Raw genomic sequence first — 144,179 nt, 5'->3', positions numbered from 1 at the left:
TTAGCTCCTTTTTAAATGGTATTTTTGAAAAGTCACGTGAAGACCAAATAACGCCTAAGATCTCTCTAGAAGACAACTCATAAATATGAATGTTGTGACAAAATTATACCCTACAAATTTAATAGTTATCAATTTAATTAAATTGTCTGATGCAAACATGACTATGTGACATGAATTAGATTACATTTATCTAATGTGATAATGATATGTTAGTAATTAGTTTTTTCCATTGAGGGAATTAATAGTAGATGATTATAAAGTGAATAACAAATATGAATGTTGTGACAAAATTACACCTACAAATTTAATAACTATCAATTTAATTAAATTATGATGCAGACATGACAATGTGACATGAATTAGATTACATTTATCTAATGTGATAATGATGTGTTAGTTATTAGTTTGTTCCATTGTGGGAATTAATAGTATATGATTATAAAGTGAATAACCTAATGTAATAGTAGGGGACAACCATCCACTCAGATGTTTTGAATTCATTTTTTTATACAATCATCAAATTTATAATTTGTTAGCACCGAAAGATTATATGAGTTAGCTCGATACACGTGAGTGGGTACCAACTTGATTCAAAAGTTTAAGTCTATTGGATTTTGGACCCAACCATGTATATAAGCACTCATCATTCACTCAATTTTTTCAATGTGAGAAACTCACAAGTGAAATTCTCAACATAATTTTGATAGAAGATATATTGTTGTGCTACATGTCCCAAAATTAATTAGTTAGCTTACAGCGTGTCAATTCCTTACTTCATTATAAAAAGAAAAAAAAATCAAAAAGTTAAAATGCATCCTTTCAAAAAAAAAAAAAAAAAAGTCCAAATATTAAAATGCAAGTACTGTTAGAAAAAATAATGAAAATGAAAGAAAAAAATTATGGATATATATAATTATAAAATGAATTTGCTAGAACAACTTTTGCTAATTCTTAAATAAATTGAGTAAAATGCACAAACCTACTAAACCTACGATCAATTATAATCATCAATCGATATACGCACTCCAAGATTATATTTTGTTTGTAAAATGTTTATTACTACTGAGAAGCCAATTCATCAAAATTAAATAACTTGTAATAAAACATGTATTGTCATCATAAAGGTTTTTTTTTTGGTGAACTCACAATAGCAAGGAATAAAAAAGCATTGATGATATTTCTAAATTTTATCGTAAGAATTTTATTTTTACTTTATTTCATTTTGGACGGAAGAATTACATAATTTTTATCAACAATGACTGTTTTCTAAATTATTAATCATAATACATTTTTTATTATATATATTTTTTTCTATATTCTATTTTTTTAGACGTATACATTTTATAAGCTAAACATAATATTTGAGAGTTTGGAGTTTAAATTTTGGATTTGAATAAATGTGATATAAAAAGTTAATATAAATCTAAATCCTAATCTTAAAATGCATGTTCTCAAATACAACATAAGAAGACTTTAATCTAATACTATATAAATAATTTTAGAAGCTAATATAAATATGAACTTTTTCACATGCGTACCATGTACATACATAAAGGGTAGCTCGTTGCACAAAACTCCTGTGTGTGCGGGGTCTGGAGAAGGAGCGGACCATGATGGGTTTATAGTATGCAACCTTACCTCACATTTTTACAAGAGACTGTTTGCACGCCTCGAACCCATGACCTTCAAGTCACACGACAACAACCTTACCGTTGCGCCTGAGCTGCCCTTCACCACATATATACATCTTTTAATTAATATTTTTACACATAAAAAATTGTATCTGTGTACTTCTTGGAAGCATGGATTTTAAGTCTTGCGCATTGCAGACTTTCTCAACTAATTAATTAATTAGAAATTCATATAATAGAGGTCATCTGTGCTTAGTGACGACCATAGTTTGCGAGAATTACACATTCATTTTTGTTTTTTTGAACAAGAAAAGTCATTTAGGGTCGATGCATGCACTTCCGAAAAATTTTATAATCTTAATGTACAACTTTGGTATAGATATTGTGAATAAGAGTCATGATCACCCTAAGCAACTTTTTTTCAATTTACTGGAATGAAAAAAGAATTCATAACTTTACGACTAATTTTATAAAAAATACAAATTTATACTTATAATTAATTATAGTTTAGAAATAAAATATAGTTAATTCTCGGTATCAAAAGTTTGACTCACCCAAAAGATCGCTAAAGAATGATTAACATGCCACTCGAGTGAATGTTCATTGATCCCAAGAAACATATAAAGTACAAAATACTTAAAATTTGGCTATTCATTTTTAAAAAATTATTTATTTATTTATTTCATAAATGATGTGACAATAGTCTTAATTAAGATTTTTCACAAATAATTAAAATTCAATGCATAGATCATGATTTTTTGTGGTGTCTTTTTTTCTTTCACAAATTTATGATGAATAGAGTTCCTTCAAAAACTAATGTACTTTTTCTTGACCAGCCCAAAAAAAAAAAAAAAAACTAGCTCTCAAATTTAGTAATTTTTTTTTGCTTACACTATTAAATTTTAGCAAATAGTGGTATTGGAAATTAATATCCTTAAAACTCAAAAATGCAAAACATTTTAATTTTAATAAAAATAAATAAATATGAAATTCATTTATACAAATTAACTAAAGCAAAGCAATAACCCAAATTACAGAAGCACCAATAGGCTGTCAATTAGCTTACCTGGCATGCAGAGCTGCTGGCACGTCTTCTCTACAGTGGATCTGTACGCGATGGATCAAATTACTGAGACGGGTGCATCGGACGGACGAGATTCATTCAATCACCATGTAATATATACAAAATGGGTGACCGGATGAGCTAGGTAGCCAGCTAGCTGGATCCACGTTAAAAGATGGAGTGGGCGGGCGGGCGAGCGAGCAAGCGGGCACGGTTTGCATGCACGCAGTAGCAAACAAAAACCCATAACTGAAATCAATTGAAAGCAATCACAGAGCAGCTAGCTAGCTAGCCTGTCTACCTCTAAAAGTGATAAAACAGCCTGAACCCCCTTTGAAAGTCCACCCACAAACTAACCCATTTTAGCCATTTCCCGATTTAATTGAACCATTTCATTTCATCATAAGAATTAATTAATTTAAAAAGCTAGCCGCAGTACAAGAGAGAGAGAGAGAGAGAGAGAGGAGCACACTGCACACCACATGGCGCAACTTAGCAGCAAATGATCCAATTACATTGCACAACAGGCAAGGGTACGCGTTGTGCTGTGTAATTAAATTTTGGTCTGATAATATATTATGGATATGTGTAGTTGTATATATAAGCTGGGGGGCGGAGGCTATCGTGCGCCTTAGGGGTCACGGACCTCGAAGAAGGACCGGTTCTTGACGACGATGTCGTACATGTGGAGGGGCTTGAAGTGGGCGAAGGTCTTGGGCAGGGAGATTAGGTGGGCCGACTGGTCGGACCTGTGGAACTGGATCAGCTCCGTTGACGGCGAATGCGGGCACGCCTGGCTGCGGTATCTGGTCCATCCCAGCTCGTTCAGCCGCTGCTCCAGCTCCGCGTAGGACCGGATCACCTGGTTCGCCGGCAGGTACACCAGCACGCGGGGCCTGGCTCCAGGCGCCGTCGCCGTGCCGGGCCGCCGCCTCCTCCTCGCAGACTCCCGATCACTCTGCTCGAAGGATTCCCGGGTCGGGTTGCTCACCAGCCGGACCACCCCATTCTTGTCGAATACCCACACACCAGACATTACGAGAGAGAGAGAGAGAGAGAGAGAGAGAGGGAGAGAGAGAGAGAGAGAGAAGGCGAGTGGGTAAGTGGCTAAGGGATTGCTGTGTTATTTATAGGAAGATGACAACCTGTGAAAGGGTTTAAACCCACAAAAACCAGATACACGTGTCGCGATCTCGTAATTATTGAAAAATAATGAAATCACTGATGATTCCAGTTTAAAGAATTTTCTGTACAGTAATTAATTAATTATCGAAAATTCATTTCCTTCTTCTTTCGGAAATAGATTAACTATTCTGTGGAGGAATTGTGCTTTTTAAATTATGAGCCTCCTATTGGACCAAATTAGGATTTCTTGTTAAAGTATAATTTAGTTCTATTTAAAATCAAAGTTTAAAATAACAAAGTAAAGCCTAAGATTAATTAAAGCCACTGTTGAATTATGGAATTACTACTACGATTATTAATTAAGCTCAAATCGTGTGTGTTGTATATACATAGCTAAAGTTCTTTTGACCGTTCCCTCCATTTTTGTGCATTATAGATTTTTAACTTCGTATATGTTGGTCATCTTGTTGTTATATTATCTGTCATATCAAAAAATTACTATATTATTAAGATTAAAAATTTTAAGAAACTTTTTATATATTATTCGATAGAATGGACTAGAAGAATGATGGGATATTGGATCTCATTCATTCAACACAACATGTGATCATGATTAAAAATTAGTCAACATAATTTAATTATTAATGAACTATAGCTAGTATTTGTTTGATTTAGTAAACAGTCAATGAATTCCATAGAGTTGAAAATTAATTTTTGACATATATAAATCTAGTAGTAGTAATACTAGCTAATCAAAATGATTTTTTCTCATACACTTACACACTTAAAAGAAGACCCATTAAGTGATAAGTTGTTAATTAAAGATCAACCAAACTCGAAACGAAATTAGGACTTTTCTTTTCAATGACTTTTTGCTCAAATATGTATATTGAATTATATAGTGAAGCAATATATAATTTTAATTGTACGGAAGTATATTTTTCGGAAAGAAACAAGTTAATATAACTACTTAAGAATATAACATAACATGCAAATGGTATTTTAGTGAAGTTAGACAAAGATTGAGAAGTGTTCTTCTCTTTTACATCATCTCATTGCTCTACATGCAATATTCATGATATTTTTCACTTTTCTTTGTCAATTGCATGTGTTTTGTAGCCTCTCTTCTACTTCAATTTACGTGCAATTCTCATTTTAATGAGTTTGATTCCAAGTGCAAATGTTTTATGTCTTTTTTGAAAATTTTTCAATGAAATTAAACATCAATTAATTTTTTTAACGTTTTTTCTCCCATCTAGCTAGTTTATTAATTGTAAATTAATTAAGGAAACATTTATTTTTTTCAAATTATCTACAGATAGATGCATCCCGATTTGACGTAGGTGTTTTCTTGGGCCCACATAATTTGAATTCGTCTAATAAACCTTTTGTTTAATTTGGGCTCCATATAAATTGAAAATATACAAACCACATATAATTGAGATACGAGGGGTACTTGTAAACAACCCAATAAAACTAGCAAAAAACTTATTAATTAAGTATATCTTGAACTAAAATGCTATAGTCTTCTCAAAGTAGTATCCTCAAAAGCTTCTCGAACAGGACATAGGGTTTAAGATCAAGTGGATGTCAGACCTAGTGTGAACCCCATGTCTAGATTGTGTCTTACTGAAACACCTCATGATCAGGTACCAATTGAACAACATAATAGTGTTTTATCTTATGATGTTTTTTCTCACTTTGATTGTTTATTATTTGATTTAGAGTTAGATTATTTGTGGTTTGATCATAACATAAGCAGTTTATTTTGTAATCATATAAAACTGCATATTTGAAAACTAATTAATTTGTTGCAGTTTTAATCAAGATAATCAAATATATATTACATTAATTAAGGTGTTTATGGATCATTAGACAAGTTGAAAGAAACCTAGATAAAAAATTAACAATGTATGAAAGGAATTCTCATTAGTTGGTAAATATCTTTCTGATGTATTTTTCCCCTAATTTGAATAGATTGATTTTGAAAGAAGTGGAAATCAAGCTCCATTTAATTAAATTATTTCTCTCCATTCGTCTTTTTTCCACCTTTTCAAACACATTGTTGTGACTAGTTGCTCTTCGTACGTCTAGTCACTTCTTTCGTCAGCCTTTTTCTCTTGATTTACTAACCAAAAAAAAAAACAGATCAAACAATAGAGAACATCTTACTTACAATGCTACCAAAAGAATAAAACAACTCATATAATAAATATATAAGAACTCCTCAAAAGCTGCCTAAATCTTTGAAAAGACTCGATCGGGACTAAGTACTTTTCGTGTTTCCTTTCCCTTCCTTCTTTTCTCTTAACATAGATTTCATACCTTAGTATTAGAATGAATTTGAATAAATTTTAATACATCTTATTCGAATTCAATACAAATCCATATCCATCCCAACATAAGATTACTTAATTTAGTAACCTAAAACCTCACAAACACAAAATTAGTTAACTATTTAATTAACAAAAGTTAGATTGACCCGTGGGGCCTTTGGGTGATTAATTGATGGGGTGAATCGATCAAAGGCCATACCCTAGGGCTCCCCGGGGAAGTCCTATTATATAGATATAAAAACCCTTTTGTGGGTCACTTGAACTTCCTCAAATTCAACAAAGAGGGTGACGTGGGTCCTTCATGCTCTCAGGGCAGAGGGTCATTCCCCAAGCTCCTAGGGTGGATCATACCATCGATGTCAGGGAAAAGCACCACTCCTCTCCTCTGGAACTGCCGGATCTTCAACTCTAAAGGCACTTTAGCCCACCTGGTTGACACAAATCTCAACCATACAATGCACTGCTTTCACTTTTTGTTGCCAGCAAATTAAAAATCCCCATGGAGGATAAAAAGAAAGCCATTGGTTAGAGCCTAGAGGACAGAAAGCTAGGGTTTTCTCCTTTTTTTATTTTTTACTATATTAAAATATTAAATAATAATTGGGTGGAAACTTTATTTCTCACTTTCATGCATGGGTAAAAATCACTGAATGATCTAGCGAATTTTGCATGGTGGACGAAAGAGAGGCAAAAGGTGATTGGGCAAAACTGGCTCGATGGTCCAATGAGTTTTGCATGGTGGAAGAGAGAGAGGTAAAAGGTGATTGGACATTTGTACATCTGAAAAATAAAAATAAAAATAATAATTACATTAATAACAATTACTGTTATGAAAATAAAAAAAAAATAGAACAAAAGAATCAAAAAATAAAAATAATAATTTTTATTATAAAAATAATAAAACTGATAGTAATTACAATAATCATAATAACAACTAATAATAATATTTATTTCTATCAAAATGATAATAACAACTATAAAAATAATACTAAAACTAATAAATGATATTCTAGATTACTTTTCTTTTTTTTTGTTGATAAAATACACTCATCTCCTCAAAGTTTGACAAAAATACAGAGACCTCCCTTAAGTTTCAAAAATCTTAGAAACTTCCCTTGAATTTTGTCAAAAATGATATAGACCTTTCCTTAGGTATCAAATTGTCATAAACTTTCCCTAAAAAAATTATCTTCTTGCAATACAATGAGATGCTTGTGTCTTTTTGATAAATTTCAAAAAATATTTTTGAAAATTTTGAAATCTTAGGAGAGGTTTTTAGAATTTTTGAAACCTTAAGGGAAATCATTGTCTTTTTTGTCAAATCTCATGAGAGGTTAATGTCTTTTGCCTCACTCTTTTTTTCAGTTACATCCTAGAAGTGAGTGATAGATACACTCGGTTATGGGTGAGCATAATTCGGTTTTAACTGAATAAACCGAATTAACTGACCAAATTTGATCGGTTCAGTTTGGTTAATTTTCAATTCGATTCAATTTTATAATTTGATAAATTCAGTTATTCGGTTTTCGATTCGACTGTGGAGATAGTGAATTTTGGTTAACCGATTTAACTGAATTATATAATTAATTAATAATTAAATATAAATTATTAAATTGAATTTTGAAATCATATAAATTATATAATCATATTTTTTTCCATAATTAATAATTTGATTTAGTTAAATTTGGTTCGATCAGGTACTATTTGGTTAAGGAGTGTAATTTGAACAATTTGATTATAATGGAGAGTTAACCAAAAAAGTTCGATTAATTGGTCAAACCGACTGATTACACACCCTAGACTCGCTTGTAATCTAAAAATTTGGCTTGCTTTTATATATGTGTTATCCACTAAATTACTATATAAAGGTTGCCTACATTTTGTTCACGGAAAATCAATTTTTTTTTAAAAATAAAATATATATAATTATAAAAATAAAGGTTGTCATACGAAATTACATCAAATCTTAAACCTTTAAATACAATATTAACTTGCACAATTGAACAAGCCGTCTTAGCTCAGCCGGTAGAGCGCGTGGCTTTTAACCACGTGGTCGTGGGTTCGATTCCCACAGACGGCGCTTTTTATTTTCAAAAACGCATATTGCCTGCTGTAGTCAGGTCTCTAATTTTGCAGCACGCACACGGCCATCTACGCGTAAGGCCCAATGAAGTAGGGGCCAATCACGTCTCCTGGGCCCGAATAGGACTCAAAATTATTCTATTCAAACTCTGGCCCAGCTCCTTTGTCACCTTCGCGCTAAGGAGATTTTGGGGATGACATGGGTTAATTTTTATGAGTTATTCTTATGGAAAAAAATTGCAAGGCATAATTAATTAACCTACCTTTAAAAGCCTAAATAAAAAAATTCGCTAGTTTTTCCTCAAATATGAATTATAATCAAAATCATCATTTTCAAATACCTAATCGTTAAAAAAATCATACATAAATATACAGGCTTATGTACTCCAATCTAACCGGTTCAAAATTAATAAAAAATTGATATAATTTATTCCTCTTATCTATTCCTAAAAATGTGCCTAAGATGAGTAGAAGGTGAAAACCCTAACTTTATGAACTCGCTGCCGAAATTGATCCGGCAACCTGAGAGAGAAGAAAAAGATGATCGGAGAACGAGAGTAGTTTCGAGTGAGCGTATAAGTGAGAGAAAATCACATGAGGGATGAGAGAGAGTGAAGTTCGGAGCTGAGAGAGAGAACTGATTTTTCTAAATAAAAAAAAATGAGCTATTGTTTGTTTATAGGTTCTCAGCCCTCGCAAGAAACCATTGACGGTTTTCCCAAAGTGACAAAAAATAAAATTTCAAATTTACCCTTCAACTTCATTCATGCAAAATGAAAATTTCTTTCATATCCCAAAACCTATACTTAAACTATCATTTGATTGTCTTCAACCTCTCTATCTTCATATTCTACACCTCTTCACTCCCTCGTGGTACTATTAATCTCCTTAATTTCTCTATTTTGTTATAAAAATCAAGCAGTCGAAGGAAAAGAACCTCAGTAGCACTCAAATTTCTCATTGGTATCCTCATCAAGAAGGGCAAAATATTTGACAAATTTAACATCCTCACCTTCACCCACAAGAATCCCCTTCTATTTCCAATGCCACAATTTCACTCGTTCCATCTACGTGCCCTTGTAAAAAGGCATCACTAGCCTTGAATGGACTCAATCAATGATGTCTTCCTAAAGGATCTCTACTGGTAATCCAATCATAACTTTGGGAATTGAATTTTGTCATAGTAAAGCAAATTCCGTTAGTGGAAATTTTGTCGCCTAACTAAATACGTCTTCAAGAACTAAAAATATTATTATAAAGACCAATTTTGGTAGTCCTTTAGGTACAAAATTTAAAATACCAAACTTACCCCTAATGAATTATCCATTCAAAAATAAAATCACTCTTATGTCCAAAATGCAAACAGGAACAATCAATTTTGTCGTTTGACCCAAGTATTATCTCTCACAATTCTTTATGTTGAATTACGAACACCATCTTCAGTTGTGTCAAGACCCTTCAATTGCAGTTGTTGGTTATGCACAATGTTTCTAAAAGTCAAACCTTCAGTCATGGAATGTCAAACATCTCCAACGATAAACAGATTCCTATAAAAGTATAGATGAATTCCTTTCAACCGAAGATCCACAACAAGCAACAATTTGTCTCAGTAATCCAAGTATATTAGGTAAGTTTAATGTGCAACAATTTAAATTATATCTTTGTTATCGTGGAATTCTTTACTGTTTGTTTTTTTTTTTAACGAATAAAGGCTTAAATTTTGTCATTGGTTGTTTTTCTTCACTGTTTTGTTGTTGTTTTGATGCTTTTATTTATTATATTGTTATATTTCTTTTGGCTATTGTCAATGTTTCACTTTTAGAAAAAAAAAAAAATTCCTATTCACTTGTAATGCAAATGTCATCCTCTATATAACAATCTTTGGTTCAGCTGCATCTCATGCTAATTAACCTGAAATTAACCTGAAAGAAAGATATATGTAATTCTATCAAATCAGTTTTTCTTCTTGCTTTTATATTTGAGTTTGGAAGATTATATATGTGACTCAATAAAATATGTGCAAGTCTATGGTGGGGACTAGGGATTTTAAATTATATCTAGCACCTGCAACATCAAACATTATTGTAAAATATAAAAATGCAAGTGACATGAGTTTTGTGCTATTTAATTTTCATAAATAATAATATATTGTGACAGACCAAATATGTGAATAGAGCTATTCATTTTTGGTAGATTTATATATCAATAATAGAAATATTGCTAGCTTCTTGATTTTTTAATTTTTGTTCACTTTATATGGATGGTTATCTAATATAACAAATTTAGAACATCCATTTGATACATTATTGGGTTTATGGTTGTACAAAACATCATAAAGATTATTGTTCTTTGATTATTACAAGTTTATCTTCTATTAGAAATAAGTTCCATTAAACTAAATATTTATTTTTACTTTTCAAATTGTAATGAGACAACTCATAATTAATCCAATGGCATGTCAAGTTGAAAAAATATGATTTTGATTTTCGCTACTTTTTATTTCTTTGGAGTCTAGAAAATAGTTAGTGTTGTGGGATAAAAATGGTGATGACCTGCAACATTGCTCTCCGACCTCCGATGACCTGAAAAAGGTGAAAACAAAGCAGACTTGGAAGACTTGGGGTGTACTATGGGGAATCATTCCGATACCTAAGTAAGGTAACACTTCAATGAGATTGAATGCAACAGTAAAGTGGGTTAAGAATGATTTACCTTGGCCTCTTGCCTAAGTCCCTACTTATAGTGGCCAAAGTTGACCCGAGGGTCTATGGCCATTTATTGGTCAGTTATGGTGCAGACGTGAATTGCTTTGGCTTTTAAAGAGCCAATAACAGCTGTCGGTGGTGTGGGCATGGATTGCTCTGACCTGTATGGGTTTGACCCCTTCAAAGCAACTATCTTTGAGCGATAATGGCCATGATTGTTGTTGCACCTTAATGCTCCTTTATGATAGATGGACTATTTTGACTGTGATATATATATTTAGGGTACATTAGTTGTCCCCCCTTAGTTTTGAATTTTCCCTCGAATTCGGCTTGGCATCAGCTCAGATAAGCCTTCTCCCCCCAATCTGGCTCGGCGAAGCCAAAAGCATCCTTATATCAACTCGGATCCACTGAATCCGGCTTGAATCAGTTGTTTCCCTCCAATTCGGCTCGGCATCGACTCGGATCAGTCGTATTCCTCCATTCCGGCTTGTCAAAGCTGAGTGCATCTTAATATCAGCTTGGATCAGCCGAACTTAGGTCGACATTGACTCGGATCAGCTATCTTCCTCCACTCCGGCTCAGTAAAAAAAAATAACTCTTAAACTTTTAAGAACAAGTTCTGAAAATTTGAAATTAAGGAGGGGACAACTGATATACCCTAAACATATATCAGGGTCAAAACAGTCCATCTTCCATAAATGGGCATTAAGGTGCAACAGCAATCAGGGCCATTATCGCTCAAAGATAACTGCTCTGAAGGGGTCAACCCCATGCAGGCCAGAACAATCCATGCCCGCACCACCGACAGTTGTTATTGGCTCCTTAAAAGCCAGAGCAATTCACGCCCTCGCCATAATTGACCAATAAATGGTCATACACCCTCGAGTCAACTTCAACCACTATAAGTAGGGACTCGGGCAAGAGGCCAAGGTAAGTCATTCTTTGTAACGCCCCAAACCCAAAAACCTGGTTTGGTGCGTTATACCTAAATAAATCATGTTTCGTGGTGCCCCAAACCCGCCTGGTGGGACCTGGGTGCCACATCATCCATTCATTTACCTAGTACCTAACATTCTATTATCATTTATGCAGCGAAAAACATAAATATAATCCTCCAAAAATATAATATCAAAGTTTCTAACTATAACATCCCAAATAATCCATCCATTAACCTACATCAACATATATATACATATCTCCAAAAACATAATCTACAACTTCCAATATTCACAACTCAGAAAACTTAAAACATAAAATATAAAACATAAAAACTTAATACAACTCAAAAATATCATCAAGCTTATACCCTTTCTTTCTAACTCAAAAATACTATAATAACCCCGAGCTCTCTAAACTCAATCATGTGGAGGTTCTAAAAAAAATGAATTTGTATTCAGGTGAGACACATCTCAGTAAGGGAAGAAACAATATATTAAATCAACGTGTGGCGAACATGAGGTTTGTAAATAACATATAAAATCATCATTTGCATTTAAACATAATGTCGAAGTCATTATCTGTTCCTAATCAAACACATGTAAAACATTTTACCAACGAGATTTCCTAAGGATTGTGATGATTACCCGCCCATACAAGTAGCACCCCTCTGCTCTGATACTTTAGGCAACCAATGGTCACAGTTGAAGCATACCAAGGCATTTACCTTACTCAGTATGTCCTCAGGTGAAAAAGTAATCTTGTACTCACACTGTTCATACAAAGGTTTACTAACAAAGGCTCCCCAGAATAAGAAAATTTACCCCTCCATACAAGTAATTTCCTCTACCCTAATACGTTATGCAGCCTACTGCTACATCTGATACCTATTAGGGTACTCGCCTTTCTCAGCATGCCCTCAGGCGAAGAGTTTGCCCCGCCTATATAAATACATATCATACTAGCATGAATACTAATACTATAATAATACATTACTCTGTCTGTCATTTATTCTATTTTTCTCATTTGTTCATGTTCTGAGCTTTGACATTTCGTAACATTTCACTTTACGTGATTCTTTCTCATTTTACATTGTTCACATTTCACATTTCATTTCCATTTCATTCATATTTCATTTCATTCTCATTTCTATTTCATTTCCTGCATTAGTACTACAACTCCTTTTAGTTGTACATCAGTTAGTTCACATAGATATGCGCTATTCTGCTACTACAACTCCTTTTAGCTATTCATCAGTTAGTCCCATAGATATGCGCTAATCTGCTACTACAACTCTTTTTAGCTGTTCATCAGTTAGTCCACATAGATAAGTGCTAATCTGCTACTATAGCTCCTTTTAGCTGTTCACCAGTTAGTCTACAGCTCCTTTCAGTTGTTCATCATTTACATGGTTACATTAACAATCACATGTAGCATAATTCATATAACATTTTCATTCTCATTGCATTCCTTGTATAACCTGTATCTCATACATATAACATAATTCAATACAAAATTTCCATTTTACTCATGCCACACAATTTAGCAATATATTTCAAACATTTTCTGTAAAATAAGTCAACCCTCATTTATCATTCATAATCTAAAAGTATACCTTTAATTTCTTACATAATTATTCTGAAAAAAAATATTTCACTTTCATCAATCCATTTTCACAAATACATAACTAATAAAATAGCCCTAGGCTCAAAATTTATAATTTAAATGGTTGACATTTTAAACTCATACAGAAACATATACATATATACATAACATAATCCATTTATCCATTTAATTCATAAAACCTGGTTCAATATATATTCCCCCTTACCTGGTTTCTTGAATTATGCCAATAGGGACTCCGAAAAGATGTCTGTAGCGCTTACCCAAACCCTGAATCATAAATCCTAGCTCCACTAAATTAACCCTAAATAAAATACGATTTCAACATTTCCTAGGCTTATAAATTCCAAATAAATAATTAAACTCTCAAATATAACTAATTTACTTATTTTCCCAAATCACACTCTTGCTTTGGAGTGGTGCCTAGGAAACCCAAATTGAAAATTTACTTCGACCAAAATGATGACAATTGAGACTAGGACCCTATGGTGGTGCCTGATCGTCGATTTAGCTAAAGATTTAAGGAGAAATTAAGGAAAAAGTGAGGCTTTACCTTTCCCCCTAAGAATAGTGCCTATGTCGCTCCCGCGACAAATATGCTCCAGTTGAAATGTCAATGATGGAGATAGGAATCTCGCAGTACCTTCCGTTTTTCGATCGGTCGAATATTCGTCGAGAAATTTTTAGACAGAGAGAAGTGGTGTGAGAAGAGAGAGAAAAAATAAGAACACAAAAAAAGACAGAGAGAGGCAGAAAGGGTGCGCTGGGAGGGGAGAGCAAATTCCCAATTGCAAAGCATGCAAAACAATTGGATTTCAATTTGAAATCCAATCCACCTAATAGCCATTACATCCATTATTATTATTATTATTATTATTATTATTATTATTATTATTAATTTAATAATATTTAATTAATTATTTGATTAATAATTTGTTTTTTTATTTTTAATTTTTTCGGGTTACTACATTCTTAACCCACTTTATTATTACATTCAACCTCATTGAAACGTTCCCTTACTTAGGCATCAAAGTGATCCCTCGGAGTACACCCCGGATATTCCAAGCTTACTTTGTTTTCACCCTTTTCAGGTCATCGGAGGTCGGAGAGCAATGTCGCAGGTCATTACCATTTTTATCCCGCAACAGTTAGTATAAAAGAAAAATGGAATCTTGGTATATTTCCAAACAAGTAAGATAGGTTTCAAACAGACATGTAAGGATTTCATAAATTATAGTGATAAGGTAAGAAAGCAAAATCTCATGGAAGAATAATAAAGAAAATTGAGATGTGAGGAAAAGTGCGTTATGATTTTAGCTAATGTTATATCTTTGAATTGTTGACAAAATTTTGTGTGTTTATCATCTTATATTGTATAAGGTACATATCAAATGAGGAAATATTCCTCATTATTTATTAAGGATTTATGTTGACTTTTTAAGTCTGATCTCTATTTTGATACTGATAAAACACTTATATCTTATGTGTGCATTTAGCGTTTTTGAACAAGTTCATAATTCAGCACACACATGAGATAATGGACATAGAAGTCATAAGGAACATAAAGATCACACACTCAGGTGTTTTCCATGACACTAGAAGAGCAAAAGAAGAAGACACTTAATTTAAGTTGTATATGCATTTAATTTTTATTATTTTGGTTTATAATAATGCATGTATCTGTATGATATGGATTGACTGCTCAGACAACCGTAGACTGACCTTAGGGTACCTACACTTTATACAAAACCTTTTTCATAAAAAAATAAAATCTTACAAAGGTTTTAATATAACTTTAGGATCAATTTAGGGCTTACAAAGACTTTAATCGGCCTTCGGTCGACCAACGTTAGATTTTTGGGTTAATTTAATAGCCCCAGTCGACCGACCGTTTTATGTGTTATAGCCCTCGATCGACTGAACACACTATAGGCCAAAAGTCAACTTGTTGACCATACCTCGGGCTACCGACAATAAAATGAACATATCTTTCTCGATCGACCAAACCATGGAACTTGATTTTTCTATTGTCCCCGGGTAACCGAACTTGTAGTTCAAAAACTACTCAGTCGATCGAACCTAAAAGATCGACAAAATGGACCCCTTACTAGGCGACCGAAACCTCGAAGGCCTAGGAAATCGCCTGGTTCAACCGACCGACCATTAGCCACGGTTGATTGAACGGTAAATTTGCCTGTCTGCCATTGTGAGTGTTCGAGCAACCAACCCTATGCATCGGGCGACCGAACTTCTCGGGTTGCCATGCTTTGACGATGATAATTGGGGGTTAAAATTTAATTAAACTTTTAAAAAATTCTCAATGTGTCCCTAACGGTCATATTTTCTTGAAAATCTATATATACTCCCTCATTACTCCAAATTAGCAACTTTGATTAATTCCAAATTCTCTCTAAACCCTTTGTTAATCAAAGTTCTCCCAAACCAATTTTTATTGATAAAATAATTTCTTTAAGGCAATTTTTTTTTCAAACAAATCTCTCTCAACTCTCTTTTGCTTGTTTATTTCAAAATCATTTTTGAAGAGAGAATTTTATTTTTGAGTGTTTTATTTGCATATACTCTCACTTGTTATTTATTTTCTGAAAATCATTTTTGAGAGTATTGCTTAGTTTTCTCCCAATTATTTTCATGATAAATATTATTGGGAGAAATTATCTATTGCACAAATATTTTTCTTGAGCTTAAACTCCAAATTCTCCAAACGTTTTTATCAGAAAAAATCTTTGATTGGAGATTATATATTTTATACACATACATATATTTTATTTGTGCAAAAATTATTTGATAAGCACCCTTACTCTATTGAGAATAACTCATATCATTAGAGAGTGTATTTTGAGTTTAAACGTGTACATTTTTACTTGTATTTTCAAAAGCTTTTTATATGTACAAAAATAGTTTTTATTGTACCAGTTGGGTTCATCCTAGAAATTGAACTAGGGAGTCTAAGCATCGTAAGTGAGACCAGTTGGGTTCAGCCCATAAATTGAACTGGGGAGTCTTAGCCCCGTAAGTGAGACCGGTTCGGTTCAACCCGGAAATTGAACTGGGGAGTCTTCGCCCCGTAAAGGAGATAAGTTGGGGCTCAGCCTTGTAATTGAGTTAGGGTTTACCTCGCCCCGTAAGAAGAGGTTGTAACAGCTTCTGCTCCGCTCGTTTAAGTAAGCAGGGATAATGGAATCCTTAGAGGGTATGCCCAAGGCGGGGACATAAATGTTTAATTTAGGAAAAAGTTTTTAAAACTCAATTCACCCCTCTTTTGAGATCACACCAATGTCAACAATTTATTTTGATAAAAGTTACACACTCATCTAATCTATTGCAGTTTCCTGCTTTTAAGTTGTTAATTTCTTCTAAAATATATTCTTCAAATTTTCTAAGCAATCTCCATACAACATTTACAAATTTCAGAAAATACCATTTTAAAGCTAATATTTAGATAATGTGCAATATAAAAAGTTATTTTTAATCAAATTATATGGTTTAAAGTTTTTATTCCCTATTTCATCATTTAATAATTTGATATGCTAATTTTAACTATTATGCTGCAACATTTTGTCTAAAATTGGATGTTTTAATGTGACTGTATAAAAGCAATAGTAGATCATATTTTAGTCATTTTGGTTGTGGAGTGTAAAAACTAAGCATGCTGCGCTATCTCCATGGTTCCTCTCCCTCCCCTATAAAATGGGTTGTGTGTTATAGAGTAAAATGTACAAGTGTAATCGGTGGTGTAAGCAAGTGAGTTGTGTGTTATAAATTGTGATTGAGAGGCAGAGAGGTTGAGCCGAGAGTTGAGTTTAAGTGTGTTACTCCTCCGTCACTGCATTTCCTATTGATATAGTGAAACTCCTTCTCTCCCGTTGACGTAGATCAAGTTTGGCCGAATAACGTAACTTCGGTGTTCCTTGTGATTGGTTGTTTGTGTTTGTATTTTTTACCTTCCCTAATCCCCAACATGATGATCATACAAAATTGTTTTTAAAGAAAATAAAACAAAATTAGTTTTAAAGCAATGAGAAAATGTGTAGCTTAATGGGCAATATACATACTCTCTCTCTCTCTCTCTCTCTCTCTCTCTCTCTCTCTCTCTCTCTCTCTCTCTCTCTCTCTCACACACACACACACACACACACAATATTAGTTAATTTAATTAATGGCCTTAATAGGAGTTATTGGTTTCCATTAAATTTGTCTTTTAATTAATTTTATGTCCTTAAAAGGAATAACAATTGTTGGTTAAAATTTATTTGTCATTGTAGGTTAAGTCACATGTTGGTTTTTGTGTTTTTGTAGCTCATATACTTGATAGAGTGCATAAACAAGGAAGGAAACATAGTTGAAAGTCACTTGTGCTGAGGAGCAACAGTGATTACGCGTCAAAGTTGCGTAATTAGGTGTTTAAAAGCATTAATTAGGGATTGCAATTTCACTTAAATGTCTAATTATGTCCAGTATTTCAACATTGAGTTCAATTGATAATATTAAGACAATTATCCTATACTTGCCGTAAATTTACGAATATTCTTGTTTTATTATTGTAGGACAATTTTCAGGAATTAAAGGAGAAACATAAAGACAAATTAAAGAAAGATGGTCGTGAATCCCATGTAAATGCATGGGCTATGCATAGGTACCTTTTGAAGGATAAAAACAAAAGAAAAACAACCTTGAAGAGTAAGTGGTTCGGCCACATTGAAGAGGCCACAAAGAGGGCAGCCATGCAGGAAATTAAGTAGCTTAGGGCAACAATTTTTTGGGGAAATTCGTGGGCCATTCAGCCATTCAAAGGCTGGGACCAATTCAGAAAAAAAAAAAAAACACACACACACACACACACACACACACACATGCATGCATGAAAATGGGACTCAATTAGGTTTTCTTGAGGCAAAAATAAATAGAGAACAACAACAAGTAAAAAAAGGGTCGTAAGGTAGGAGGGTCATACGACCATGCGGAGTAGTGAGATGAAAAGCGGGTAGGAGCAGATTGAATTAAAGGAGGTCAGGGGCAGCATTGAAAATATGGCTAGGGTAGCCATGCACTATGGTCTTTTAGTTTGATAAATAAAAGAGAATAGGGTTTGTGCTTTGGGGGGGGGGGGGGGAAGAGGAGGAGAAAAGGGGTTTTGGCCATGGAAAAGCAAAGAACACAACAACTTAAAAGTTGTTGTGTGTGCAGGGTAGCAAGGAATTTCGGCCACACTCTCCTTACTCTCTCTCTTCCCTTTCCTTTGTTTATTTATTTCTTTACTTTAAATATTTTTCAATATCTTGTTTGAATTTATTATTGAATTGAATTTGTTTTATTTAAGTTATTGTTGGGTTAAGTTTATTTTATTATTGCATGGTTTTTATTAGACTAATGAAGTCCTCATTTTTGTTCATTATTTGAATGTTGAAGGTTTGGTTATTTTATTCGTTTACTTTCTTTATTATTTATTTGATTGTTTGAATGAGACGTTGAATGAATTATAATGTTGCATTATTTTGGCATAGTTTTTTAAATTTAATTTGTGTTTTAAGGGATGTTTTAAAACACAAGGAGACTAGGATTTGGTTAAGCAACAAGGTCGCACACAAGGTGTTTGATTAATTGTCCGTTAGAGCATGAACACCAATTTTGGTCATTTATTGTTAGAAATAGTGGATTAGATGATGTTGTTGAATGTGATTTAGCTCCTCGAAACAAGGATAATCATTATGCATTCAACACACATCTTCGATTTCTTATAATTTAGGGACAAAAATAGTGTTGGTGACACAAAAACATCGACGCGTGAATTTTTTTACTTGTTACATAACTAGGTTTTTTGTCTTACTAGGGTTATTTAAGTATGATGCGTGTTTAATTTCAATTAGTCCATTGATTAAATTACTTACCATCTCACACAAAATCAAGAAAAGAATCATCTTCGGATCATGTCCAGAACCCCATTCCATTGTACATAACATGTTAGCTAGTTATAGATTTTAATTTCTTTTATTTTTGGGTAATATTAAAATTTGGAATAACATACACCGTTCCAGTGAAAATGACTTAAGGACTTCCTTAATTACTGCTTGTCAGCACTCTTATACTTGGGAGTTAATATCTAAAGTGTTTCTAGAGTTAAGTCAAGTTTTTGGCGCCGTTGCCGGGGAACGGTTTGCTTAGTTTTGAATTTTCCTATTATCTTTTTTTTGTTATTTCTTTCTTTAATTTTCTTTGTTTAGATTTTATACAGCTTATTTGCATCATTAGTGTTCTTACTTCTTGTTTTTTTTTTTACATTTTATCATGCTTTAGTTGTTTTAAGGCATTTCATCTTTGTAGCACTCATGTTTGATGTCGTGGGCTAGGGACGAATCAAATAGATTATATCACGTGCATCATAGTCCTAGTAGTAGTTTTTCAAATGTTGAATTGGCTTCTAGCTTTGATCATGGTTCTGAGACTCATTTAGAAAATCCTCTTCCTGCTGATAACATAAATCAACAAATTCATAAGACTCTTAAGGACTATATGCAGCCTACATGAACCACACAACTATCTTGCATTGTACTGCCTGAGAATGCACAAAAACTTTAACATTAAGCATGACATGATATTTGTGATACCTCAGTTTCATGGGATGGAGTCTAAAAATCCATATTAGCATTTAACTGATTTTGAGCTTGCAAGTACTACATTCATGAATAGGACTGTGACTAATGAGACAATTAGATTGCGTTTGTTTCCTTTTTCATTAAAAGACAAGACTAAGACATGGTTTAATTTTTTTAGGCCTAACTCTATTACTAGTTGGGCTGATATGTAAAAAGAATTTCTGTATAAATTTTTCCCCTTACAGAGAACTCAATTTTTGCAGGAACAGACCAATCAATTCATGTAGAGAGTTGATGAGACATTTCATGCAAGCTGGAAGAGATTTAAAGAGTTGGTTTACATGTGTCCTCATCATGGATTTAATTCATGGCGACTATTCAACTATTTATACACTGCATTGACTCCTGAATAGAAGCAATTCGTCCATACTATGTGTTTAGGAGATTTCTTCAACAAAGAGCTTGATGACGCATTGGGTTTTCTAGATTATTTAGCTAAAAATTCTTAGCAGTGGAATACCAAGATAGATAGAAAGTCAATTTGTAGAGACCTGAAGAATTATAATAATTAAATAATAAAAGAAATGAGAGAAAAGGAATTTTATAAGAGGGTGCAGCAGGGCCTCGTCGACGAGTGCAGAAGTGCTTGTCGATGAGCAGACTCTTGGGATCGTCGACGGGGATGTGTGTCTCGTCGACGAGAACTTACCAAGAGGCCTATTCCAAAACTTGAAACTCGTCGACGAGGAGAATGTGTTCGTCGACGAGCTCCCTTCGTTGTCTCGTCGACGAGCTCCCTTCGTTGTCTCGTCAACGAGCGTTGTCTCGTTGATGAGGAGACATGTCTTGTCGATGAGTCCATGTGGACAAGCTTTCTATATAAAGCTCAAAACGAATTTTCAACGAAAGAATTTTTCGCTCTCTCTCTCTCTCTCTCTCTCTCTCATTTTCTCTCTCTAGAAACGGGTTTCTCTCACTTTTCTTTAAGTTTCTAGCTTCGTCTTTCCCTGGTTCGATGATCAGAAGCTACCACAGTGATCCTGGGGAGATTCTCTACAACCTAACCAGAGTGAAATGTTGATTTGAGAAGTTTGGAAATCATCCCAAAACCAGGATAAGTAGAATATTTGGATATTGTTAGTATTATCAAGTTCATTTAAGCCCCATATTTTGTATTATATAAGAATATACTGGAGTTTTGTGAAGTAAAATCAGGGTATTATATTTTTAGGAATAGGGTGTTTTGGGACCCTATAGGAATGAGTTGAGGACCGTAGTGGATATCTTTTTAGTAGCCCAGGTAAATAATAAATAGTTTATAATTTAGAAGATGGAAAAATGAAGAATATTCTGGGTATTTGGTTGATTGATAGGATATATATGTATAATATTTTCAGGGTTATGGAATTATAAATGCTAGAAGTGTTATTTAGAACGTTAGTAGGTGAGCCTAAATTTTCAGGTAAAAGAAATATGCTATGCTAGGAAATTTTAGTATAGATATTAGTAAAAATTTATATGTTTTACCTAATTATTATTCAGAACATAAAATATTAGTATATTAGGAAATACAGATTTCAGAACATGTGAATTTAATTATTTAATTGTGTGGCATAAGCTCGTAACATATTAGTACAGAATTTATATAGTTTACAAATACCATGTTTATAGTATATTAGCAGAAAATAATATGGAATATGCATATTCTATAGAATGATGAATTTTTAGTATACATACAGATAGAAATTTTACAGAATATTCAGAAATATGATTTATAGTATTTTCAAGATACCATGATTTATAATATATGTACAGAAATATATATTTTCAACATTTTCACAATACCATGATTTCAGAACCATTATGCCTAGATACTCATATATTCAGACAGATATTCAGATATTAAATATTCAATTAGTTATTCAGATTTTTAGATTTATTCAGATTAGTTTTACAGTGTTATGGTTATTTTAAAATCATGGTAAAATAGGCATATAGAAATATCAGCTATATATATAGTATCAGACCCTGATGGACCAGATTCTATCAGCAGAGCACGGTACCGTAGCTATTATCAATTCAGAGTGCAGCCACATAACTCAGATAGTATGTGAATTTTTAGCAGTCGATTGTGCCTATGTTATGGACAGGCTCCCCGTCAGTTAGGATTGAGGAGGCCGACGTGACTTTCGGAGTTCATTTGACTTATCCTGGTTGGCCAGCCAGTGATAGGTCTCGCCTACGGGCCGCATAACCCTATCATAAGGGGTTAAATCATGACTTTCAGTTATTTGCAGTACTTCTAAATCAGATTTTACAATTATGTAATTTCATCTACCGCACAATAAAAATAGCATATTTTGTCTTACTGAGCATTATCTCATCCTAGTGATTTAACATTTTTCAAGTGATCCGGTTAGGCGAGCAGATCAGGCTCGCAGATAGAGGGGACTACTGTACTGCCCTATCTGTAGGGTGAGTGTTTTTGGGAAGTCATTTTTGAGTAGTCCCTAGGTTCAGGTGAGGGTATTTTGGGAATGGTTGTATATGCATATTTTGGGGAAAATTCTAACCCTTTGGTATTGTATATGTTGACATGGTTGTATGTATTATGCTTTTTGCTGCATAGGTAGTTTATTGGGCCTTAGAATCCACGGTTCCTATTTGGTCCGTGATGATAGTTTGATTTATATTAAAAGGTATTAGAGTAGTGAGATTTTACAGTTATATATAGATATAAAAAAAATATGGCATGAAAAATGAGGTTGTTACACAATTGCAACTTAGCCATCGAAAGCAATCCTTGGTAGAGGACGATATAAATTGAAAGAGGAAGTTGATGTTCGGGGACGTCTAGCTACAATCACTAGAAGATTGGATGCTATGGAGATGGAAAAGGAGAATAGTACAGAACAACCTCAGAATGTAAGCTGGGTGGGATAACCTCAGAATCCCCCAGTCTCAAACACTTACACTCCAGCATGGCAGAATCACCCAAATTTTTCATGGATAAATGATCAAGGGCAATCAAGCCAGCCAGCTACACCTACTCAGGCAAATTTTCATCAGTACCCAGTTCCACGCCCCTAAACCCGCCAGGTGGGGCCCAGGGTGTGATGAGACCATTCATATGCCTCTGATACCATTCACACAGCAGAAATAATTAAACAACCTCAAAAGAAATACCAAAGTACTATATATTTACAACCCAAAAAGAGTATAATAAATTCTCCATATTACATCACCCAAGAAAGATAAAAACATAAACTATACATATAACTGATCTTCCCACCACCCAAAATTACCGAAAACTAACCCTGCCCTGGAGCCTTCCAAGCTCGATTATCTAAAGGACCTGAAAATGATAATAATATGCCAGGGTGAGACACCTCTCAGTAAGGAAGAAGTAAACTATAACAGTGTGTGGTAAAAGGGTTTTTAGTAGATACAAAATATATTCATTAATTAATCAACAACAACTAGCAAGGTGCATACAGACTATAGTCATACAAACATATCCAATATTTATAGCGAAAGTTCCCAAGGATAGGGAAGATTACATGTCCATACATACACCTTCCCTCTGCTCTGATATCGTTTGCAACCATACCCTTTAATTTGGGTGCGACTACAACTAATACTGATAATGGCACTGACCTTACTTGGTAAGCCCTCGGGTGGAGAGTTTTTCTTTGCCATAAATATTCATGCAATTAAGTTCACATTCCAGTATTCACACACATTCCAATATCCATCACATTCCACATAATGATCCACACAGGATTCACACACTTCATTCACACTCACACAGGGTCCATTCTACACAGGATACCACACACTTCATTCACACCCACACAGGACCATATCCACCCAGGATACCACAACCACACAGGTTACCATTCCACACACACCACACAGTCCATAGTAAATCGGTAAAACGGAATCCTCATTCCACTACCAACGTTTTACCCCCTTATATAAATGATCATATAACAACCTCCTCGTGCCACTGCCAACGTTATATGGGGATTTATATCAGGTACGATATAACGACCTCCTCATACGACTACCAATGCTATATCACAATTTACATGAACCACAATACACAACAATATCATAACCAATCATCCAGGCACATTAACACTTTCATCACAGTATTCACAACCAACCATGCATTGTTCTTAATCAAGCAGTATCCACAAACAAGCATTATTCACAAACAAGCAGTATTCCCAACTGAACAGTATTCACAACCATTTAATTATAAAGGGTTATTCTTATGTCACATGGTTTTTCCCAAATATAAATTATATTAAAAATCATCATTTTTCAAATGCCTAAATTGTTCAGAAATTCATACTATAATTATACGGCCTTTATACTCGAAACTAACCGATTCAAAATAAATAAAAACTGGTATAACTTACTCCCCTTACTAGTTCCTCAAAGTTCTGCCTAAAACTTTCCAAAATCCAAAAATCTAGCTGTTCAAATTCGCCGAGGATCGACAACTTACAAGCCGGGAGGAGGAAGAATGGATCGTAGAGCACCCGGAAGTGTTATAGGAGGCTTAAAGTAGAGAGAGAGAGAGAGAGAGAGAGAGAGAGAGAGAGAGAGAGAAACAGTTTTCCCAAAAAAAAAAAAACCTAAGATATATTTATAGGCAAACTGTCCCCGCTGAAAACTATCGATGATTTTTCTAGCCACCCTGAGATCTTCGACGGAAAACCTAAACTTAGAGATACCGAGAGCCTTTCTGGAGAAAATCGGCAACGGTTTTGTTTGGGGTTCCCCAAATCGGCGATGGTTTTGTCCTGTCCTTCCCAAATTTCTTATTTTTCCTTTCCTTTATTTATTTCCCTTTTTTTAATTTATTTTTATTTTATTTTCTAGGTTCGGGTTACTACATCCAGTGGCTTAACATCAGCAATTTTTTCAACCTCCTAAGAAGTCACTAGATGATATAGTTGCTCAGATGGCTGCCACCTTTTAGATTTTCATGGCAAGCCAAAATATGATCAACACTCAGACTTCTCAAGCCATCAACGAGATAAGGATCAATTTGACTAGGCTAAATGTTGGCCTAACAAGGCTTAAGAATCTTATTTTGATGATAACAAATCAAAAGAATTTAACATATTTGGCTAAGTGATAATGTTTCAGGACGAAAGTGTTTTTGGATAAAAAATCAAGTGACTCAAGTAATCAATGTCAAAGTGTTTGACAAGTCTGATGACAACACGAACTTAATGCTAAAAAGATTTTATGAAGGTTGTTGAAGCTTGAAAACAAGTTATGTGATGACCCAAAAATTCCACTACTCTAATACCACCCGTAATAATATTTTCATACAGCGGAAGACCTAAAATACAAATTACCAGAATACTAATTAACTTAATATAACAATATCATTTCCAATATCACAATTAACACCCCTAAAATTCTAAATACATCAAAAACATAATTTAATGAAGATCTATTCTAAATAAAACCTTCTATCCCACCCACGCTTCACTGCACTACTCTAATCACTGTTATACTCCGTATGACATCTGAAAATATTGGATAATCATGGGGTGAGACACCTCTCAGTAAAAAAAAGGGATTATTATCAGTGTGTGGCAACATGAGTTCTTTGTAGCATAAACATATACTTTAAATAGTAAACTTTAACTGATAAATCTGGTAAATCTATACTCACACTTATATATATATATATATATATATATATATGGAAAATACATACTGTATCATAGTAAGTTTCTCTAAGTACGTAAATCATCTGATATACATATACATAACTAAGTTTTCCCCTAGATGGATTTCATATAATATCATGTAATAACCCCACATGATCGAGTTGTGCAGCCCATAGGCGGGACTTAGCAATGACTGGCCTTCTACACTAAGCCAAACATAATGCGTGTGTAAGTACGATTGGCCACCCCTACCCTGGTCCGAACCCAGGTGGGTATCATACTCTTCAATGCCCCAATCGACTATCCAATCACCTACACTCTATCTAATAAGTGTGGTGGCACTGACTATATCATAACAACAACAATACTATGCTCTGAACATAATTGATCCATTAAGGTTCTGATACCATATAATACAATTCATATAATATAACTATAACATAAATCTCATTTTTTCATAATTTTGCATAAAAATGTCATATCATATTTCTTTATAAAATCATCATTTCATAACTGATCACTGCATTAAACCGGCTAAACTGTCATAATATACTCATCACGACACTAAGTCGGCTAAACTATCATAATATACTAATCACAACATTAAGCCGGCTGAACTATCATAATATAGTAATCATGATATTAACCTTGCTAAATTGTCATATCATATTGAACACAACATTAAGCCGGCTGAACTGCTATATCATAATTCCATGGTATTTATTACATTTTATGAAAATCATTATCATATTGTACTTGCTCTGAATAGACATAAAATATTCTAACAAGCTTATTTTTGTGATAAAAATAATTATACTCATGTCACACAGTTTGAGTGATAATCCATAATATAATAACTACCTGGGAAAAAAATATTTTTGCTGAAAACAAGGGTAGGATTAATTTCACCTATTTAATTCAATTCCAAAATATTCCCAAAAAATCTGATATAATCAATTCCTTACAGTTTAACTTAACTCAAGTATATTTTTAAAATAAAATATGAATATAAATATAATTAATTTCACATACTCAATTTAAATCGGGCATATTTTAAATATCATAAATCTAATGAAATTCACGTTCTTCAGTTTAATTGGGTAAATTTTCTAAAATACCTTACATAATCTATTCCTTTTCCCTTAACTCTGGAGTGGTGCCTACGATGTCCCAACGACGAATCCGCTCCGGTTAAAATGTTCAGGAGCGAAACTGGGACCCAAATATGATGTTCGTTTTTCGATTTGGTTGGGAAATGACTGAGAATCTGAGAGAGAGAGAGAGAGAGAGAGAGAGAGAGAGGGGGGGGGGGGAGAGAGAGAGAGAGCCATTGCATGGCCAGTGGAAGAAAATGTGAGGGGGCAAATTCCAGAAGAAGAAATGGGATTCAATTGCCATCAGATTGCATTTAATGTAATCCATATATAATCATATTATATGATTATATTAGTATTATATATATATATATATATATATATATATATACATCCTATCATTTAATTCACATATATGAATTATACTATTTATTTCATTATCTTATTTAATTAATCACCTAATTAATTAATTAATTAATTAATATATTTATTTTATTTTTTTTACACTTCCATGCATATTATTTTCTAGGGCGTTACAAGTTATACATGAAGAAAAGAAGCTATACATGAAGACTTAGTGAAAAAGAAGTGTCATGGTTGTTTAATGATCTCATGAATAAAATAAATGAAATGTCTCAAGACCTAGTAAAGTTGCAAGTAAATAATGAAAGCAAGAAGGATTTAGAAATAAGCAACCTTAAAAGTAAAATTGAGAATAAAGACAAAATCATTTATAATTTTACAAAAGGAAAGGAAAACTTGGAAAAGCTGATTGGTACTCAAAGAATGTCACTAGATAAAGAAGGAATTGGATACAATGGAGTTGAAAACAAAAGGAAAAAGAATTTTACCATGGGGTACTTTGTAAAAGAATCAAAATACTATGCTAGCACATCCTTCACTAATGCTTATGAACACACTACTTGCTTCTTGTGCAAGAAAAAAAGACACATAAAGTTTGATTGTTCATTTAAAAGAAAAATATTAAAATTAAGGAAGTATGGAGAATAAAAACTGAAACTAAACCTAAAACTAAAAGACCTAAGATGGTTTGGATACCAAAAAACAACACCTTGAAATCTTCTTGTAGGTATGCTTTAGGATCACTCCATCAAAATACAAATGGTACTTGGATAGTGGGTGTTCAAGACACATGACCGGAGACAAGTTGAGGATGGTGGATATGTCACCTTCGGAGACAATGTCAAAGAAAAAATAATCGGTATCGGTAAGGTAGGTAAAGAACCGTACTTAACCATTGATGATGTTTTACTAGTAAATGGGTTAAAGCATAATTTACTTAGCATTAGTCAACTAAGTGACAAAGGCTTTGATGTAATCTTTAAATAAAACAAATGCATAGCTGAAAATAGAGAAAATCATGATATCATATTCACAACAAATAGAGTTGATAACGTGTACTGTATAAACCTTGAAAATCTAATATCTCAAGAAATCACATGCTTAATAACTATGAATGAAGCAAGCTAGTTGTGGCATAGAAGATGTTGGCTTTTTGAGTCTGATATTTGTTTTGATGCTGACAAAATACCAGTATTTTATGTGTGTATTTAGTATGTGAACATGCTTAAATTTCAGCACACATAAGGAAAGGAAAAATGGAAGTCAGAATAGAACTTAAAAGCTCACATCATCTAGCATATTCCAAAAAGGTAGTAGAGCAAAGATGAAGAAGAAGACTTATGTTCTTAATTTGTAATGCATTTTGTTTTATATTTGATCTGTAATAATGCATGGCATGCGATGTGAATGATAAGCTCAGATGACCATAAATTGATCGTAGGGAATCGAACAAAGGCCATAGACTGACCCTAGGACACAATACCCTTAATCTAAAATACTATAACTTAAGGTTTCAAAAATAATTTAGGGTCAAAATTGGGGCAAGAATGACTTTAGTCGACTATAGGTTGACCGACGCCAGGTTTTTGGGCTTAATTAAAAGCCTTGGTAGATCAAACTGAGAAAGTTGACCAAAGTCAAAGCTTTGGTCAACCAAACCCTTGGCAGTATAAATGCCTCGATCGACCAAACCAACCAAAAGTCAACAAATTGACTTGGCTCGGTCAACCGTTCTAAAATGAACGTGCCCTCCACGGTCGATTAAACTGACACGTGTCTGACCTCCAACTACTTGTCGACCAAACTCATAGTTCAAAGTGGCCACGGTCGACCGAACCTCATGAACGGTCAACCAAACCTCAGCCATGGTTGACCGAACCTACAAAGGGTTCGAAATTGCCTTTGGAAAGTCGACCAAAACCTTAGTTCAAAAATGCCACGGTCGACCAAACTTAGTGATATGGTTGACCGAACCTTGAATATGGTCGACTGAACCTCTCGGGTTGGCAAAATTTTTACCGCAGTTAAATAGGGTTATTTTTCATTAAACCTAATTAAATATTTTTAAAAATACCCTTTGTGTCCCCAACGGTCATATTTTCTCCCAACTCAATATATACCCTTTCATTTGTCTTAATTAGCACAGGATTAGTAAAATTCATTAAGAAAAATTCTCCCAAATTTTTATACTCATTTTTTATCCTCTCTTTATTATTACATTGAAAAATCTATTTTCAAGAGAGCATTATATTTATCTTGGGCATTTGTTTTTACAAATCATATTGTTTTACTCTCATCTTGCATTCATTTTTCAAATCATATCTTTTGAGAGTAAATCCATAGTTTTCTCCCACATACTTCATTTGATAAATATTCTTGGGAGTTAATGTTGTTTGCTTGTGAATCTTGCAAATCTATTGTAAGATTCAAAGGCTCATTTGCTTGTACTTGCGAAAAATTTTTTAAGCCATAAACCCTAGATTCTCCAGCACCTTATTGAGAAATATATTTTTGGAGAAATTTCTTGTTTGGGCATAAAATCTTTGAGCACTCATCATTTACATTTTTTACTCAAAAATTATATTGAGAAAAACACCATACTCATACTAAACTTATATTCTCATCATATGTGAGTGCATTAATTGATTGTGCGTAATGGTACATATCTGCTTAGTGTAAGAAATATTTGTTTGTACAAAAAAATTATTTGAATATCTGTTGTATTCCCGATGTGTGGTCGGAAGAGGGAGACTAGCCCTGTGAATAGTCCCGGACTGGTTCAAAGTTGATTAAGAGAAGTAGGTGCACCAGCCTGTAAGGTGTTGTACACGATGTCGCTCCACCAGTGAAGTAAGCAACTAGTGGAATCCTCTTACTTGTGATCTTGAGGTGGGGAAGTAGGTAGTACTGGTCAAACCCCAATAACATATCGTGTGTTTACTTTTAATTTCCAGCACTTTATATTCCTACATATACATGTTATATTTGATATGTTATGAATGCTGCGCATGATTTAATTTCCACATATTATTTTTATCTGTGCAATTGGTATATGCTTAAAAAGACCCTAGGTTGTAAATTACTGATATCTGATTTAACCTAAGAAGAAGTTTTAAAATTCTAATTCACCCCCTTCTTGGGAATACACCAATTCCAACAGAAGACTAGGACATGCAAGTATGGAATTACTTTCTAAACTAGCTAAAAAGAACTTAGTCAAAGGACTACCCAGTACTAAGTTTGTAAAAGACAAAATCTGTGATGCATGCCAACTTGGAAAGCAAACTAAAACTAGCTTCAAAAGAAAGAAACATATTTCCACTAGTAGGCCCTTAGAACTCATCCACTTAGATTTATTTGGCCCTACTATAACACAAAGTTTAAGAGGAAAGAAGAACTTAGTCAAAGGACTACCCAGTACTAAGTTTGTAAAAGACAAAATCTGCGATGCATGCCAGCTTGGAAAGCAAACTAAAACTAGCTTCAAAAGAAAGAAACATATTTCCACTAGTAGGCCCTTAGAACTCATCCACTTAGATTTATTTGGCCCTACTGTAACACAAAGTCTAGGAGGAAAGCAATATGCTTTCTTCATTGTTGATGACTACTCCAGGTTTACTTCGGTACTCTTCTTAGCCTCCAATGATGAAGCTTGCAAGATGCTAATTAACTAGTGTAAGAGACTCCAAAATGAAAAAAGGGTACAAAGTTTTAAATATTAGGAGTGATCAAGGAAGAGAATTTAACAATAAAGAAGTAGATAAATTCTGTAATGAACATGGAATAAATCACAATTTATCAGCACCTCAAACTCCTCAACAAAATGGAGTTGTTGAGAGAAAGAATAGATTTCTTCAAGAAATGGCTAGACCGTGCTAAATGAGCATAAACTACCTAAGTATTTTTGGGATGAAGTGGTAAATACCGCATGCTATGTGATGAATAGAGTTTCCATAAGATCAAGCCTAGACAAGACCCAATATGAATTGTGGAAAGGAAAACGGCCTAATATATCTTCTTGTCATGTATTTGGATGCAAGTATTTTGTGTTGAATGATAAAGATGACTTAGGAAAATTTGATGCAAAATAAGATGAAGGAATATTCTTAGGATATGCATTAAATAGTAAGGCATTCAGAATCTACAACAAAAGAATACTCACAATTATAGAATCATTTCAAGTAACCTTTGATGAGGAAAATCCTTTCACTAAAGCATCTAAAATTGAGGAAGCTGAAACAACAATTAAAAGATTTTAATTTATAGAATTCAGTGATACCTATAAAGTGTGATAATATCAGTGCGATAAATATCTCTAAAAATCTCATATCACCCTCAAGAACCAAGCATATAGACATAAGACATCATTTTTTAAAGAGATTATGTGCAAAAAGAAGATATCATACTTGAATTTGTGAATACAAGTGACCAATGGGCAGATATTTTTACCAAACCTCTTCCAAAAGATAGATTTATATCAATAAGAAGAGAACTAGGATTGTTACATAGCAGAGAAGTTGTTTAGCAAAGTAAAATTTGAAACAGGTGATTGAACTACATATATCTGTCAACTGAATCCTTACTGACTTTGTTAATATTTCAGGATAAGCAAGGTCAGAAGACTGACTCGTTCAGCCTCAGTTGATTGACATGCTAATGTCTAGGAAAATTTAATTACACTAAAATGTCAGGCAACTGACACTCGACATTAATCAATTGACTGACGACAATTTAAATACTAACAGTGTGCGAAACCCTAACTTTTCATATTCCCATTCAAATGACCCTCGTTCGTTCCTCTTCTACTCTCATCCTCCTTCAAACCCAAGCATTTCTACACTCAAAAGTCTCTGATTAAATCACGAATCTCATATTCCTACATTATTTTCTCATGATTTCTAGGGCTTTTATTGGTTGATTTTTCTTGAAATCAAAATGTCACAAACGAAAAAACACTGGCCACAAAGGTTCTACTTCTGGGAAAGACAACATCGAGAACATCGAGCAATGGCTTGTAGCTCCTAACGCCAAGTGGTTATACAAGGAGCATATTCGTTCCTCTGATCCTATTCTTAGTAAGGTTCTAGATACTACATTTTTCGAAGAAGAATTTCCTAACATATTACCTATGTTTAAGAATTTAGGATGGAATATTTTTTGTTACTTATCAAGCTAAAGGACTCTATCTGAATCTGATTAAGATCTTCTATGCGAATATTGTTAAAGGAGAGTTGAGAATCTCTACTGAAGTTATGGGAAAACTCATTACTCTTACTCTTACTCCACAGATTTGGCAACTATCCTTAATATTAGACCAAGAGAGTTTGAATGTCCAGTGTTCGGACAATCATGGATCATGGAACAAGGTTTCACCCTTGAAGAGTTTTTTCCACTGATAATGATTGAAGAACCAGTTTATTTTGGACATCCCCCACTATACAAACAACTAAATCTTCATGTAGTAACCCGAACCTAGAAAATAAAGAAATAAATAAAAGAAAAGAGAAAGGAAACGAAAAAGAAGTAATTGGTTTGGCCAGGAGAAAACCAACGAAGGTTTTGTGAGGATCAGAAAAATCGTCGATGGTTTTCCTGCATGTAAACAACCAAGAGCTGGTTTAAGGCCAAACTGTCGCCTGTTTTGTGAGGCCAAAAAAATCGGCGACGATTTTCCTGTGGGCCTGTTTACTTAAGGGCTTAGTTATTCATTTTTCTTTCATATTTCACATTTGCTCTCTCTCTCTCTCTCTCTTAAAATTAGGGTTTTGGTTCTTTCTCTCTCTCTAGCTTGGGAACTCTCTGCTAGTGCTCTCCAATCTTCTCTCCCTTCTCCCAGCACGTAGGCCGTCGATTTTTGGCGGATTCATGCGGTTATATTTTTGTGGTTTTGAAGGTTTTAGGCATTTTCTTCAGGATCAGGTAAGGGGATTATATTATGTCAATTGTTTTTGAATTATGGACAGATTAAATTCCAATTTATGTTTACAGAAATGATATATATATATATATATGATTTTTTGAATGAATCGGTTATATGAAAATGGTCATTTGGAATTTTATACATTTTTAGGGAAAACTAATGTTATTGGTTTGAAATCTCCTATTTTCAATAAAATTTGTAGTTTGTGTTAAATAAAACCCTAGAGATGCTCAGACCCTGTTTTCAGTAACTTGTATGTTTCTCCATCAGTTTATTTATTTATGGTTATCAGATGAAAATTGTGTGACATGAGAATAGTTTTTAAATGGCATATCTGAGCAAAATGTTTTTACTGATATTATACAGTATGATATGACGGCTATATGTCGAGATATGATGCGACGGCTATAAGCTGAGTTTTGATATAACGGTCGGAGCTGAGTTTTGATATAATGGTCATGGGCCAAGTTTTACTTAACGGCCAGGGGCCGGGTTTATTGAATGTTAGGTTTTATACGAAATGAGTTATAATACAGTTTTTATTGTGTAAATTGCCATATATGATTCTAAAACCTTGTGGATATGTGATATGTGATATTGTGAGCACGGTACTGTAGCTATATGCTGGCAGTGAGTGCAATCACACGGAGATGGAAGTGTGATACGGGATAGTCAATTGGAGACCTAGGCACAGTACTCCCCCGAGGTCAGTGTCGTGGGGCCCCATTTGATGTAGTTCCGGGTGACCATAGGTAGGCACAATTGTACTTACAACCTTTTTCTGACTCAGCTATGGTTGGTCGGCCATATGCTGAGTCCCGCCTTTAGGCCACACAACCCGTCATGGGGGAAGCATGTCGTATGAGTATGTGATAGTTTGACGAAACTAATTCAACAGTTCAGGTTGTGTTTTTTATGCATATATGGGCAAATTTATTATAAAATGGACTATATTGAGCCAACAGTTTATTATTATGAAATTATGTATTTTCAAATATATAATGCAGTACAGTTTTAAAATGTCATTTTTATATACAATGAAATAATGGAAGTTTTATATTCACACGGGAACTCATGCTAGCCACACACTAATAATAATATAATTCGTCTTACTGAAAAGTGTCTCACCCCATTATACATATCATTTTCAGGTCCTTCGGGGAACTGTACCTAGCTTACTACAGGGCAGGGATTAGCCTTTTGAGGGTGATAGACAAAGCTGGTGAGTCACCAATGATTTCATTTTGTTGTTTGGATGGGTTGTATAATATAGACAGGTTGTTGTATGTATGTATTTGGGAACAGTTAGAACTCTGGTATAGTGTTTTGGTATTTTAGTATCTTCCGTTGTATGGTTTTAATTCCAGTGATGACAAGTGCAACCGAGATTCCCTGGTTAGGGCGGGTTGCAGTATATTTTACAGGTGGTGTCAGAGCATTTCTATATTTATAGCAGTTTAAATTTTTGAGTCGCTACACTTCAAGCTCAGATTCTCCAAAAGATCATCACATACGACGTCCTACCTCAAGTTGGTTCTCATGACCACATGTCATATTTGGATTGTTTTGTAATGTGGTGTTTGCTAAAAGAAAAGAAGCTTGATTTACCAAGCTTAATTGTCCAATGGATGATTTCTAGGTTAGAAGCCCGCTGTGTAATTTTACCATATGGAGGAGCTCTGAATCTTATCTTTAAAAAACTAAACATCACTTATCCAAATGATTTGTTCATCAAGAGCACCCATTATGATGTTTTCTCCTCTACTACTCTTAAGCAAATGGGTTATGAGAAACATGAGTAAAGCTAGTTTCTTAAAGGCGGAAGGCGCCAAATGCAAGTTCCTGAACCACAATCACGACAACCAGCACCACAACCTGCTCCTCAAGCTAGCGATGCACCATCATGGTTTCTAGCTTATCACCAACAATTTACTGACTTTAGTAGAAAAAAAAGGTATGGACTTAGCTCACTTTAGGATAATTTTGCATCTCTGCAAGTTAACAACTCTTCACTGGATCAACGACTTGGTCGGATTGAACAACATATGGGCGGTTCATCCTCTTCACATGGCAAAGCTCCAATGGATATAAGCTCCGTTGATGCTGGAGATGAAGATGAAGAAGAGGAAGAAGAAGATGAAGAAGATGAAGAAGAAGAAGAAGGGGAAGATGAAGATGAAGATGATGATGATGATGCAGAAGTTGGAACTTCATAAATCTTTGAACACTTTATGGTTGTATTAAAAACAACTTTATGATTGCTTTTGCTTTTTGGATTTTATTGCTTATCTGGATTAGTATGTTCTATCATATTTATCATATGCTTATGATTGCTCTTTGCCTTAGTATGTGTCTATATTTCTTGATATCTTACTCTTTTTGATTGATGTCAAAAGGGGGAGAATTTTTGGGGCAAATTTTTTTTAAAAAAGTATGGCTTAAAAAGTATGGCTCACTACACTTTGAATATTTGAGCATGATATATATTCTGATATGTTATTAAATATGGCTCACTACACATTGAATATTTGCGCATAATATATATTCTGATATGATATGACATTATGTATGATATTAATACATGAGAATGACATTGATTTTTGAAACATGCACTGCTTTGGTACATTCATGATATATATGTTACAAATATTGTTGAGTTGATGCTTATTGTAAAGGGGAGTCTTCTTAAGGCTTACTCATTTTTGCTCCTAATTTGTCATCATCAAAAAGGGAGAGATTGTTAGCCTAACAAAGCATAAGAATCTTATTTTGATGATAACAAATCAAAGGAACTTAACATATTTGGTTAAGTGATAATGTTTTAGGACGAAAGTCTTTTTGGAACAAAAATCAAGTGACTCAAGTAATCAATGTCAAAGTGCTTGACAAGTCTGACGACAGCTCAAACTTAATGCTACAAAGATTTTATGAAGGCTGTTGAAGCTTGAATACAAACTATACATGAAGAAAGAAGCTATACATGAAGACTTAGTGAAAAGAAGTGTCATAGTTGTTTAATAGTCTCATGTAAATACTTCGCATGTTTTCAATATAAGTGTATGAAGCTCTTAGGATTTAATAACGACTTAGAGTCCTGATTTTGAAAACCCTGGAAAATATATTTTCAAAATCTCAATCAATATTCTAAGTTTAAAAGCTAACAAGTTTTTGAAAACGCATTTCTCAAATTCATAAAAATTGTAAGCTCAAGCATTTGACTGTGTATGCTTAGCCGACTAATCTTTTATATGCTTTTTTAAGAAAACAAACAGAATAGCATTAGGCGACTGACTCCATAAGGCTTAGGCAACCAACCCTATTATAAGTTTGAAAATTCGCTGTGATTTAAAGACACAGGCGACTGACCCTTCGGGATCAGATGATTAACCTTCAAGAATTCAAATTTAAAACAGCAAGGAAATGTTTCCAAAATTGATTGTTTGAACCCCAAACAATGAGAAAACTTGGGAAACACACCAAGTAACTTGGGGAATACAAAAATTACTTTCTAAACTCTATAAATATAATTTGATTTCAAGAATTACACACCCAACAATCAATAGCAACCTGCATCCAAGCTTACACTCATACTCTCAAAACTCTCTTATTGAATACACTTTGCTAAAAGTTCATTGTTGAGTTATTGCTGATCAATTCTCACCATACTCTAAGTTTTCTACTAAAATGTTAATCTAAGAATAAATTCATGGTGATATATATCTGAGCTTCAAAATCTTTATATTGATTATTGATTACGCGTCAAAATTGCGTAATTTTATTGTACATTCGAGATTATATTTTTAATAAAATGCTTAAGTATGTTCAATATTTTAACATTGCACCCAATTTGTAATATTTAATCTTATTTCAAATAATTTATGGATTTTTTGTATTTTATTATTGTAGGAAAAAATTTGAAAATTAAATCCAAGATTAGAATGTACGCGGGTCATAAGCATGAAGAGGTGTCGTGTATGTGAGGCGAAGTCCAAATCAAAAGCGTGAGCATTCGGGATTTTCACGGACATTTAAAGGAGAATTTTTGGAAGCCGAGCCACACACGCAAAGAGAGGATGTTTTCGACACTACTTTGTAATATGTACGTAAATCTCTCACCCGACCTCCGATTCAGATGATTCAAAATGCTATAAAAATATAAGAGAACCCTCTACAACTTTCATGTTTTGCATTTTGAGAAATACTAGCTGCATCAAGGTCTAAATTGGACGTGAATTTACCATATGCTGTTTTTATGGACTATTTCAAGATTACTTCGTAATATGGGCATAACTTTCTCATCTGAACTCTGATCGAGATAATTCAAAATTTTATGGAAATCCAAGAGAATTCTCTACAAATTTTGTTTTTTGAGTTTTGAGAGTTACGGGATATAGGAACGTCAAAATTGGGCTTGAAGTGCAGAACCGACCATGTGTTAACAAAAGAAAGAAAAAAAAATGAATAAATTCCTCTTTGATGTGACCACGTTAATGGGTCACATGCATGGCCCATGCGCTGGCATGCACTTCTCTTTCTGTGAGGCCAAATTGGAGCTGTGCCTTTTTTTTTTCTAGAGGTTTTTTTTTTGGAGGCAACACAACAGGGGGGTGCATGGAGAGGAGGCTAAACAGAAGGGGGCTGGGAGGTATTCAATAGAAGGGCTTCTTGGTGGGAGATAAAGGGAGAGGATTTTATTTTGGGGGGCACACGGATAGGAGGCCGAAAGGCAGCAGCTATAGCAGGTTTCTTTTGACTTTGAGGTAGGTTGCGCAGACTCAACACACGAACAGTAAAGGTGGTTGGCAGTACGTTGAAAGATTAGTATCTTTTCGGGAATTGAAAAGCAATGAACAACGGCGGTGTTCAGGCTGTTCATGGCGAGCGATGACGGTGCTGTGGGTGTTGTTTTGTCTCCTACTCTCCAACTAAAAGAAAGCATAGTGAAATCGTTTATGTTTGATTTAATTTTCGGCATGAACTAATTTTTGTATTCTAGGAAAACGATGTAACCTGATTTTTAAACTATGCTTGCTCTTAAATGCTAATCTGAAGTAGTTTTCGTCAATGTTTGTCTAAGTTATTCTGCACTTAATGCTTGTAATTAACTAGTCATTAATTAGATGATGTTGGTCTTGTGATTTGCTCAGCGTAAGTGAATATAGAGATCGAAAGACTTGTACGAACTTACGTAGAATAAAAAAATTGAGGGTCTATTTTGATTATATTGCTAAAGTATATTGTTTTTATTGTGTACAAATCTGCTCTAACTGAGAGTGTTCTTGTTTTTTTTTTTTACGATTCAGGGTTGTTGAATCGTTGCCTAGCGAGAGGGGGATTCTCATTAGAGAGGGAACTCCACCTGAGAAAGAGAGAGGTTGAAACTTGGCCTAATAAAAAGATGGAATCGTAACAGTGGTTGCTTGGGGCAAGGACATAGGCCTTCGGCCGAACCTTGTAAAAATCTAGTGTTTCTCTCTCTTCCCTACTCTCTTTAATTTTCTGCATATATAAATTGCATGGATGCTTACTTAATTGCTAGAAATTAATTTGTTATTAGGAATTGTGGAAACCTTAATTAAAGGAAGTACATTGATTGATAACTATCAAAGCTCATTGACTTATTGATTAGTTACATACTTAAATTAAAGTAACTTATTTGATATCAAAGTCTAAATTTTGGAAACTTGCTGAAATTTCTATTTTGTTTCATATTGTGAAATTAAGCTTACCTTGTTAATTGGATTGACATATTCAAAAGCTAAATTGAGTTTTGATTTTGAATTAAATTACTGAAAGGAATATTGATAAAGTTGCAAAGCGTTGTAAAATAAAATCTTTGAAATTTTATTCAAGTTGATATTTTCATTCATAAAGATTTAATCTTAAATTGGTTCTTAGCTGTTGTAAGAACCCAACCCCAGATAGGTGTGTTAAATAAATAAGAAAAAGAAGGAAAATTAAAAAGGTAAAAATTTGCAGGACTCGTCGACGAGGCTTCTTTTCTCATCAACAAAGTCTTTTGTGCAGCTCAGCGACGAGATTCAGTAGCCTGTCGACAAGGAGATATCGAGGGATTTTGGGAAATCCTGAAATCTCAGGCTCATCAACGAGTCCACCTTGGCATCGACGAACTTCCTTCTGCGGCCCATCGACAAGGACACTGTCTCATCGACGATTTTGGCCGGGTTAACCAAGTTATAAATATCATTTGGCTTGCTTAGTTGACAAGAAAACCAAAACTCTCTCTCTCTCTAGAACTCGAACACCCTCTCTCTCTCTCTTTAAGATTTCGGGTCGTCTGTTGTCGGAATCAACGATTTGACGTTACTACTTGGATCAAGAGGAGAATCTCTACGTTTATAGTGGATCGAAATTTCATTTCGAAGATTTTCAGGTTTTGACCCAAAACCGAGGTAAGGCTCCGAATCCATTTTCGTTTCGATAGATCTGTAGAGAATAGTATTGTAAGGAAGTATTGTTCTTTGTTGTTTAGGTTTTGGGAACTCAGTTCGTAGTTTTGGAGCCGTAGACTTTGTGTTTTGGTATTCAAGAAAAGGTAATTAGTTTTGAAATCAGAATTGGTAAACATGTAGTTTACGATTGTATGTATGATTTGGCTACTTATTTGAGAAAATCTATTAGGTAAAAATGCAGGATTTTCGAGTTACTATTTTGGGAAAATTTAGGGGTTTTGGGTATCATCTCTATTTCTGTTGGAAAATCGTATGTTGTATAAAACTATGATATTGAGATGACCGTACCTATTTTTGTATTAAATTGTATTCTCAAACTGAAAACGATATTTGTTGTATAGTAAATAAGTGTGGAATGAACTGTTGTATGTAAAATGTTCCAGGTGTGTGAAAACAGTCATGACGGCTAATTACCGTAAGTTGAGAGGTATAGGAACATGAGTTCCAAAATTGTTTCAGGTTTTCTGAAATTTGCCACGTCTCGGCTAATTACTGTGGGCAAACGCCATGTCTCGGCTAAATACCGTGGGTGAGAGTGTCCGACTCTATATCCGAGGGTGTGAAATATCGCCTATTTGTTCTGGTTGGTCACCGATGGGTGTGAGTGGACACCGTATTAGCAACGATATCTCTATGGGGCTTCGGATAATGCCAAGTTATTGGGTGCTCCGTGTAATGCGGCCGATTTCGGCCGAAGAGTGTGATGACACTGACTGTATGTTTTGTATCGTATGTTGTAACGACCCGAAAAATATTGCTATTTAAATATTAAAGAGAGAGAAAAATGGAAACAGGAACAAAAGAGGCAGTGGTGAATTGGGAAAGGCCGGGAAATGTTCAGGAAGTCAGGAGTTTTTTGAAATTGACAGGTATTGAGGGAAAGGAAATTATATGCAAAATTCAAGAAATGTGAGTTCTGGTTAAGGCAAGTTACTTTTCTCGGCCATGTGATTTCTGAAGCAGGTGTATCTGTTGATCCAAGCAAGATAGAGGCAGTGGTGAATTGGGAAAGGCCGGGAAATGTTCAGGAAGTCAGGAGTTTTCTGGGATTGGCAGGTTATTACCGACGCTTTGTGGATGGTTTCTCCAGGCTATCAGGTCCATTAACACGACTGACAAGGAAAAATGTAAAATTTGAATGGACTGATGACTGTGAGCAAAGCTTTCAAGAGTTGAAGCAGCGACTAGTTTCAGCTCCAGTACTGGCTATTCCATCAAGGGAGGACGGTTTTGTAATATACAGTGATGCTTCTTTGAAAAGGCTTGGATGTGTGTTGATGCAGGGTCATTGCTTATGCGTCCAGGCAGCTTAAAGAATATGAGAAGAATTATCCTATCCATGATTTAAAGCTTGCTGCAGTGGTGTATGCTCTCAAGATTTGGAGGCATTACTTATATGGTGGGAAGTGTGAGATTTACATGGATCATAAGAGTTTGAAATATTTCTTTACTCAGAAAGAATTAAATATGACGCAAAGAAGGTGGCTAGAACTTATCAAAGACTATGATTGCACGATTAGTTACCACCCAGGAAAAACAAATGTAGTGGCAGATGCTCTGAGCAGGAAATCAGGGGGATCCGTACTGGCAGCTATGGAGATTCAGCACTCGATTCTGGTGGTCTTGGAGAAGCTCAGTATAGAATTGGTGGAGGAGAGGTCTCAGGCAGTTATTACCAGCCTAGTGGTTCAGCCTACACTTTATAAGAGGATTAAGGCAGCTCAAGGTGATGACGTAGAGTTGGCAGCAGTGATGGCTAGAGTACGTAATGGTCAGGGTGAGGAGTTCAGTATATCAGATGATGGAGCTTTGCAATTTCGTACTAGGCTATGTATTCCTGTAGATGCTGAGATTAGGAGAACTATACTGGAGGAGGCTCACAGATCCCTGTATATGATCCATCCCGGCAGTACTAAAATGTATAGGGACCTGCGAGAGTATTTTTGGTGGAGTGGAATGAAGAGGGAGATAGCCGAATTTGTTCAGCAATGCTTGAAGTGTCAGCAAGTTAAAGCTGAGCACCAGAGACCTGTAGGACAGTTGCAGCCATTGTTTATCCCAGAGTGGAAGTGGGACCACGTTTCTATGGATTTTGTTACGGGGTTACCACTAGTTCGACAAGGAATGAATGCGATTTGGGTGGTTGTAGATCGTCTGACGAAAACTGCTCATTTTATCCTTATTAAATTTGGTTAATCCATGGACAGATTGGTAGAGATATATGTTCAGGAAATAATTCGAGTTCATGGAGTACCAGTATCCATAGTCTCATACCAAGATCCTCGGTTTACTTCACGATTCTAGAAAAGTTTTCAAGAGGCTATGGGTACGCAGCTAGCTTTTAGCACTGCTTTTCATCCCTAGATAGATGGTCAGACGGAGAGGACAATTCAGATATTAGAGGATATGCTTCGTGCCTGTGTGCTTGATTTTGGGGGCAGTTGGATTCAGTATATGCCGTTAGTGGAGTTTGCTTACAATAATAGCTATCAGGCTAGTATCGGCATGGCTCCATACGAAGCATTATATGGCAGGAGATGTCGTTCTCCTCTTTTCTGGGATGAAGTAGGTGAAAGGCGAGTTTTGAGTCCAGATATAGTACAACAGGCGTCCGACAAAGTCCGGTTAATTAGAGAAAGAATCAATACAGCACAGAGTCGGCAGAAAAGTTATACAGACACTCGCCGCCGAGAGTTGGAATTTGATGTGGGAGATCGAGTATTTTTGAAGATAGCTCCACTGAAAGGGATTATGAGGTTTGGAAAGAAGGGCAAGTTGAGCCCTAGGTTTATTAGCCCTTTTGAGATACTTGAAAAAATATGGTCAGTTGCCTATAGGCTAGCTTTGCCACCAGCTTTGGCTCGTATTCATGATGTGTTTCATGTTGCTATGTTACGGAAATATGTCCCAGACCCATCCTATATCATTAGCTATGCAGAGATAGAGCTTAAAGATTCATTAGCATATGAAGAAGTAGCAGTACAGATTTTGGATAGGAAAGTTCAGACTTTACGTACTAAAGAAATACAGTTAGTAAAAGTTTTATGGAGGAATCACTCTATAGAGGAAGCTTCTTGGGAGCTTGAGGAGCAGATTAGACAGAAATACCCACAGTTGTTCCAAGAGGTATAGAGGTACTCAGGTAAAGCATAATAGTTAGATAGGTTTCCTTTTGCAAGTACATGTATAAGATTTTAGCTAGTAGATAGTTTTTAGTTTTATATGTGTAATCTCCCAGAACATAATATGTAACCATGGTATTCCTCCGCCACAAGTGAGGGCAGATAATAAAATAAGTAGACCCCTTTTTCTTCTATACAATGATGAAGTGTATTGATGGGATCCAGCTAGTAAATTTCGAGGACGAAATTTTATAAGGAGGGGAGAATGTAACGACCCGGAAAATACTGATATTTAAATATTAAAGAGAGAGGAAAATGGAAACAGGAACAAAAGAGGCAGTAGTCTGTGTTCGTCGATGACATCGCATTTTGGGGATAATAATAATAAATTTCAAGGAATTACCAGGGCTTCGTCGACGAGTACATAAGGAATTTCGTCGACGAATATAGGGTTTTGTCGACAAGTACATAAGAAAATTCATCGACGAAAATAGGGTCTCGTCGACGAGAAAATACCGAGAGAGGGTCTAGTGCAGTCTGAATTTCGTTGACGAATACAAGGCTTCGTCGATGAATTTACTGAAGGATTCGTCGACGAATCTGGCAGTATAAATATCTAAAACTGGGATTTTTATCCATTTACCAGCGCCTCACTCTCTCTCCTTTCTCTCTCTCTCTACGACTTCTCTTCGATTTCAACCCCACCAGTCACCGGATCAACGATCCAAAGCTACCACGACGCTCTTGGCGGAATTCTCTACAAGTTTGCCGGAGCGGATCGTCAGGAAAACAAAGTTGGATTTCATCCCAAATCCAGGGTAAGGTTTTTTATTCAGTTTTTGACTTCCTGACAGTTATAGGAAATGATGTAGGTTAAGAAATATTGATGTTTTGTTCTGGGAGATTGTATTTTCAGGATGTTGAGTTAGGAATCCTGCGGGTATAGAGCCATAATTTTTAAGGGGTTTTCCAAAGTTAAAGTAAGGGAAATATGCTATGCTAGGAATTTTCATAATGCTATTAGAGATTTTCTCGATGCATATTTATTCCAGTTTATTATACAGTATTTACAGAATATGAATTTAAATGTTGTGTGGCCTGAGTGGATTTTCATGTGATGAAGAAATTTATATAGCTTTTATAATGTATCATACTATACTGAATACACAGTTATTGACAGTATATACAGTTTATATAGTTTTTCTAGTATATGAGATTATACAGAATATACAGATATAGATATAGATATATATATATATATATATATATATTCACAGAGATTACACAGAGAATGTACATGCATATACAGTTTTTATATGCATAGTTTTATGAAACAGATAAATACATATATAGATATACATGCATACAGTTTTACTCAGATCAGTATTTATATTACAGCTTTATACAGAACAGTATATACGGAGTTATAGTATACCATGTTTCCTATTACCATAACGTACAAAGTATATAGACAGAGTATACAAATAGATATACAGAGGTAGCATCAAGATGCTACGGATACAGTATACAAAGATTACAACATTTACAGTATAGAAAGATAGAGTTATGGTAATTTTGGAAACATGATGAAGAAAACAATAAAAGAATATATATGTATATATGTATATAGTATCAGATCCCTGTGGAAAGATTATAGACAGATACAGTACAGATATAAAATATAGAGTACGGTACCATTGCTAGATACAGATAGAGTGCAACCACATATCTCAGATAGTATGTGGGTATCGTCAACCGTGCTCGAAGAGTTTGCAGCTCCCCAGTTCACTGGATTGAGGGGGCCGGTTAGACAAGGTAGCAGCCAATCTCGCGCCTAAGAGAGGATGCAGTTTGGCCGAGCTGAGGTAGTGTAAAGTATATTGACTTATCTGGAGAGGGCCGACCAGATAGAGTCGTGCCTACGAGCCGCACAACCCTGTCATGAGGGGTCAAATCATGAGGTACAAAATCCTAGGGATAAAGCACAGTTATGTATATGTATACAATATTACAGTATATGATAAGTATAGTATGATATTATTAGTATGAAAAGTAGAAAATACAAACAATACAGTATATTTTAAATTGAGAAAGATAGACATGCTTGAAAGATGTATTTTACAGATTGTTGCATTATAGTTCAGTTGCTATTTTTAAAAAGTATTCTTAACTTAGCTGCCACACACTAGTAATAGCATATTTCCACTTACTGAGCGTCGATTCACCCCATTACTTTAACATTTTTCAGGTGAGCTAGTTAGGCGAGCGGATCAGGCTCACAGATAGAGAATAGTTTGACTACCCTGGTTATAGGGTGAGTTTTTGACTGAGTTATGTATATTTTTGAGTAGATGATGCTAGAGGGCTATTTTTGTGTGGTTAAAGTCTATATATATTGGATTCTGGTATTGAATAGTATATATGTGAATGATTGTATGATATGTGTTTCCGCTGCTTAAGTATGGATGTAAATACACACACACACACACACACACACACACACACACACACACACACACATATATATATATATATATATATATATAAATGGTATGAATTTTGAGGTTGTCACATATGTACTGGAATTGGATTGTGAAAATACTGGAACTATATCATGTATGTTTTATGTCGAAATAAAACTTGTATGTCGTACACTGATATAACTTATTTTCTTCTTTACTGAGAGGTGTCTCACCCCGATTATACAAATATTTTTCAGGTCCTTTGAATAGCCGTCTATTAGCTTTACCGTGATCCCAAGAGGGAAGGTGAATTGGTATTTTTAAAATTAATGCTCAAGGTCAGTATCCTAACAGTAGTATTTTCACAACCCTAAAGTCAATCTAGTGTAAGTAAAATAGATCAATTGCAATACACAGCAGAAATTAAATAGCGCAGTTTAATCAACTAAGCATGCACCAGAAAGCAGTAAAAAGAAGTGACACCAAGAAGTGTTATCGAGGTTCAACAAATTGCTTACGTCCCCACCTTGGCTAAAAAGCACAAGGATTAGCACTATAAGGCTCACTTAAACGGGTGGAGCGGCACCTGAACAACCAGGTCAATTAGCACAAGGCTGACCTCAACCTTTACACAATCCTTATCGGGTTGGATTACCGCCCCATCAGGCTACGCCTAGAATACAACAGTATTTTCTCAATCAACTGGTACAGTGATTATGCTTTAATGTAAAGCAAATATATACGCAATACGCGCAGTCACATACACATCAATAATTGTTTATAGTGTAAGCTCAGTGATGCAAATAGTTGTGCTAATCAACACTTAATATGGTGCTATCAATGAAATGCTCAAGAGTGTTCAATACAAGCAATATCTTGGAATTTAAGCAAAACACAGTTTAATAGCAAATCAATATTCCAAAGATATCAATTAGATATTCAAACTAGTTCAAGAAGAGTTTTTTTAATGAAATAAGCACACTACTAGTTTGAAAGTATTTTTGCTTGCTGAAAATATTTTTGCACAACAAAAATCAAAGCTATGGAAGCCCTGCAATGATTATGCAAAGAATCCCAAAGCTTGCTAGTCTATCCGAACAATGATTTATAATGTGAAATCAGTGGGATAAAACTATGTCAAACTCCCCAAAAATAATATCACAATCAACAATCAGATGAGAGTTTTTAGCAAAACCTAGCAATCACAAGCACTCTAAATATGCTCTCACAATCTCAAAATGTATCAAGGGAATGGAAATTTGAGAGTATTTGGACAAAGAGAGTGTTTTGAAAAGAGAGGATTTTTGGCTAATGAAATTACTAATTAATTACTGATCCTTACAAATGAGCCTATATTTATAAGTAAGGTAAAAATCATAACCGTTTGGGACTTGTTGGAATTCTTAGAAAAGTTCCAAAATGTTTAAATGTAATTAACCCAAAGTAACCCGTATTTACCGCAGTTAAATTATTTTTAACCCAGCGAGGTTCAGGTGGTTGAACCGTGGTTCGGTCACCCGAACAAACGCAGTTCTAAATGTCCTTTAAATTAGTTTGGCAGCCCGAGTTACAGTTCGGTGGCTCGAATCAAAGTCAAAAACATTTCTTCGGACTTTTGGGTGCCCAATTATAGGTTTGGTAGCCCGAACTCATGTGTTCGGTCGCCTGGGGCTTAATTTGAACTAAAACACTCGGTAGCCTGAGTTGGTGAAATGTCCTTTTTAGGTGGTTTGGGCACCTGTAGACGATATGCACAATTTTGGTCGGTCACTTGAGAGCCTAAGTCAACTGTTGACTTGTCAACAGTTCAGGCGCCCAAGGAGTTTTGAACTCCTGGGGTTCGGTCACTTGAGGTCTCTTAAATTCCTTAAAAGTATTCAATTAAGTGCATTTTTAACACTCCAGTATTTTGTATGATGTAAGTGCATGAGTGTTGGGACCTAGAGTCATACTAGGGTCTTACTGAGCTTACCATATATCATACATGCATGATATGTAGGTAATTAATACAGACCATATACCTAGTTACTATTACAGACCCATATTACATTAATTGAATTTACAATATGAATTAAAGTCTTCGGGGTCTTCATGTCTTGCTTCAAGTGGCATTCCTTAAGATGTTTATCTAAGCCTGCACAAACACTTGAAAGTCATCAAATACCTAAGTATTTGTCATTATCAAAACCGGGTGTGACCTATAAGGTCAACATTCTCCCCCTTTTTGATGATGACAAATACATCATGCAAAAAATGGGTATAGCCTTAGAAGGCTCCCCCTAATAATGTGCATTATGTAAAACTTTATATAATTTTTCATTTAAGTTCAGTTCAATCCAATTTTCAAGTTAACCCAATTTTTGTTTTCTCTTATCCATCTCCCCCTTTTGACAACAGAAAAAAGAGCCATGAAACTAGTAGCCTTAGGCATTGGGTAAGAATCATTAGTACACAAGAGAAGTTTGAGAATTTTAAAAATTTCGACAGCATGCCGTTTGAAAATAAGACATTTTCCAAAAATTATTGTATAAAAATGACTTGTTTTGAGTTTTTAAGATCTAACAGTTTATCCACAACTACTTAACTTAAACAGTTCCAATATGATCAAGATATAAAACATAAGTGCAATCATCATCATGGAGTAGATATGAGAAATATGCACTGCAAAACATAATCAATTTCATAAAGTTCGAGCCAATAAAAGATATCAATAGTTATATTAGTTGTTAGACTTTTAAAATTATTTGAAAGCTCCCCCTGAATTTATGCAAACTATGACATATCTAGGAGGCATCTCTACTATGCATGAAACCTAATTCACGTTTAATTTGTATGAACCTATCTTCTGGAAGTGGTTTAGTGAAAATGTACACCCACTGCTCATTAGTGCACATAAACTCAAGAGCGACATCCCCTTTGTGCACATGATCATGAAGGAAGTGATGTCTAATTTCAATGTGTTTAGTTTGTGAATGTGAGATAGGATTTTTAGAGATGTTGATTGTGCTAGCTAGTATTATCACATTTAATCGGTACTATATCATAGTGTAATCCAAAATCCATTAGTTGTTGTTTTATATAAAGGGTTTGAGCACAACAACTTCCAGCCACAATATATTCTACTTTGGCTGTGGATAAGGCAACTGAGTTTTGTTTCTTGGAGAACCAAGAAATGAGAGATTGTCCTAACTAGTGACAAGTGCCACTGGTACTCTTTCTATCAACCTTACTACCAGCAAAGTCAGCATCAATATAACTTACAATCTCAAAGGTAGTATGCTTAGGGTACCATAGTCCTAACTCTACAGTTCCAACTAGATACCTAAGGATTCGTTTAACTACTATTAGATGAGATTCCTTAGGAGCAACCTGAAACCTAGCACACATACACACACTAAACATAATATCAGACCTACTAGCAGTGAGATATAGAAGACTCCCAATCACGCCACAATACAATTTCACATCAACAGGGATCCCTTGCTCATCTTTATTAAGTTTAATGGAAGAACTCATAGGGGTACCAAGAATTTTACAATCTTCCATATTAAATTTCTTTAGCAAGTTCCTGACATATTTAGATTGGCATATGAAAGTTCCATATTAAACTCGATTTTTCTGTAGAAAATTTCATGAAAAATCACTCACTCTCTCTCTCTCTCTCTCTCTCTCTCTCTCTCTCTCTCTCTCTCTCTCTCTCTCTCTCTCTCTCTCTCTCTCTCTCTCTCTCTCTCTCTCCTATTCGTCCCTTACCCTTTCTCTTTAAGATTTCGGGTCGTATTCTTGCCGGTTTGACGATCCGAGGCCACCACAACACTCCTGGGAAAGTTCTCTTTAAGTGTACTGGAGTAGATCGTTGGTGGGGTTAACTTGGATTTCATTCAAAATTCAAGATAAGGCTTTTTATTCAATATTTGGCTTTCCTACAGTAGTAGGAATTGTAATACTTGAAGAAATATTGAAGTTTTGTTCAGGGGAATATTATTTTCAGGGTATCGAACGGGGAACCCTGCGGGTGTAGGACCAGTCATTGTAGGGACTTTTCAGTAGTCAGGTAAGGGAGTAAACTAAAGTAGTCATTTTCCATTAAAATTATTATTATTTAATAGCAGATTAATTTTCAGAAAGTATGTGTTATATATGAGTATATTGGTGAAAATGTATATTTGGGAAAATACTGCTGTTACACAAGAAAATATATTTTTAGTATGAAATGTCAGGAAATGTGATTTCAGAACATAATACATAATTTTATTCAGTTTACGTGGCATGAATATTATTTTACGTATAATATATTATGTTAATTTAGATTTACAGAAAAACATGTTTATAGTTATTTTCAAGAATAACATGATAAATACAGGAAATTATGATTTCAGAATATATGGTAAACAGTACATATTTTTAGTTCAGTATTTATGATATGTTCGGCGCAGGCCGTGATTGATAGCCAGCACAAGGCCGCAGTTATTTACGATATTCGGTGCAAGGCCACAGTTATTCATGTATTCGGCAGAAGGCCATAATTATTTATGTTATTACAGAATTCAGAAATGCTATCAATCTATTTATGTTAAAACAGTATATTATCATGTACTATATGTTATCAGAACCCGGATGATAGTTCAGATCAGTTATTAGGAGCACGGTACCGTAATTATACAGTTCAATTTAGTTCAGACTTGTGCTAACTACCCCTGCTAGTAGAGGGGGTGGGAGATGGATAGTCGATGTGGCTTTTAGTGTAAAGTTGTAGACAACTTGGCAGTTCGGACCAGGGTGGGGCGAGCTCATCATATTTACAGAAATTTTTAACTCGGTAATGGTCGGCCAGCCATTGTCGGGTCTCGCTTTTGGGCTATACAACCTATCATGGGGGGTAATACATGACATCAACTAGCTATTCATCCTAGGTAAATTTCAGAATTACTAGTTATATCAGATGATTTTACGAACAATGGAATACGGTATGATTTAGTAAAACTATGAAATGGTATATTTATTCAATTATGATATTGTCAATGTTTTTAGGTATGTAAGATGTACTGTATATTTATTATAGCACGCAAATATTTATGTTACCACATAACTGTATTTAGTTTATTTTTCTTACTGAGAGATGTCTCACCCCAGCTTAAACCATTTCAGGGTACCCAGAAAGACAGGTGGACCGAGTCCTGCGCCGTTAAAGCAGCTGTACTACCCCGCTAGGAGGGTGAGTTTTGAGCTAGGATCAGTTGGTTTTTGGTATTAGATCCTAGTTTCATCTTCTGATGTTTTGAGGATTATATATATATACAATGTATGGTGGAATGTAAGTAACTCTGGTATATTGTATTCTATGGTTGGATGAATGGAATTTGTGCTTACTGCTGCTTAGGTTTCCGCTGTGTATGACAGGTGTGTCACCGTTACCCACGGGTTCGGGTTGACTTTGTTATGTTTTAAGTTATTGATAATTTATTGGTGGAATATGTAGTAAATTAGGCAAGTCGTTACAGTTTTTGCCCCGATCTTGACCCTAAAGGTATTCAAAAAACTTTGTATGATTTTAGTCCTTTTAGAAAAAAGGTTTTTGGTGAAATGTGCTTGTAGTAACCGAGAAAAAAATAATAATAATAATAAATTTTAATTTAAAAAATAATATAATAATATTAAAATAATAAAATAAAATTAATTAATTAAATTAACAAGTAAAATGAATAGTATGATAAGGAACAAATATATATATATATATATATATAAATATTAAAGCATGTATATATATATATATATGTGTGTGTGTGTGTGTGTGTGTGTGTGTGTGTGTATATAAAGTATAAAAGCTTCTTCAAGAAGCTACACTTTAATAAATGTTTACTATTATATATATATATAGAAAGTGGAAAGCTTCTTCAAGAAGCTTACTTGGATATTTTTGGAAGTGCTCTCTCTCTCTCTCTCTCTCTCTCTCTCTCTCTCTCTTCTCCCTCTCTCCTACGACTCTCTCTCTCTTCGATTCCGGGCTAGTTTTACGCCGAATCGACAAACCGAAGCCACCACAACGCTCCTGGCAAAGTTTTCTACATGTCTGCCGGAGTGGATCGTCAAGGAAACGAAGTTGGATTTCATCCCAAATCCAAGGTAAGGCTTTATATTCAATATTTGAATTTTTGGCAGTTGAAGAAAGTGATATACGAGTAAAAATACTGAACTTTAATACTGAAAATTTTCAGTTCCAAGGTGTTGATTGGGAACATTGGGAATCATCCCTAAGTTGAGGTAAGACTTTTTAAGTCGAATTTGACTTAGTGGTAGTTATAGAAAATGTTGTACGTACGAAAATACTAAACTTTAATTCTGCGAGTTTTCATTTTCAGGGTATTGAGTTGAGAACCTTGTGGGTACGGGGAAGATTTTCTTAGGGGCTTTTCAGGAATCAGGTAAGGGGATAAATTAAGCTAATTTTGTTTTGAGAAAATGTATGTATATATATATAGCATCTGGTTTCAGGAAAAATAAATATATTTATATATATGATTTATATTTGAAAAATACTGTTTAAATGATGATATGTTGAATACGTAGAAAATTTGTTTAGTGTGGCATGAGTATAAAAATGTTGTGAAATACTGTTTTTTTTTTGGAATGAGGACGATATGAATTTCTATGATGGAAAACCGGCGTACGGGCCGAGATATTTTTATATGTATATGCGATTTGCCGGCGTATGGGCCGTGCTATGTGATTTGCCAGCATACGGGCTGTGCTATGTGATTTGCCGGCGTACGGGCCGTGCTATGTGGTTTGCCAGCGTACGGGCTGTGCTATGTGATTTGCCGGCGTACGAGCCGATGATTTTCATGATACACGTATATATGTGAAATGATATGATTGATGTGAAAATAAATGATATGAGATATTTATGTATCACGGTTTTAGTATATGTATATGATATCAGAACCTGGTTGGCTTGGTCTAGGCTAGCACTTGCACGGTACCGTTGCTATGTGTCCATGGTCCTCGTGATCATGATATCTGTGTTAACGCCGCTGTACGGAGTGGTGTGAGATTGGATGGTCGATGTGGTTATTTTCAAGAAGTGTGCTGTTATCGCCCCTGGTGTACGGACCAGTCTGGGTAGACCCATCGGACCTACAGACTACTGTTTGACTTGGCAGTGGTCGGCCAACCATTGTCAGGTCCCGCCTTCGGGCCACACAACCCAGTCATGTGGGGGTAATACATGACAACAGCCAACTAACCTACCAGGATTGTTTTTATGTTATTATTATTATGATATGAGATGAGAAATGTTTATGAAAATGCAGTATGTTCTGCCATGTTTTGATATGCATATGTTTTCACAGATTTGATAAACAGTATTGAATATGTTATGTATGGTATATGTAGAACACAGAATACTCATGTTGCCACACACTAGTATTAGTTTATTTCCCTTACTGAGAGGTGTCTCACCCCTAAATCTTATACATTTTTCAGGAGCCCCTAATAGGAGAGCGGGAAAAGCCCCGCTGATCTAGATCAATTGTTGCCCTCTTTGGAAGGGTAAGTTTTTGGTAGGGACAGTTAGGTTTTGTGGGGATTGTCCCTAGATTTCATTTTTGAGATGTATATACTGTGAGATAGTAATTGTAGTGACTCTGGTATGTGTTATGCACATTATGATGAGATGTATATGATTTTATACTTTCTGCTGCGTAGGCTTCTGCTGTATATTTTGTTATATCCCTGGTGCCCACGGGCTTAGGTGGATTGTGACCTGCTGAGTTGGAATGTATGATGTGATGATAATTTATTTATATATAAAAAAAATATATGTGAAAAAGGAGCAGGTCGTTACAGTTGGTATCAGAGCCTAGGTTGCTAGGTTCTGTAGACTTTAGAGTGCAGCAGGAACAATACCAGAGTTTAGGAAATGATTTGAGGTTTTGTTCTACAGTCTAGAAGCAAGACTTCCGTGGTAGTTTCTGTGTTTTTCCTGGGTTGACGATTTCAGGAAAACCATAGTAAGCTATTGTCGGGTTGTGTTCCTAGAATGTAGGACTGGGGATTAACAATGAGTTGGAAATGTTGAGATGAGTGGTGAGGATAGGTGGGTAAATTATGAGGATAGGATTACTGAATTGTAACTGCTATTTTCCAGGATGGATCCAGAAGGAAATAGTGCCCATGCGAGTGGCAGTGATGGAGCAGGACCATCAGGTATAGTTAGGACCGACTCTGATGCGGTATTACGTAGCGTGGCTCAGCAGGTTATGGCTAAGATTGCTAGGAGCTCGAGGGAGCAGAGTGGTCCATCTACAGGCCATGGGTGCACTATAGAGAAATTTACAAAGATGAATCCTCCGGCGTTCACAGGTGGAGTTGATCCAGTAGCCGCTGAGAATTGGATGCAGGAGATTGAGAAAATCTTGGCTGTGCTGCACTGTACTGAGGAACAGAGGATCCTCTTTGCCACCTATAAATTGAGAGGAGAGGCTGAGAGGTGGTGGACTACGGTGAGACTATTAGAGCAGCAGAGGGTGACTCCAATAGCTATGACATGGGACCGGTTTAAAGATTTGTTCTTTGACAGATATTTTTCAGCTACTGTGAGGGAGGCTAAGGTAGAAGAGTTCCTGAGTCTGAAGTAGGGACAGCTATCCGTCCAGCAGTATGCAGCACGTTTTATCGAGCTCTCTCGATTCGCCCCATACATTGTTCCTGATGAGGTGAAGAAGGCGAGGCAGTTTGAGAGAGGCTTAAGGCGGAGTATATTTAGGCAGGTAGTGGTGCTGCAGATCCAGGACTTCGCTGAGTTGGTCGACAGGGCGGCTTTGGCAGAGATTGGTGAGCGTTTTGATGCGGATGAGCAGGGACAGAGGAAGAGATCTGCATCTACGAGCTACCAGCAGGGTCACAGGCCAGGTCAGTGGAGGAGAGGTAATCATGATAGAGGGCGGAGACAGGAGACGGGAGGACGCCAGGTGCAGACAGGGCAAGGTCCTCCAGTTTGTCAGACTTGTGGTAGAAGACACTGGGGAGAGTGTCGAGCTGGTGGTGTAGTATGCTACCGCTGCGGTAGATCGGGACATATAGTGCGAGATTGTCTTACCCCGCCAGATGCAGCTCCAGTGTGCTATCGCTGTGGTAGATCGGGGCACATGGTACGAGACTGCCCTACTCCACCAGATGCAGTTCCAGCTCCTAGACCATACCGGGGAGGTTATCAGGCACCACGGGGGGGCCAGCAGAGGAATACGGCTCCAGCCAGGGTGTTTACTCTGACGCCGGGTGAGGCTGAGGCGTCAGGTGACGTGGTGACAGGTATGGTCATTATGCTTTCTTTTAAAGTTATTACATTATTTGATTCAGGAGCTACACACTCGTTTGTGTCCTTGGGGTGTATTAAATTATGTGAGGCTGAAACACAATCATTAGATGTTGAACTGTTGGTATCTACACCGACTGGGTCGGTAGTGAGGTGCAGTAGGGTACTCCGCGACTGCCTAGTAGAGATTCAGGGGAAAACATTGTCTGCTAATTTGATAGTGTTAGACATGCATGGGTTTGACGTTATATTTGGCATGGATTGGCTAGCAGCTAATTTTGCCAGCATAGATTGTCGTGCATGAGAGGTGATATTTAGACCCCCGGGGGAAGCAGAATTCAAGTTTGTAGGGTCGCATGTACAATCCCCGCCTCAGCTAGTTTCAGCTATTCAGTCCAGGAGACTACTGCTGAGTGGTTGTTAGGGGTTTGTGGCGGTTGTGAAAGAGATGTCAGAGAATGAGTCGAAACTTGCTAGCACGCTTGTAGTGAAGGAGTTTGTGGATGTTTTTCCAGATGAGTTACCGGGCTTGCCACCCGACCGTGAGGTGGATTTCTCTATTGATCTACCTCCCGGTACAGCGCCGATTTCTAAAGTACCTTATCGAATGGCACCAGTGGAGTTAGCAGAATTGAAAAATCAGTTGCAAGATCTGCTAGATAAGGGCTTCATACGGCCCAGTGTATCTCCGTGGGGAGCTCCAATTTTATTTGTGAAAAAGAAAGACGGGACTATAAGGATGTGTATAGACTATAGGGAGATAAATAAAGTGACAATCAAGAATAGGTATCCTCTACCCCGTATCGATGATTTGTTTGACTAGCTCCAGGGTACACGGGTGTATTCGAAGATTGACCTCAGATCTGGCTACCATCAGGTGAAGGTGAAAGCAGAAGACGTCTCAAAGACGGCCTTCAGGACTAGGTATGGGCATTACGAGTTTCTAGTGATGCCGTTTGGTTTGACGAATGCTCCTGTGGTATTTATGGACTTGATGAATAGAGTCTTCCACCAATACCTAAACCAGTTTGTTGTTGTTTTTATTGATGATGTACTGGTCTATTCTAGGAACTATGAGGAGCATGAGATACACTTGAGGCAAGTTTTGCAGACACTTCGGGAAAAGAAGTTGTACGCCAAGTTCAGTAAATGTGAATTTTGGCTGGAGAAGGTCGTGTTCTTGGGGCATGTTGTATCTGGAGGCGGTATTTCTGTGGATCCTAGCAAGATTGAGGTTGTAGTGAATTGGGCTAGATCGAGAAATGTCCAGGAGATCAGGAGTTTCTTGGGGCTAGTAAGCTATTACCGTCGTTTTGTTGAGGGATTCTCAGCTTTGTCAGGACCCTTGACATGACTGATGAGGAAGAATGTTAGATTTGAGTGGGACGATAGTTGTGAGCAGAGTTTTCAGGAGCTGAAGCAGAGACTAGTCACAGCACCAGTGTTGATCATCCAATGTGGGGGTGAAGGGTATACCATTTACAGTGATGCGTCCTTGAAAGGACTTGGCTGTGTATTAATGCAGCATGGCAGGGTAGTGGCATATGCATCCAGGCAATTGAAAGAATATGAGAAAAACTACCCTACCCATGATCTTGAGTTGGCTGCAGTGGTACACGCACTGAAGATTTGGAGGCATTACCTGTACGATGAGCAGTGTGAGATCTTCTCTGACCATAAAAGTTTGAAGTATTTCTTTACGCAGAAAGAACTGAATATGAGGCAGAGAAGGTGGTTGGAGCTGATTAAGGATTTTGATTGTACCATTAGTTATCACCCAGGGAAAGCAAACGTGGTAGCTGATGCGTTGAGCAGGAAATCCAGGGAGCCAGTGTTGGCGGCTATGGGGATCCAGCATCCGATCATAATGGATCTGGAGAGACTCGACATAGAGTTGGTGGAGAGTGATCTCCCAGTATGTATTGCCAGCCTAGTGGTACAGCCTACCCTGCAAGAGAGAATTAAAGCTGCCTAGAAGGAAGATCCAGAGCTAGTGGAGGTGATAGACAGAGTACAGAGTGGGCAGGGGGAGGAGTTCAGTATCGCAGATGATGGAACTTTGCAGTTCCGTTCCAGATTATGTGTTCCTGTCGATACTGAGATCAGGAAGACTATTCTAGAGGAGGCTCATAGATCTTTGTATACAGTTCATCCCGGTAGTATGAAGATGTACAGAGATCTGCGAGAGTCATACTAGTGGAGTGGTATGAAGAGAGAGATTGCTGAGTGTGTAGCGCAGTGTTTGACGTGCCAGCAGGTAAAGGCTGAGCACCAGAGACCGGCAGGGCAGTTGCAGCCGTTATTCATCCCGGAGTGGAAGTGGGATCATATATCGATGGACTTTGTGTCAGGACTGCCGACGGCGTTACATGGTCATAATGCCATCTGAGTGATTGTTGATCGATTGACGAAGACCTCCCACTTTATTCCCATCAAGATCAGCTACTCCCTCAGCCGTTTAGCGGAGATTTACATTCAGGAGATTGTACGTTCTCATGGGGTGCCTGTATCTATTGTATCAGATCAAGACCCACGATTCACATCACGATTTTGGAGGAGTTTGCAGGAGGCTCTGGGGTCTCAGTTATCGTTTAGTACGGCATTCCATCCTCAGTCAGATGGGTAGACTGAGAGGACGATACAGATATTAGAGGACATGCTCAGAGCGTGTGTACTAGACTTTGGGGGTAGTTGGACTCAGTTCATGCCATTAGTAGAATTTGCGTATAATAACAGTTATCAGTCTAGCATTGGCATGGCACCATTTGAGGCTCTGTACGGTAGGAGATGTCGTTCTCCTTTGTTCTGGGATGAAGTGGGTGAGCAGCGAGTAGTGGGGCCAGAGCTGGTTCAGCAGGCATGTGATAAAGTTCGTTTTATCAGGGACAGAATCAATGCAGCTCAGAGTCGACAGAAGAGTTATGCTGACCATCGCCGCAGGAATTTAGAGTTTGACGTAGGTGATCACGTATTTTTGAAGATAGCTCCGATGAAAGGAGTTATGCGATTTGGGAGGAAGGGTAAACTTAGTCCTAGGTTTATCGGTCCATTTGAGATTCTAGATAAAGTGGGACCGGTAGCCTACAGGCTAGCTTTGCCACCTGTATTGTCCAGGATTCACAACGTATTTCATGTTGCTATGTTGAGGAAATACGTCCCAGACCCTTCTCATGTCATCAATTATGATGAGTTGGAGCTTAGTGATTCACTGGGATATGAGGAGGTACATGTACAGATTCTGGATAGGAAAGTGCAAGAGCTACGTAACAGGACGATTCCTCAAGTAAAAGTATTGTGGAGGAATCATGCAGTAGAAGAGGCTTCTTGGGAGTCTGAGGAGCAGATGAAGCAGAGGTATCCGCATTTATTTCAAGAAATCTGAGTGAATAAATGTAAATAGTTAAGTAATTTTCTGTTGCACGTACATGTAATGGTTGAATAATGTAGTACTTTAGTTTTGGGAGAATGGTTTTCTTTTATATATGTAATCTTCCAAGACTCGAAATGTAACCATGGTATTCCTCCACCATAAGTGAGGGTAGGTAATAAAATGAGTAGACCCTTTTTCCTGATTAAAGGATGGCGAGTTACGGAAACAGTAAATTTCGAGGACGAAATTCTTTTAAGGGGGGAGGAATGTAGTAACCGAGAAAAAAATAATAATAATAATAAATTTTAATTTAAAAAATAATATAATAATATTAAAATAATAAAATAAAATTAATTAATTAAATTAACAAGTAAAATGAATAGTATGATAAGGAACAAATATATATATATATAAATATTAAAGCATGTATATATATATATATATGTGTGTGTGTGTGTGTGTGTGTGTGTGTGTGTATATAAAGTATAAAAGCTTCTTCAAGAAGCTACACTTTAATAAATGTTTACTATTATATATATATATAGAAAGTGGAAAGCTTCTTCAAGAAGCTTACTTGGATATTTTTGGAAGTGCTCTCTCTCTCTCTCTCTCTCTCTCTTCTCCCTCTCTCCTACGACTCTCTCTCTCTTCGATTCTGGGCTAGTTTTACGCCGGATCGACAAACCGAAGCCACCACAACGCTCCTGGCAAAGTTTTCTACATGTCTGCCGGAGTGGATCGTCAAGGAAACGAAGTTGGATTTCATCCCAAATCCAAGGTAAGGCTTTATATTCAATATTTGAATTTTTGGCAGTTGAAGAAAGTGATATACGAGTAAAAATACTGAACTTTAATACTGAAAATTTTCAGTTCCAAGGTGTTGATTGGGAACATTGGGAATCATCCCTAAGTTGAGGTAAGACTTTTTAAGTCGAATTTGACTTAGTGGTAGTTATAGAAAATGTTGTACGTACTAAAATACTAAACTTTAATTCTGCGAGTTTTCATTTTCAGGGTATTGAGTTGAGAACCTTGTGGGTACGGGGAAGATTTTCTTAGGGGCTTTTCAGGAATCAGGTAAGGGGATAAATAAAGCTAATTTTGTTTTGAGAAAATGTATGTATATATATATAGCATCTGGTTCCAGGAAAAATAAATATATTTATATATATGATTTATATTTGAAAAATACTGTTTAAATGATGATATGTTGAATACGTAGAAAATTTGTTTAGTGTGGCATGAGTATAAAAATGTTGTGAAATACTGTTTTTTTTTTGGAATGAGGACGATATGAATTTCTATGATGGAAAACCGGCGTACGGGCCGAGATATTTTTATATGTATATGCGATTTGCCGGCGTATGGGCCGTGCTATGTGATTTGCCAGCATACGGGCTGTGCTATGTGATTTGCCAGCGTACGGGCCGTGCTATGTGGTTTGCCAGCGTACGGGCTGTGCTATGTGATTTGCCGGCGTACGGGCCGATGATTTTCATGATACACGTATATATGTGAAATGATATGATTGATGTGAAAATAAATGATATGAGATATTTATGTATCACGGTTTTAGTATATGTATATGATATCAGAACCTGGTTGGCTTGGTCTAGGCTAGCACTTGCACGGTACCGTTGCTATGTGTCCATGGTCCTCGTGATCATGATATCTGTGTTAACGCCGCTGTACGGAGTGGTGTGAGATTGGATGGTCGATGTGGTTATTTTCAAGAAGTGTGCTGTTATCGCCCCTGGTGTACGGACCAGTCTGGGTAGACCCATCGAACCTACAGACTACTGTTTGACTTGGCAGTGGTCGGCCAACCATTGTCAGGTCCCGCCTTTGGGCCACACAACCCAGTCATGTGGGGGTAATACATGACAACAGCCAGCTAACCTACCAGGATTGTTTTTATGTTATTATTATTATGATATGAGATGAGAAATGTTTATGAAAATGCAGTATGTTCTGCCATGTTTTGATATGCATATGTTTTCACAGATTTGATAAACAGTATTGAATATGTTATGTATGGTATATGTAGAACACAGAATACTCATATTGCCACACACTAGTATTAGTTTATTTCCCTTACTGAGAGGTGTCTCACCCCTAAATCTTATACATTTTTCAGGAGCCCCTAATAGGAGAGCGGGAAAAGCCCCGCTGATCTAGATCAATTGTTGCCCTCTTTGGAAGGGTAAGTTTTTGGTAGGGACAGTTAGGTTTTGTGGGGATTGTCCCTAGATTTCATTTTTGAGATGTATATACTGTGAGATAGTAATTGTAGTGACTCTGGTATGTGTTATGCACATTATGATGAGATGTATATGATTTTATACTTTCTGCTGCGTAGGCTTCTGCTGTATGTTTTGTTATATCCCTGGTGCCCACGGGCCTAGGTGGATTGTGACCTGCTGAGTTGGAATGTATGATGTGATGATAATTTATTTATATATAAAAAAAATATATGTGAAAAAGGAGCAGGTCGTTACAGTGCTGGTCCCTAGGGTATATCTACGGTCATTCTGAGCAATCATCCATATCATGCAAATGCATGCATTATTACAAACCAAAGATAAAAAAAAAATTAAATGCAATACAAATATAATAAATGTATTTGTCTTTTGCTCTTTCTTCATGAGATACGGCAAGCTATGTGTACGCTTTAAGTCTCGTCTTGGCTTCCATTTTTCGGTATTTTATGTTCTTGCTGAAATGAAAATTTGTTCACACACTAAATGCACACATAAGATACTAGTGGTTCCTTAGCATCAAAATAGGGATTAGACTCAAAAAGCCAACAGGTACAAAATGTGTAGAGACTCGGTGAATTATATTAATTAAATAATAAGGGAAATGAGAGAGAAAGGTAAATTGAATTTGTAATTCAATAGGGGTCTCATTGACGAACGCAGCACGTTCGTCGACGAACACGCTTGATGGGATCATCGACGGGGACACATGTCTCGTTGACGAGAAGTTACTAAGAGGCTATTTCAGTTTTAAATTTTGTCGATGAGGAATAAGCGTTCGTCGACGAATTCCCTTTGTGGCCTCATCGATGATGTGACGTGTCTCGTCGATGAGTGCAGGTGTATAAATAGCTTAAACTCGGTTTTTGTAGCAGAAATCATGCAAACAACTTCTCTCTCTCACTCCTCTTTGGTTTTCCTCCCTTCTCTCTAAGATTCTGAGTCCATTCTTTGTCGGATCGACGATCCGAAGCTGCCACGCTACTCCTGGGAAAGTTCTCTTCAAGTCTGCTAGAGTAGATCGTTGGTGGGGCTAACTTGGACTCCATCCCAAGTTCAGGGTAAGGCTTTTTATCTAGTATTTGGCTTTCCTACAGTTGTAAAAAAGGTAGTATTTGAGGAAATACTGAAGTTTTGTTTGGGGCAATGTTATTTTCAGGGTGTTGAACGGGGAACCCTGTGGATGTAGGACTAGTGATTTTAGGGGCTTTCCAATAGTCAGGTAAGGGAGTAAACTAAAGTAGTAATTCTCCATAAAAATTATTATTATTTAGTAGCAGATTAATTTTCAGAAGGCATGTATTATATATGAGTATATTTGAGAAAATGTATGTTTGGGAAAATACTGCTGTTACACAGGAATATATATTTTTAGCATGAAATATCATGTGATTTCATAACAGAATTCATGTTTTTTTTTAGTATGTGTGGCATGAATATTATTTTACATATATTACATTATGTTAATTTAGATTTACAGAAAAAACATGTTTAGAATTATTTTCAGGAATAACATAATAAAAAAAGAAATTATGATTTCAGAATCTATGATAAATTGTACATACGTTTAGTTCAGTATTTATGAAATGTTCGGCGTAAGACCGTGATTGATAGCCAGCGCAATGCTGTTGTTATATATATGTTATTCAGCGTAAGGTTGTTGTTATGTATGTATTCAGCACAAGGCTGTAATTATTCATATTATGACAGAAATTAGAAAATGCTATCAATCTATTTATGTTAAAACAGTATACTATCATGTACTATATATTACCAGAACCCGGATGAAAGTTCAGATCAGTCATTAAGAGCTCGGTACCGTAGCTATATAGTTCAGTTCAGTTTATACTTGTGCTAACTGCCCCTGCCAGTAGAGGGGGTGGAAGATGGATAGTCGATGTGGCTTTCAGTGTAGAGTTATAGACGTCCACCTGGTAGTCCGGACCAGAGTGTGGCGGGCCCATCGTACTTACAGATATTTTTGACTCAACAGTGGTTGGCCAGCCATTGTTGGGTCCCGCCTTCGAACTGCACAACCCGTCATGGGAGGTAATACATGACATCAGCTAGTTATTCATCTTGGGTAAATTTCAGATTTACTAATTATATTAGATGATTTTATGAATAGTGATATTCGGTATGATTTGGTATAATTATGAAATGGTATATGTATTCAATTACGATATTATCAGTGTTTTCAGGCATGTAACATGTATTGTATATTTATTATAGCACGCAAATATTCATGTTGTCACACAACTGTATTTAGTTTATTTCCCTTACTGAGAGGTGTCTCACCTTAACTTAAACCATTTCAGGGAACCCAAAAAGACAGGTGGACTGAGCCCCGCGCCGTTGAGGCGATTGTACTACCCCGCTAGGAGGGTGTGTCTTTTGAACTATGGTCAGTAGGTTTTTGATGTAAGATCCTAGTTTTATTATTTTTGTATTTTGAAGATTGTGTATATACAGTATATGGTGGAATGAAGTTAACTATGGTATATTGTATTCTATGGTTGGGTGAATGAAATTTATAATTACTGCTGCTTAGGTTTCCGTTGTGTATGACAAGTGTGTCCCCGTTACCCACGGGTTCAGGTTGACTTTGTTATGTTTTAAGCTAATGGTATCAGGGCATTTAATGTGTTGATTATGTAGTAGTTAAGCAGGTCGTTACAAAATGCCTTAATCATGGTAAATGTTTGTATGAATGGCTGATTAAGGGATAGCGGCACGAAACTCCTCGATCATACATTAAATGTTTGATATGTGTGTAGAATATGTAACTTGTGGTTTATATATATAGAGAGCTTTTGAGCCGAACTGTGAACTGAATATTAATGGTTGATTAGGGGATAGCCGTACAAAACGCCTCAATCTCAACAAATGATTTATATGTGTACATATCATGTATCTGGTAATTTATATGTATGGGGCTTTTAAGTCGAGTTATGAACTGAAAAATACTATGTGATATGAAATTGTATGGGTATGAGTATAGTTTAAATTGCTATTTCATTTAAGTAATTAAGAGATGGTTTGTACGTATATGTAAACCCATTGCCACACACTGGCACTAATTTATTCCTTCTTATAGAGAGGTGTCTCACCCCATGATTATCCAATATTTTTTAGAGGGCATATGGAGTATAACAGTGATCAGAATAGCACAGTGAAGCGTAGGAGGGATATAATATTTTATTTAGAATAGATCTTTATTAAATTATGCTTTGATGTATTTAGAATTTTAGGGGTGTTAATTGTGGTATTGAAAATGATATAGTTATATTGGGTTAACTAGTATTCTGGTAATTATTATGGAGGTCTTCTGCTGTATGAAAATATTATTATAGGTAGTATCAGAGATTTTTTGAGTGAAATTTTTCGGGTCGTCACAATATGACTCCAAACAAGGAGTGGTTCAACAATTACTGGTTAGTAAATTCAGGTTCAATTCTTATGGGCAATGATGTCTCTTGTAAAATCATTGGCATTGGAAGTGTTAACACTAATATGAAAGTGTGCAAAGGTAATCTGACGGTGATGAAAGGGCAAAACTTATATGGAAATATTTATACTATAACGCCCTGAAAATTCTGACGGTGATGGATATTTGTTTTTTTATTTTATTTAATAAATTCTGATACCACTAACTGTAAACAAAGTCAACCCGGACCCAAAGTGGGGCACCAGAGATACTCATGTCCATATTCACGTCTTATCTATGCAGCGGAAAACATAGCACATCAAACTTTATATACAATACCAGAGTGCTAGAGTCTCTAAAATATACATACAAACTTCCCAAAAATCCATCAAAAATTCCAGGGATTTTCGAACATAACCCTAGACCCCAAAATAAACACATACCCTGTATTCTTGAAACTATACCTCCATTATCTCGGAGCTCGCTCCGTGTGGCTACCTAGATTACTTGAAATGTTTAAGATTCCTAGGGTGAGACACCTCTCAGTAAGACAGAATAAGTTATACCAGTGTGTGGCAGATGAGTTTTACACAAATAGCATAACTGTTAATTTAATTCGAAACTAAAATAGCAATTCAATACAAACACGTAGTATAACTCACACCCACGCCATTTAAAATACACATTTTCTATTTGAACATACTTTTAGTTGTACTTCATAGTTTCTGCTTATATAAATCTATGTATACATATATATAACTGTGAAAACTTCCCTGGATGGATAACTGTAATCATGAATTAACCCCGCATGATCGGGTTATGCGCTCGTGGGCTGGACTTAACCATGGTTGGCCTATCAGGTTAAGTCAAACTATAACTCGTCTGTAGTACGATTGGCCTGCTCAACCTGGTTTGGACTACCAGGGAGCTCCTTTACTCTTCACTGAGGCACAATTGACTGCCATCACCACACTCTATCTGAGATGTATGGTTGCACTATCTATATTGTATTAGCTACGGTACCGTGCTCTATGTTCTGTTATGGTCCATCAGGGTTCTGATACTGTATAATACTATTTCTATATATTACTATTTTACCATGATTTTGTATAAACTGAAATACTATGATTCTGTAATAACTGTAATACCATGATTCTATAATAACTGTAATATCATGGTTCTGTAATATCATGATTCTATAAAAGTTATATAATATTCTGTAGCAAAATTCTATACTAATTCTAGTATATCTCATGCCACACAATTTGAATAATGCTTATAATACTATATTCTATATGTGAAAACAGTATTTTATTACTGTATGGGAAAATTATATTTCCTGCTGTAGGGGTTTTTCACGCAACCCAAATTTCTAAATTTTCCCCGAATATGCATATCATTTGAAAAATCATAAATTTCCCTACCCATAATTTCATATCTTGTAATACCCAGAAAATCATATACTGATATCTCATAATTTATACTATACTTTAACCTATAAAATTGCTAAAATTAACTGGCATAACTGTAACATCCCTCAATAAAATACAACATAATAAATACAATGGTTGACCCGAACCTGTGGGTAATGGGGACACCTGTCATACACAGCAGAAAACCTAGCAGCAATAAACATAAAAATCCATACATCCACCCATAAAACATATTACCAGATCTTTTATAACATTATAACGCTGTACTTCTGTACATATCCATATATATTAAAATATCTCTAAGGTCACACAAAATAACTCTAACCCTAGTACAAAATCTTACCCTTCTCACGGGTAATCTCACCAACTCAATGGCAACCTTGACCCGCCGGTCTCTCTGGGGCTCCTGAAAAATTTAATAATGTTGGGGGTGAGACACTTCTCAGTAAGGGAAAGTAAACTAAATACAGCTGTGTGGCAACATGAATATTTAAAGTGCTTATACATATACAGTACATTTCATAACTTTGGAAATAATCATAATATCATGCTAGATAATCATGTATTTTCATATTCGTTAATAAATCATAACATACATAAACATCTGTTATAACTCGTAACACTGAAAAGATACCCAGGATGAATAGCTAGCTAATGTCATGTATTACCCCCCATGCCGGGTTGTATAGCCCAAAGGCGGGACCCGACAATGGCTGGCAGACCACTGCCGAATCAAATATGTTTGTAAGTACGATGAGCCCGCCACACCCTGGTCCGGACTGTCAAGTGGACGTCTACACTCTACTGAAAGCCACATCGACTATCCATCTCCCATCCCCTCGTGGGATAGTTAGCACTAATACGGCCTCGTGCCAAATCTGATCTACCCATAGCTACGGTACTGAGCTCCTAATCTGAACTAAACTAACATCCTAGTTGTGATAACATATAATACACGATCATACATAACATCATTACGGCCTCATGCCGAAAACATAGATACAGCCTCGCGCCGAAATCATAGATACAGCCTCGTGCCAAAATCATAGTAAATATGGCCTCGCGCCAATAATATCAATACGGCCTCGTGCCGATAGCATAAATACATGGCCTCGTGCCAAAATCATATAAATACGGCCTCGTGCCGACAACATAAATATGGCCTCGTGCCAAATACATTTCAGGTATTTATATTTGAAAATAACTCATTTATCATATATTCGTCAACTCAATATAACATAACCCATCTTTCCAAAATACCTGAAAATGTATTCTCGTAAAAGCATTCATATCATATCTCATTTTACGTAAGATAATATTCATGCCACACATGCTCTATTAAAAGTCATACTTCATATTCTAAAATAATGATTTTCTGACATCTCATACATACATATACTTTTTAAGCATCATAGCAGTATTTTCCCAATCGTACATTTCATTCATAATAAACGAATATATCATATGTTTTTCTGAAAATAAATATACTCATAATCAATAATAGTTTGCATGGAAAAGAATTGCTTTAGTTTACTCCCTTACCTAACTACTGAGAAAACCCCCTAAAATCTTAGCCTGTCCCTCGTAGGATTTCCTACTCAATACCCTGAAACTCAAAACTCTCAGTATTAACCATCAGTATTTTCATGCGTACATCAATTTCTATAACTACCACTAAGTCTAATTTGACTTAAAAAGCCTTACCTCAACCCAGGGATGATTTTCAACTTTGTTTTCCCAACGATCCGCTCTGGCAAACTCGTAGAGAACTTCGCCAGGAGCGTCGTGGTAGCCTCAAATCTTCGATCCGGGGTAAAACGAGCCCAAAATCGAAGAGAGAGAGTGTGAGAGTCGAAGGGGAGAGAGAGGAATCTTCAAATGAATTAAAAATCAGGTTTTTCCATATTTATACAGGGGATTTCGTCGACGAGCAGCACCCTTCATCGACGAATTCTCATTAATTTCATCGATGAAATTCAGTCGGCTCCAAAACCCCTCTCGGCTTTTCTTCGTCGACGAAGCCTTGTGTTCGTCGATGAAATTATTGAAGCCTTCATCGACGAAACCCTATGTTCATCGACGAATTCAGGCAATCTTAAAAATTACTTTTAACCCCCAAATGCAATGTCGTTGATGAAGTTTACGACCTCCTTCTGTTTTTGTTTCTATATCCCTCTCTCTTTATTATTTAAATTCCATTTAAAAATTCGGGTCGTTACAATAACTTATTCTCCTTACCTGATTTCCTAAGGGAACACTCACAGGGATCCCAAATCAACACCTACGATGGTCACACGAAACCCTGTATTTCACAAATCCTAACTTTATCAGTTCAACCCCATAATGCCTAACATCCTAACATTCCCAAGTCCACACAAATCAAATAGCTAATTAATCTTAATAACAACTCCCTTACCTTGGTTTTGGAGTGGTGCCTGGATTCTCAAAACCCAAATTTGTCCCAATTAAATTGACGAGGGTTGCCACTAGACCTTGGATATGGAGTCTGATCGTCAATTTGGGGTTTTTGGAGTGAGAAAATTAGGAGAGAGAGAGTCTTCGCAGCCTAAAGAGAGAAGAAAGAGAGTTTCAAAATTTCCTTGAATAAAAAATGACTTGCAGCCTATATATAGTGTTCTATCCTAGAGAAAAACCGTCAACGATTTTCTTCGGGTCTATGAAACATTCAACAGTTTGGTCTTTAACCAAACCGTTATCAACCGTTTTACCTTTTACACAGTTACAGTAACTCCAAACCGTCAATGATTTTTTGAGCTCCCACAAAACCGTCGATGGTTTGGTCTTTACTAAACCAAATTTCTCTTTTCCATAATTATTTTATTAATATTATATCTCATGTCTCTACATATATACTGCAAGGAACTACTGTAGTAGGTGGATCTATAGCTGTTGATTCTAAATTTGATGAAACTATTTTATGGCATATGCATCTTGGGTATATGGGTGAACATGGTATGAAAGAACTTCACCAGAGGAAACTCTTGAAAGATATGAAAACATGTAAGCTGATTTTTTGCAAGTTTTGTGCTCTTGGGAAACAAAATAGTGTAAAATTCAAATAAGCTATTCACAATATGGAAAAACATGTTTACTTTGTAAGTTTTGTTGACAACTACTCAAAAAAAGTTTGGGTATACTTCATGCAACACAAGTTTGATACGTTTTGTCAGGTTTAAGTTATGGAAAGCTGAAGTGGAAAACCAGACGGGGAGGAAAATCAAGTACCTTACGTCAAATAATGGGACTGAGTAAGCCAATTCTAGGTTCATAGAGTTTTTTGAGTAATAGAACATTAAGATACATTTCACTGTTCGCTAGACACCTCAGCAAAATGATGTGACTGAAAGGATAAACTTAACACTAGCTGAAAGAGTTTGGTGTCTCGGGCTTAATATAGGGCTACCAAATAAATTTTGGGCTGAGGCAGTTAGTATGACTTGTTTTTTGGTAAACCAATCACCAAGGGCATCATTAAAGGGGAAAGTGGCAGAAGAGGTATGGACAAGAAATGCAGTAGACTATTCCGGATTGAAGGTATTCAGTTATCTAGCCTATGTTCATGTATCTAGTGAGGAGAGAGTGAAGCTTGATGCAAAGTCTAGGCGCTGCAACTTTTTGGGATATCAAAAAGGTGTGAAGGGGTTCAAGCTATGGGATCGAATGGCAAACAAGGTGGTGATTAGTAGGGATGTAGTTTTCGATGAGAAAGTTATGGTGAAACATACTCAATAATTTGATGAAGAGAAATGAGAGCCATAAAACTATAGCAGAGACGAACATATTGTGCAAATGGAGTTAGAAACTCGGGGCAATGACAATGATCTTGGTCCTCTAGTTGCAAGGAGTTTTAGCTCGGGAAACTAGCAAGTCGACAATATTCCTATATGGAGATCCAGAAGCACTATCAGACCACTGCCAAGGTATGGGTTTGAAAAGTTAGTATCCTATGCTTTCATTGCTAGTTGCAATGTTCTAACTACATTTCAAGAGGCAGTGCATGATCAGGAGAAAAGTAGGTGGATGAGTGTTATGATTAAGGAAATGGAATCTCTACATAAGAATCAAACTTGGGAATTGGTGGACCTTCCTGATGGGAAGAGGGCGATAGATTGCAAATGGGTATATAGGAAGAAGGAAGCAATTTCAGAAAAGGAATGAGAGAAATTCAAGGTACGATTAGCGGCAAAGGGGTACTCATAGAAAAATGGAATAAATTATGATGAAATCTTTCCACATGTGGTCCGACACACTTCCATCAGGGTAATGTTGGGGTTAGTAGCTTATTATGATCTGCATTTAGAATAAATGGATGTCAAGACGACATTTCTCTATGGTGACTTGGAGGAACAGATTTATATAGTACAACCAAAGGGATTCAGTGAACTAGAGCAAAAACACTTAGTTTGCAAGTTGAAGAAGTCTCTTTAAGGGCTGAAAGAGTCTCAAAGGCAATGGTAGAAAAGATTTGATTCCTATATAGTCAAGATTGACTACAGAAGATGCGAGTATAACTACTACGTGCATGTGAAAAAGTTTGGTGATGGTTCTCTTATTTTCTTATTGTTGTATGTCGATGACATGTTAATAGTTGCGAAAGATTTAACTGAGGTAAATCAGTCAAAGGATCTATTGCATAAAGAGTTTGACATGAAGGATCTAGGTCCAGCCAAGAAGATACTTGGGATGGAGATTTGCCGAGACAGAACTGCAAGGAGGTTGTGGTTATCTTAGGGCGGTTATGTAAAGAAGGTGTTTGAAAGGTTCAGCTTGGCTGATGCTAAACCAGTATGTGCACCTTTGGCGAGTCATTTTAAATTGTCTATTGTTGAATGCCCAAGTACGGATGATGATATCTGGGACATGTCAAAGATCCCCTATGCTAGGACCATGGGGAGTTTAATGTATGTCATGATGTGTACAAAACCAGACTTAGCACATACAATGAGTGTGGTGAGTAAGTTTCTTTCTAATTGGAAGCCGTCAAATGGATTTTCAAAAACTTATGGGGTACCTCTAGTTATGGCATCATGTTCAGAAAGCAACAAGATAGACCATCAGTTGTGGGGTTTGTTGATGTTGATTATGTAGAGAATATTGATGACAGAAGGTCTACAACGGGTTATGTCTTTACCTTTGTGCGAGGACCTATATATTGGAGGTCCATAGTACAATCTTTGTTTGCATTGTCTACAACTAAATCTGAATATATGGTAGTTGCCGAAGCGACAAAGAAAGCCTTATGGCTTACCAGTTAGGTTAAAGAGTTGGGTATACAACAAAGTGGGGTTGTGCTACATTGTGATAGTTAGAGCACTATCTACTTGGTGAAGAATCAAGTGTACGATACTAGAACCAAAAAATATTGATGTAAAGTTCCACAGGGTCCGAGAATTGATTACTTCAGGTGAACTTATATTGGAGACGGTTCACAAATCTGAAAACGCAATGGACATTTTGACAAAGCCAGTTACTATTGAAAAGTTCAAGCATCGCTTGGACTTACTTCATGTCTCCAAGTGCTAAAAGGGAGACGGACCCAACCTAATGTTCCAAGGTCAAGGTGGAGCAACAAGTTATGTTTTCAAGTTCTCCTAAGGGACGTATACTCACCAAAGTAAAGATTTTTGTGTTTTTGTGGTTCATATACTTGATAGAGTGCATAAATAAGGAAGAAAACATAGTTAAAAGTCACTTGTGTTGAGGAGCAGTAGCAAACCGTCAATTGATTGGCCAAATCAATCGACAGTTTGATCCAAAATTCATACAATTACATTCTATCTAAAATAGTCGACTAATTGGCTCAAGGCAGCATGACTAATTTCAAAGTTTGAATTTGAACGCTAATATGGTTGGGTGTTTGGAGGGAAAGAAGTGTTTATAAATATACCATTCTAGGTATATTTTGGAAGAAGAAGAGAGGAAGATCATTGTAAATTGTATTGTATTATGTACTTCGACATTTTCATAGTGGAAATTTTTGTCAATTGCTCCTGTGGATGTAGGTTTTGCCAAACTATGTAAATTTTTGTGTTGCTATACTTGTTTTCAGGTATATTGTGTATGTGTTTCATATTTGTTCTTCAATATTGCTGCGTTTAAATTTCGCATTGCAATTCCGAGTTCATTCACAACATTGACAATTTCAAATGGAAAGGTTCATACGGGTTAAGGATTGATCAATTGTGTAAGAAGGATAATTAAGAAAAATACTAATCATTCATTTGTCATGTACATTTCAATAATTCGTTAGATTTAACTTTTATTTGTTAACTGAAACGACTTTTCGCAATCATGAAGATAATTTGAGGGGTGAAAATGTCACTTTTTACTAATTTCACGCAATTTCTCTGACTGCTATGATAAGACATTAACCTTCATAACTTAGCATTTAGTTCATGTGCACCATTTATGGTGAAAAAAATTTATCCCTGCTTTAAGATTTTCATTTGTGAAAAAAAAAAAAAAAAAAAACCAAAACCATCTACAAAAGAGTAGACACAATATATATTTTCTTTCTATGTTTGTTTTTATTTCCACATTTTCTCCTTATAATCTATTCAAAAAATAACCTTTCATTATCTTGAACGCAAAATGACTCCACAAACCGATGTCAATATTCGATACTCTCGCATTTTAAAATCACATTAATTAAAAGCATACAATCCTCCTTCTTGTAGCACTATCCTACTGAAATATTACTCCACTATAGGTACCAAAAAAGGAAACATCCTTACCTTACCTAAAAACATATTATTTGTTCAAAAATATTAATACTAATAAGTTAATTATTTTATGGCATAGTTTTTAAATATTTATTAGTTAATTTATGACAGAATTTTATAATATTAATTAAAATATATTTGTTATTTCATAAAATAATTAATAACTTTTATCAATTACAAAAATTATTGACTCAATTAATATTAACAGTTACGAAAAAAAATTGATTCGGTTATTATCAGCAGTTACAAAATTAAATTATAAATTTATAGAGAGATTTCAAAATATCACTTATTTATTTATGGTGAGTTTTCAAAATACTAATCATTTTATTTATTCTCTCTTAAATTAATTCATTTATTAATGACCATTATAAGAGCAATTAATTCAATCATTGTTAAATTTTTAATTGATAATTAAAAAAATAAATTACACATTTAAATTAAAATATTAATTCAATTATTAATGATTATCAAAATTATTAATTCAGTTGTTAATAGAAATTATGAAAAATAAGTATTCAATTATTATATTACTAATTTAGGAAACAAGCTACGCAATTATAAGAAAGTTTTATGGCATGGTTTTATTAGAAATGCACAGGGGAGACTTGTTAAATTAAACATGTGACTGAGTTATCTTCTTATTCCTCATAACAAGTTAATTACTTATTTTTTCATATTTTTTATTTAGTCATTGAAAAAACAACAACACAACGACAACAATAAAACCAAATCTTAAGTCCCACTAGGTAGAATCGGTTATATGAATCATTTTTTGCCAATTTATGCGATCATGGACCATTTCTTTTGACAGATTTAGGGATATTAAATCTTTACTCACTATCTCCTCCCATGTTATTTTAGGTCTACCCCTACTCTTTCTACTGTCCCCCACGGTAACTAACTAATTCTTCCTCACTGATGTACTATGTGGCCTATGTTGTAAGTGTCCATACCATCTAAGTCGTCCCTCCCTTATCTTATCTTCTCTAAGTGCTGCACCAAACTTACCGCGAATATATTCATTCCTTAATTTATCTTTCAATGTTACACCATTCATCCATCTAAGCATTCTTATCTCGACAACTTTTACATTTTGGATATTATGTTTCTTTGTGGCCCAACATTCCAATCCATACAACATAACTGGTCTTATAACTATCATATAAAACTTGTTTTTCAATTTTAAGGGTATCCTACGATCACATAACACACTTGCAGCACTTCTCTATTTTACCCAATATGCTTTAACTCTATGCATTACATAATTTTCAATTTCTCATTCAGCTTGCATAATATATCAAATATATTGAAATCTACAAGTGCTATTTATTTCTTTATTATCAAGTTTAATTTTGTCTCCAATAATCCTCCTATTATTACTAAAATTACATTTCATATATTTTGTCTTATTTTTACTTATCCTAAAGCCTCTAGATTCCAAAGTTTCTCTCCATAATTATAACTCAGCCTCTACTTCGTCCCTAGTTTCATTAATTAGTACAATATCATCTACAAACAACATATACCATGGAACCTCCTTTTGAATACTCTTAGTTAATTGGTCCATCACTAAAGCAAAAAAATAAGGACTCAAAGGAGATCCTTGATGTACACCTATGGTAGAAATTCTCAAATTTCTCCATCTATAGTCTTTACACTAGTCATTACTTCATCGTATATATCCTTAATAACATCAGTATATGTAACGATCTGCTTATATTATCATATAATAAACATATTTAATAATAAGGTCAACCCGAACCTGTGGGTACCGGGGACACACCTGTCATACACAGCAGAAACCTAGGCAACAGTAAATGTAAATCACATTCTCATAACCATAAAATATAAAATACCTGAGTCAACTACATTCCCAAATATCTGTGTTTATGTACAATCTCTAAAAATACAACATACATACAAACATATCTAGGAACCCACAACACATATCTACTGTCCCTAGATCAAAACTTACCCTCGTAGTGGGGTAGTACTACTAACTCAACGGCGGTCACGCTCCGCCGGTCTTTCTAGGTTACCTGAAAATCATTTAATGTTCGGGGGGTGAGACACTTCTCAATAAGGAAAATACACTAAATACAGTTGTGTGACAACATGAATATTTAATGATAATATAAATATACAGTACATTCTTCATACCAGAAAACATTCATCATTTAGTAACTGTATAAATGTATACCTTCATATTTTTAATAAATCATACTAATCATAACTGTCTAGTATAGCTAATAATACTGAAAACATATCTAAAATGAATAGCTAGCTGATGTCATGTATTACCCCCCATGACGGGTTGTGCAGCTCGAAGGCGGGACTCGACAATGGTTGGCCGACCATTGCCGAGTCAAAAATGTCTCTAAGTATGATGGGCTCGCCACACCTTGGTCCGGACTGTCAGGTGGACGTCTATAACTCTACATTGAAACTCACATCGACTATCCATCTCCCACCCCCTCGTGGGGTGGTTAGCACCAATCTGAACATAGATATCTGATCTATATAGCTACGGTACCGTGCTCCTGAACTAAACTAAACTAACATTCGGGTTCTGATAACATATAATACATGATAATATAGCATTTAACATAAATGGATTGATAGCATTTGTATACTTTTATAAAAACGGCCTTGCGCCGAACATTTCGTAAATATGACCTTGCGCCGAATATTTCATAAACACAGCCTTGTGCCGAAAACATATAACATACACGGCCTTGGGCCGGTTATCAATTACAGTCTTGCATTGAAAATCTCATACATATCATTTTGAGTAAATAAGTCTTTTATCGTGTACTTCAAAATCATCATATACTGCATTATTTCATAATTCCCGAAAACATGCTTATTCGCAAAATTGTCATAATATAATACGTATCATGTAAAAATAATATTTATGCCACACTATGCTGTGTAAAATCATACTTTTCATTATAAAATTACATTTCCTATATAATAACAATATTTTCCCGAATATGCATTTTCTAAATAATATTCAAATATAAAACATACTTTCCTGAAAAATTAATTTACTGATAAATAATACTAATTTGCATGGAAAAATAACTACTTTAGTTTATTTCCTTACCTGACACTGAGAAAAACCCCCTAAAAAATCCACTCGTCATGCACCCGTAGGGTTCCCCGTTCAACACTCTGAATTCAACAACTCAAAGAACTAAACTTTAGTATTTTCATGTGAATATCATTTTCCTATAACTATAAGAAGACCAAATTTGGCATAAAAAACCTTACCTCAACTCAGGAATGAGTTTCAACTTGCTTCCACTAACGATCCGCTCTGGCATATTTGGAGAAAATTTCCCCAAGAGCATCATGGTGGTCTCAGATCGTCGATCCGGTGAACGACGAAGCCAAAATCGAAAAGAGAGGAGAGAGAAACCGTAGAGAGAGAGAGAGAGTGAGAATTTCTGATTTTTCCTGTGTAAAATTGAGTTTTTGCACTATTTATAGAGCCGAATTCATCGATGCGATGCGTCACCTCATCGATGAGTCCCTGAAGAGTTTCATTGACAAACCTTCACCCCTCGTCGACGAAATTCAGAATTGCCAAAACCTTTCTTGATATTTTCTCATTGACGAGATATACCCTCGTCGACGAGCCCAATTGTCACCGACGAAGTTTGCTGCGCCTTTTTTTTTCAATTCTCATTTTCCTCTCTCTTAATTGTTATTTAAATACCATTATACTTCGGGTCATTACAGTATACCTAGTGCATACATCATTTTTTTTTTTTCTAAAACCTATCATAGAACTTTCCTAGGTATCCTATCATTTGCTTTCTCAAGGTCAATAAATATCATAAGCAAGTCCCTATTATTTTTCCTAAAATTTTTAATTAATCTTTTTAAAAGATATATAACTTGTGTAGCAGATCTCCTAGACATAAAACCAAATTGATTTTCTGAGACTTTCATTTCTGACCTTAATATTTGTTCAACTATCATTTCCCATAGTTTCATTGTATGACTCATAAATTTAATTCCACGATAGTTATTACAACTTTGAATATCTCCTTTATCTTTGTATATAAGTATTAAATTACTTTTCCTCCATTCATTTGACATTTTCTTAATTTTTATAATTGTATTAAATAAATTAGTTAATTATATAATTCCGTTATCATCTAAGCATTTCCAAACTTCAATTGGGATGTTATCTAGTCCAGTAACTTTCATATTTTTCATATTTTTTAGTGTAAACTTAACTTCATTAACTTTAATTTTACAAATAAATTTCATATTTTTAGTCTTTTATTCATTTAACAATTACAAGTTTAAGCTTTCTATTTGGTTTTCATTAAACAATTTACTAAAATAACTTCGTCATCTTTCTTTAATATCTTCGTCATTAATCAAGACAATATCATCATCACTTTTTATACATTTTACATTTCGTAAGTCTTTACTTTTCCTTTCTTTAGCTTTACCAAATTTAAATATATCTCATTTGCCTTCTTTTGTATATAATCTATCATACAAACAATTATATGATTTGTACTTAACTTCACTAACGATATTTTTTGCATCTTTTCTTATTTCCTTATATTTTTTCAAAGTTTTACCTGTTTATACATTTTTGTCACGTTTTATATCAATTTTTTTTTTGTCTTTATGACTTTTTATACATCTTTATCAAACTACAAACTTTCTTTACTATTCGAGAATCTTTCCCTTTATTCATCTAAAATTTCTTTTGTTATATTTTTAATAGAGCTAGTTAATCTACTCCAAAAAGTATTTGTATCTATTCTACCATCTATAGTCCAGTCTCAATCTTTGATCATTTTATCCTTAAATTTTATTATATTTTTTTCCTTTTAAGTTTCACCACCTAGTTCTTTTACATTGGTTTATTTTTTCATTTTTCTTCCATTTTTTATGCATATATCTAACATTACGACTCTATATTATGTCGTTAGACTTTTACCTGGAATAACTTTATATTGAGAAAATAAATGAAAAAAATAAAGAAAAAACCAAAATTTAACAATTTTTAGATTTCATATAATAATGAACTATCAGTGTGAGTTTTACTAGATTTTGCTTACTGTACCAACTCAATGGTCAACATTATTTTATTTGATTGAAATATAAGAGATATTTTTACTATGATGTTAAATTGTTATACAAACTTTTGATTACAAAAAATAAACTATATGAGAAAAACTAACATTAAACTTTATAATTTTAATTTATGACGTTTGAATTTTGAAATTTTAGTTATCTTTTTTTTAGCATTGTGATGGATATGTTACTTGAATTTAAAAATATATAATTATGTTTTATTTGTTTTATAATATTTGGAGTCATTAAATTTTTATGAAATTACATTTAACAAACATTTTGTAATACTATAACTACTAGGCATTTTTATGATTTATTAATAATTTTTTACATATATTTTAAGAAAAAATTAAAATAATAATAAAATTATTTTATCATGCTTATTTAAATCAATTGATTCAAAACGATCGAACCGACAAACTGTTCAATTTGAGAATCGGTTAGGTTTTTAGTTTGTTTATTCAGTTTTCAAGACATTACGCTGACCAATTTTTTTTAATTCAATTCAATATCATTTTTTATATATTTTTTAAAAATTATAAAACAATAATAAAATTGTTTTGTCATACTTAAGTTAATCAATTGATTTAAAGCGATTAGATCGGTAAATCATTCAATTTGAGAATAAGTTAAATTTTCAACTCATTTATTTAATTTTGAAGACATTATATTATCCAATTTTTTAAATTTAATTTATTTAATTTAATATATTTTTAAAATATTATTTTATCAAGAATAATTTTGTTTTGCATATACTTAATTGTTGATTAATGGTCAACTAGCGAAATGTTTATACCATTAATAGATTTAAACCCCAGATTTAACACAACAAATTTCAAAAATAATTTCGCCCATTTTCAAGGGCCTAGATTAGCTATGGACTGCTTTTCACTTATGAATTTTTTGTTATTATATCTAACAGTAAATAGAATAAATGAATTATCTTAGCATCAATGAATAAATATAAACATAATTAATTATGCACAAAGTCGCACTTAGTTGGCACACTAAGCTCAGAAGATTCCTTTTCGTAATTTCTTCTAAAAAAAATAATAATATGATAAAGTAAGCTTGCAAGATTTATAAGTGAGCTAAGTGATTAAAAAAAGAAAAAAAAATGTGGGCTCCACCTTCTGCCTTACTTTTTGGATTTTCTTAATATTTGTTTTGCTTCCTTGAGAAGTCTCCTCCATTATTACCAATAAGCCCCTTATTATTCTAAATTTATTACATGTGCCTCCATTTAAATTTGTAGGGTTTATTAAATAATATTAAAATGTTATTATTATTATTATTATTATTTTCATTCAGGCCTATTTGCAATTCGTTTAGTTTACTGAATAAATAAATTGACCATACATCAAGGTATTCGAAATACCTTCTAATTTTCCTAAGCAAATATATGTTTTGTACTTAATCCTATAAAAGAAAAAAATTCAAAGTCACTTTTCTATCTTTATCCTTTCTTAATTTTTATTTTAAAAGTAAAATGTCTAATGCTTAAAGTGAAATTTTGTTTCCGTTCTATAATGCATAATAGTAAGAAGGCTATAGTCGACATAGAAGAAGTACCATCAATTTAACTTCTAAAAGTATTTTATTTTAAATATTTTATTTTAAATGAGCGATTCTTAAAGTTTAAGTTTTAGTTTTGATAAAGTTTTTTTTTTTTAAAAACACTTAAGCTAACATTTTTCAAAAATCAAAATATCAATGTCTTGTAATTTAAAATTATAAGGGTTTACCAGTTGAATTATACTTTGGAACCAATGGTATGAATTATTTATTAATAAGTAATTGTGATTTTATAATAATTTTTATAAATAACATTGCAAATTTTATTAAACCAATTAATGAGATTTGCTCGCGTCAATATAGAAATGAATTTTTCCAAGAAAATTAACAAATCTAGTTGGATCGAGATGACGTAAGCTCATTTCGAAAATAATTTATTTAATATATTATTTTAAAATAATAATAAAATGGAAAAAAAAACTAACTTTTGCATCCATAGATTGCCTAAATGCCACCCGCGCGGCAGCGAGTACGCAAGACTTCGTATAAGCGAGAGTGGTGATGTTTTGATTGATTTGCAGAAACCAAATGAGGAAGGCGAAGATCGGGTCCTGTTCTGTTTGAGAAAGAAGCAGGGTGCAATTGCGGGTTTTGGGTTGCAGAAAATGTATAGAGTTTCATGGTTCCGGAGGACGGGAAGTCCAATTTTCTTTCTCTTTCTCTCACTTTTTGTGTTTACGAACCCTAGAGTTGTTTTCTGTTTGGATAATTGAAGGAAGGTATGCTTGCTTCTTATCCGCGGAGAAGGATCCTCGAGCATTGATTGTTTTCAATTTCTTGGCGGCAAGATTCTGAGATTAGCGGAAGTTCTATCTCTCTATCTGGACAAACCCTATAATCGTTTGTGTTTGGTTGGAGAATTGATCGGAGGTCTGTTTGCTTATCTGCGTAAGAGTTTTTGATCGTCCGGCTGTCAGTCGTTAATTTTTGAATTTGATAGGCTTGGTTGGGATGCCTCCTGGCGTGGAAGAAGATACGGATATCTCCAAGTCGGAGGTAGAGGATTACAAGTATGAATATTACGAAAGATTGAAGAGGGGGAAATATAAGGTGAAGTTTACTAGCAGAGTATTCCGATGCCCATTTTGCCCGGATAGGAGAATGGTTGATTACACCTACAAAGAACTCATGCGACATGCTTTGAGCAGAGGCTCTCAGAGGAGATGTTTGAAGGAGAAAGCCAAACACTTAGCCTTGGTGAGGTACATGGAGAGATATCTCGACGCGAGGGATGCACCTCCGCGGTCTGGGAAATGGAAGGAAACCCCAATTTTTGAGAATGCGGCGGGTGAGCAATTTCTTGGGGCAAAGGATGCCCAGCCTTCTCTTGAGGCGAAAGATGCTCAGCCTTATCTTGAGGCGAAGGATGCTCAGCCTTATCTTGAGGCGAAGGATGCCCCGCGGCCTGCCGAAAGGAACGAAAACCCAATCGTTGAGAATGCAGGGGATGAGCAGTCTCTCGTGGCGAGGAATGTGCCAAGGCCTGCCAAAAGGCAAGAAAACTCCGCTGTTCAGAATGCGGTGGATGACCGATCTCTTGCCGCGGAGGATGTGCTGCGGTCCGCCAAAAGGCCCGCCGTTGAGAATGCCGGCGAGCTGTTCGTGTGGCCGTGGATGGCTATTGTTGCAAATCTCCCGGTTGAATTGAAAAATGGGCTGTATGTGGGGGAAAGTGCGTCGAAACACAGGGATGATCTGGCCAAACAAGGGTTTAACCCTGTGAAAGTTCAACCTCTGTGGACTCGCAGGGGTCATTCGGGGTATTCTATAGTTGTTTTCAACAAAGGCTGGGATGGGTTTACGAATGCAATGATGTTTGAAAAGAGCTTTGAAGCAGATCGCCGAGGCAGGAGGGACTATATGAGGAGGAGAGCAGATGGTAATAAAGTATATGGGTGGGTTGCTAGGGAGGAGGACTTTAATTTGAAGGGTCTCATTGGGGACCATCTCCGTAAGAATGGGGATTTAAAGAGCGTCTCTGAAATTCAAGCAGAGGATGAGAGGAAAGAAAACAAACTGGTTTCGAATTTAACCAACGTGATTGAGGTCAAGAATCTGCAGTTTCAAGAGGTGCAAAAGGAGCTCTATAAAACCGACAAGTCTTTGATGAGTGTGATGAAGCAGAAGGATGAAATGCATCAAACCTTTAATGAAGGTACGTTAATTATAGGCAGACTGCTTTTCAAGGAAAACAACGTAATTGAGGTCTGATCCTGGCATTATACTTTTATTTCTCTAAGACTAATGGCGATTTTGGATAAAGGATTTGCTCGGGAAAAGGAAAGTGGAAATTCATTTTTCATTATATTTTCTCTCTATATCAAATACCATTTAAAATAAAAAATTATTTTAATATGATTAAAAATAAAAAAAAATCAAATAATAAAGATGTGTAAAATTAAATTTTATTTATTGATTTGGTAAAATTTTATTTTCTTTCAAATTTTCCTTAACAGCCAAACATGAAAAAGTGAAATCCTTCTTATTTTCCTTTCATTTCTTCAATATTTTCGAATTCCAAATTGGCTGTAAAGGTCTTGTCTGATATTCAACAGTGGAATTACTTATATTACATCTTTATCTGTCATAATATTTTGTTACAACTTTCTGAACTAGAGTTGAGCAAGATGCAACAGATTGCCCGTCATCAACTTGAAAATATTTTCATTGAGCATGAAAAGGTTAAGTTCCAGTTGGAAGCTCAGAAGAAAGAGTTGGGTCAGCGTGAGAAAGTATTGGACAAACGGGAGGCACTAAATGAAAATGAGAGGAAGAAGCTCTATCATGAGAAGAAAATGGTAATGCATCTTGGTTCCTTATCTATGCTACTGGCTATGCTGCTTTTAAAAGAATGAAGAATATGCTTGTGTTTTAAACAAGGAAAAATAAACGATGCATCTTTTTGGATGTTCTCAAATTCCTCTCTCTCCAACTGACAAAATTATCTTTTATCATTGCTCTCCCCCTCTCTTCCCCTCATCTACTTATCTAACCTGCCTAAGTAGTATTTGATTGTTGTCCTTTGCTTTGGCTATGTTTTTGTTGTTCAGTTGGCGTCCTTTACTGGTTGGCCCACTTGATTTAAATATTAATTAGGCTATACAAACAATCTCCTCAATTGATTCGCTCTTTGCAATTTTTGTTTGTAAGCTTTAGTGGTTTGTGATGTTTGTCCTCTAGATTTACATATTCTTCATCTATTTTTCTTTCATTTTTTTTATAGAAAAAATTACGTAAACCCCTTTTGTGGTTTAATAAAAAAATCATAGAGCCACTGTATGGTTTTATTGTGACCACTAAATCCCTTTGTGGCTTTTAAAACTATAAAAAGTTGTAACTCATTAGTTTTATTGATCAATATATTAGATGAAAATGCTACTGTGTCGACACCAATAATCATTTTCTTTTCTGACAGCATGATTACATAGTGCTCCACTATGTCTGTGAACTGATTCAGAAGTTTAGCATGTGATGCTGTATCTTTTGAGGACAAGAGGATATCATCAATATAGATCAGGACATGATGAAGTATGGGCTGGAAGATCTTGATCATTGTCTTTATTTTAATGGACAAACATGCCCATGAATGATAATACTCTTTTTCTTTAAACCTCCAAATAACAATCATATTGTTTATTATTGTCACCGTTATTATTATGTAGCTTAAGTATGCTCTTGAAGGCCTATGAGAATACCATATACATTAATCACTAGATACATTAGATATAAAATTAAATTAAAAATTCATGATATTTATTTTACATCTAATCTCAATAGTTATCTAATAAACCTAAAAATGCTAGGAGAATAAGATATAATACTAATAAATTAATTAAATATATTTGTATTAATTACATAGGGAATTTTGGTACTTTTAACACATTTAAGTAAACATGAGTTAATGGTGTTATAACTTTTCATTATTTTAAAAATCACTGGGGGCGGGTTGTGTAGTTTCTCCTTTTTTTTTTGTGTTTTGTTTTTTTTGGTTTTGTTTTTAGTTGGTTGTTGCTTTTTTTTTTTTAATAACGTTTTTGAAAGGGTTGAAGTGTGATGAAGAGGGCAAAGAAAAGCTTCTAATCTTCAAGAGGGTCTTGATTTCCTTGCATCTGCATCTGTGCTGCTGTTGTTGTGGTCAGACACTCATATTCATTATCCTCATTGAGATCTTCCATTGTTTTTGTTCTTTTTGAAAACAAATTGTCTAGTCCCTATTGTGATGAATGGCACTAAACCAAAAGCTTGGGATGTTTTGATATCCTTTATTAACTATCTTTGGGGCCTTGGTGCTAATCCCACTCATGTTTCTTTTTATAACAACTCGAGCCTCTGTTATAGAGGCTTTCTTAGAAACTTGCCTTTGTTTCATATTCAAGATCCATAGTGCTATAAGTATTCCTTGCCATGATCTGGTATGAATGAACAATTGTCTTTTAATATTTCCTCAGGGATATTTCAATATAATTTTGACAATTTTCTTCAACTTCCCATCAATGCTATCTGTTATTTAATGGAAGTAAGTTGATAATCATCTTTGGACTAACATGGTTGTTGCAGCTGCTCTGTTTCAATCAAAGCATGTAACCCATCTATTCACTAGGGATTAATTCTCTAACTAGGCAGGTAAATGTTCCACTATTTTCTAATAAGTATTATCACTAAGGGCGTTATGATTTTTTTCTCAATTTTATTTGAGATTGAGATATTGGATATTTGATATTTTGATTTTAGTAACACCTTATGCCACAATGTATCAACATCCATTTGGAATTCTTCCAATAGAGATTTTAGGGTCAAGTTGCTCTGTACTTTCACACTTTTTGGATTGAAAATCATCATTCTATGCAATATCATGAGAAACGTTTTGCGATGTTTGTAGAAACCCTCTTGAGAAATGTCAGGATTGATTTTGCTTTGAATTGCACAAACAGATGACATGCGTGCACAACTTTTTTTAATAACTTAATGAGGCACTCTGATTCAGCAATCTTGTGTTGGTCCTATATTCAGATTTACAATTTCTTATTTATAAAATTGATTTTGTTGCTTGCTTCACCTAAGATTTGGCAGCTTGGGTTTGTTAAGTTTTGTTAAAAATTATTATATGGAGTGTGATCCTAATTTGCTTACTCTGCTTATTTTTATTATTATTATTTTTAGATGTTTCTGTTAGAGGTTATTTATGCCTTTTGGTATTATTATTAAGTGTGTTAGTAAGTTAATTTTTGAGAGTGTAAGTGTATTATTGTCATTAGAATGTATTTGGTTTGTATTATAAATAGAGGGAGAGACCCATCTTCAAGTTAGGTCATTCATTTTAATCAAAATCTCAACATGGTATCAGAGCATGATGATCCAACCTAGATCCTATCATACTCAGCTGTTGCCGGAAAACGAATTCCCTTCGCTGCCCTTCTCAGATCCACCTCCACGGTTCCACCCTTCCTTATTTCAAAAAACCAATCATATAACCAAAAACAATACCCTCTGAAGTCTACCCCCACAAAACCTCATAGCTGGAAGCAGCCCCACGAGTCTCCATGCAGTGCCAACGCCATGCGTCAGCGCGTGAAACAGTTTCTGGCCACCTTTTTTTCCCCTCCGCCATGTTCTGATTCCTTCTCTAGACAATATTATCAAGCTGTTTGCCATGTTTTTTGCTCAAAGATCCAACCTTTTTCGACCATGCACTCATAGTAATCCGTTAGTTTCTGTTTGGTGTTTGTAAAGGCTTCTTTGTGAGTTCCTTGGAGCAGTGGCAGTGTTCGTAAGTTAAGTTGTGAGGCTGTGGCAGTTCTATATCAGTTGGTAAGTTGTTCACTTCATCCGTGGTTGTGTCGGTGCTTTACATAGTTTGTGATTTTCCCGATTAGTTTTGGTTGTTCTTCTTGTTTGACATTGGTGTGGTTGCAAGTTTGTGAGTGTTGGGATGGAGTCTATGAATTCCAAAAACATGTTCCCTTTCATCACTGCATAGATAACGACTTAAAAGTGGGATGGAAAGAACTATGTTCAATGGTCTAAAGCTGTTTAGGTTTATTTAGCAGGATTAGGAAAATCTGACCACGAATTTGATCCTTCTGATGAGAAGAGAAAATAAGCGTGGATTCAAGACGATGCCTTGATTGTTTCCCTCTTATGGAATTCGATGGAGCCATAGATTGCATGGATGTGCATGCATCTAGATACATGCAAGGAGATATGGGATTATGCCAAGCCCCTATATTCTAGTAGCATTAGTTACAATAAGGAGATGAGAACATTGCAGAATATTTTGGATAGATGAAGCGCATTCATGAGGAGCTTAACGTCATACAACCTATAACCACCGACATTTGTGAGATGTAGAAGCATAGGTAGCAGATGACAGTTCTTTGGGTTCTAGCAGGCTTGAGACCGGAGTTTGAGGCAGCCCAGTCCCGGATTCTTAGTAGTGTAGAGTTGCCATCATTTGCTGATGTTTGTTCATGTGTCCTTCGTGCTTCCTTTAGCACACATTTTCCTGCTCTTGCATTTGGCTCTGAGAGGACAACCTTTGCTACACAGGGTGATTCTAGTTCTCTACCAAACAATCGCAAAAGTTATTGAGATGGTTTGAGTGGTTGTGGTGGTAGAGATGGATGATGTAGAGGCACTCCATGCAAGTGTACTCATTGTGGACGAAGTAATCATACTATTGATCAGTGTTGGGATCTCCATGGTAGACCTTCACATGTTGCCAATGTAGCCACCACTGACTTCACACCTTTGGGGGCAGCCAATGCAGCCACCATCTACTCCACACCTTTGGGGCCGAGTAGGGGCAACGTATTGTATCCATGTCAGTGGAAGAGTATTCCAAGTCCTAGCAGTATCAAGCGTCACAACAAGCTTCTCTTCCCATTGCATCTCTTGCCCAAACAGGTAATCCCACAGTATGCCTGTCATCCAGTGCTTGTTGTTCTAGTCCTTGGGTCATAGACTCTGCTGCCACTAATCATATCACAGGCATATATAATTTCTTCTCTAGTCCTCAATATCCTGCAAATTTTGTAACGCCCTGATCTGCCACGTGGCCCTGGGGTGCTACTTTAGTGACATCTGTGTACTTGATACCATAATCAATAATATAAATGCAGCGGAAATAAATAAAATATTCTCCATAAACCATTACTAGAGTTCTATGATACTAATATACATCAAAGTCACCCGATACTCATAATACAAATCATAGTACAATACCAAAACTAACTCAGTCCATATACCCATATTACATTCTCAGGGCTTCAAACCCAACTTAAATACAGTAGAGTTCTTATTGACACTCACAAAAAAAATCTAACTGGCTATCAACCCGCCCCGGAGTTCGCTAAACTCGACCTCGAGATGTTTGGATGAAAAGATAAACACCATTTACTTTCCTCATGGTACAGATTGTGCAGTCAGAAGGCTGGACTAAGCCTTGGGAGATTAATCCAGGCAAAGTCAAAATCATTCATCTACCGCTAACTACGACTACAAGCATCCACAACTTGCTTGCGGGTCCGATTACCTTACCACTTCCTAGTCCGGACTTCCAGGGAAGGTACACCCTCTACTGAGGCCAATCGGCTGAGACCACCCGACACTTCTATCCAAAACAGTGTGGGCGCACATGGTCAAATATTGAATCTCTAGCAATGGTACCGTGCTCATAACATAACTGGTCCTCAGGATTCCTAAAGCATATCATGCAATTTAAGTAATAAAGACTATATTTCAAACTCATTTCGTATAAAAATCTGTCATATTATAAAACTCGGCCCTCGGCCGTCATATACATCTTGGCTCATAGCCGCTGAACATAATCTCGGCCATCGACCGTCATTTAAAACTCGGCTTACAGCCGCTAAACATAATCCCGACCCTTGGCCGTCATATAAAACTCGGCTCACAGCCGCTATATCAAATCTCAGCCCCCGACCATCATATAAAACTCGGCTCACAACCATTATATCAAATCCCTACATTTTCACAAACAGTTCCAATATTTCGCAAACGATTCCAGTATATTTCATAATCATACCCAAATTCGGTTTCACGATAAACCATAAAATCATTCACCTGCCACACATTTTTAGTATTTTAAACATAGCCTGTAGGCAACCGTGAAACACAATATATTTAGTTTATAATGTCAAACCAACTTTCTACTGTTCATTTTTACCCAAAATACCATGTCATATATCTTAGGTTTGAAAAGTCCATTTTGAACGGTTGGTTTTCAAAATAACAACTGAAAACATATATTTACATATATAGCATTTTAATCGGTTCAACTTTAATAGAACTCTTGACTTAACTTAATCCCCTTACCTATTTACTGTGAGAGTTCTTACGACGTTCCTAAAGCCCACCCTACGACGATACAAAGCCCAAAACCCTGAAACACATTTCCCTAGTTCAAACAACTCTACCCTAGAATAATAATCATTAAACACCCCCAGGCCCATACATCCCATTTAAACAGTTAAATGCTAGACAAATAGTCTATTTCTACCCTTACCTCAACTTTGGGGTGATGCCTGGAAAGACCTTGTTCAAAAATCCACTCTGCTAGACTTGTAGAGAATTTCCTTCAGATCATCGTGGTAACTTCCGATCGTCGATTCGGGCGACTAACGACGAAGAATCGTAGAGAGAGAGAGAGAGAGAGAGGGGAGCGTGGGTTAGAGAGAGAGAGAGATTTTTAACTTTCTTAGTCAAGAAGTAACTTAAAAATGTATTTATAGGCTGTTGACTCGGCTAGATTTGTTGACGAATTGTAGAAGGGACTTCGTCGACGAAAGAAGGGGTTCGTCGACGAACCCTAAGCCTGAAATTTCTGTCGTTTGGGATTTCTTCGTCGACGATGCCTGAATTTCGTAAATGAAACACAGAAGGGCGTTCGTCGACGAAAACAGGGGATTCATCGACGAAGCCTTCTGTTATGCCCTTTTTAAATTACCTTACTTCTTTTCTTATTTATTTCCTTTATTTTCTGGGTTTGAGTTTCTACAATCTCCCCCACTCACATAGCGGTCTCGTCCCAAGTGTATTAATTACCTTCATTTATGGCGGATGAATACCGTGGTTACATACAATGTCTTGGGAGATTATAATATCATACCAAACTCTCCCAAAGACCATTCATATACGGAATCATAAACAACTAACAAGATAAACACACCTACCTTACCTGACTTGCAAATAAAACTAACACTTACCTGTTTTGCCTACTGATCTGCCTGGGGTCAAACTTCTCTAAAAAGCTGTGGGTATTTTTGGTGTATTTTTGTCTCTAATTCCCAGGAAGCCTTCTCAACTGCATGATTACGCGACAACACCTTTACTAACGGTATATCCTTGGTACACAGTTTTTGTATTTTCCGGTCCAGAATCTGAATTGGTACTGCCTCGTATGCCAGAGCATCCCTGATCTCCAAATGCTCATAACTTCTCACGTGCGAAGGATTTGGCATATACTTTCTCAACACTGATAAGTGGAAAACATTATGAACTTTAGACAACGCTGGGGTTAACGCCACTCGATATGCAACTGGACCAATCCTTTTCAGGACCTCAAATGGCCCAATGTACCAAGGGCTCGGCTTGCCTTTCTTCCCGAACCTCATCACCCACTTCATCGGAGCAATCCTCAAGAATATCATATCACGGATCTCGAACTCTTGCTCCCATCAGTGAGTATCCGCATAGCTTTTCTGCTGACTTTGCGCTGCCTTAATTCTTTCTCTGATAAACTAAACCCTTCTCAGAGGTCTGCTGCACAAGCTCCGATCCTAAAATCTGTCGCTCACCGACCTCGTTCCAATACAACGGAGATCAACACCTGCGACTATATAGTGCCTCATATGACGCTATCCTGATATTAGTCTGATAACTGTTATTATATGCGAACTCAACTAACGGTAGATATTTAATCCAACTACCCCTGAAATCCAGTACACATGCCCGCAGCATATCCTCTAGAATCTGAATGGTCCTCTTTGACTTACCATCGGTCTGCGGGTGAAAAGCAGTATTGAAAGTGAGTTGAGATCCCAAAGCTTCCTATAGACTCTTCCAGAATCGGGAAGTAAACCGCGGGTCCCTATCTGAAACGATAGACACAGGCACCCCGTGCATTCTATCTCCTGCACATAGAGCTCTGTGAGCCTATTCATAGAGTAACTGACTTTAACCGAGATGAAATGAGTAGTCTTCGTTAGCATGTCAACTACTATCCAGATAGCATTCTACCCCTAAGTGTCGATGGCAGTCTCGTGACAAAGTCTATGGAAATGTGCTCCCACTTCCACTTGAGAATGAGAAGTGGTTGCAACGGTCTTGCTGGCCTTTGGTGCTCGGCTTTCACCTGTTGACATGTCAGACACTGCTCAACAAAACGGGTGATCTCTCTTTTCATGTTAGACCACCAGAAAGATTCCCATAGATCCCTGTACATCATTATGCTCCCTGGATGCACTGTATATAGAGAGCGATGTCCCTCTTCCAAGATGGTTCGTTTAATCTCAGCATCATTCCGTACGTATATCGTGGTGTGAAATCTCAAGACCCCGTCGTCTGAGACATTGAAATCTGCATTCAATCCATCCTGTATTCCACTCACAATCTCTACCAGCTCTGCATCTTTCATCTGAGCTGCTTTGATCCTTTCCTGTAAGGTCGGTTGCACTACCAGGCTAGCAATGAACGCTTGGTGATTTCCTTCCACTAATTCCACACCCAACCTTTCCAAGTCCATCCCAATCTCATGCTGAACCCCAATTGCTGAGACTGACGCAGGCACCGATTTTCGACTCAAAGCATCGGCTATCACATTAGCTTTTCTTGGGTGATAAATAATGGTACGGTTGTAGTCCTTTATCAACTCGAGCCATCTCCGCTGCCTTATGTTCAACTCCTTGTGAGTGAAAAAGTACTTAAGACTCTTGTGGTTGGTAAAAATTTCGCACTTTTCACCGTATAGGTAGTGCCTCTAGATTTTTAATGCAAACACCATTGGTGCCAGTTCCAAGTCATGCGTAGGGTAGTTCTTCTCGTACTCCTTGAGTTGGTGAGAAGCGTATGCGATAACCTTTCCCTGTTGCATCAAGACACACTTGAGTCCTTTCAGAGATGCGTCACTGTAAATTACATAATCACCATCCCCTGATGGAATGGTCAATACTGGGGCTGTGGCTGTTTCAATTCCTGGAAGCTCTGCTCGCACTCACTAGTCCACTCAAACCTACTGTTCTTTCTCGTAAGCTGTGTCAAAGGACCTGATAGCCTAGAGAAACCCTTAACGAATCGACAATAGTATCCTGCTAGACCCAAGAGACTTCTAATCTCATGCACGTCCTTCGGTCTCGCCCAATCAACTACCTCCTATACCTTGCTCGGGTTCACTGAGATTCCTTCCCTGGACACTACATGTCCCAGAAATGCAACTTGTTCCGGCTAGAACTCGCACTTCTTGAATTTAGCAAATAACCTCTTCTCTTTGAGTACTTGTAGCACCAACCTCAAGTGAGCTTCATGCTCTCCCGAACTCCTCGAATAAACTAGGATGTCATCGATGAACACCACCACGAATTGATCTGAGTACTCGTGAAACACCCTGTTCATCAGATCCATGAATGCTGCAGGCGCGTTCGTCAAATCGAACTGCATAACCAGAAATTTGTAATGGCCATACCGGGTTCGAAAAGCTGTCTTTGATACATCCTCTGATTACACTTTCAACTGATGATATCCGGATCACAGATTGATCTTAGCGAAAACTTGTGTGCCCTTTAGCTGGTCAAACAGATCGTCAATACGAGGTAACAGATACTTTATTTTCATTGTCACCTTATTAATTTCCTTGTAGTCGATGCACATCCTCATCGACCCATCATTCTTCTTCACGAACAACACCGGCGCTCCCTAGGGTGATACGCTCGGTTTGATGAACCCCTTGTCAAGAAGTTCCTATAGCTGCTCCTTTAGCTCCTTTAGTTTAGACGGAGCCATTCCGTATGGAGCCTTGGAAATTGGCGCCGTCTCTGAAGTTAACTCAATGGCGAATTCCACCTCACGATTCGGAGACAATCCTGGTAAGTCTTCAGGAAACACATCTAAGAAATCCCTTATCACCGGAATATCCTCCAGCTTTAGTCCTTCCTTAGGTGCGTTTTTCACACATGCCAGGTACCCCTGACAACCCTCTAGAAGTAACCTTCTTGCTTGAATTGCCGAAAGGATCTGTGGTGCAAAGCGCACACACGACCCATCAAATTTAAACTCCTGCTCTCCTAGTGGTTTGAACACTACCTCCTTTCTATGGTAGTCAATGCTCGCGTAGCTGGATGCTAGCCAATCCATCCCCAGAATAATGTCGAATCCATGCATAGCAAAGATGATTAGACTAGCAGGCAGCCTTCTCCCCTGAATCTCCTTCTCCCCTGAATCTGTCCTGCCCCACCGCACCGGTAATAGCCAGCTGATCCAACCCTACACTCGCCCCAATGCCTCGTATGGCACCTGGGATAGGTAGAATGCTGAAATTTCCTTTGAGGGGCTCGAGATCCCATCTCTTGTTGCTGTCCCCTAAAATTACCAGGCTGCCTCCATGAACCCTGACTGGCGCTAGACTGAAAATCCTGAGGCAAGGGCCTCTTTTTCTGATTTGCTGCTCTCTCCCCCTCCTGAATAGTGGCTTCGACTGCCATGGCCTTGTCCACCAGCTTATAGAAACTCTGAGTCAATAACGCCGCCACTGGTGTGCGTATACCCTGCCTCAGACCTCTCTTAAACATCCGAACCTTCTTTGGCTCATCTGGGACCATGTGCGGAGCGAAACGGGATAGCTCCACAAACCTGGCCGCATATTGCTGCACAGTCATGGGCTCTTGGGTTCGATGCAGGAACTCCTCTACATTCGCCTCTCGGGTGGCAACAGGGAAGTATCTGCCGAAGAAAACCTCTTGGAAACAGCTCTAGGTAATAGATGCATATCCTGGGCACTGTTCTTCCACCAGCTTTGCCGACCTCCACCACCTCTTTGCCTCCCCCACCAATTTAAAGGTGGCAAACCGCACCTTCTGTTTCTCTGTGCACTCTAGTACACCTAAAAGCTCCTCCATTTCTTGAATCCAATCTTTAGCTGCAATCGGGTTTGCTCCTTCTGAAAACGCCGATGGATTCGTCTGGGTAAACTGCTGGAACGTGCAGCCTTTATCAGCCAATAGCTGGTTCTGCTCTCGGGAATCCCTCCGGGTTTCCTTCTTAGCCTGACGTGTTATACTGCGTAGTACTGCCGAGGCATAGACATCATCTTCACTAGAGGTATCCACATGATTATCCCCTCCAGCCGTGATCTCCTTTCCCTTGGGATCCATCTTGAAGATAGGATAAAAACCGACTTAGAAATTCCACATTTATCATGATTGATGCAAGTATGGAACGGCGAAATAATATAACATATGAGTTTGTAGTTAAAAAGGAATCATTTATACAATTTTGCTGCAAAATTGTCAAGGTACAGGCCTCTAACCATAATATTGACACTATGCACATACTCATCCGACCTAACGTTCCCACTTCAATTTCCAAGTTCCAATCTCTCCACCCAGAAACGAAACCATCGATGGCTTTACCATGGTTTTCCTGAAATCGTCATTCTAGGAAAAACACAGAAGACTATCGAAGGATTCCACCTCTAAGCTTCTAGACCAAGACTCGCCTAATCTACCAATTCCTATCCTTAACTTATCTCAACCTATACTCTAGTAATTATCAACTGTCAAAGTTTGCAAAACCTAGCAAACCTAGGCTCTGATACCACATGTAACGCACCGACCTGCCACGCGGGCCCGGTGTGCTACTTTAGTGACGTCTGTGTACTTGATACCATAATCAATAATATAAATGTAGCGGAAATAAATAAAATATTCTCCATAAACCATTACTAGAGTTCTATGATACTAATTTACATCAGAGTCACCAGATACTCATAATACAAATCATAGTACAATACCAAAACTAACTCAGTCCATATACCCATATTACATTCTCAGGGCTTCAAACCCAACTTAAATACAGTAGAGTTCTTACTGATGCACAAAAAAGAATCTAACTGTTTATCAACCCGCCCCGGAGTTCGCTAAACTCGACCTCGAGATGGTCTTGAAAAGATAATTTGTATAGTGGGGTGAGACACTTCTCAGTAAAGCAGATTAAGTTAATATCAGTGTGTGGTTAGCATGCATTTAGTGTTTACAGAAAGCATCCATTCTCCATTTAACTAAAAATAGTTATTTTACATCGTACTCACTTTACGCAGTTGAAAATATTCATTTCATTTCCATGGTATAAACAATTTAGTAAATGAACAACATCATTTACATAAATCTATAGATATGCATAAACGACACTTTTTGGGACTAAACACCATTTACTTCCCCCATGGTACGGGTTGTGCGACCCGAAGACTGGACTAAGCCTTGGAAAATCAACCCAGATAAAGTCAAAATCATTCATCTGCCGCTAACTACGACTGCAGGCATCCGCAACTTGCTTGCAGGTCCGATTGCCTTACCACTTCCTGGTCCGGACTTCTAAGGAAGGTACACCCTCTACTGAGGCCAATCGGTTGAGACCACCCTATACTTCTATCCAGAACAGTGTGGACGCACATTGTCAAATACTGAATCTCTAGCAACGGTATCTTGCTCATAACATAACTGGTCCTCAGGGTTCCTAAAGCATATCATGCAATTCAAGTAATAAAAACTATATTTCAAACTCATTCCGTATAAAAATCTATCATATTATAAAACTTGGCCCTGGACCGTCATATACATCTCGGCTCATAGCTGTTGAATATAATCTCGGCCCTTGGCTGTCATTTAAAACTCGACTCACAGCCGCTAAACATAATCCTGGCCTTTGGCCGTCTTATAAAACTCGGATAGCACCCGCTATATCGAATCCCGGCCCCCAGCCATCATATAAAACTTGACTCACAGCCGTTATATCAAATCCCTGCATTTTCACAAACAGTTCCAGTATTTCGCAATCATTCCCAAATTCGGTTTCATGATATATCATAAAATCATTCACCTGCCACACATTTTCAGTATTTTAAACATAACCCGTAGGCAACCGAGAAACACAATATATTTAGTTTATAATGTCAAACCAACTTTCCACCGTTCATTTTTACTCAAAATACCATATCGTATATCCTAGGTTTGAAAAGTCCATTTTGAACGGTTAGTATTCGAAATAACAATTGAAAACATAAATATACATATATAGCATTTTAATCGGTTCAACTTTAATAAAACTCTTGACTTAACTTAATCTCCTTACCTGTTTACTGAGAGAGTTCCTACGATGCTCCTAAAGCCCATCCTATGGCGATACGGAGCCCAAAACCCTGAAACAAATTTTCCCAGTTCAAACAACTCTACCCCAGAATAATAATCATTAAACACCCCCAGACCCATACATCCCATTTAAACAGTTAAATGCTAGACAAATAGTCCATTTCTACCCTTACCTCAACTTTGGGGTGATGCCTGGAAAGACCCCGTTCAAAAATCCACTCCGCTAGACTTGTAGAGAATATTCCCTAGATCCTCGTGGTAACTTCTGATCGTCGATTCGGAGGACGAACGACGAAGAATTGTAGAAAGAGAGAGTGAGGGGCGCGGGTTAGAGAGAGAGAGAGAGAGAGATTTTAAACTTTCTTAATCAAGAAGTAACTAAAAAATGTATTTATAGGCCGTTGACTCGGCCAGATTTGTCAACGAATTGAAGAAGAGAGTTCGTCGACGAAAGAAGGGGTTCATCGATGAACCGTAAGCCTGAAATTTCTTTCGTTCGGGATACCTTCGTCAACGATGCCTGAATTTCGTCGATGAAACACAGAAGGGTGTTTGTTGACGAAAACAGGGGATTCGTCGACGAAGCCTGCTGTTCTGTCCTTTTTAAATTCCCTTACATCTTTTCTTATTTATTTCCTTTATTTTCTGGGTTTGGGTTTCTACAAATTTACCTTGAGTACGCTTGTTGATGGATCCACCACTACAATTAAGGGAATGGGGACTGTAAACCCCACTTCTTCTATTTCTCTTCCTTTAGTTTTGTATAATACAAAGTTTCCTATTAATCTTATGTCCATTAGCAAGATTATTAAATCCATGAGTTGTTTAGTAACATTCTTCCCTGATTCTCTGGTTATTCAAGATTTGAAGACGAGGAAAACGATTGGCAGATGGTGTGAAGCTGATGGAATTTATCACTTTGAGCTGTTATCTCCTTTTATCTCTTGCACTGCTGCTACCACGCCTTTTCAAATTCATTGTCGTCTTGGTCATCCGTCACTGGAAAAGTTGAAACATTTTGTTCCTGATTTGAGTTCTGTGTCTAGTCTTGATTAGAAGTTTTGTCAATTGGGAAAGCATATCATGTCCCTTTCACTTTCCTAGTCAATAAACGGGCTGCTAGCCCTTTCATGTTTGTCCATTCTGATGTTTGGGGTCCTAGTAGAGTTGTGTCCAAGTTGGGTTTCCTCTACTTTGTAACCTTTGTAGATGATTATTCAAGAATGACTTGGCTATATTTAATAAAAGATTGTTCTAAGTTATTTCATACATTTTGTGCCGTTTGTTCTGAAAAAAAGACTCAATTTGGTTTGCTAGTTCGAATACTTTGAAGTGATAATGCAAAAGAGTTACAATTCACTACTTATATGACTCAGTTTGGTATTGTCCATCAATCATCCTATGCTCACACTCAACAAAATGGGGTTGCAGAGAGGAAAAATAGACATATCCTTGATATCTCTCGCACCTTACTTTATCAAATGCATGTACCTAAAGTGTTTTGGAGTGATGTTGTACTTACTATTTGCTATCTGATCAACAGGACGCCATCCTCTATTCTTAGTGGTAAAATTCCCTACTCCATTCTCTTTCCTAATTCACCTTTATTCTCTCTCCCTCCTCATATATTTGGGTGTGTGTCCTTTGTTCATCAACTAACTCATGGGTGGATAAATTGGATCCTTGTGCTATAAAATGTTTATTTCTAGAGTCCTCATATACTCAAAAGGGATATCATTGTTATTGTCTTGTGCTGCATCGCTTTTTTGTTTTTGCAGATGTTTTTTTCTTTGAGTCTACACCTTACTACTGCCCGTCCCTAAGTGCTTCTGAGCTCAATGAGTCTCTTCCTCTGTCTGATCTTCTAGATTCTACTTTTCTATCCTTGCCTAGCCAACCATTTGAGTCTCCATGAAGTTTAAGTCCTTCTCATCATCTCGATCATCCTAATTTACAGGTTTATTCACGATGGCAACTCCAAATAAGAGAGTTTCCTCTAGCTTCTACTAACACACCTTTGGTTTCCTCGTCTGACGATCATATTTCCCATGATATTGATCCTTCGATCGCTGTTTAGAAAGGTAAATGCACATATACCCCACATCACATTTCCAACTATGCTTGTTATGCCTTATTATCACCCTCCTATTATTGTTTTGTTATTGCTCTATCATCTACTACCGTTCCTAAATTTGTTTTGGAAGCCTTAGCCCACTCTGGGTGGAGGAATACTATGGTTGAAGAGATGAGTGCTTTACAGGATAATGGCACTTGGGACTTGGTATCTCTTCCTTCTGACAAGTTTGTGGTTGGTTGTCGCTAGTTATACACTGTGAAAGTTGATGTGTGATAATCAAGCTGCTCTTCATATTGCCTCCGACCTAGTCTTTCATGAGCAGATGAAACACATTGAAGTTGATTGCCACTTTGTTTGAGAGAAACTTGTGCAGAAGCTCATTACTACTGCTTATGTGAAGTTTGATATACAACTTGCTGATTTGTTTGGGGGGTGCTCATGTTAAATTTATTTGTAACAAACTAGGAGCTTATGACATTTATGCTCCAGCTTGAGGGGGAGTGTTAGAGGTTGTTTATGTCTTTTAGTATTATTATTATTAAGTGTGTTAGTATGTTAATTAGTGAGAGTTAGTAAGGGTATTATTGTCATTAGAATATATTTGATTTATATTATGAATAGAGGGAGAGACCTATCTTCAAGTTAGGTCGTTCATTTTAATCAAAATCTCAACAGTTGCATAGTAGGGTTTTATATTAATAGCATAGTATTAGCTATTGATTTTGTTGTGTAAGTATTAAATTAAATAATTTTCTAATTTATTTTTGTGAAAATGTTGAGCAATAAATTGAATTGAAAAATAAAATAGTTTTGATTCGGAGGCTTTAATAGAAGTAGGACCATTCAAATTATGTTCTCACTACTTTGGGAGAAACAAAATGAGTATTATATCCCTTTCATGTTATAAATGTGATTATCTTTGGATTTTCATTTCGAATGAACTCTAAACTTGGTGCTTATTGCATAGCAATGTCATGGAAGATGAACTTCAGATTGCAACAAAAGAAAATGTGAGGAAAACAAATTTTTATGGTGGCACGCCAATGGAAAAAAGTATCACCAGGGGGGGGGGGGGGGGGCCCACAAAGGATGAACTACAAAAAAAAGAAAAAAATTGAATTATATATTTGAATTTTTCTTTTTGTGCTTTCTTGTTGGATAAACACTAACAAGACCCTTTTTGTTTTTAGTTGTGATGATTTGTGATGGTAGTGGTAGATCATTTATAATTTTGAATTCACAACTTCACAATGTTATCGAGAGTCTATAGACTTAATGCCTATCTAATCTCTTTTGTAAAATTTAAGAATTTTGGAAAGGAGATATCGTATTTTATTAGTGATTTACTATATATTTTAAATAAAAATTTAAAAATTTTCACATGCAAAACATGTGCCTCCTTACTAATATATATTTAAAATATAGCAAACAGATGCTCCATTATCAATGTCTTGCAAATTGCATTGCTGCTTTCTTAAAAAGCCTTGATACCTTTATGTTTTTTTGTTTTTTTGGATAGCAAAAGAAGAGATTTCATTTGAAGGAGAAGAATTTACAAAGAGGAGAATAAGACGTCTCCCAAAAAAATTCTGGAAAAACCCAGAAAAAGAAAGAAACTAAAAACACCCAAAATTCTTTGAAATATAAAAGCAAAAATTTCCTTCAGTCTCACTGAATTTTTGAAAACCTAGCTCCCTTGAAGCAACCAGAGCCAATGCAAAATAAAGAAGCCAAATAATGGATCTTCTCCCAAATCAGCTGTCTGCCCAATTTTATCCCTGAAAAATTTTGTGCATTTTTCTCCAACCATAAACCCCACAGCACTGCAAAAATTCTATGCTTCCACAGAGCAGTGCTTCACTCTTTCCGTCTGAAGCCCTCAAAAGAGAGAGCCAACATTCCATCCACCATTGCAGTACAAACCCAAGCTTCTCCAAACATGCCAAAATAAATGAATCTAGATGCTTCAAGCAAAAAAAGAAAGAGATCATACTATCTTGCCCTGAGCTCGATCGATAGAGGCGAGGAAAAGATGTGGGTTGTCATTTTCCAACCACAAATCTTTCCAAAAGCGAATATGAGAATCCCTCCCCGCAAATAAATTAATGTGAGGAGTGAATAAGGGATAAATCTAAAATACATTTCCATGGGCTCTCCAAAGAACATCTCAAAATAACAGTGGTATCCCACCCATTCACATCCAACCCATGCTTACTTTATGCCACAGAGAATGATCTTCTAAGGGAAAACACCATAGCCATTTAGCTAGGAGAGCGAAGTTTTTAGACACCAAATTTCAAAGAACCATCCCTCCTTCCTTTTTATGTGCAAATCTTTACCACCTAACTAAATGATCCTGAAAACCCCCAACTCTTAACCATAAAAAATCTCTCATTATTTTCTTGATCTTATTTGCAATCCCCACTGGAATTTAAAAATTGACAAATAATATAGGTGAATGCTAGATAAACAGGCCTGAATAAAGGTCATTCTACCTGCAAAGGAAAAAAGTGCCCCCTTCCAACCATCCAACCTCTTGGCCACTCTTTCCGCCATCGGATTCCGAAAATCCATGGATCTAGGTTTGCCCCCTAAAGGGAACCCTAAATAAGACATTGGTTACTCTAAAAGACCACAACCCACCTTTGAAGCTTGCTCCCCAACACACTCAAGTGGCATCTTAATATTGGCCAGACCACTTTTTCCCAAAATTTCAACCCCAACACCCTCTCCAAAACATGGAGGAGACCCTAAATACATTTGAAAGAGAGCTATGATCCTCTAGAGAGAAGATAGTGTCATCCACAAGTTGAAGATGAGAAACCACCACACCCTCTCTCTCACTTTCAAGCCTTTTACCAGCCCCTGATCCATAGCCCTATCCACCATTCTATTCAACATATTAGCTACTGGAACAAACAGAAATGGTGAGAGTGGGTCTCCTTGTCTAATGCTTCTAGAAACCTTAAACCAACTTAGGTTCCCCATTCACAACAATGGAGAACCATACATTGGATAAACAACTCCTAACCACTGGCGCCACCGCTTACCAAAACCCTTTCTCGCTAAAATATTGTCCAAACAACTTTAACTAACTCTATCATATGCCTTCTCAAAATCCAATTTGAATATGAATCCCCGCTCCTTCCTCCTTCGATTATCCTCCACCACTTCATTGGCCACCAAAATGGCGTCCATTATCTATCTACCCCCACAAAAGCACTGTAAGCTGTTGAAATGGTCTTATCAAGCACCTCACTCAACCTATTAGCTACAACTTTGGTGATAAGCTTATGGCTAATAGGTCTATAGTCTTCTACCTTGATAGAAATAGATTTCTTAGGCACTAGGGTAATAAAAGTAAAGTTAATGCTCTTATTTAGATCCCATTCCTATAAAATTCATGAAAGACTTTAAGCAAATCATCCTTAATAGTATCCCCGCAATCTTGGAAAAAAGCTAGATTAAAACCATCTGGACCCGACGCCTTATCCCTATCCATCCCAAACACCACCCCTTTACCTCCTCCTCCTTAAAAGGTCTCTCTAGCCAAAGCATTTGATCTTTGGAGATGGTATTCCACTTTAGACTGACGACCATCGGTCTACAATGCTCTTCTTCCGAATAAAGATTATCAAAGAAATTGGAGATGTCAGAAGCTATTCTATCAGGGTCATTAATAATTCTCCCTCCTTGAACTTCTAGCTCTGTAGTCAAAATTTTCCTCATCTTACCATTAGGTACCTATGGAAGAAGCCAATGTTACAATATCCTTCTCTAATGCATTTAAATTTGCTCTTTTGTCTCCAACGTCTCATTTCCTTAAAGGCACTGCGAAGAGCTGGTCTTGGAGGACCACACATAGAGGAAGCCCACCATTGATCCCTCCCTTTCACTTCAACAAGAACAAAAAGGGAAAAGAACCACACTAAATTATCCAATTTGGAGATAAATCAAGAGTCCCACATAACTAGAACACCGCTAGAGGCACCTCGAGGAAGGTAAGAAGCTCCATTCCCTATACAACTATGTTGACCACCCCAAATGTTCCTAAGAATCCCTTGGTCAACCATCTCTAGTTTAGTTTCTTGAATCAAATTGATGTTTGGGTAGTACTTAGACAACACTTCCTTGATCAAACTCCTTGTTCTCACACCCCCTAGACCTCTCACATTCCCACTGATAATCTTCATATCTGAATCAGCTTTCCACCCTTCCCAGGCTGGCAGGTCCCTTACCTCCCTCATAATTAATGGAGGAAACCAAATTTCTTTATTCTTTTTGAACTTTCTTCGTCCTCCTCTCATAGGTTATAGGGCTCAAACCAAACCTCAGCTCCTTCCTTACAGGGTCTCCTAGTTTTAACCCCAGGTCTTCTAGGCCTTTGTGTGAGTCTATCGAGTCTTTCTCTCCTCCTCCAGAGCTAAATACACAATCCTATTCCCTACAAAAATTCCCCTTTGGCATAAAGTATTAGAAACAATATGAGGCTAAATAGGAAGGGGAAGAATATGAATACTAGTTCTGGAGGGTCCAGGATCCCCCAAAGAAGCATCTACCTTCTCAACATTTACCCCCCCGCCCCCCCCCCCCCCCCCCCCCCCAACCCAAGGACAGAATATCCAAGTTATCGACACAAGACAAAGACCACCTATCATTCAAGGCAATAAATGATCTGAAAAATGATTAATAGAGTCCTTCTGTTTACAACTAGGATCCCTATGTTGACCAATATTCTCCATTTGTAGTGAGATATTGCCATTCAGATCCTCATCTTCAATTGCTCCTTCAATTAGTTGAAATAGCCCGTTCTCTTCATCAAGTTCAGCCTCAGCTCTCATCTGATCTGCTAAAGTAAGCTCTGAGTCCGGATGGAAGCTGACCCTCTCCAAATACTGGGAACTCTATGCTAGAATATCAACTTTAAATAACCCAGCCTCTTCAGGATCCCCGCTAAAACCTTCAAACCTCTGAACCGGCCCTTTCTTTTCAAAATCAGCTCTCAACTGATCTACCAAAATCTCCCTCTCTGATTCACACATACTGTCCATCTCCTCTTCTGAATCATCCATCAAATCATCCTCTGTTTCCCATTGAGATGTTGAGTTCATCCTAACTAATGGAGCTGCAGTTGGCAGCACAGCTAGATTATAAGGGACATCTTGCTTCTTGCTGCTCGTAGAAGATTCTTCTGTAATGCCCTCTTCTGCTGGTTTTTCTGGATCCAAGCTGTCCTTTGAAAATTGCCCGTCCAGTACAACCAAATTAGTTTGATTTGGATTCACCTTCTCTGCCTCTGTCGCTGACCTTAATTGCTGCATATCTGGATTTACAGCAGTTGGTCCCTTTCTTTAATGACACACGGCCTTTATTTTCTTCTGCCCCAAAAATTTAGACCTCTGAAATGCAGTCCTGTTTGCGGCCCCCCCTCCCCCACAGCAAGAGTGAGTTCTTTCCTAGTGACCCCATCCTCAGTGGCCTCTTCCTTTCTCGTCTCCAGCGCTTGTCCAGCCACAGCTGTGTAGGAGTAGATCGATGATAACCTCTGAAACATACTAGTCCTCTCCTTTACCTCCCTAACTCTCTAAATGTTTAGAGACCCCCGCCAGAACATCTCCATCTACCACTCTTTGGATTGGGTACATCACTCGACAGCACAAATAATTCCAGCAGGGCAGCAAGGAAGTCCCTCCACCCTTTTTTCCAGTCCCCTTTTGGAATTCTTATTTTATAGAGAATCTTGGTACTGGCCTTCATCAAGTGTAAGAACTTTTCCCAGCCATTTTTGAGAACCTTTGGTGATGCATTGCTCTCTATGAAACAGAGCTCCACAACAGCTAGCTACACCCCCTTCATTGGCAGCATTTAACATCCCCATTGATTTCATTACCTGCACAAGTTCCTCCTTAGCCAGGATGATGAAGAAAACACACTTACATTTGTATTTAGTGAAGTGAAAATTTGGAGCATCCTGTGGGTGATGGTGATCACCTTCCTTTCAGTTTTAAAAGGGGTATGTTCACCCATATCAACTTAAGATGCTTGATAATTTCTTTGTTCAAACATTTAAATTAGCATATTTTTATAATTTAACCCATTAAGAATTTTGATCTAATAATTAATTAAGAAGCTAAAATACGAAAAAATTATATTTTTATTCGCAAACTATCTTTAGTATAAGATTTGCTAATATTTTCCATACCTTTAACAATATCGTTGAACCTAATGAACATGTCCTTAATGAATTTATTAGCGTTTGTTGTTGCCAAAACTTGTTCGGGAGAATTTGGATCAATCACAACTTTGATTACCTACCAAGAATGAGAGAAAAATGGCTTGGTGGACCCGAGGTCAGGGGATCACTTCGATGCCCAAGTCAGAGAATTAGGATTGTATGATTGCAATAGTAAAGGAACGAGTGAGAACGAGATGAGATGCCTTACCCTCTTTAGGGGATCCTTTATAGGCATTCACAATACCTTCCTATTGATTTCCCTATAATTGGATTGCAGGGATTACATTTCAGATATGTTGCTAGGGAGTAAATATGGGTATGCTAACCCCTTTCTTTGATTAATGGATGTTACCTCTTTTCCATTAATCCCTTGATGTCTTTTCATTTTTTGGTCATAGATCAGTTAATGTCGAGCTTAATGTTAGGGTCTCTTTTAGATTGTACCAGTTGCGCCCCTAATCTCAAGTCTTAGAGTTACCTTTTTGGCTTAAGAGTATATTGTAGTTACTATAAGTCCTTTAATTATCACGAGATTCGGATTAAGTCATCGGATGGACATCTTTGGGCCTTATGAGTGGTGCTTATTAGAAAGGCCAATACTTTACCGAGCAATGCCCGCTTCTTGTTTCCTCATGAGTGTTGCTCATTAAATGGGCATTTTTGGGCCTCATGAGTAATGCTTATTAGATTGACCAATTCTTTGCCAAGTAGTGCCTATCTCTTGTTGCCTCAATAGCAGTGCTCATTAAATGGATATTTTTTGGTCTCATGAGCGGTGCTCATTAGATGGGTCAATTTTTTGTCAAGCAGTGCTCGTCTATTGTTGCATCTTGAGTGGTGCTTATGGATGAGCATTCTTGGGCCTCATGAGCAGTGCTTATCAAATGGGCCAATTTTTTGCCGAGCAATGTCCATCTCTTGTTGCCTTATGAATGATGCTTATCAGATGAACATCTTTGAGCTTCATGAGTGGTTATCAGATGGGCTAATTTTTTGCCGAGTAGTGCCCATTTTCTAGGTTAATTTCTTCAGCATAATTTGCATCCCACGAAATCTTGTGGTCTGTGCCACCTCATTTTCTCCTATAAATGGCCCATCTCCCGTTCTCTTTTCTCCATACTTGGAAGGGAAGACTTATTAGAGGTATGTTTCCTTACTCCTCCCTCGATTATCAAAGCATCTCTAGTATGTTTTCTCTTCAAATGATATGCTTCTTTTTGTAGTGATAACCTCCTCTAGATTGATTTATTTCTGGGTTCAAGCCATTAGCTCTCCCATATTTGGCTAGGGGTTCCTTCCCTATGGAATTCAGGAAGTCTCAAGGTTGCAGAGTTGTTGTCAAGGTGGCTACTGTTACTACGTGATCCAGGCTTCTAATCTCCATAGTTGCATTGATAAAACGGCGGATGAACTCATTCAGTGTCTCTTCCTCTCCTCAAACAAGACTTGTAAGGTGGGCCGAAGTCTTCACCATTTTTTAGCTACTGACGAAATGTTCCCCAAATTGTTGCACCATCTCAGAGAAAGACCCAAGTGAGTGGGGCTTCAATGTCCGATACCATGCTTTAGCATTTCCCTCTAGGGTTGCAAAATGCTATGCTCGACACATAATGGCATCAAGTGCAGCTTATAATTGCATTTGATCAAGTGGAGATTGCATGTGACTTTGCTTTGGTGGTTCAGTGGATAAATTCTGGGAAGTGCTCGGTTTGGAACTTATGGGAATTGTGGGAAGAGCTTATGTTAGCATTGACATGCATACAGTTCAAAGTGGAACATGTTTACAGGGAGGTGAATAAAAGTGTAGATTTCTTTGCCAAACAGGGTGAATCTGGTATTTCTCGATCATATAGTTGCCAGGATGATCTTCCTCAGCAAGTCAGGGAAATGATTCGATTGGATTTGTTGAGATTTCAGTCTTTGCGCTCATGATATTTTGTGTTATCTTCCGGAGTTTTGTTTGTTTTCCACTTATAGTTGTTTAGTTCTTAGTTTTTTGTTTGGTTGCTGGTCTTTGGTTTATTAGTTTTGATTATGTTGGTCAAGTTAGTTTTAGGGTCTTGGAGGTTGATTTTGTTATTCCAAAGTCTAAAGATTGGAACCACGGTATTCCTCCGCCATAAGTGAGGGGTTTTCTAATAAAGTTAGGAGGTGCCGCCCTCTTTTACAAAAAGAAAAAAAAAAGAAAAAAAAAGGTGCTTATAATTGCATCAACATTTTGAAGGTGTCAAGGTGGTTTAGGGAATATGACGATTAATCATATCCTTTTAATGTTGGGCATCTTGAATCTATTGGGCAGAGGGATCTCCATTATATCCTTGGTAAAGGGGGGATCAGAGGATCTAGTCAGGGGTTATCCACTATGAACTACGGTAGAGCAATTTATGAATGTCTTTGTGGCAGACTTGATTTTATCAAAGATGATGAGAATCTCAACCATTTATGCATTGAAGAGATCATTTCTTATTTTGTGCCGAAGCAATTTATGTAGTATAGGTCAAAATAGATGAAATCAAAGGGCATTACTTGAATGCTACTACAATCTCCCCTACTAAGGTTGGCTGCAAACTTATTTTACTAGCTTTTCCAATTGATAAATTTTCTCGAGTTTTTCTTCAAATTCTTGGGACCGTTGCTCGTTAATGCCCACATTGTTGGCTCCTTCTACTTTCTTTGTCGGATTTGAAATTTTTAAGGTAGTTTTGTATGGTATCACTGCCTTTCCCTTAGTTGTCATTTCTGCTTGAACAATCGTTTGGCTATGTTCTATAGGATTTTTTTTTTTTTAATGTTGTAAGATCATGCTAAACATGTCTTCTGCCTCCTTTGGAAGGCTAGAAATTGGTCTAAAGGCACAATTTGCGGCGAATTGTCAAACAGTGGGGAGTGAACTGACTGGGGCGATTGGTCCCCTAGTAGGTTCAGACTCAGAATTGTGTGATGCAACCATGATTGAGTTTTAGAAAGAAATCCTTATTTTTCCCACAGAAGGCTCCAACTGTTGCTGCCAAAATTCGTCTTCCGCCCTCCTTTGGAAGGCTAGAAATTGGTATTTGGATCAATCACGACTTTGATCACCTACCAAGAATAAGAGAAAAACAACTTGAAGGACCTGGGGCATACTATGGGGGATCACTTCGATGCCTAAGTCAGGGAATTTTGGAAGGATTGTATAATTGCAATAGTAAAGAAGTGAGTGAGAATGAGATGAGATGTCTTACCTTCTTTAGGATGTCATTTTTATAAACATTTAGGATACCTTCCTATTGATTTCCCTGCTAATGGTTTGCATGGGTTGCCTTTCAGATATGTTATTAGGGAGTAAAGATTGGTGTGCTAACCCTCTACTATAATTGTAGACATTTCCTATTTTCCATTAGTCCCTTGATGTATTTTCATTTCTTGGTTGTACATCAGTTAATGCCGAGTTTAATGTCAAGGTATCTTGTAGGTTTTATTAGGGTTCATTTGAAGCAGTTCATATTATGTGCTAGCATGTGCATTTTGGAGATCTTCACTTGATTAGCATCCCTATTGGTTAAGCTTATCTTAAAATCTCCTTTGGCACTTGTGCAAGTGGAGAGTCTATTAAGACCGCTTCCATCAAGTGCACAAAATTGATGTTTATAGCTATAGCATTAAATGGCACAAGTCCAACACTTTCCCCATCCCATTTGCTTTCATCTTTGGGCAGATTTGTGCCATCAACTGTTTTCCTGGGCTCATTTAATGTTTATAATGATCTTCAAGTCTTCCATAGAGCATAATTGAAAGTGTACCTTCATTCATACCCTTTAATAAGAGAAGGGTCCCATTGAACAAAAGTGGCCTATTGGTGGATGGGCCTTCCTCAAGGTGGTGCCTATGATGATTGCCATGATTTTTTTTTAGATGGTGAGGTCTATAAACAAATAGCCTTTGCTCCAATAACAATTTTTTTGTGGCAACCCAAGAAAGAAATGAATTGGGTATTTATAACTTTTAGTGTTCATAATCCCTCTTTTTCACCAAGTCAAGTGCTAGCGAGTTTAAGCAAAAAAATTAGACACATAAATGCAAGGAAATCAGAGAAAGGCCCAGAGTTATGGATATTTTTATATTTGTTGAAGCACTCCAGTTTATTGCCTCTGTTCAAGGATTACCATTCCTTGAAAGTTTCTTCCCTGGCAAACAAATCCTTTACAAGGATGCACACTTGCAAGCAATACAACTTCATCACTCAAAAGTTCACAGTCCTTTGCATCTCTCAAGGGACTCTTTTTTTTTTTTCCTGATCAGAAAAAAGAAAATAAGAAAATATATTATTATTTTAAGGCATCAAGGGGATGCATAGAGTGTTGCAAACATCAAGGATTACAAAATTATCATTAACAGTGTTTCCACTAAGCCAGCAGGATTACTGAGAGAGATAATTTTGATTGGAAATATAAGATCAAACTGTACTTAGCTTAGAGAGTGATTGATATGCATATGAACAGACCACATATTCAAAGTAATTTTGCTGACAAAGGTTTGAAAGCTCTCAAAATAGCTCAATAGTATTCAAAGGGATTGGAAATCAGCTTTGATGTAATTTACCAGTTTTTCCTTTTTTTTTTCTTTCCTTTTTGTGTTATTTTCTTGAGGATTTCTTAATCCTTAATTCATTGTAATTGTCTATTCCTTTTAATAGACTTGTTTTATTATCTAAAATAAAATTCAATTGGGAAACTCCTATTTATAGATAAAAGTAGGCTGTTATAAGTAAAGGATATGGCACTGGAAACTGGTCTTACATGAGCGCAAATGATAAATTTGTGTTCCTGAATTTGTCCTTTGTTTTTAAATTTAAAAATCTCAAATTTTGCATATGTTTGACTTGGTCATCTGGCTTTTGAGGATTGGCCAGACAGATCGTGCAAATAGTTGTCCAATTTAGACAAAATTAAAACTGTTATTTCCCCCCCATAGAAATAGGTTGATGGTTTTGCAGAATAGGTTATCCAGTTCAGACAGTGATTAATAGCTAAATTTTTGGGCTTTCAAAATTGTTCCTAAGATTTTAAAACCAAAGATATTAATTTTCTAATCAAGTGATAGGTTTTCTGGGTCTAATTGAACCTTTGGACTCTTGAGTCATTTTAATAATCAATGAGTTTGGCACGATGATACTCTAAACATGAAAATAAGGTTAATACATCTATTAGTCCATAATCAATGCCTTCTCATTGTCAAAAACCTTAGATGTGCTACCTTGGGGGCAATAGTATCAAAATTCAATATCTCTATGGTGTGCTTTGCCTTTTTCACAAAAGATACAGTAGCTATTATGTTTGAGCATATGATATTCTAGTTTATTTCTCATAGCATTGTCTAATAATAAGTGATAATAACATATTTTAATAATTTTTCCTTTTAGAATGAGAGGGCCACCATTGAACAGAAAAGAGCTGATGAAAATGTATTGAAGTTGGCAGAAGTTCACAAGGTACATAAAATGTTTCTTTGCTCTAAATTGAGATTAAAAGATCAATTAAATGCTTTTCACTTTTAGAAGTCTTGTAATGTTCTTACATGGCTGTATTAATGGCAGAGGAATAAAGAGGAGCTTCATAAAAGAATTATTGAACTGGAAAAGAAACTTGATGCCAAGCAAGCACTAGAGTTGGAAATAGAGCGTATGAGAGGGGCTATACATGTGATGAAACACATGGGTGAAGAGGGAGATTTAGAAAGCAAGAAAAAGGTGGAGACAATTCAAGAAGAGCTGACAGAGAAGGAAGAAGAACTTGAAGCTCTGGAAGCATTGAATCAAACCCTCATTGTTAAGCAACGAAAAAGCAATGATGAGGTGCAGGAAGCTCGGAAGGAGTTAATAAATGTAAATTTTTCATGCTTTTGAATGCATCTTCAAAAGTTTAAAATTCTTTTTTTCTTTTCACAGAAGCTAGAGTTGATTTCATTTTAGTGTTAAATATTTGCATTTTCTGTCGCTTACGTAACAAACTCTCCAAATCATCCATTGCTTTCTTACAGAGTTTGAGGGATTCATCAAGTCGTGCTCAAATTGGCATTAAGAGAATGGGTGAGCTCAACAGCAAACCATTCGTCACTGCCACGCAGAAAAAATATTCTGATGAAGAAGCTGATGACAAAGCAGTGGAGCTTTGTTCACTGTGGGAGGATTACTTAAGGGATCCAAGCTGGCATCCTTTCAAAATCATCACAGTTGCAGGAAATGCTAAGGTATGCCTTACATTTATCCAATTTTATCAGTTATTATTATTATTTTTTGTTGCAGCTGACCATAGCCTCCTCCTTTAACAATGCTTTTTGCAATTTAGTGGAATACCAATTTTTTTTTTCACTGGGGTTGGGGGGTGTGTTGGATAAAAGGGAAATTCATCAGACTAACCAATTCAAACAGATACACTTGTAAGAGTAATTGGCCAATCAACCAACTAAAACAATGATCAACATAGCATAAAACACCTGCAACTCAAAACAATAAATCATTCAACATATAGTTCACAATTCCTGCATCCATCTGCTGGATAATGACAAAACCCATCTTATCCATCTCTTCTTGGCCTTCATTATCCTTCACATAGATCTCCATGGCAGGAGATATTGGCATACACGAAATACCATCCTGATTTTGATCAAATACCTGCTGCACTTTACCCATAGGCCACACCATTGTCCTTTAAAATAGGAATACCTTCCAAGGCTTCAAGCAGAGTCACTGACACATGGGAAATATTGTCACTAAATTCGAGGAATCTGAATTATACCCATCTTCATGAAATTCATCCAATAATAAACCATCACCACAGGCAAATTCACTATCAAATCACACTGATTATCAGACTCATTGCCTACCCATTTCCTTCTTTTCCCCTTTAATGACTTCCTTCACTAAGCTGCTCACTTTGATCCTATCCCCAGACCATTCAGAGTTTTCACAATACAATAACTATCACATTTCTCTTCAAAGATTTTTTAATAAAATATGCGAATTAGTATTAATTTTATTAATAATATTTCTAGAAGAAAAGAAATCTCTTCAGTGATTTCTCTACCAAAAATATCCCATTACTTCTTGAAAAAAATGATCATGGTTGCTGCCAAGTCAATATGACTTCCAGTAGAAAATAGAGCTTCTGTGGCCTGCAGCCTTTGAAAGGCAATACTAATATTTCCTTCAGAGGATAAAGAAGCTTTATCCCCTAATGTGTGCATGTTTTATTATCAGAATAGTGAGACTGTTCTCGGCTCTTTGGTGCTTTTGGATGGCAGTGCATTTGCCATTCATCTTTGTGGATGTTGTGCTCTTTCTTTTGGAGGTTTTTGTAAAGGAAAGGATAGGATGGTGCTTTGGAAAAGTCTGATATTTGTGTGATTTGGTGAATTTGGCTGGAGTGCAACGCTAGAATTTTAAGGATTTTTCTCTTTGTGGTGATAATTTATGCCGTAGGGTGGTGTTCTTGGTGTCATGTTGGGCTTCAGTGTATGGTTGTTAGAGAAATCTCTTTGGCAGATTTGCGATGGGACTGGTCAGCTGTTCTCATTAGTTTTCTGGAGTTCCTTTTAATTTTTTCTTTTCTATATTTAGAGGGGAGGATGGCTCATTCTTCATCTTGTGTATTCTCTTTTCTCTCTTATTAATATTTTTCATGGTTTATACCTCAAAAAGCAGTATTACTTTACCAGTTTGGAACCAAGAATCTTTTTATATTTAATAAGCAGTAGCTTCCTCCCTTTATCTATTTATTGGATAAGTAAGAGATCTAGAATTAAAGGGGCAACCGTGAGGAGTTGGGGGGTGGTGGTGGTGGGGGTTGCTATACCCAAATACAGAAGGCTGAACAATCAGAGAAAAAACTCTTAACCAATTAGTCAGTTTAGGTGTAAAATTCCTTGAAGAAAAATAAAAAATACAAAGAACACTGAGTGATTGCTTTTTTGAGTTTCTGTAATATAAAAGCTTGTCCTCCAAAGACTTCTGATTATCTCTTTCCAAACATTCCAGAAAATATCACGAGGATATTTTCATCCAGATCACCTTAGAACTACCATGCCAGGCTCCATAAGTCCCCAGCAAAGGCACAGCACCAGTGGGAGTCTCATCTAAGCATTTACACATGCAGCACCAATTGGTCATGATTACGTTTGCTTTCCTTAGGTTGTCTCCCATCAGAATTGCTCCCTAAGTTACTTCCCTGAAAATAAAGCTACTTTTCTCGGATCCTAACCTTCTTAATGGCTTTTAGGACAAAATGATTGTTGTCAGTCAGCGGATTAGAGTAATTTTCTGACAGAAAAGATTACTTTGTTGTTCTCTGGCCTTCACCATATCTCTTCGCAGTGATTTATTTGCATAGAGCCTTCAAATTCTTTTCCCAACTAAGGCTTTATTGTAGCTCTCAAGTACACCTGAGCCGAAACCTCTGTCCAAAGGAGAACAAACTGAATTCCATTTGACAAAATCAAATTTAAATGACTCTTTTGAGCTACTTTTAAAGAAAGTCCCTTTGTAATTTCTCACACCTTCAGTTTGCCGATGATACTATCTTCTTTTTAAAGGAGCATAAACCCTCCTTTATGAATATTTTGGGTCTCCTTCGTGCTTTCGAGAAGGTTTCTGGGTTTAAGATTAATATGGGGAAGAGCGGTATTGCGGCTATCAATATGCCTGTTCCCAGTGTTAGGGAGTTATCTACGGAGGTGGGATGTTGTGTTTTGGATTGGCTGCTCTCCTATCTTGGGGTTCCTTTTGGGGGTTACCCTAGATCTGCTAGCCTTTGGGATCCTATTGCAGGAAGGGTTTCCAAGAGATTGGATGGGTGGAAAGGCGCTCTTTTTTCTCTTGGTGGTAGAATAATGCTTATCAATTTTCAAGATTCTGGTGGGGGTTCCTAATAAAATTGAGAAGATTATGGGCGGTTTCTTGTGGTTGTGGGTAGGGGGTTTTAGGGATTATTTGGTAAGTTGGGGAGTTGTGGCTAGGTCTAAACAAGATGGTGGTTTGGGTATCGGAAATTTAGTGTCTAAAAACACAGTTTTTTTGGCTAAATGGCTTTGCTAGTTTTTGCTAGAGAATTCTTCTCTGTGGCATTTAGTTGTTAAAAGTAAGTATGGATTAGATGAGAATGGGTGGGATACGAAATTGATATTTAGATGTTCTTTGGAGAGTCTGTGGAAAGCTATCTCAGAGTTATCCCCTCTTCATTCCCCATATTAAATTCCTAGTAGCTAGAGGTAGTAATATCTGTTCTTGGACAGACCATTGGTTGGGGAATTTTGTTTTGTCCACCTCTTTCACACGCCTTTTCAGCCCAAGCTCAGGGTAGGATGGTTTCATTTCTTGTTGATCCAGGTGGTCCTTAGCCTTCTTGGGCTTTCCACTTCTGTAAATCGTTAAACAATAGGGAGATGGTAGAGCTATCCTCTTTGCTAGTCTTGTTGAATAACTGTCATTTTCCTTTAGAGGAGGATAGGCAGTCTTGGTCTTTAGTTCCTTTGGGGGTATACTCGCAAATCTTTTTGTGATTTTTTGAATAGGTCTAATTTACCTTTTCCTCTCCGTAGTCCCATTTGGAAGGCCAAATTCCCATTTAAAATCAAGGCTTTTTTTTGGTTGGTTGCGCTTGATAGAATTAATACCAATAACTTGCTGCTGGTTAGGAGACCTTTGAAGGCTATTTCTCCAGACATTTGTGTTCTTTGTTTTAATTTTTCAGAATCTTCTTCGCATTTGTTCATTCACGGTGACTATTCTCGGAGGGTGTGGAACAAGTTATTTGGTATTTTTTGGCAAATGTTGGGTGAGTTATGAGACAATGGAGGACTTTTTGGCAGTTTCTTTTGCCTGTTTTGGCAGGAAAAAGGAAAGGGTAGTGCTCTGGAAATGCCCACCCCACCCTTTTTTTTGGGGGTTTGCCCCGCCCAGGGGGGGGGGGGGGAGCGCTGTGGATGAAGCATAGTGCGCATATTTTTCTAGGGAAGAAGTCGCCTCTTTTGCTGGTTTGGTAATTGATTTTGATTCCTTGAATCAACCATGCATGTTGAAGGAGAAATCAAAAATATAAAAGTTGTCTGAATGAGAATGGTAAGGTGGATAATTGGTATAAGTCTAAAAGATAAATAAAGGAATGAATTTTTTTTTTGATTATTATAATAAAAGAAGGTATATTTGATTGAGAGAGAAGTTACAACCTAAGGGGGCAAGAGGTCCACCTGAAAAAATAAAAAAACAGAAACAAAAAAACGAAGAAGATGAAAATTAAAAATAAAAAATAAAAAACAACCAAAAAGCACTCCTATCCAAGAACTTTAAATAACACCCCTTTTCAATCCCTTTCTGTCATAATTCACTGAGCACTTTAAATTTGCAAGCTCCCTTTGAACCTTCTTTGCCTTGTATTTGCCCCCATCAAAGCGTACTTCAATTCCACCAGCATCACACATTTTTAAATCCAATTTATCCATTATATCTGGGGCTTGTAAGTCCTTCCTAGAAATCGCCTCCACTGGTGTAGGTAAAATTTCATCACTGCACTGTTGTCTAGTATCCAAGCCATCATTCTCAAATTTAGGAACCCCCTCCAATCCTTCCATCATGGCAAGATGTACATATGATAGATCCCTGAGAACGTCACAGGGATTAGAAACATAACCATATTGTTCCCAAATCTCATACAACAGCAAACCATCACCACAGTCAAAATTGCTGATGTCATCACGATCGTTATTTGAACAATCTCCCCATTTCTTAGCTTCCTTTCCTTTGTTAACTCCATCACTTGCTATATCCTTCATCTTAGCAAGTGTATCTTCCACTGTTCCACAATGCTCAACTCTCCTTTAGAATCTCTCCTTAAAGTCTTTGGCTTTATCTCTCTGAATGCTCTCTTTCTGCTTCATATAATTTCGTCATTTCCGCACCCATCATTGCAGCCTTTCGACGAGCGTACACTCTAGGACCCTTAGATTTTTCAGAATTTCCTACCCAATCTAGCTTCTTCCTTTTTATTAATCCTTTCGACACTGGCCTCTAATCCCTTTTGATTTCTTATTTCCGTAGCCTGCTTGAACATCCCTCCTGATGCCCGCCGAGGATGTTGTTTGAACAGGAGTGCAGCTTAGGATTATCATCCTGTGTCTTGTTCAAAAATAACCGTTGATCATTTTGCTTCTGCTCTGAAAATCTCTGATCACCCGTAGCCTCCCCAGATTTGAGCTGGAGGACTCTGTTTTGGTTTGGGACCTGTAAGGTCTTATGGACCAGCTCTTGACCCGTCTGCATTTTATCACTACCTAAGCCCAGTGTTGAATCATATGACTGTTCTTAGGCCTCCGTAATCAGCAAGCCCACCAAAGAGTTTAAAAGAGGCTTATTATACCCTAACAGACAGCCCAAATCTATATTAATAGTCAGATCAGGCCCAGCCCATTCAATCTTTGTCAACCCATCACCCCTGCAGGAAACCCTAGCTGCCTCTTATCTTGGCTACTCAGCCAGAAGCGATACCCTTTACGGTGTCAATTGGTTGTGTGAGCTGATGAAATGAACTTCTCATTCATTCTTCTCCTGCAGCGAGCACAGACCCCGATGTGCACACTCTTAGGAATCGAGTGACCTCCATCATCACTTGTGCTGCCTGGGACCATCTGACTCCATGAATGATTAGCATTCCTCTTGTTATCTGTTTATTAGACAATAACTCTTCAAAGCAACGAATGCATCCCCGAATCGAGACAATCCATCCCCTTTCAGCCCTTCAGGAACAAAAATGGAATACTTTTTACCTCTCCATCCATGCCCTATTTCCATGAACTTCCCTGCCCTAGTTGCATGAATCCCCATCTAGTAATCGACATATCCCACTCAGACTCTTCGAAAACCCTAGCACAACCTACCTTTGTGAGACAAGAATCCCTGAGAAAACCATAAAGCTGCTACTGAAGAGAGACATACGCACCGATTGCACTTATGTTTCTTCTCAAGGACAAACAGAGCTCCAACCTTCCCTATCTTGTCCAATCTCAGATTGAAGGACTACCCCTTGATCTGTATTGAACAACCCTCACCATCAGTTTGTACTATCACCATGATTTTGAGCACCAGTGAGCTGTGCGAAGAGAGGGTTTTTGGCAAGAGAGCAGCACTATCGTGGCTTCTAACATTTCATCTTGATACTACTCCTCCATTGCCTTGCATTTTTCCCACAATAAAGGATTTTGGACATTAGGCATAGCAGGAAGATAAGATAAGGAAAGGGCACTTAAGATGGTTTAGGCATGTGCAACGTAGTCCATACATCGCACAAGTGAAGAGGAGTGAACAAGTTAATATTAGTGGCAATAGGAGGGGAGGTATTGACCTAGAATAACTTGAAGTGAGATAGTAGGTAAGGAATTGACAGCCTCCATTTGTCAGAGGAATTGACCTGGATCATGCAGAATGATGGAAGAGTATTTATGTAGCCAACCCCACCTAGTGGACTTAAGGCTTGTTTTTTGTTGTTACAACTGCAGTAATAGTAAAAAGAGATGGAAAATATGTTGGTGTTGGTGTTAGTAGTGCTCTTAACCATGCCACTTTGCCTGCCTATAGAGGACTGCTTGCCAGTTTTTTTCTTATCTACTAATAACCATCCTCTACACTGCTTTAGATCTAAACTGAAGCCTAAAGGGAAAGCCCAAATACAACGTAGGAAGCTGCCCTCCTTTCACCTCATATTTTCGGCCAGCAGATGCACATTCTCTGCGCTTCCTAATTTCACATTTTCTAACATTTAACGCTCGATCCAGACATAGCCTCAGACCAGAGAAATGAGCACCTGAACTTTTGAAGCTTCTAAAAAACAGTGTTGTCGGTGAAAATGAGGTGGGTGAGCTCCAGTTCCAAACTATCAAGCTTCCCCACTTTGAATCCTTCAAATAACCTCCCTCCGTAGCCCTTCTCACCATCCTAGAGAGAGCCTTCACGACTATAATGAATTGGCAGGGAGAGATGGTCTTCCTGTCTCATCCTCAAGAACTAGGCAAAACATATGTGGTGAACTATTGATGATAAAAGAAAATTTTGCTGTTAAATCCTAAGCTCAATCTCGTTGATGTAAACTAGAAACCCGCAGGAGACACAGTTAAATGCCCTTTCCAATATCCATTTTGTATGAAATGTCTGGCTCTACTCTTCTTCTAGAATCAACACACTCATTTGCAATAAAAACAACATTCAAAATCCCTCTTCACATACTAATGTGTTCTCCTAACCAATGATAGGCCAACCAATTACCTTTTTAAGCCTCAGGCAAAACCTGCACTAAAATTTTGTAAATATTAATTGGACTTATCTGAATGTATTTCATAATTAATAATAGCACAAGGACCTTCCTTGTTAGGTATAAACACGATATGTGTAGCATTGAGGCTCTTCAAAACTCCCATCTTCATGCTTGAGAGTAGTCACTATATCATGCTTGATGAAGCTCCAGCCTCCAGCTATTCTTGAAGAATTTCATAGATAACCCGTTTGGCCTAGGGGCTTTTTCCCCCATAACAAGAATTAAGGTCAGGTCACCCCTTCCTCCTTGAAAGGCCTTTGATGGATGACCATCTACACCCCCTAGGCCGCCCATTCAGCGTACACATTTTAGGCATAGGTTAAGGAGGTTTAGGAAATAGTGCGTATGGAGGACCTTTGTATTTTCTAGTGACTTCCTTTAGTACTTTGTAATTATGTGATTATTTGGGTCATATTTGTTAATTCATGTTAGTTGTAAACTTGTAGTAGTGGTTTAAGTGCTGGACATCCAAGTTGATGTACAGTTAATTTTGATTTGAATTCAGACTACAGTTGCCCTCATTATCTTTCTCTCTCTCCCACAGGTTCTGCTGCTGCTGCTTCTTCTTCATCTTGTTGTTCCTTCTTGTTTTTCTCCCATTTCTGTTCTGTTCTGCCTGTATTCTGATTTTCTCTTCTTCTCATGCTGCTGCTGCTTCTTCTCCTTCTAATTCTATCAATTCTCTCTCCCTATATCTCAATTCTCTCGCTTGTCCTACATTAAATTGGTATCAGAGCAAACACTGATCACCAGTTCACCACACAGGCATCTGAAGTCAAAAATTGCAGAAATTCAAACACTGTAGCACCACAAAACTTCAGAGAAAATACCAGTCGTGTTCCTGAAATTTGAGCACCTTTTCCTAGTGAGCATTTTACAACACCCCCTGCGCTATCAAGATCAGAACCCCCCAAAACACTACCCTTTGAAATTTCATTGCCATCTGACTACTGGAGATGCCTCATGTGTGGACTAAAGCTTTTCCGGCTGGCCCTCCTCTGAATCTCCAATTTCCTGCATCTTTCTTGCTACACTTCCACCCTCACTGGAATCCCCACCCCCCAATCTACCACCAGCTGGAACCACATTGCTGGCGGCTCATGCACCCACCTGCCAGCCATGTGCATGGGGAAGTTGCCGGACTTCCTCTGTTTTTCCCAGACTTATGAGATATTGCTTTCAGCTTCAGAATTTGGATACTTTCCTGATATTTGCTTTATGAATAAAAATTGAATCATCAAGCTTGGCTCGCATTTCTAAGGTCAAATACCGATTAATCTTGGGCTGCCCAAGTATGTTTCTGAGTTTTGAAGCCTTGCCAGCATTCAGATTGAGTTCCATCTGCTTTTTGAAGTCTGTTTCTCGAGGATATGAGAATAGGGAGTTTGGAAAGTGCTCAACTTACATTGAGAATTCAATAGTAAACTCAATTTGTGCTCAAAGTCTTTGATGAGGTTACCAAATTCTGACATTTTTTTGACTAATGTTGGTATGACTATGGAAATTTGTGATTGCATAATTCCAAGTTTCTTGTTACCATCTTGGAAAAAAAATCTGTCCTTTGGCTTGTGAGTTCCCCTAGTTTATTCATCATTTTAATCCTTGTTCATACCCATACCTAGTTCACATCATTGCACCATATTGCATTAACCATGGTTACCGACAAAAAAAAATGAAACCAATCCCTCTAAACTTGCTCCAAATGATATCCAATCCTTGTATGTTCGATTAGACACACTTTAGGAGCTTGTGGACCAAAAATTTGAGCACCTCGTGCGGCAATTTGACCAAGTCATGAAGATGTTAGGTAAACATTCTATTGTAGAAGACATAGAATCATTAGTTAGGCACCCTAAGAGTTCCCGTATTCAGTAGGGTCGGCCCAAGGCATTCTTCCTAGTCCATGGGTTTCTCGGGCACCTAACAACATGAGTCAGGCTCCAAAATAGATTGGTAGGTAGGGGTGTTCGTGGTTCGGTTACCCAAACTGAAACTCTAAACCAAACTGAATTGAAGGTGTTTTTCTAATTCGTAATTGATTTGAATCCATAAGCTAACTGATGGTCTGGTTAACTGACATTTCGGTTTAGTTATCCGATCTAAACCAATTCTCAAACTATTATAATATTTTTTTCAAAGAAAAATTAGATATTTTTCTTGGTTTTTGGTTTAGTTTGTGCATTTCTACTTAGTTTATATAAATCAATCACCCAAAAATATTTATGCATACCATTTTGTAACTTTAAGATTGATTAGCTATATTATTATATAATAACATATAATATAAATAATACATATCATAAATAAATACGTATTTTGCTTTTAGTTTGAGTAACTGTTAGTTCATGAACATTAAAAATTGAAATTGAACCAATAACCAAAAACCATAAAAAAAAAAAATGAACTGAAATTGAATTGAACGGATCAGTTAACTGAATTTTTAGTTCGGATTGGATCGGTTCTCAATATTTTTTAACAGCCCTACCTGTAGGCCAATTCAACCCCTCCAGTCTTTGGGTCAATCTAGAGTCTAGGTTTGAGGGAGGTGACCTTGAGGATTTTAATGATGTAGGGTGCCAACCTAAATCTAGGCATGCTTCACATTCCCTTAGGCAAGGTTGGGGGAGGATTGTGGAGATGCTTCAAAAGGGTCAAGGTAGATATGCATGCTTATGATGGGAAACTAGACATGAGCTCTTTTTTATATTGGGCATGGTTCGAAATCGTGGTCGCGGGTAACGTCGCGAAACGGTCGCGGGAGACGCGGGTGTTACGTAAAGGGAAGCGGGCGTAACGGTCGTGAATTTTTTTCACGCATGCACAACCATGCCAAAATTAAAAAATAAGCATGAAATCCATTAATACATGATTTTTAATGAATTTTGAAGGCTTTCATTCAACCTACAAATGCTTTTTAATAGGCATTATGATTTTTATATTAATTTTAGTGCGCTGTTTACAAAAAAAAGCATATTTTTTTATAGTTTACATTACTTTAATGAGTAAAAAGATGTAGAAATGTAAGAATCAATTAATTAAAGTCATAAAGTTACTAAAAATGAATCAATACTCAATAGACTTAATACTCAATATACACATTACACGTACATGAATTTAAAAAGTGATTAATATCAAATATCAATAAATAGTTGAAAATACATGAATACAATATTACAAATTTATAACATAACACATGTCACCACCAAAAAGAATGACGTGGAGGGTCTTCATAATTTGCATCTGTATCTTGAGATTGGGATGGGAAATTATCTCCCCATCCTTGTGGAAATACATAGTTGAATGAACCCAAGTTTGCGTCATTTTGTTGTTGCTCTTGAAAATGTACTGGTGATGAAAATTCTCCTGAATAATGTTTATAAGTTGGGGCAGGGGCTAGCTCTGGGTAGTGTGTAGAAGAAGACTCACTAGATCCTGAGATTCCTTATCCACTGGGATAAAAATGTGAGTCACGAGATGCATAATGTGGATATACTGGATGAGATCCATATGATTGTGATGATGAACCATCTAAACCAAAGTCGCCAAAACTACGAACCACACCATATGAATCTTCAGTAGAATCGCTAGGGTCCCCACGAGCACTCCTTCTCCTGGGTTGTGAAGATTGGTTCCCTGGAGGAATACCCAAGTCATAATTTTCAGGTATGTCATGTAGTCCATAAAGATTAGAAGGATATATATCCCTTCCAAATGATGTCCCTGTATCATATCCATAATTATATTCTACACCGCCGCCTCCACCACCACCACTGCCACCCCCTCCAACCCCAGCTCCAGCACCACTATTACCATCATCATCACTTGGTGGGCTCAAACCAAGATTGTCATCACTTTGTGTACGTTCAGGGCTTGAACTTGAATCATCATGCGCGTTTATTGGTGGTTGATCACCTCCTTTTGTAGTACCACCAACCTCTTCATTTAACCAATTTAAATTGTCCTGACCGTCGAGTAGTGGTGTCTCTCTCTCCTCTTAACCATTGACTTAAAGGATCATATTCTTCGAAAATGTAGTCCAAGTTGATAGGATTGAAACCCTCTTCAATTTCTCGTTGGCTTCTTCTCATTGTACGTCTTAACTTTAACCTCATGTTGTAATGTACGAAAATAAGTTTTTGTAGTCTCATGTACTTTAATCTATTTCTTGTTTTCGTATGGATGAGGCTAAAGGTGCTCCAATTACGCTCACAGTTCGAAGCTGATGTAGTCTGGCTAAGAACTTTAATTGCTATTCTTTGGAGCTCAGGAGCACACAAGCCATAATGAATCCACCATTCAGCTGCATGAATAATTAAAAAGAGTTTTATGTTAGTATAGCGTATTTCAAAAGTCAAATTTGAACACAAAGAGAGAAAATAGAGTAATTCTCCATTATTTAGCTATATAGCCATATTTACTAGGATTTGTTTGTTTCACTGCCCTTTGAGCCAACGGGGTTCCAAAAGTCTCCTGCCTATCTCGATATAGCAACAACTAAAAAAGGATGATTGTGAAATATAATTAATTAATTAGATGTATTAATAATTATTCTTGAAAGTATTACAGAATACTAGAACAATTCATTATTCAATTTAATGGAACCAATACTTACTTGATTAATAGCCCGAATTTGAGTATCTATATCGGGTACCAACTTGGTTATCACTTTTTTAACTCCATCCATGACTTCTCTAGCAACTTCAGGAGAGGGTGGGACACCATAAAGAAATTGTGGGTTCAAAAAATACCCTACAATTAAATTTAGAAACATATTAATCAATAGTTTTCTAATGCAACTATGCATAATTTAAAAGTTAAAATAATAAGAAATTGTATTTGATTTACACTTACCAGCAGCGTGCAAATCTTGGTGCAACTGAAAACTTCACCGGTTGTCAATAATTTTCCAATAGTCTTTGTAAAACCGGCAATCTTTTTGAATGGCCAACTTCGCCCTATCAATTGCCTCGTATATGAAGCCCATGGTTGGTTTTTCATCACCATCAACCAATTTAAGAACTTTCACCAAGAGTTCTTGCACTTTAATTATATCAGAGGCCTTTTGCCAAAACTCTTTGCCTAAGATAATTTTCTTTGAATCATATGCTGGGCCTGATTTTGCCATTCCAAACCTTGAGTTTTTCCAAGCATCAGATGTAAACATTTCCCTTAGTGCTTGTTTATGCCTGACAATAGTCTCCAAAGCAATGAAATTTGTGGCAAATCGAGTGATGGCAGGGCGAAGTAACTCTCTATTATTTGTGAATTTCTTCATGAAATTCACTGTCCATATGTGGTTGTAAATAAATGAGGTTATTGTTCTTGCATCTTCTAAGACCTTCTTCACGTTACTTTTCTTACCAATATCTTCAAGAATAAAGTCTATGCAATGAGCTGCACATGTTGTCTAATAGAGATTGGGTCTCTTCTGCATTAATAATTTTCCTCATGCCTTCATTGCAGCTTCATTATCAGTCACTACTTGGACAACATTCTCCTCTCCAATTTCTTCAACCACCTCATCCATTAATCTGAAATGAAATTATAGATTCAATAATTACTACTATTTAATTAAAAACATGCAAGTCCATAATACTATTTGCATATACAATTAAGATTAGAAAATTACCTGAAATAATATTTAGCTGTTCTGCTTGGCACATTAGAGGCATCAACTGATTTATGAAATATGGTGCCTCTATCGCAATAAACTAAAAAGTTTATAATGTGTTTTCTAGTTGGTCCTGACGAGCCATCACACATAAGTGTTACACCTCTTTCCTTCCAAATTCCAGCAAAAGAAGCTATATAATTTTTCATTTCTTGATGCTCTTGTTCCAAATAAATTTAAGATATCTCATAGGGTGATGGACCCTTCACCCCCTTTCCAACCTCTGCAGCAATATCAAGCATAGGCTGCATAAATGGAGAGTCAGCTACATTCGCTGGAATCCGATTATAAATTAGGAATTTTCCAACCGCTTTTCCTAATTTACTTCTTAAACCTTTCAGTAACTTTGTGTTGAGTTTTGGTTGTTTCGTACTCTTGCTTCTTTCTAAAAAGGATCCATTGCCTTTAGTCTAGCTTCAGGGACATCAGGATTGATCCATTGTCGTCCACTACCTCCAGCTTCTCGACCACTATAAGATCGAGCTCCTGCTCTATTGAAACCATTGGTAGCACCACTGCTAGAGCCACCTCCCTCTTCATAAATATTACCCCTTCTAGTTGTTCTTGCTCGAAATCTTTGTCTCTCTTCCCATTGTTGTTGTGATCGCATGCTTTCTTGTCGAGCAAATCTCATACTTTCTTCTTCCAAGTCTTCTTCATCGCTCAAATTCTCAAAATCTCCTCTAATTTGGGCTTCTGCTTCTTCTTGCCTTTTTTGTTTATCTCTTTTCTTCTCAGCATACTGTTGTAGATGTTTCATCATTTGTTCTCTTACTTGTGTGGTCACATTTGAGTATCCAGCTACTTGACCCTTTTTATGTGCCAAGTGTTGTTTCAAGTGTGTAATGCCCCCTTTGATTATCTTCCCACATAACTTACACATAATAACATGTCTATTACCGTCTACCGCAGTACCAAAATGCCATCCAATATTCTCACTAGGTAAGTTTTCATTTCCTCTATCACGTGACATATTGATAGACTTAATTTGATGATCTCTACACAAAATATAAAGAAAATACAAAGTTACAACCTTCCTACAATGACAGGAATAATATAATTAGTAATTTAGTAAATATTAAATAATAAGTACTAAATAGTCCTAATTTTAAATACTTATTACGTAAAAATAAGTATAATATTTGATTAAAAATAATAAGTAATGTTTATTATTTTTATATTTAAATAAACAAAATTATAAAATATTAGATATTTTATTACAAAAAAAATATATTCCTTTATCTTTAAAAAGATATTTTCATTATTTTTTATAGCTTGATTTTATTTTCATTTATAACTATAAGAAATTAACAGGTGAAAAAGATTTTTGCTCTACTTTCATATACATCATAGCATCACAAATAGAGATGCATACATTACAAATTGACTATTTAATTTTTTAAGCATTTTCTCAGTATATGGATTAAAATTAAATTTTTCTACAAATTCCAGTAGTAATTAGTAAAAATCAAATTTATTAATGTATTAACTATTAGGTTAATTTTTTTTTTATTAAGTTATTAATTTTTACTTTATTTGATAACTAAAAACAAAAAATAGATGTAAACATTTATTTTACCTAATTTTAAATTTAAGGTCAAAATAATGTTTTAAAACTTAAAAAATATTAATAAACAGGGTCACCCTACTCAAGAAATGGCAAGTAGATACACATGTAACATAAAATGGGTGACAGATGTTATTTAATTTTTTTTTCTTTTATAATATGAATATTATTTAATATTTTTTCAATAGATGGGAGTGAATATGATATCTTCTTTATTAAAATGACCACTTTGTCCAGCTGACATAAATAGTATGTTAGCCAATTGGTGCCATGAATTAATTTTATTTCTATTAGTTTGGCAAATCCTAAGACTAAATATTATAATAATTGTGCAGAGTATTCCTTGGAATTCTTTAAGAATGGTGAAAAATAGAGCTCAATTAAGCCTAGATAATATAAAATGCCATCACATGGATGTCTTGTATACATACATTATTTTAATGCTTTGTTTAGATGGTGAATGCAGTAGTGGATTATTGATATTCAAATATTATTATAAAAAAGGCTTCAATTATTATTGGTAAATATTAATTATTTACTAACCTTAAAAAATATTAATTATATAATATTAATAATTGCTTGCTATGTCATGGAATTAATTTTCATAATTATCTTTCAAAAAATATAATACAATTAAAATATTTATAAAGTAAGAAAATTTTATTTTACATAATTATTAATAATTTCTAATTTTTTACTCTATTAAATTACTTTTTTTTTAATTCAATTTAACAAACCTATTTTACAACAAAATATAATTTAAAAAAATAAACAGAATGAAAAGGGTTGTGGTACAACAAAATATAATTTAAAAAAAAAAAACATAATGAAAAGTGCTGTGGGTGTTAGAGTGTCTCATACGCTGAGGCCTGGTAGTCGAGTCAGACCGAGAGAGGGGAGGGATTCGAGGGAACTCGGAGGAGCCTCGAAGAGTCGAAGGAGCGAAGCACAATGCAGCGATGACTCCAAGCTCCGAGCCTCCGAAGCTGAAATCGAGAGGCTGGCTGGTGGCGACTGCGACGACTGGCGGAGGAAGGTGCCGACTGCGACGACTGGCGGAGCTGCTGCAGACCTGTCGCCGTCGCCGGTGACTCGCCAAGTTGCTGGAAGCTTGGAACTGCAAGTCTGCAATTCTGAGTCCTGGAAGGCTGCGAAGTCTGCAATTCTGAGTAGATCTGCTCGGTAGCCTCGGTGTGCTCACTCTCATGCTTCGAAGCCTTCTTATTGCCGAAGGCCAACAAATTTTCAAGGTCAGTTTGTAACTTTCCATTTTACCCTTTGAATGACAGATGGGTGTGGGGACTGGGGAGAGGGGGAAAGCAGCGCTGCTGCCTGCTGCCTGCAGCAGAAAGCCTTCAGCGAATCTGCGACCTATCGGCCATGTAACGGACGTTACGACGTGTAACGTTGGAGTATCGGCCGTTACGCCTCCGTAACGGCCGTTACGGCCGTGAATTTTTTCCGAACCGCATTATCGGCCCGTATCGGTTTCGGGCCCTCCGATTTCCGTTACGTATCGGCCGTTACGCTACGTAACGGCCGTTATTTAAAACCATGATATTGGGTATCAGAGATAGAGGATTTCTGTTGGAAATGGTGTATTCCCAAGAGGGGAGGGGGGGGGGATGAATTGGAAATTTAAAATTATTTCTTCTTAGTTATACCTAATCCAATAGCAGTATACCTCAACCTAGGGTCTGTCTAAAACACATACCAATTCAACAGATAAACTACTGAGTAGATATATAAGAAATCAAAGCAAATTCAGTATATCGAACATTCAGAGCAATAAATATTAACATGCAAGTGCATAAAGTAAATTGCGTAAAATAAAACTGACACCAGATATGTTATCGGGGTTCGGCCAAAACTGCTTACGTCCCTGCCTCAAGCTCACAAGTAAGAGGATTCCACTAGTTACTCACTTCATGGGTGGAGCGACACTGTTTACAACACCTTACCAGGATGGTACACCCAGTTCTCTTAACCGGGTCTGAACCAGTCCGAGACTATTCACAGGGCTAGTCTCTCTCTTCCGACCATCTTGGGGAATACAACAGATAATCAAATAAATTTTTGCGTACAAACAAATGTACTTCTATTACAAGCACATGTGTATAACAATAAGCTCCGAAATACACTCACGTATGATATGAATTAAAGCTCAATGTGAGGATGTGTATTTTTCACCAAAAAATATTTCTCAATAAAGTCTGAGTGTGAAAAATGATTTTTTTACTAACAAGAGTAAGAGACCTTCCAAGCAAAGATATTAAAATAAGAATATGCTCAAGGTACTCTTTTCAATATGTCAAGAGTTTTCCCAAAAATTAGTTTTTCAAATAAAGCTTAGGGGAACTAGGATTCTTGTTCAAAAATAATTTTGCAATGAAGAATATATAAGCCTTTAAGTCTTGCAATGTGTGCAAGATTCACAAGCAAAAAACAAGTTTTTCTCCAAAGATATTTATCAATGAAAATATCTGGAGTAAACTTAGGATTTACTCTCATGATAATGATTTTAAAAAATAATGGGATATGAGAGTATAAGCAATATGATTTGTAAAAAATAAAATGCCCAAGATAAAGAATACTTTCTTGAAAATGATTTTTAGAATAAATAACAAAGAGAGGATGAAAAACAAGCTTAGGAAGATGAAAATATGATATGAAAATTTGAGAGAATTTTCTAACTAATCATCTTACTAATTTTGAGTTATGAGGGGGTATATAAAGACTTTGGGAAATTTATGACTATTGGGGACACACTAGGTATTTTTGAAAATGATTAAACATGTTTAACAAAAATTAATCCTGTTTAATTGCGGTAAAATTTTGCCAACTCGAGAGGTTCGGTCGACCAGATTAACTTTGTTTAATTGCGGTAAAATTTTTCCAATTTGAGAGGTTCGGTCGACTTGATTCAAGGTTTGGTCGACCAGATTACTAAGTTTAGTCGACTAGGGCATTTTTGAATTGAGGTTTTGGTCGACCATTTTTTAGGCGATTTTGAACCTCCGAGGTTTGGTCTACCAACTCAAGTTCGGTTGACCAATTTCATAAGTTCGGTCGACCAAGTCATATTATAACTAGGAGTTCGGTCGACCAGAGCGTTGGGAATTCCCCACGTGCTAGTTCAGTCGACCAGAGCGTTAGAGTTCATTTAAGATGGTCGACCAAATGGTCAACATTTGACCCTGGTGAGGTTCGGTCGGCTGAAAGTTTGTGTGTTCTGGTTCGGTCAACTGAACACACTAAACTTGTGCATTCAAGTCCAGATTTTCATTTAAAGTCACTCTTTCTCACATAATTCTTATTTCTAAGTTATAGGGGACTTTTCATATGATAATTTAGGACCTAAAGTTTGTCTATGGTCTTTGAGCTTTTTAATTAGTCCTAAAAATCCAAGTCGACCGAAGAGTGATCCCTAAGGTCGAAGGTTGACCGAAGAGTGATCCCTAAGGTCCTGTGATTCCCTATGGTCAGTCTACGGTCATCACTGAGCTTTTATCCATATCATGCATGCCATGCAATTATTACTGACCAAATTAAAAATTAAATGCAATACAATGAAATTTAAATTTCTTCTTCTTGATCTTTTGCTCTTCTCTTCATGGAGTATGCCAGGTATATGTGCATTAAGATTTGTCTTGGCCTCCATTTCTCTTAAACCTTATGTGTGTGCTGAAATATGAACCTGTTCATAAACTATTTACACTGGTGGTTTGTCAGCATCAAAACAGAGATCAGACTCAAAAAGTCAACAATTTCTTTAATTGGTACCATATACAGGGTGAGGACAAAGTTCGGTTTGCCAGACCAACAAAGTAGTGTTGGCGAATTGTAAAACAGACCCTGAAATAGTTGAGTGAACCTCCTATAACAGTGGGAAGCGATGAGACAACAATTGAAAGAAAAGTACATCCCTCCTTCCTTTAATAGCCGGTTGATATTTTGAACCATAAATAGACTACTGTATTGATCGATTTGAGGAGTGATGCTTAGGAGTGATATTGTTGAGGTCACACCTCACACTATGGCTAGGTTTGTGAATGGTCTTTAGGAAGATGTTAGGTGAGAGGTTGAGTTGTTCTCTTTAGAGTCTTTAGAGGTAGCTTATCAAAAAGCTCTTTCCATTGAAAAGTACCTCAAGAGTTCCCATAGGTCTTCATCTCAGATAAGTGAGCCTCGTTATTCCAAATCCTTTCCTCAACCTAAGCTTACCATCCTTTAGTTTACCCTTAGAGAGAGTTTTGCAAAGCAAATAGAGTCAAATCATGTTATCTTTAGTGGATCTAGTATTCCTTAGGCTGTCATTGTTGCCATGCTAGAGGTCATATTGCTGCTCATTGTCTCCAATGAGCCTTAGCTTTGGAGTGTGAAACTGATGGTTTGCCTTATTGTGAGGATCAAGTTGTAGATGCTGTTGAGTAGTCGGGAGATGATGGCGACCTTGTTGATTTTAAGGAGGATGACCACCATGTTAGTGTGGTTAGGTGTGCCTTATCCACAACCATAAATCTTGAGAAGTGGAAACGTACCACTATTTTCCACACTTCCCTTTGTTGTGAGGATAGGACATGTAAGTTATTGATGGGATTAGCATAATGAATGTGATCTCCAAGGCTGTTCCAAGAAGATTGAGCCTTAAGGGAGAGCCATAGCCTCATCCTTTTGAGGTGACTTAGGTAAACAGGACAAATCTACTAGTTAACAAGAGGTGTCTTGTACCCATCCAAATGAGAGATTATAATGATAGGGTCTATAGTGAGTTACTTTTGATAGATGTGGCCCATGTCTTGTCAGGCCGACCATGATTATTTGATCATGGTGTAACCAATCATGGTGGGGGAAACACTTATGTGTTTGGGCACAAAGATAAGAATATCATATTGACCCCTGCCAAGCCCACTCCAAAGACTTCTTAGTTAAGGGACAAGGTAGCCTGTCAAGTCCTAGCTCAAAGAAGCATTCACTTGCTTGATCATAGGGCTTTTGAGTGAGACAACTTAGAAAATTGGTGCATTTTAGTAGTTTTCGCTCGAGAGGTTCCTTCTAAGGATTGAGATTTTTTATGTGAGAATCCACTTGAGGTAAGAGAGTTGCTAGTTGAGCTCGCTGATGTTGTTCCTAGTAAGTTATCACCTATGCGAGAAATCCAGCTTGTCATGGATCTCATTCTAGGTTCACAATTACCTAACTTGCCACATTATACATGAACTGTAAAGAGCTTGTTGAATTGAATAGGCAGGTAGGGCCAAGGGCTTTGTGAGACAACCTTAGACCTTGTGCTGTACCAACTCTTCTAAGTTTGAAAAAGGATGGATCTTGGAGGATGTGTGTGGATAGTAGAGCCATAAACAAAATCACCATCACGGATAGGTTCCCTATTTGCTAGGCTTGAGGATATGCTTGACATGTTAGGTTGCATAGCTGGTATCACCAAATTAGAATTAGACTAGGAGATGAGTGGAAAGGGTTTTTAAGACCCAAGATGGTTTATTTGATTGGTTGGTCATGCCCTTTGGACTCTCTAATGTCCCTAGGACTTTTATGAGGGTATGATGCATGTTTTGTAGTCATTTATAGGAAAGCTTCTAGCAGTTTACTTTGACTATATATTGGTCAAGAAAAACTAGGGGGAGCGCTTGCCACATAGGGATTTTTGGCACCATCATGGCACTTATCACTGAGTGTTTGAAGAAAGGAGAGATTCATTCAACCCCCATCAACTGCTAGAGCTTTTAGAGAGGCTAAACAGAAGATGACTGAAGCACCTATATATAGGCATCTGGACTTTATTAGAGCTTTGAGGTGGCTTGTGATGCCTTTAGGGTAGGTATAGGTTAGATCTTTAGTTAGTAGGGACATCCAATAGAGCATATGATGATGAGTTTTGCATTGTAGTGAGATTCCTCCAACATTGGAGATACTACATGTTAACCCAAGAGTTTGTACTATTTTCCGACCACTTTGCTTTGCGATATCTAAGCTCGTAGAAAAAGTTGAGTGTGAAGCATGCTGGCTAGGTTAGTTTCCTCAACAAGTACAATTTTGTTTTCTTAAGCATCATTTTCGTGTTGAGAATAAAGCGGCTGTTGGCCTTAATAGGGTGGCAATTATTCTCCTTATCTTGAGAGCCAAGGTCATTGGTTTTGATAGTTTGAAGGATGAGCATTCCACTTGTCCTGATTTTAGGCTTATCTTTCAAGAAGTGAGTGAGGGGCCTGAGGGCCACCATAGAGGTTTTGTAGATGTCAGCATCTGTGAGGAGTATCTGTTTAAAGGTACTAGTTTATGCATTCCTTGTACTTCTTTTAGAGATCTTTTAGTTTGGGAATTGCATGCCGAGGATTAGCTGGTCATCTAGGGAGGGATAAAACCATTGCTTTAGTTGAGACAAAACTCTGACCTTTATACCCCTTTGCCATTGCCACACAAACCTTGGAGAGACCTAAGTACGGATTTTGTTCTTGGACTCCCCAAAACAGGCAGAAGACATGATTCCATATTTTTTGTTGTCGACAGATTCTCCAAGAAGACTTTGCCACATCTCATGTAGCTAACTTGTTCTTTAAAGAGGTGGTCAAATTGCACGGGGTTCGAACCTCCATAGTGTCGGATAGGGTTATCAAGTTCTCTAGCTACTAATGGAAAATACAGGAAAATGCGTGGGACTCGCTGTTTTCTTTTGCTTGCTACTCCCAAACTGATGGTCAATGCGAGATGAAAGTCTCATGCACGGTTTTGAATGAGAGAAAGAAGTGAGGAGTACTTTTTTCAACTCTTAACTGTCCCACTCAAGTGGTTGCTTGTCTTTCTATTACTTCGAAAGTAGCTGCTTCAGCTTCAGCCACTGAGGTTGTGACTCATAGTATTGGCGACCTAATTAGGTGTTTTGTGTGAGAAAAACAAGGCAATTGGGACTTGGTGCTACCTACTATTGAGTTCGCTTATAATAATTTTGTGAATAGGTCCACTGGAGACCTTTTAAGTGTGTATTCGGTTACAAACCCTGTGCACCCATTGATCTTGTTTCTTTGCCACCATATGCCTGTATTTCTTAGCCCACTATGTCTTTTGTTCATCACAATCATGAGTTGTATGCTGAGGGTAAGCGAAAACTTGCTATGAATAATATGGATTATAAATTTGTTGTAGATGTGCATTGTAGAGCTAGAGAGTTTAATGTAGGTGATAGTGTTATGGTTCACATAAGACCTGCATGTTACCCAAGAAATTCATTTAAAAAGCTTCATGCTTGTGCCATTTGCCCTTTCTTCATCCTTACGAAACGTGGGCCTGATGCATGTTACTTGATTTACCTACTCATATGACCATTAGTACAGTTTTTATTGTTGAGGATTTGACACATTATCAGGTACTTTTGAGCCTCTTGAGTTGCCATTTGATACTCATTCAGGTTCAGCAGCTCCTCAGCCTCCCTCTATTTCTCAACCACAGGAAACAGTGAAGTCTATCATGGATGATGAGTTCATGACATCTCACAGTGGTTTTTGTCTCCACTTGGTTCAGTGGAGAGGTTGTTTTGCTGAGGATGACATTTGTGGCAGCGCTGCTGACTTGATGGAGTCATATTTGCAATCCCACTCTGCGGAGCAGAGCTCCTTTCAGCTAGGGGATAATGCTGGTGGACCATCTACATCCCCTAAGCCAAGAAGGTCTAGGAAATAGCTTATATGGAGGACCTCCTCCTCCTCCTCCTACTTTTCTTCTTCTCCTTCTACTACTTCTCCTTCTTCTGCTTCTCCTTCTTCTAATTCTCCTTCTAATTCTCTCAATTCTCTCTCTCTCTCTCTCTATATATATACACATATCTAGATTCTCTCACTTGTCCTACATCAGCCTCTCTAGCATCATCTTTCCTTCGCAGTGATTGAATTGAACTCCAAGCCATCAAGTTTTGGCCTTCTTGACTCTGTTTTAGTGTGAAGTTATAGAAATTAGTAATTGGCAATACACCCACAATGATACCCTTCTCCATTGTGATGTCTATCCCCAATTTGTCCTACATCAGCTTCTCTAGGTGATTGAATTAAACTCCAAGCCATCAAGCTTTGGCGTAGTGTAAAGTTATAGAAATTAGTAATTGGCAATACACCCGCAATGATCCCCTTCTCCATTTTGATGTCTTCCCCTATTTATTCTTGGTGTATATAATTAGCTCTCCTGTGTGCATTGCAATTCTGCATAAGAATTTAGTTTTGTTATCTCCTTCAAACAACCAAACAACTTGCAACTTCCTTGATTTGATCATCCTCAGTAATACAATTATGCCCATTCATTTATCCAAACTTAAAATTTTGATTCTAGTTCTCCTTTGGACAACCTCTTACCAGAATTATGAAAAAGCTTATTATTTGCATTACCAAAAGCCCAAACTCAGCATGTTGCTTGAAAAATGTCGCTAGCCAAAGAAATTTGAGCAGTAGAGGAAATGCTCTCGATCGAGTGAAATGTAGGAAAAGGATTCATGTAGCTGACCCCACCTAGTGGGACTCACAAGACTTGTTGTACCATGGAGAGACTTACTATCATCAGCCTAGAAGGTTTTTTTTTTTTTTTTTTTCTTCAATGGAAAAAACACATTTCAAAGAAACCTTGCCGTTAATCACATCTTCCACAATAGAATTCACCAAGAACTGATCAGAGACACTCGCATATAGCACATCAACTTCAGAGGTAGTAAAGCTCAAAACCCAGTGCTTATTTACAATTACTCCAAGAAATTCTCATCAACTTCTTGGTTATTGTACCCACTAAAATGACAACCTATATGCTTAGGTTCTAACTCCCAACAATCTTTGGCTCAGGCATTTGAACAATTGGCAGTAGTTGCACCCATCTTATCTTCTGCATCATCAAGAACATTAAAATGCCCCAACACTATCCAGGGAAGAGTGCAACTCAGCTGTTGACTATATTGTTCCAAAGTAAAGTTCTTTCAAGGAAAAAAATTGGATTCATGAAAAAAAAAAAACCATCAACACTAACTGTTATTCTCTTAAATTGTGATTGCACAAGTCATTACCTCATCATTAGCGTTTGTAACTAGATCAACAACTTTTGGAACCCAACAAACTTGTATCTTACCTAGCTTAGTAAGAATAATTACGAGCAAGCTTCCATCGTTAATGGAAAGAATAAAAGATAGAGATAGTAGCCTCTAGAATCCAATAATGGAATGCCTTTGTTGGTTGTCTTTTTGCTTCTTCTTTTGGTTGGGTTCGTGCTGCTAGGTGTCACAGACCCCCAAAATGGGACTCAAGTAAGGGCCGTGTGGCACTCGTTGAAAGCTCTCCCTTGACAAGTTAGCCAAATCTCACATGTTCAAGCCTGCAAGTACGAGCACCGGGTAAGTCTCAATACTCAAGAAAGACAAGGAACAATAGGATATCACACGAGCAATATATTCACATATACAAAATAACGCTATAACAATTAGGGATATCATAATCCAAGGCAACAAAACACCATAATGAAAAGGACTGCTTGTATTATTCAATTCAAAGAGAATAACCATACAAATGTTGACACAGATATTCATATATTCATTCTAAACCCCTGGAGAATACAATTATAGTAGTATCTATCTCCCCCTTTTCCCCATTACATTGTCACTCCTTAACATCCTCCCCCACTCATTTTATTGACGTCCTCGTCGATGTGTTGTAGAAGGCATTTTCACTCTGCTGATGTTGAAGCTGATGTCGTTGTCTTCGAATTTCTGAAATCTTCAATCTTTTGTATGACATGCTGAAGGTTTTCTACCTTTTCCCAACTATTCTCTTCTTCGCCCAGCCCCATCCATTGAACCAGATATTGTGGTTGTTGACGACCTTTTACATTGACGACTCTGTCTGCAATGATCTCCTGGACATCTTTGTTTACAAGCTGCCTTCTGGAAATTGTTGATCTCCTTATCCTTTGTCGGTGCAGATCTGCTTTATCTGTGTGGAATGACTTTAAATTGCTTACATGAAACACGGAATGGACTGAACGTCTGTGGCTTTTCATCTACTCTGGTTGTTCAAGCCGATAAGATGCATGTCCCACCTTCTCGATCACTCTGCTTGGACCTTCGTAACAGCGTAAAAGCCTTTTGTCCTTGCCGCGAAGAAATCGAAATGTCTCTGGCGGCACTTTTACAAGAACCAGATCTCCAGTTTCAAATTGTTATGGTCGTCTCCCTTTGTCAGCCCATTTCTTCCTGCGCTTCGATGCTTTTTCTAACTGAGCTCGGGTGACTTCAATGTTGTGCAACCAATTCTTTGTGAATTGGTATGCTTTCGGGTAATTTCCTTTGTATGGACCATCTAGAGTGTGCGGGAGAGTCGGTTGTTGACCTGTCACAATCTCAAAAGGGCTTTTATTGGTCGCAGAAGATTTCATAGAGTTAAAAAAGAATTGCGCCATGTCCAGTAAAGTAACTCAATTCTTCTGATTTGAGTTAACAAAATGTCGCAAGTATTCTTCCAGCATCCCATTAAAACGTTCGGTTTGACCATCTGTCTGTGGGTGGTAGTTGGTGGACAGATTAAGGTTTGAACCCATCAAGCGAAAGAGTTCACTCCAAAATCCCCCAGTGATCTGACATTCCTATCACTGATTAGGCTTTTTGGAACACCCCAATATTTCACCACATGCTTGAAGAATAGCTGAGCTGTCTTCTTTGCTGAACATAGCTTCGAGACCGGTACGAAAGTTGCATACTCCTCTACTTTTGGCAATGAGGAAATGAAGTCCAAAGAGACACTTTCCTATGGCCTGATAGGAACTAGCAATGACTCCAACAAACTTGAGGTCTTCTTTCTTTCTACCTTGTCTTGTTGACAGATTAAGCAAGTTTTGGTATAACTCATCACATCATCTTGCATATTCGGCCAATAGTACCCCTGTGTAATCAATGCATGAGTTTTTCGCCATCCCGGATGACCAACCCACAATGTATCATGGTACTCTTTTAGTAAGGTTTTCCTCAAGTTTCTAGCTTTGGGCACATAGACTCTCTTGCCTTTAGTCATTATCAGTCCATCTTCTACCTAGAATTGTCGTGTCTTCCCTTCTTCTATCAGTTTGCTTAGTGTCAGCGCCTGCTGGTCTGTACTTAAATGTTCCTTGATAAGATTCTTCAAAGGTAACGCCACCCTACTAGTTGATAAATGACTTATGAGTTTCAATGCTTCCAATTCGGTTTTTCTGCTTAAAGCATCAGCCACTTCGTTCGTCTTCCGTGCTTTGTATTCAAAATCAAAATTAAATTTTGCTAGCTTCTCTTGCCAACGGGCTTGTTTTGAAGTTAGTCCTGGGTGTGACAAGAAGTGAGTAATTGCCACATTATCAATTTTTACCACAAATTTGGACCCCAAGAGATGGTGCCTCCACACTCGGAGACCGTGTACCACCGCGAGAAGCTCATTTTGCTGCGCTGTATAGTTTCATTTGGCACCCATTAATTTTCTACTTTCAAAAGCAACTGGATGCCCTTCTTGCAAAAGAACTCCCCCTAATGCAAAGTCTTGGCGTTTGCTTATACTTCAAACGACTTTGTCACATCAGGAAGGATTAGCACAGGATCTCCTACAATCTTTTCCTTTAATTCAACAAATGCTGATTGGCACTCTTCTGACTACCCCCATGGTACCCCCTTCCTTAGTAAATTTATTAACGATACAACTCTTTTAGAGTACCCCTCTATAAACTTTCGATAGTAGTTGGCTAGGCCCAAGAAGGATCGTAGTTCTCTAACGGATGTAGGTGCTCGCCATTCATTGATGGTTTGTACTTTAGCTGAATCCATTCGTATCTGGCCCTCTTCAATGATATGCCTCAAGAATTAAATATGCTTTTGAGTGAAAGCACACATCTCCCCTTTTACATATAACTGATTTTCTCAGAGTTTTTGAAAAACCTTCTGAAGGTGATCTTTATGTTCTTCTAAGTATGCGCTGAAAACCATTATATCATCAAGGTAAACGACCACGAATTGATCAAGGTAGTCTTGAAAAGCCTGATTCATAAAAGAACAAAAGGTAGCAGGTGCATTTGTTAGCCCAAAAGGCATGACAAAGAATTCAAATGCTCCATACTGGGTGACACAAGTGGTCTTAGGTTCATCTCCCTCTACAATGTGTACTTGATGATATCCCGATCTCAAGTTCAGTTTAGTGAAATATTTAGTTGTACTTAACTGGTCAAAAATATCGGCAATCAGTGGAATGAGATACTTGTTGCGAACCGTCACCTTATTAAGAGCTCGATAATCTACACACAAACGCAAACTGCCATTTTGTTTCTTCTTGAATAACACTGGAGCCCCAAAAGGTGCTTTTGATGGGTGGATGAATCCTGTTGCAATTAGATCATTTAGTTGCCTTCTAAGTTCAGCTAACTCAGGCGGCGCCATTCGATAAGGGACACGTGGTGGCAGTTTTACTCCCGGAAAAAGCTCAATTTCGTGGTCAATCTGTCATCGAGGTGGTAAAATCCTAGGTAGCTGTTTTGAGATTACCTCTTTGAACTCTTCTAAAACTTCCTTAATTTCAACTGGATATTTTCCTATCTCTTCATCTTCTGAAACTACCGGTAGAATCACGAAAGAAGGTTCTCCCCTTTTTACTCCCTTCTTGAATTGGAGGGTTGAAAGCAACTTCTTCTCATCGAAATTGTTGTAGGTTGCGGGGACCACACACGGTGCATCTCCCATTATCACAAGACAATCCGCAGCTAGGATCGGCATTGAGCGTGTCACTTTAAGAAAATCCATCCCCAATACTACATCAAAGTCATCGAGGGGTGCCACAGTGAAATCAATTGTTCCAGACCACAACCCCATTTGACAGGTAACTTTAGGTGTCACTCCCACCGTGGTTAACGCTTGAGAATTCACTGCTTTTAATTTCCCCACATCCTTATCTACTTGTAATTCTAACCGTTGAATTTTTGAATCAGTAATGAAGTTATGGGTGACCCCTGTATCAATCATGACCTTGATTTTCTTTCCATTTAAAAGTAGATCAACGTACATTAAGCCCTTCTCCTGAGACTTGTTGGTAACTACTTGGCGCTCTAATGCCCCCAAAAATCTCAATGCTCCCACCATATTCTGTTGTTCTTCTGGGGTTGCTGTCGGGGTTTCGGTTTCCTCTCCAAGGGCCTTTAAAGCATTCAAAGCCTTTCGTTCAGGGCACTCCGCCACTCGATGCGGTCCTATGCAAAGAAAACATGAGACCGGCAATTGACGCTCTCCACCACCCGTTCGTTTGCCCCTCCACTCCCTATTCATGGGCGCTCTTTTCTCTCTCCAAGAACTATTTGTCTCCCCATCCTTTCCCCCATTTGTGGGCTTATACACTTTATTAGCAGACGTGGGGAAATTTTGCTTCCCAGAATTGTCTGAAAAATCATCCAACCGCTCAGCAGCAGCGAGGGCAGAAGAGAGATCATTGGCACCTTGCCGGAGCAGTTCATTCTTTGGCCATGTCTTCATACCCCGGAGAAAATGAAATAGTCTATCCGATTCGATCATGTCTATGATGTCCAACATCAAGGCCTGATATTCTCGTACATGACTCCTTATTGAGCCAGTTTGTTGCAATTCCATTACTTTGCACCATGCTATGTACTCCACATTTTCTGGGTAGAATTGGGTCTTCAATGCCTGTTTCAACCCCTCCCAAGTGTTAAAGACACACTTATTGTGCTGAATGTCATTCCATTTAGTTCTCCACCACAATTTGGCATTCCCAACTAGGTATACGGTTGCCATATTTACCTGGTCCACTTCTAGATCCACTTGTGAGCACATGAAGTAGTGCTCCATATCAAAGAAGAATTATCCAGTTCCTTTGCATCTTGCATACCCCCAAAACTTTTAGGTTCCGGTACCTTCAATCGAAAACTCTCACTTGGATCTGCAACCGGCCTTTGGGCTATCTGTGCCACTGCATTCACTTTCACTGTCATTTCTTGTAAATCCCTCTGAACCTGGTCTACAGCACTTTATACATTATCCATCTCCTTCAAATCTTCCTTCAAAGCAGTAATGGACTCCTTAACATCTTCTGCGAGGAAATCAAAATTATCCGTTAGTTCTCGCAAGGAGACCTCAAGCTCTATTGGCTCTCCCCGTTGGGACGAAAGAGATGGCAATATGCCCTCAATATGTTCTAGCCTATTCTCAAAGGCTGCCAACTGTTCGATACTCTTCTAGAAGGCCTCAAGCTCTCTTGGCCTTTTCTCCAGGGATTTCACACGTGGAATGAATTTTTCAAGTTCCTCAAGTCTCTCTACAAATTTTGATACCCCATAGAGATTTTCTTTGGGGTTTTCTTCAGCGGCTTCAAGCTCTGTTGGCACGCCTTTCTTCTTTATCAATGTTGCCATCAACCCTTGGAGTCCATAGCACGTTGTCTCCAACGTTACAAGTTTTTTCTCAAGCGCCTCAATGCGCTCGGCTTTTCTCGACTTATTTCTCATATTATCACTCATGGTGCTCGCACACACTGTGCTTTGATACCAACTGTCACGGATCCCTAAAATGGGACTTAAGTAAGGGCCGTGTGGCACTCGTTGAGAGCTCTCCCTCGACAAGTCAGCCAAATCTCACACGTTCAAGCCTGCAAGTACGAGCATTGGGTGAGTCTCAATACTCAAGGAAAACAAGGAACAGTAGGATATCACACGAGCAATATATTCACATACACAAAATAAGGCTATAACAATCAGAGATATTACAATCCAAGGCAACAAAACACCATAATGAAAAGGACTACTTGTATTATTCAAGTCCAAGAGAATAACCGTACAAACGTTAACATAGATATTCATATATTCATTCTAAATCCCTGGAGAATACAATTATAGTAGTATCTCTCTCATCCTTTTCTCCATTACATTGTCACTCCCTAACACTAGGCATAATAGAACTCTGTATCAGTACACATTGTACATAAATTTGAAATAGTGGAAGACATGATCATCGCTGCATATGTTCAAATTATTGCATTTTTGCATATGAACTGGGTGTAAATATCTGTTCTTGGCAGTTATTTATTTCAAGATAGGAGGAAATAGGAAAAGGTCCATGGCTCTTATGAATTAATTTTAGGGCTACATGGTCAACCACCAACCAGATTTCCTTTTGTTACGTGACAATACTGCCGTAGCTATATAGCATGGCTCTGCAGTGTTAACTGTAATGCAGAAAAACCAAATAGATGCACCTTCACCTTATTTATTAGATCTTTTATTGTTTCATTATGTGTGCATTCAAATATTTGATGTAATTTCCATTTTCGTCCAGAATATAATGTATTCACCCCCTTTGTCATTTGCGTCTCAGTTGATTTTCCATTTATCTGTGGTTTTGTGGTGGATGTGGCTGTTCAGGAAATAATAGATGAAGAGGATGAGAAATTGAAAAATCTAAAGAATGAGTTTGGAAATGAAGTCTTTGAGGCTGTGACGAGTTCCCTGGCTGAAATGAATGAGTACAACCCAAGTGGCAGGTACCCAGTACCAGAGCTATGGAATTACAAGGAAGGAAAAAAAGCAACACTGGGAGAGGGGGTATCTTATATATTGAGGCAGTGGAAATTGTTTAGGAGGAGGAAAAGATAAAGGTCCTTGTTTTTAAGTTTTACCATTGAAGAATAGGTGAACACATTGGAAGTAGAATGACGTAACGACGGTGTATTCAAATGGATGTCTTGACATTTTTTGTTGTTGGCAGTTTTCAGATAATCTCAACTTTTAATACAGAAGGATTTGCTGGACTCTTGCTTGATTATTGTAAAGTTGTAGGATATGGTCTGTAATTAGGATTGGTCTTAGGTTCGTTGTCATGACAATATAGTTAAAATATTGTTCTTGGTCATTCAGGGGCTTTTTTGCTCGAGCTTGTTTTGTAATAATGTTCTAGTATTTTTATTAAGAAAATTTCTATGAAGTTTTCTTAGTGGCTCACATTATAAAAGGTTTATCACAGATTGAAGACTGTCTTCCCTTTTTTTTAGAGATCTGCTTCCCTTTTATCTAATGATTTTCAGCCCAGCTACCCTTCCCGAATCATGTATCCAAGAAGCATCACGCAAACTATAAATCCTGATTTGGCTCAATTCGATAATGGTTCTTTTATGCTAGCATTGAATGTTAGGGTCTCATTTTCAATCTCTGCCGTATAAGATAAGAAACTCATCAATACATGATGTTATACTAAACATCAGGTATTAATGTGAAGTAGAGGTAGCGGTGGGACAACTGAAACTGAAATGCAAGCCCAATGACCCACCCCACCTATGGGAAAATGAATATTTAAAATCAATTAAAACAACAATTGATGGTTTCAATATCATTTTAGATCACGTTCACAATATTAACCACTTCAAATTCGACCTTTACAAAGTCTCAAATTATAAGTTCTAACATAACCTTCCTCACAAATTCATACCGACAGCATTCGTTTTTCTTTCCTATCTTCTTTATAAATCTGCTCATAAACCAGTATTGCAACGAATACCAAACTCGGGTCTAAATTTACTCTAAGTTTGTTGTTTTATTCCAATTTTAAGTCTAATAGCAATAATTTAATTTCAATTATTTATCGTTTGAATTAATAAGTTGTTTGAGGCAACATGATTTGAAGGTTAGATGTTCTAGATCTGGATTGCGTTATCTAGTTACACACTTGTTTAAAAATATGTTTGAATTTAACAAATGTTTGGAAATAAATTTATTTATTTTTAGTTTAGATCCAAAATTTTGAATTGATACGCAACCCTTATAAATTATCTCTCAACCTCTTTTTACATCCTTTCCTGTGCGCTCCTTGTCTTATTAGATTGTTCTAATAGTTTAGCATAATAGACTTGGGATTGAGCCATAGGCTAAGTTCTAACATGGGCACCTGCAATTTGGTAAATTTTTTAGTGAGCCATAGGCTAAGTTGATGCTTTTAAACTTTGAGCCAATAACCTGTGAAAGGGGTAGAGCAGAGAATAGCCTAGTGGGTTTCTGTACAAGCAAATTTTTTAGTGCTAAATTGATGTTGCAATTTATGAGATAATTTTTGAATATATGAATTTTAGGTTTTGAATTTAAATTTCTGTAGATTTGGAGGAAATTCATTATAATTTTGTAAAATATTTTTGTTCAAATCTATTCAAAAAAATTCTTACATGCTTCCAAACACACAGAAATATTATTTTTTTTAGTGGCAAGTGTTTAATCCTTTTTTTTTTTTTTTTTTGAAATATATATTTTTATTGGTTTTTTTTTTTTATGTCAAATATTGTTTGATTGTGCTGGTAATGAGAAATTTTTATATTTTCCTATGCAATCTTGGAAAAAAAGCTTAGAGTTATGCACATGTGCGCAATAAATTGTAAGAAAATAGAAGAAAAATAAATACTAATTTTCATAATTAGGTGTGTGATTACGTACATAGAATTCCTAAAAAACTCTCTAGTAGTGTTATGTTAAAATCACAAAATATCCTTATCTCATGTTTGCGACATAGAATTTGAACTTTGGATTTGGATAAGGAGTAATAAGACATTGGGATAAAAAAAAGAAAGTAATATAACATTGTATTAAGTTTCATCCAAATTTACATAAATCTAAATCTAAATTAAGACTCATATTTTCAGACAAACCTTAGATAATATGTCTTAAGTCAAAATATTATATCTTGAGGCATCAAAGGCCCCTTTTAGTAATCAAATTTAAAATCAAGGTTATTCCCTAAGGCAAACTTAAAAAAAGACAAAGGGAAAAGAGAGGAATCCCTCATTGGAAAAATTGAGAAAGATTTCTCAAAAGAAAAGCAAAGAGTTTAAGATATTGAGGCTCAGAGAAGAGAAGTTGGTGCTTGCGATTGAATTTCAGAAGTGAAGAATAGAAAGAGAATGTTAGAGCTCGAACAAAGGAAGAACAAGATAGCAGATTTTGAAACAAGAGGTGTTGGAATTGGTGTATTCCCAAGAGGGGGGTGAATTGGGTATTTAAAAATTTATGTCTAAGTTTAACTAATCCAACAATAGTATACCACAATTTAAGGTCTATCTAAATATTTCACAATCATTCACAATATTTAAATCATGCACACATTCATAATTAATTAAATCTAAGCATACATGTGCAGGAAATTAAAGTGTAGACATTTAGGAGCAGACACAAGAAATGTTATCGAGGTTCGGCCAATACTGTCTACGTCCCTGCCTCAAGCTAACAATTAAAAGGATTCCACTAAGACTCACTTAACGGGTGGAGCGACACCTAATACAACACCTTACCAAGATGGTGCACCTAATTCTTTTAATCGGGTCTGAACCAGTCTGGGACTATTCACTGGGCTAGTCTCCCTCTTCCGACTACCCGTTGAGAATATAACAGAAAATCAAGTAAATTTTTGCGTACAAACAAATGTACTTCTAATACAAGCAGATGTGTACAACAGTAAGCTCAGAAATACACTCACGTATGATATGAATTAAAGTTCAATGTGAGAATGTGTATTTTTCACTAAAAAATATTTCTCAATAAAGATCGAGTGTGAAAAATGATTTTCTTACTAGAACAAGTGTAAAAGACTTTCCAAGCAAAGATATTAAAATAAGAATATGTTCAAGGTACTCTTTTCAATATGTCTAGAGTTTTCCCAAAAGCTAGTTTTTCAAATAAAGCTTAGGGGAATTAGGATTCTTGCTCAAAAATAATTTTGCAATGAAGAATATATAAGCCTTTGAAGTCTTACAATATGTATGCAAGATTCACAAGTTATAAACAAGTTTTCTCCAAAGATATGTATCAATGAATATAAATGAAGAAAACTTTGATTTACTCTCAAAAAATAAGATTTGAAAGAATAAACAAGATATGAGAGTAAACAATATGATCTGTAAAAACAACCGCCCAATATAAATATAATGCTCTTTCGAAAATGGATTTTTCAAAGTAATATAAAGAGAGGATTAAAAATGAGTATAAAAATTTGAGAGAATTTTCTTAATGATTTTGTTAATCTTTTCTAATTAAGACAAATGAAGGGGTATATATAGACTTGGGGAAAAATATGACCGTTGGGGATACGGAGGTCATTTTAGAAAAAAATTAATGATGTTTAATTAAAATTAACCTCGTTTACCTGCGGTAAAAAATTAACCAACTCGAGAGATTCAGTCGACCATATTCAAGGTTTGGTCGACCAGGGCATTTTGAAACTGAGGTTTCGGTCGATTGTAATAGGGCGATTTTAAACCCTCCGAGGTTCGGTCGACCAGGTCAAGTTCGGTTGGCCAAATTTCATAAGTTCGGTCGACCAGATGGTCAACTGTTTGACCCTAGCGAGGATTGGTCGACCAAAGTTGCTCTGTATGTTAGGGTTCGGTCGACCGAACACACTAACTTTGTGCATTCAAGTCCTAATCTCATTTGAAGTCACCCCTATTCACATAATAATTAATTCTAAGTTATAGGGGGCTTTTTTATTGCGATGTTTTGAGACCCGTTGTCAGTCTATGGTCTTTGAGCATACCCTAAAAATTCGGAGTCAGTCGACCAAAAGATGCCTTATGGTCATTTGATTCCCTATGGTCAATCTATGATCATGTTGAGCTTATCATTCACATTATGCATGTCATGCATTATTATAGACCAAATATAAAACAAAATGTATTACAAATTAAAAACATAAGTCTTCTTCTTCATCTTTGCTCTACTGCCTTCTTGGAATATGTCAGATGATGTGAGCTTTTAAGTTCTATTCGAGCTTCCATTTTCCCTTTCCTTATGTGTGCTAAAATTTAAGACTGTTCACATACTAAATACACACATAAGATACTGGTGGTTTGTCAGCATCAAAACAGAGATCAGACTCAAAAAGCCAACAATCTCCTCCTTTTTGATGATGATAAACACCTAGGAGAAAAATGGAATAAGCCTGAAAAGGCTCCCCCTAAGAATATGCATAGTTTGAAAATAAACAATATAGGTCAAGCATATTCACAAAAGAAAACATCTCAAATAATATGCATTTAGTTTTATTATTGTAGCACAAGTGCATACATGCATGTAACTCAGATATTTACCCCATTAAAACATTTACCTTAAACAAAATCCCACTTTTGGTCAAAGAAAGATTTAACATTTTGCTCACATAAATTCTCCCCCTTTTGTCATCAGTAAAAGGGCATGAAAAAAAAAAATACATCCGTTTTTGAAAAATATAGCAATTTGAGTACAAAAAAAATAGTATAACTGGTCATTAAGAGATTTAAATGACATGAAAACAGAATTAAACCATAAATATGCACAAATCATTGCAATTGAAACATATCATAAGACCCGTGAAAGATATGAGTTTAAAACACACAACATATGATAACAAATAATTGGTTTGAGCACAAACATAGTCTAACTAGTTTGCATGCATTTTTATGCGAAGTTACTGAACCAGTTATGCAATTTAAAACCATATGGTATATAATAATAATAATAAGGCAAAAGATAAAAGAGTTTTTGATTTGAAAGAATTTCTTGCCAAATGTACATGTAAATAAATATATGTATATATATAACTATATATCCCCCTTTAATGTTTGCAAAAAGGTACTAGGTGTGTGCTTGCTGAAACAGAAGATTTTAATTTAAAACAAGTAAGCCCAAATTTTCTGGTTTGTCAACTAAGCACATACTAAAATATAAAATATAACCAGAAAACCATGACTATAATGATCCTAAAAATTTAACAATCACATGCAAGATCATATGACAAATCAAATGATTGTGACAAATCAACATGTTTTAGATTATTATTTTCAATAAAACATTTCATTCAAGCACATGCCACACTTGATTCAATAATAGATCTAAGCTAAAAAGTTTGTGAGTATAATATGATAGGCATTTTAATTTTAGATGCTCCCCCTATCAGTTTGAATTCTAGTTTAGATGCAATAAACTGATTATACCAGATAGAGAATTATTTCATTATGCCTAGTAGTATAAGCCATTATTTTGAAACTTTTGAACCAACCATATTGATTATTAATTAACTATATTTATCCTTACCAGTATAGTTGTCCCTATAGACCATAGATGCATCAGAGGATATATATTAAGGCATGCTATGTAGTTCATGACCTAAGAACATTCCATATCAAATCTAGGATATAATGTTCAAGGATATTAGAAGAGCCTCAATATTTCAATAGACGAAAGTGATGCATGACGATCATTTATGCCCTTTCTATAGGAATGGAGCTAAACTCCTCTAAATACCTGATGATTATGTAAGGATGAAAGTTAATGTTCATTTTATTTTCACTCATCCTTTCAAAAATATTTTAACATTACTTTTATCATAATCATTTATGTACAAGGTTTTATTTTGGGAAAATTCTACTGAAATTTCGGCAGCATGCCGTTT

The 144,179-nt window shown here is 36.6% G+C and overlaps 2 protein-coding genes and 1 non-coding gene across 3 annotated transcripts; 2 read left to right on the top strand and 1 right to left on the bottom strand.

Annotated features, from left to right (window-relative positions):
- Positions 1 to 3,071: 3,071 nt before the first annotated feature.
- Positions 3,072 to 3,810, bottom strand: LOC131149635 (flowering-promoting factor 1-like). The gene has a single exon (XM_058100257.1). It carries the CDS (start codon positions 3,728 to 3,730, stop codon positions 3,326 to 3,328), a length of 405 nt encoding a protein of 134 aa, XP_057956240.1. The 5' UTR covers positions 3,731 to 3,810; the 3' UTR covers positions 3,072 to 3,325.
- A 4,352-nt stretch (positions 3,811 to 8,162) lies between these two features.
- On the top strand, positions 8,163 to 8,235 carry TRNAK-UUU (transfer RNA lysine (anticodon UUU)). The gene has a single exon. It is a non-coding gene; the product is annotated as a tRNA-Lys (tRNA).
- A 70,663-nt stretch (positions 8,236 to 78,898) lies between these two features.
- On the top strand, positions 78,899 to 138,749 carry LOC131149117 (protein INVOLVED IN DE NOVO 2-like). Its single transcript, XM_058099231.1, has 6 exons — positions 78,899 to 80,631; positions 81,093 to 81,274; positions 107,561 to 107,629; positions 107,735 to 108,022; positions 108,178 to 108,387; positions 138,143 to 138,749. The coding sequence occupies exons 1-6, from the start codon at positions 79,428 to 79,430 to the stop codon at positions 138,371 to 138,373; spliced, it is 2,184 nt and encodes a 727-aa protein (XP_057955214.1). The 5' UTR covers positions 78,899 to 79,427; the 3' UTR covers positions 138,374 to 138,749.
- The last annotated feature ends 5,430 nt before the right edge of the window (positions 138,750 to 144,179 follow it).

The sequence above is a fragment of the Malania oleifera genome, chromosome 2 (assembly GCF_029873635.1).
Source record: "Malania oleifera isolate guangnan ecotype guangnan chromosome 2, ASM2987363v1, whole genome shotgun sequence".
In the NCBI taxonomy this organism is placed as follows: domain Eukaryota; kingdom Viridiplantae; phylum Streptophyta; class Magnoliopsida; order Santalales; family Ximeniaceae; genus Malania; species Malania oleifera.
The sequence above is the reverse complement of the archived record's forward strand: the minus strand, read 5'-3'. Positions and strand labels throughout refer to the sequence as shown.

Bases quoted from the DNA above. Each gene is read 5' to 3' on its own strand.
- LOC131149117 (XM_058099231.1), top strand. From the start codon at position 79,428: ATGCCTCCTGGCGTGGAAGAAGATACGGATATCTCCAAGTCGGAGGTA. The intron at 80,632-81,092 runs GTACGTTAATTA...TTTCTGAACTAG, and splicing joins GCATCAAACCTTTAATGAAG to AGTTGAGCAAGATGCAACAG. The intron at 108,388-138,142 runs GTATGCCTTACA...GTGGCTGTTCAG, and splicing joins CAGTTGCAGGAAATGCTAAG to GAAATAATAGATGAAGAGGA.
- LOC131149635 (XM_058100257.1), bottom strand. From the start codon at position 3,730: ATGTCTGGTGTGTGGGTATTCGACAAGAATGGGGTGGTCCGGCTGGTG.